This window comes from Acomys minous, assembly GCF_964271855.1.
Source record: "Acomys minous genome assembly, chromosome: 3".
NCBI classification, from domain to species: Eukaryota; Metazoa; Chordata; class Mammalia; order Rodentia; family Muridae; genus Acomys; species Acomys minous.
In genome coordinates this window covers 12501856-12646034 of record NC_140485.1, presented here as the reverse complement: position 1 = coordinate 12646034, position 144179 = coordinate 12501856, and the positions used below count along the sequence as shown (strand labels likewise).

General features: G+C 41.3%; 1 protein-coding gene and 1 long non-coding RNA gene across 4 annotated transcripts; one reads left to right on the top strand and one right to left on the bottom strand.

The window, feature by feature from the left end:
- Positions 1 to 65193: 65193 nt before the first annotated feature.
- LOC311593883 lies at positions 65194 to 68271 on the bottom strand. Its single transcript, XR_014777856.1, has 3 exons — positions 68135 to 68271; positions 66811 to 66974; positions 65194 to 65946 (listed from the first exon to the last, which is right to left on the bottom strand). It is a non-coding gene; the product is annotated as an uncharacterized lncRNA (long non-coding RNA).
- An 809-nt stretch (positions 68272 to 69080) lies between these two features.
- On the top strand, positions 69081 to 142589 carry SNAP25 (synaptosome associated protein 25). 3 transcript variants are annotated; one of them, XM_084775249.1, is made up of 8 exons: positions 69081 to 69237; positions 115092 to 115227; positions 117217 to 117258; positions 123207 to 123255; positions 130076 to 130193; positions 133773 to 133898; positions 137306 to 137450; positions 141287 to 142589. In XM_084775249.1, exons 2-8 carry the CDS (start codon positions 115156 to 115158, stop codon positions 141353 to 141355), a joined length of 621 nt encoding a protein of 206 aa, XP_084631375.1. In that variant the 5' UTR covers positions 69081 to 69237; positions 115092 to 115155; the 3' UTR covers positions 141356 to 142589. The 3 variants fall into 3 exon arrangements, with proteins under 3 accessions (XP_084631375.1, XP_084631377.1, XP_084631376.1); XM_084775251.1 differs by lacking the exon at positions 130076 to 130193 and adding an exon at positions 129757 to 129874; XM_084775250.1 differs by lacking the exon at positions 69081 to 69237 and adding an exon at positions 69306 to 69424.
- Positions 142590 to 144179: the final 1590 nt, after the last annotated feature.

Here is a 144179-nt window from a genome sequence, read left to right as displayed (position 1 = left end):
CATTCAGCCATCTACCCCACCCCAGGACCAGACATCAAAGAGACAGCTAGAGGCAGCCTTCCAAAGCCAGTTTCTGGTTGTTTTCTAACCCAGAAGGATGGTTCTAATGGTACAAAGGGAGGAATATCAAAGCTAGTGAATGGGCTTCTGAATGGTTCAGGAAGAAAAGTTGTGGAGCTGTTAAACCAATATGGGCAATGTGTCCTCTCAGTTGAGTGTACATCATCAGCTCCTTAAGTCAAAAGAGTAGACAAATGCTACTCCCCAACCCTGAGCCCCCCTAGTCCTCCCAGATGCCAGCTCTACTCCCATGTACCTCACCCTTCCACCATCAATGTCTCTCTTTCAGTGTTGGGAAATGGCCCACATCTATAAACATCTGCATCCTATGTCTTTAGTTGGGGCCAAGTTGTATGGTAAGAGCACTGACTGCAGCTTCCAAGGAGATGGAGCTATACAGAAGGGAGAGTTACATTTCTAAACCATGGTCAGAAAGTTGCTCTGTGTGTGTGTGTGTGTGTGTGTGTGTGTGTGTGTGTGTGTGTGTGTGTGTGCATCTGTAGGTGGTCAGGCACGGAGGCAGGAAGTGGAGGCTACTGGGAAGCATGTCAAAACCAAGATTTGAGTGTGACTCTCTCTGTCTGAAGCATCCCAGAACTCCCATCCCACTGCGCTCTGCAGGAGGAACCCCTGGTCTTTCCTACCCATTATAAACAAAACCCCAAGCAGAGCACTTGAGTAGGTTTACTGGAAAGTCTGTTGTAAGAATGGAAATCAATCAAACAAACAAACAAATGAAAATCTGCAGACAGAGAAAATCTCCCTCCTCCATGGAGGTTTTTTTTTATTTGTTTGTTTAAAGTAGTATGTTGGATGCTACATAGTGACCGTATAAAAGTTCTGACTCTTTTTCCTCTGGATTGACATCTGTATGTTTTCCATCTGTTTCACTGAATCAGACAAAGCCTAGATTTAGTTTTTTTAGTCTTCTCTCACTAGCCACCTACACTCTGGCAGGCCTTTCCTCCATTTAGTTGAATAACAACTATTGAGCACTTAGATTGGGCTGGAGAGGAATCAGGGCTCTGTCTACCATATAGAAGTCGGTTTATCCTACAAATATGTATCAAGCGCTGCCTGTTTGCATAGCACTATTGGGGGTGCTAGAGAATATACAGAGGAAAAGAGCAGACAAAGCCTTTGAAAAGCTTAAGAGTCATTGGGAGAAAGTGTCAAGGTCACAACTGAGCCTTTTCCTACTATGGAAAAGTGCATTCCCCAGAGCCAGCCTGTTAGAGACCCAGTCATGCACCACATTAGGGAAATCCCCAGAATATTCAATGAGCATTCAAGTTTGACAGTCACCGATCTAGACAGAGGCAATTCTACAGGTTCAGGAGAAGGAGAGATGATCATGCACTTTGATTATCATCAAAACATTATGCAAGAGTCTGCCTTTGAAGAATGTCTCTGCTTTAGCTGGGCATAGAAAGCCCAAGAAATAGTACTCTCCCACTTCCATGGAGGTAAAAAAAAAAAATCTGCAAACTGCAGGAGGCAGTAAAATTTTGTGAACACATTTTCTACAACAGCAAAAGCTTTGAGTCATGCAGAATGAGTCTGCAAGTTCTTGTGGCTGAGAGCATCAGGATCCCCAGATGGCAACCCGCCTAGTTTAGACAGCTTCAAGGTCACACACCTAGGTGTACTGGCTTGGACCAGCCCACACAACATTCCTGATCTTGTGCAGCTCATCTGTCAGTCAAGTAAATCAACTAATGATAACCTAGCTCACTACTTTGTCAAAATTATACAGCCTGTTGGCAGGTCCCAGGAAACTGAGTCTTGGAGTGGCATCATGGGAAAGATGATAAGGTGGCTACTTCCTCCCAGCACAGGCTGGCAAATCACTGTGAACTGACATTAGAGGCTATTTTTTTTCCATGCTGAGTCACACTGCCTGGGTATGTCAATTATTCTTTCACCAACTCATAGTATATCCAGTTTAATTATTAAGATTTTGTTCTAAATCTGAATACCAAAGCAAATAAATAAACAGTTCAAAACACAGACTCTCTCTACTGTTGTCTTCTCCATTTATCTATGGTTTACAATCCCTGTGAGTCTTTAATAAATGAATCAGAAGAAATTATTCTATATGGGCATATGGTCCATAATGAAGAATGTGCCCATTGCTGCAGAAGCACGAAGAAAGGAAGCAAACATCTTGGTCAAAGCTATCTACCATCACTAAAATTTTTTTCCCCTTAGCACCATTTTCTAGCAGCAATAATGGTTTTGAGCTAGCCTCTCTGTGTTCTAGAAGCTTTGTGGCCATGACTATGTTTATGAGGTGGCTGGTGGCTCTGTTCAATATGGAGGTGGGATGCAGCTGGCAGCCAAAACCTAGCTGGATGCCTCGTATAAACTGGAATGTGGACTTTCAAACTTCAGCTAATCCCATTGAGCAGTGTTCCCTTAGTATCCAGATACCTATCAACACTCTCCAGCACTGTGACGTCTTTTCTTTTCTTCATCCCAGGCTCAGGAAGCATCCCATGACCATTATTACTACAACTGCATTTTAAACTGGTGCAAAGCTGTTGGTTGTGTGAGATAGACAGGGAGGATGGACAGCCACAGGAAGAGTCCTTTACGTAAGGACTCTGCTATTTACCAAAAAGCTTTTGAGTGGGGAGTCTCAAGCCTCAAAGGATAACCTCACAGTCTTTCCTGTGTCTTTCAAAGAATGAACATACCTGTTATCTTTTAAATGATCAAATGAACATGAGGAATCTGGAAGTCACACAGATAGGGATGGGTAGGGAGAATGACAGAACAGAGATGATGCAGTATTTCAAATGTTAGAGGTGTGGTTGTGGAAAAGGTATCCACACTTGATGAAGAAGCCCCGCCCCCTCACTAAGAAAACCCACCCAGCAAGAGCAGTAGACCCTGCTCCCAGTCCTGGCAGGCTCTTAAGCTTAGGTAGACTCCGTGACTATTTTAGGACCTATCTGTGTTATATAGGAAAGAGCAGAACAGAACTGGTCACTCAATTATAGAAGCTGATGTTCATCATAGGTGTCATTCCATATCTGCTGTTCTGTTCCTTTCCTTAGTAGTCCAGTAAGGATGGTAGAGCTGTTATGTTTCATCTTTCTTTGAACTTTCCCTTTGATTGACAAGTTCTTGCCTTGGGCACATCAGTGTCTCTCTCCCCTCATACTACTCTGATCTCAGTATGATCTCTTCAAATGGCTTTCCCTGTTTGCATCTTGAAGTTCAGTTATCCCTCACCCCAGTTTTCCATCCCATACTTAGCTTTATCGTCTGTATGTATACTGCTACCTAAAATTATATGACATTTATGTATGATTATAATCTGTATCTGTTATACTTTGGAGCTTAACTATTCTCCAAAGACATTGTATTGAAAGCTTGGCCACTAGTCTCTGCTGATACTGAGAGGTGGTGGAATCTTTAGGAGATGGGGCTTAGCGGAAGGAATTTAGGACATTGTTGCTATGTCTTTCAATTGAAGTCGGGGAGGGGGACCTCTTTGCTTCTGTCTCTGTGTCTTGGCTGCTGTGGGATGTGTTCTCCCGCCTAACCTTCACGATCTCCAAACACTAGGTCTGACCATCATGGACTGGAACTTCTCAAAACTGTGAGCAAAACAGATCTTTCCCTATTTTAATTTGATTCTCTCGTGTTTTTTTTTCAAAGTGAAAGAAAGCTAACACATTCTTACTAATGACTAGGAAGACTTGCCTGGTTTTGTTCACTCCTCTAGTCTTCGTTTATAGAATTGGGAGCTGGCACGTGGTAGCTGCTCACAGCACAAACAGTAGAATGAAATGTTGAGTCCTTTGTAGAGATGAGGAAACTGAGGTCTTGAAAAGGGAAAGTGACATCTGAGGATCATGCAATGAGTGCATAAAGGAATGAGGAGCACATGAGCCCCACAATCTGTGTCCTCTCGAGTGCCCACTAGACCCTTTTAAGAAGCCATGTTTTCTCAAAGAAAAATCAAAGGGCTCTTAGAAACTTAAGAGCAGGCAATGGCCCTTGTTTTGTTATTTCAAATGACGTGTGCCTATTAGCTGGTGGCTCCCAGATGCCACCAGTATTGTTTTTAAAGGTCAGAGAGAAGTAGAAGGCAGAAAGCAGAGGACATGAAACCACCCTTTTCTTTTCTCGTCTTCTGGTTACACAATGATTTGGTTAAGTGGAGCAGGTGGGTCAGAGAGGGACAGAAAACAGCTTGACAGTCACCTGGTCCTAATTTGTCCCTTGGCAGACAGACAGACTGACATAACTCCCATGTCTAAAATTAAATTTGCAAGCTCAGAGCAGATTTCTTGGTCCTCCAGGTGATAAAGCCACATGCAATGTCATATCACCAAAGGGCCTGAATCTACATGCTTGCATCCTCTCTCTGAGCAGAACTGGGATTTTCCATGGCAAAAAGTCATCTTAATTTGCATATTCATGGGTCATTAGAAGGAGTCCACATAGACTTTTGCAGGTAATGAGAAAGAATATGGCTTTGAAAACCAGACTAATCGCATTAGAATTCAGGCTGCTGCTCTTAACTTCAGCTTCCTTATCTGAAAAATAGAAACTAAGCCTTTTTATGGTGTTTTTGCAAAGGTTAGATGAAAACATATTAAGTGAGCACCCATTGCTGATTTTCTCGTTAGCTCCCACACTGCTGTTTACCCACTAACCACTTTCTTATCTCTGCACAGCTGAATACCGGGATGGGGGCGGGGGAATGCATTATATAAAAGAGACAATAGTCTAGAATACAAAGTAGCCAGATAGAGTAAGCAAAGAGACACAGGCATTCCAACATCTTACCGGCTCAGAATAGTCTGCACTACTCAGATATCAAACCATAATCCTGCTTCCCGTACCCTGGCCCAGTGGGCAGTGCTTACCAGGCTGGAGTGGAGAGTATCAAGACAGGTCCTTTCATGACCAGAGCTTGCCTTATTGAGTCATCCTCTCTTGGAGCCAACTATGGAAGACGGGGATGATTTTAATAAGTTTGACATTTTTGAGTACCCTTGTAGATCTGCATAAAATCCATCATTTCAAGGAACAGATATTTGTTGCTGAGCAGTTTCTAGTTCAACGCAATGCATTTTATCTTGGGATGACCATGGCTCTAAGCTTAATTTCATCACCATGAACTTAGTGGCATCAAATTCTGTTGGCATAACGCATCCTGTCCACAGGACTCAGCTCATGGGCTAGAAATGTAGCCCCTTGGCAGAGTGCCTGCCTACCATACACATAGCCTTGTTTTTTATCTCGAGCACTACTAAAAAAAATAGAGGAGGGACACTAAACTTATGTAATACATTAATATTCCAGGAAAGGGCACCAGGGCGCCTCCATTGCAATTGCAGCTAGCCATCACCAGAAAGGGCCCCACTAGCTTCTAAGACAACGCCATGTACAGTTATAGGTGTCTGTCCCTGAAGAGGGTGGGAGGACACATCTCAGATGTCTCCACTGTGGACAGGATCTATTTCCTTGGAGACTCATAGCATAGGAAGTGTCATCCAAAGGTGCACGGTGCATGGGGGACAGACTGTGATCACTGTCTGGGACTTCAAAAGCAATATGAAATTCCCTGCACTCTTATCTGCTTACTTTGAAAAAAGACACAGTATTAAACCTTATGCCTTGGGAATGAGAAATCCTAATGGTGCTAGGCACATGATCAGTGCTCCATAAATATTCTGAGAGGATGAAGAAGGGTAATAATATAAATGAATGTCTACCTCATGTGGCCTCTCTTAGCTGAGCGATAGAGGGTTTTACTTAAGTGCTGCTGAGACAAGAAAAGGTTTAAAGGAAATGTCTTCGTGAAGCATGTAAACCCTATGAAAGATTTTAAATCTCAGAAAGGGAGATGTAAATACTTTCCCTTTCTGGTTTTGATGAGTTTATTAATAATGAGTGGATTCTGGCCTTGCTCAGGTCTTCATGTTTGTTCCTAACGAATGATATTTGTTTTAGTGCTGTGCTTTTCAAAGATAATATCTCACATGCCTCTAAGTCAGTCAGTCAGTCAGTCTCTCTCTCTCTCTCTCTCTCTCTCTCTCTCTCTCTCTCTCTCTCTCTCTCTCTCTCTCACACACACACACACACACACACACACAGAACACACACTGAGAGAGAGGGAGGTGGGGAAGGAGGGGAGATGTTTAAAGCTATACACATCTGGGAATATGTAATTCCTTGCTGTAAGGAAGTGTGCATGGCTGCTTTACGAGCATCCCTGGTCCCTACCTATGGCTAATCTCATGATGTGCCCTCCTGAATGCCCCTCGCCCCTCCTCATTCTTCAATTCTTATGTATCTATGGGGCTAGGATTATGCCTTTCAGATTTTTATCTCCACGCTACCTACCATTCGTGGTGAGGACAGCACCCCTTCCCTGAACCACAATAATCCAAAGTGTCTTGAGACCTTGGCAATTAGCCCTAGGATACAAAATCACCCGGGGTTGAGTATCAGTGCGTTAGGCTGAGAACACCATCACCCGCTGGATAAATCTGATTCATAGGCCTTTAAAAATTATAAACTAATTTTCATCTAAGCAATGTTCTGCCACGACACCTGCCTTGTAGTCAGTGATACCTGAAGCAAAACAGTTGCAGAAAATAGAAATTGCAAAGGGCCCTGAGTGCATAGGAAGGGTTATTATGTGAAATGACGTTGTCTCAGTTAACTGTTGGCACGTTCCTGTTACTAAACAAACCAAGATGGAATTCAAGAATTTCATCATTTATGTAACTTCTGGGTCTACAGGTAGGCTAAAGCTATGCAGGGGACCAATTTTCCTTGAATATCTTTTTGGTTCCTGGGCTGGAAAGGCAGTGCTGCTCCTAAGAGAAGTGCTTGTGATAAGGGCAGAACTTCCTTGATCTCTGCCAGAAGAACATACTGTCTTCTTAGTTCTAAATTGCTATCCAGCACTCTACCACTTCCATCCATACTCTATTGACCTACTGATGACCTATAATCAAACTGCAATGCCACCAGCTGGGCAGAAAAGACCATACCTTCCTTGTATGTGTATTTCAAAGATAATGTTCCAGGACTAATGCTGGCTGCTGGCTGGGAACTGTGGGTCTTCAGCTCTAACCTTCTCTGTCTATTCATCTAGTTGGCTGGTTTATTTGTCATACTGGAAATTGAACCAGGGTCTTACACATGCTTTCTACAGCTGGCCTGTGTTCCTGTCAATCATTTCCATTAAAAGACAAAAGATATGGAGTTTGGACCATGTTTGCAAAACTAATAATGTCTTAGTAGAAAAATACACAGCATAAATTCTTTTTTTTTAATTAGCTACATTCAACAACTCTTGTAGAATCAGTCATCTGGTGGAGTGCACTGTTTTGTTTTCAGGACCCTTAGTATATATGGTGTTGGCTAGGAACAGGTTTTTAAAAAGAGTACCTTAAGTGTTCATGCAAATGATTTGATCTATATTTAGAATTCTGCTTCTTTGCAGCAGGAATACTAAAGAAATCACTAGTACCTTGACAACAGCCAGCAGCTTACAACAGATGTATAGTCTGTTTTGTTCCGCCTTCATATGTACTCTGCATTAGTCACAGCCCCATTAGAGAGCATGTGCCCTGTTTAGGTTTCTGTGCTTTCTAAAGGATAATGTATTGAAAATGGAATGTGCCCAAAAGAAAAATGATTATTGGAATGAAGTAGACATTACCCAATTATGATATCTTTTTTTTTGAATTTTTACATCTTTATTTTCTTTCCTTTTTTTTTTTTACTTTATTAATTTATTCTTGTTACATCTCAATGGTTATCCCATCCCTTGAATCCTCCCATTCTTCCCTCCCTCCCATTTCCCCCTTATTCCCCTCCCCTATGACCGTTCCTGAGGGGGATTACCTCCCCCTGTATATGTTCATAGGGTATCAAGTCTCTTTTTGATAACCTGCTGTCCTTCCTCTGAGTGCCACCAGGTCTCCCCCTCCAGGGGACATGGTCAAAGGTGAGGCCCTAGAGTATGTGAGAAAGTAATATCCCACTCTCCACTCTACAGTGGAGAGTGTTCTGTCCATTGTCTAGATCTGGGTAGGGGTTTAAGGTTTACCGCCTGTATTGTCCTTGGCTGGTGCCTTAGTTTGAGAGGGACCCCTGGGCCCAAATCTGCCTATCATAATGTTCTACTTGTAGGCTTCTAGGACCCTCTGAATCCTTCTACTTTGCCATTCTCCCATGCTTCTCTCATCTAGAGTCCCACTAGAATGTCCTCCCCTCTGTCTCAGTTTCCTGGTAAGTGAAGGCTTTCGTGGGACATGCCCCTTGGGCTAATGTGCAGATATAAGTGAGTATATACCATTTGAGTCTTTCTGCTTCTGGGTTAACTCACTCATTATGATCATTTCTAGCTCAATCCATTTGTCCACAAATTTTGGGAATTCCTTGTTTTTAATAGCTGAGTAGTATTCCATAGTGTATATGTACCACAGTTTCTTTATCCATTCTTCTACTGATGGACACTTAGGCTGTTTCCATGTTCTGGCTATTATGAGTAAGGCTGTTATGAACATGGGTGAGCAAATTTTCTTGTTGTGTGCTGGAGCATCTTCTGGGTATATTCCAAGGAGTGGAATAGCTGGGTCTTGAGGAAGCCCTATTCCCATTTTTCTGAGATAGCACCAGATAGATTTCCAAAGTGGTTGTACTAGTTTGCATTCCCACCAGCAATGAAGGAGTGTTCCTCTCTCCCCACATCCTCGCCAGCATGTGGTGTCGCTTGAATTTTTGATCTTAGCCATTCTGATGGGTGTAAGATGGAATCTCAGAGTTGTTTTGATTTGCATTTCCCTGATGATTAAGGAGCTTGAGCATTTCTTTAAGTGTTTCTCAGCCATTTGATATTCCTCTGTTCAGAATTCTCTGTTTAGTTCCAAGCCCCATTTCTCAATTGGGTTATTTGGTTTGGTGGTGTTTAATTTCTTGAGCTCTTTATATATTTTGGATATTAGACCTTTGTCAGATGTAGGGTTGGTGAAGATCTTTTCCCAGTTTGTAGGCTGTCACTTTGTTCTCTTGACAGTGTCTCCTGCCTTACAGAAGCTTCTCAGCCTCATGAGGTCCCATTTATTAATTGTTGACATTAATGTCTGGGCTGTTGGTGTTCTGTTCAGGAAGTTGTCTCCTGTGCCAATATGTTCCAGGCTCTTCCCCACCTTTTCTTCTAAGTGACTTAGTGTCTCTGGTTTTATGTTGAGGTCTTTAATCCACTTGGATTTGAGTTTTGTACAAGGTGACAAATATGGGTCCAGTTGCATTTTTTTACACATAGACATCCAGTTAGACTAGCACCATTTGTTGAAGATGCTATCCCTTTTCCATCGAATGGAATTGGCTTCTTTAATAAATATCTAGCATCATTTCATTAATTAAAATATGTATACCTAAAATGTAAATTAGACATTCTTCCATATATTCTTCCAAGGATCTCACTGAGATCAACCTCTGGTTTCATAAATGAGTAAAATTGAAGGCAAAGAAAATCCTCAGGTTGCTTAAGGGGGATTTTCAAGCAGCAACTGGCCCTAAGCTAGGCCAGGTTTCCTTGACTCCAGTATCAGAATATTCCAGAAAACCAAGTGTGTCTCATGAGATAAAGGAATTGTGTGTATTTAGCCATAAGACAGTAGCAATGTTGGATTTTCAACATTGAGAATGTTTTCCGTTATCCATGTTGCAGAACTCAGGTCTCAAATGGAACCAACAAAAGCCTTATTTTGGCACTGTGAGATGTTGCCTAAGGGCTCCCTTCCTAAGAGCTGGGAAGAGAAAGCACTGAAGATCTTCCTTGTGTGGTGCCCACTCTGCTTCCTGGATGCCATATGCCAAATCAATGTCAACCTTTGATTCCTGCTGCTCTCTGTGTCTTTTCTGGCTTCGGGAACTCTTGCCTTCCTCTGAAACATTCCCCTGGTTTTCTTCACTTTTCTAACTGTTGCTTTGTTACTTGCAGTCACGGTTGTCCTTTTATGCATTTTCCTAAGAAATGGCGCTGCCCTGAATACCCTTCCTTCTTCCCACTCTGAATGCTGTTCATGGGGTCCATAGTAATGGTTCCCGGAGCTTTATCTCCAGTCCCAGAGCCACAGCTTCAAGCTCGTGAGAGACAATGTTGGCCCAGTAGCACCTGCTTATCACATTCCTTTCTTCCTTCTTGTCCTCCAGACTTTTCTTCTGCAGTATCCCAAACTAAGTATCTTCACAGCTACCCAAGGTATAACTAGAAGACACTTTGCCACCCCACATCTAAGCAGCCACAGGTTTGGCAGTTCTATATTTGCAATCATCGCCCCTTCTCTCTTTCGGATACTGACCTTGGTCAGGTTTGTAATTGCTCCTTGGTCTCTTACTTCCCCTGAGCCTTACTCTACTACATCCTCCATCCCCAAACCCTTCTCCATATGACTACATGCCACCTGCCCAGAATGTAAACTTTCTAGATAATTCTTACTAAAAACAATCAATTTGAGTTTTATGTTGTAGCTTACTTCCTATCAGCCTTTGTATTGTAACCATGGAGCATTGTTTAGTCCCTAAGCACTATTTATAAAGTGTCCTCCATGGGCCTGGCCTTGGCAAGTCAATAGTAAACATTTCAAGCATTCTTTTTATGGAGCTTAAAACCTAGTAAGGGGAGATACGTAATACAAGACTGGATACCTCTAACAATTAATGTAAATTGTTATATTATATATTAAGTTGAGGTGAAAACTACTTTTGAGAAAAATAAATTAGGGGAAGGCAAGGGAAGGTATAGTGGGAAGGGTTATATATGGTTGTCATGGAAACGCCACACTGAAAGGGTGACATTTAAAGAATAGAAGTGATAAATGAGTGAGCTATGTGAATTATGCACAGATACAGTATTCTGGGATGAGAGAAGAGTAAATGCAAAGGCCCTGAGACAGAAGTCTTTCTATAATGTCAAAAGACAAGAAAGCATACCTCTGTCTTGTAATGTAAGTAAAGTAATGGTCATTGGTTTGTGTGGCATTTGGCTACCAAAGTTGAACCAGTATTTAGAAGTCAACTGTTTTTCAGGAGAAGGGAAGACAAGAGAATCTGAAAGATACCAGTGCTGTGTTTGTTGTCAGAATACACATGCATAGCCTGTGCCCCAGTCAAGTTTCAGTGTGCATCAAACCATCTAAATCTTCATGTAGCTTACAATGACAGTCACTTGGTTTCTTCCTGTGTGCTATCATGGGTTGGTCGATAGTGGCTGGGCTCAGAGTCTAAGCAAGTCAGATGCTAAATTCAGTGTGCAAGGTTTGAGGAATTATATTCCTCACACCAAGGTGGAAGATAGCTTAAGGCCCACAGCAAGTTATGTGCCTAAGTATTTCTACAAAAGGACAGGAGGGAAGAATCAAAATTAGAAATCCAATCTTTTTATTTTTTCCAAGACAGGGTTTTTTTGTGTAGTCCTGGCTGTCCTGGACTCATTTTGTAGACTAGGCTGGCCTCGAATTCACAGCCATCTGTCTGCCTCTGCCTCCCAAGTGCTTGGATTAAAGGCATGCACCACCACACCTGTCCTGACATCCAGTCTTCCATACTGTAGTTCTGTGCTGCTTGGCTGCCTTTGTGCTTTTGGAGAGACTTCACTGAGGTGGGAAGACACACCTGAGTGTGGCTGGGACTATTCTACGGCGGTGTGAGGTCCCATGCTGAATAAAAAGGACAAAGTTGACTGGGAAGCAGCACTCACTTCTGCTTCCTGACTGTATATGCAGTGTGGTCAACTGCCTCACACACCGCCCCTACCCCCGTACCATCCCCATCGTGACAGATTGAACCCTCAAACTGGGAACCAAAATGAACTCTTCCTTAAGTTGCTCTTGTCAGATATGTTGTTAGAGCAACAGGAAGAGTAGCCAATACAAGGACGTTCTCTTAATAGCAGAAGATCCCAGAATTTCCATGTATAGCTTAAACATCAGGCTCCTTTCAAGTAAAATTTAGAACAAGTTCAGGTAGCATATTCCTAAATCAGTTCTTTCAACGTCCTTGTCTTCCAAAGAGATGTGTGCTTAAAAGCACACTTTCCAGACACCCTGGTGATTAGCGTTCTAGACAGGAATCATACTGTGTCAAGTAGGTACCATCACATGAGTTCAAAAGGCAGAGCAATGAGGTAATCAGGCTGCAGTCCAGAGTGCTTGTTACTAAGCCTTAGGAAAGTGAGCATGTGTGAAAGTCCGAGTCAGGAGTCTGTTGTTTACCCACAGTGTCTTGAGCCCAAGGTGGTGAAATACAGTAAGAGGGGAAAACATGATAACCACCATTTCCTGACTTTCCATAGAAACCCAGATTCTGGCTCTGCTCTGGTCTCTATCTCCCTCTAGTAAATCACCTCTGCTCTAAATCTGCACCCTGAATTTTTTTTCTTTTACTGGACTTTGCCATATGGCATGAGTGGCAAAAAATTATGAATGTGGTCTATACTGACCCATGGAAAAAGAACTAGAAACACAGAATTCATATATAAAAAGCCTTGCCTCTAGAAATAGTTATATTTAGACACCCAGCTGATAAGGCCACATTCCCTCTCTGCTGTTCTGTGGCCTTGCATAATTCAATCGTTTTTATGAAATATGTTTCTAATTCATCTGATTGTTTGCAGGGGGTCTTTCTGCTGAATGATTTCTTGGCTGGCTAGGAAGGTATTTAGGAGATATTCTGGTGCTATGTGGGGAACCAGAGTCCTGTCTGGTCGCCTTCGTCACAGAGTAAAAGCCACACACCCACAGCTATCTTCCAGATGGCTTACCATTACCTTGACATGGCATTTGATCTTCTGAGAAAACCAGATGCTGGGCTCTGGCACCCAAGATAATGAAGAATGGTGTCAGGAAAAAGTAGCAATGAGTGTTTTCAGGCCTTGCTAAGGAGGAAGAAACATGCAGAAAGAAAAGCCCTGTGGGCTTGTGTGTACCTGAGATGCCCATTAAATCCTTTGCAACATTGGATGTCTACCTGTCTCAGGAAGGAAATATTTACAAACACCTGCATTGTCATGTTAAAGCGAAGGAGCAATTCAAATGCAGAGCTAATGAGCTCTGAACTTCAATTAAGGCATCTAGATATTTTTTGTTATCTTTTATCTTTTGAAATTATAATTACACCTTTTCCTCCCTTCCCTTTCCTTCCTCCAAACACTCCTATATAACCCGCTTCAAGTTAACGTCTTCTTTGTTCATTTAAAATTATTATATACATACGTGCACAAAGCCCAGAGGCCCCTGAGTTAGAAAGTAACTGAAAGCCTCCTTCCTGAGGACTAGATTTCAAAATACCAGAGGGCACCAAGCAGGCGTCCAACGGAGAAAAGCACCCAACACTCCTACACAGCTATGATGCCTATGAACCACAACAACGGCCAGCATAGCACAACAACCCTAAGGATGGAGTGGTGGCACGCATGCCCTGGGTTACCAACTGCTCTCTAATTGAACTTAAGACACACCCAACAAGAGAGAAATCATGTCTGGTACTGGGCACCAAGCTGTATCTCAGGGTTAGTAAAGTCATAGATCTTGGAGGAGGAATTGCAACCCCACTTAACTGAACCACCATAATCCCTGACTGCTTTGTAAGTAGTTGTCCTTATGCCCACATATAAGTATAATCTTCGCCCCTCAAGAAGGAAATTTTACAGATAAGTACAATCATCACCCTTCAGCAAAGAAACTTCTCTGTACAATAGATGGAGACCATTTCTTTTTAGCTGAAATGTTGGAGGAAACAAAGTGATTGGCTTATGTACTGACTTGAATGTATATCTACTCTGAACCTTTCAATGGCAAAGTCTATACTTCCTTACTAGTATTATAAAGTATCACAATTAGTTTCTCTTAATTAACATATTAATTTACAGGGTGATGGTTTGATTCACCTAGGCAAAACTCATGTTTTTGTAGAGAGAACATTCAAAACTTTTCTTCTAGGCATTTTGAAGTATAAAAGGCCCCATTAACTGCAATCATTCTGTTGTGCTATGGAACGAAGAAATACAACATTACATCAATTAACCAGCCTTTTCCTATGTCTCCCCTGTTTTTCTCTCCTAAGCCTCTGCTCACCACCATCCTCCCATTGATTTGCATTACATTATTTACTTTCACTACATATAAGTTAAGCCACGTGTCTTTCTATGCCTGACTTAACTCATTTCACAAAGTGTCTTTCAGGTTCATCATGTGGTTACAAATGGTTTCATACATTTGTGTAGTTGAGTTCCATTTTGTATCTATGACATACTTTTTAAAAAAATTCATTGACCTGTTGAAGTCCGTGATTTATAAATTTCTCCCAAATTGTTGTGAACAATGGTTGGTATATGGTGAATTCTTTATAAAAGTTTCCTGAGTAAATATACAATGACTGGGAGTTGTAAGAGTTTTTGCCAGGTTGGAAAGGGAGGACAGACATGTATCAACTCTGCATAGCATTGTGCTAAATAGAGAAGAAGCACTGGGGGCACTTGTCATCTAAAATGATGCCTAGCAGAAACTCGGGTCAAATTGATTAATACCAAATAACATTTAGGAGAGGGGAGAGAGAGGAGGAAGGAGAGAGTCCTAATCATGTTCCTAATACCTGTAATCCACTCTACACATCCAAGCTGAGCTTTCCAAAGTGCATATCAGTCAAATCAGTTGGCACATGCTACTTAGGGCCCAACAGCATTCTCATCAACTTTGGAGTAAACTCTACTGCTGACACAACACTCAGTACCTTCCCCTGGATCCAGCAACACTTTCCTCTTGCTCCTCCTGAACCTGCCAGTCTTGATTTTGTACAGAGATCTGGTCTGGCAACACCCTCTTCCAAAACACTTTCCCTGAGATCTTGGCACAGCTTCTGCCCTCATGCTACCAACGTCATCCAATTCAAAGAAATTTCTTGATGCACAGCTTCCAAGATGAAATTACATCTCACTCTTAACCCTGACCTGATTTGTTTTTCCCTAGTTCTTATCATTCATTGAAATTATAGTATATCATGCTATGACGATATTGTTATATAATTAACATTTAATTTAATATAATGTAATGTAAATTACATTAGCATAAAGAGTAACAAATAGCAGAGGCTCAGTTGGCTCTGTGGAATAAATGAGTAATCTATTTCCCATAAGCCATCTGTTTGGCTTTGAGGTCTATATGATGATACTCTATTTGGCTATAATATTCCATTTTAAGCATAGTTTGCTCTAATATATGGACAGTTTTTCTATAAATTTAAGTTTAAGTTCTGACAGCAAGATGTCATGCCTGGGAATTCTCACAAATTCTACCTAGAAGAATTACAATAGCTTTTAGTTGCTACATGAAAATGTTACCTGTGTTCTTGGAAACTTTAACAGAGACATGAAGAAATTATTTTTGAAGACATCATGTTGTGGGTAGCATGGAAAACAGAATTCAGATATACAGGACCAGATTGTAAGCCTAAACTAGGTGCTTTATTGATTTGTTGTTGTTGTTGTTGTTCTTCTGTTGTATTGTCAAACTTATCTGACAACTAGATTCTCAAGATCTGACTCAGATGAAAGACAGTATGTAGACAAAGTGCCCCAAGTTCATTCAGAAAACACCCTATGGAAACTATCTCAGACCCAATATCTGTTGCTACCCAAATTAAGAATTCAAAGACAAAAGGCTGAGTCAAGGTCCTGGTGAACAATATAAACTAGGAGGCAAAAGGCTTAGAGTCCTGCTAACTTTGTTTATTAAAAGATAACCAGAATGCATGAGAATACCAATAACAGCACCACTTTAATAGCAAAAAAAATGTTTAAAAGCTGCCCATCCTTTTCAAGTTCTATTCACTTGCATGCAAATTGCATGATGTCTTTGTTTTTAATAGCTGAATGGTATTCCATTGTGTAAATGAACTGCGTTTTCTTTATCCATTCTTCAGTTGAGGGACATCTAGGTTGGTTCCAGTTTCTGGCAATTAGGCATAAAGCTGTTATGAACATAGTTGAGCAAATGTCCTTGAGGCATGGTGGGTATATGCCCAGGAGTAATATAGCTGGGTCTTGAGGTAGAACTATTTTCTATTTTCTGAGAAACTTCCACATTGATTTCCACAGTGGTTGTACAAGTTTGCCCTCCCACCAGCAATGGAGGAGTGTTTCCCTTGCTCCACATCCTCACCAGTATGTACAGTCACTTGAATTTTTTATTTTAGCCATTCTGACAGGTAAAAGTTGGAATCTCAGAGTCATTTTGATTTGCATTTAACTGATGACTAAGGACATTGAACATTTCTTTAAGTGCTTCTCAGCCATTTAAGATTCCTCTGTTGAAAATTCTCTGCTTAGCTCTGCACCCCATTTTTTAATTGTGTTATTTGGTTTGTTGATGTTTAGTTTCTTGCGTTCTTTATATATTTTGGATATTAGCCTCTGTCAGATGTTGGGTTAGTGAAGACCTTTTCCAATTCTTTAGGCCACTGTTTTCTCCTGTTGACAATGTCCTTTGCCTTGCAGAAGATTTTCAGTTTCATGAGGTCCCATTTACTAATTGTTGATCTTAGTGCCTGAGCTCTTGGTGTTCTGTTCAGAAAGCTATCTCCTGTAGCAATGAGTTCAAGGCTCTTCTCCACTTTGTCTTCTATTAGATTTTTAGTGTATCTGGTTTTATGTTGAGATCATTGATCCACTTGGACTTAAGTTTTGTGCTGGGTGATAAATATGGATCTATTTGATTTATGGAACTAGAAAAGATCAACCTGAGTGAAGTAACCCAGACCCAGAAAGACATACTTGGTATGTACTCTTATAAGTGGACATTAGCCATAAAACACAAGATAACCATAGCACAATCCACAGACCCAAAGAAGCCAAGGAGGGCCCAAGGGAGGATGTTTGAATCTCCTCAGAAGAATAAATAAAATAGACATCTGAAGTAGATGGAGGGAGGGAACTGAGTAGGACAGGGGGTGAGGAGGGTAAAAGCAGCTGGTGATCAGATGTGGGAAAAGTGGGGGTGGGGACAGGAAGAGAATGGAAATTAATGCGGTGGTGAGCATCTCTGGGATAGAGGAGGCCCTCAGAAGTTGATGGGGGTGACTCTAGCTGAGACTTCTAGCAATGGAGGGTTAAGAAACCTGGAGTGTCCACCTCCTGTAGACAAGTGGAACTTTCAGTGAAGTTCCATAAAACCTTAGACCCAAAATTTGTCTTGCCTACAAGAAATGTAGGGATAAAGATGGAGCAAAGATTGAGGGAATGGCAAACCAATGACTGGCCCAACTTGAGACTCACCCATGGGAGAGAGGCAGTTCTTATCGCTATTAATGATACTCTGCTAATATTGCAGACAGAGGCATAGCAGAACTGTCTTCTGAGAGGCTTCATCCAGAAGCTGATGGAAACAGATGCAGAGACCTACAACCAAACAGTAAGCTGAGCTTGGGGAGTGCTGTGAACAAGTGAGAGGAAGGATAGAGGAGCAGGAAGGGTCAAAGATGCCACAAGAAGACCTACAGAGTCAAATAATCTGGACCCATGGGAGCTCACTGAGACTGAGTCACCAACCAAAGAGAACGCATGGGCTGTACCTAGACCCCCTACACATATGTAGCATAATCAACATCTCGGTCCCCTAACAATAGAAGCAGGAGCTGTCTCTGGCTCTGTTGCCTGTCTCTGGATCACTTTCCCCTAGTTGGGCTGCCTTCTCAGGCCACAGTGGGAAAGGATGCTTTTAGTTCTGCTCTGACTTGAGGTACCAGAATGGGTTGCTAAGCCCTGGGGGCCTACCTCCCTTTCCTAAGAAGAAGAAAAGGAGGAGAGGAGGAGGGGCATGAGGATGAGACTGGGAGGAGAGGAGGGAGGAGCTGGGATCAGGCTGTAAAGAGATTAAGTAAATAAATGAGTGAAGAAAAGAATAAAACAGAAGCTGTCCTTTATTTAAAAGCTCCCTGTGTAGTTTGAGTGTAGTCCCTATGCGCTTATTTGAGACCTTAACTCCTCATTATATTTGTATGGAAATGTGGGGTCTAGTAAAAGGCATTTTGGTTGTAGGGCAGAGCCCTCATGGCTGGATTAAAGCCTTTTCCCCAGGAATAAGACATATGGCCTCCTTCCTCACTTGTGGCCTCTCTCTTTTGTCAAGTTATATCATGACATGAGGCAACATAAGAGTGTCTCTAGACTGGCAAGTGATCTTGACTTTGCGGCATACAGATTATTGTACAAAATAAATTATTCGACTCAAGTTATAGGCACAAGAAACAAATGAAGTAACTTCCAAATCTATCAACAGCAGAATGGAGAAATTATGTTACAATTTATGCAATGGATTTTGATATAAAAACTGAGAATGTGTGATTTATAAATGCCAGGTACTACTGATAAACACCGAAATAGTGTTGTGAGAAACAAGTTAGGCAACAAAATGTAAAACACCTACTGAGTAATTTCTTATGTAAAATTTAAAAACAAATAAAACTCACTGAGTGAGGATTCAGGATAGTAGTTATTCTTGGGGACACAAAAGAGTCAGCTGGTGAACTGAAGGTGAGCCACTTCTGCATGTAGGTTCCAGGTACATAGATATGTTAACTTTATCAAAATTAACTCAATTACTTATTTATAATATGGCCATATTCCTATATATGTTTTATATATCAAAAAGAAGTTTATGAAAATAATGCTTCTGTGCTTAAAGAATTTTAAGCCAAGAAAATTAAGAAAACCCTTTTTATAACTCATAGGTTTATCTGCCAGTTTTCAAACCCAGCAGAAGCATGTGTTGAAAAGAAGTTTAATTTTCAGCTGAGCTTCATAAAAAAAAACCATTTGATTCTGAATATATCACTCATCTCAGGAGCAAACAGCTTCATCTTAACAATCTTAAGTTATTTTCTAAATCTCATATCTTCGACCTCTGGTAATTCACCAAAAATCTGTATCTATATATGTCCTTATGTAAACATATAAATATGCTGTGTGTGTGTGTGTGTGTGTGTGTGTGTGTGTGTGTGTGTGCACGAGATGGGGAAGATGTGTGTGCCTATGTATGTGTATGCATGTGTGTGTATGTGTATACATATATGTGTACAAGATGGGGAACATGTGTGGAGGGGGTGTGTACATATATATGTACAAGATGGGGGAAATATTATGGATGTGTGCATGTGTGCATTCCTCTGTGTGTGTGTATGTGTGTGTGTGTATGTATGAGATGGGGAAACCTCATGATGAATAGACATTTTTTTATCTCTTGAAGCTCAATTGATTCAGATAAGAAAGGTCTGTAATGAGTTTAGCCCAGCAGTCAGAAAGCATAAAAAAGTAATAAGTCAGTGAATAATTATTAAGCCAATATGCAGAAAAAATGGAAAACTGGAGCTGAATCATTGTTTGGTGCCTCTTAGTCTGTATAAAGGATATATCAAAGAGGCTGAAGGGGAGCCCAGAGGACAGAAGTTGGAATCAGAGGCCCAGCTTTCATGCATACCCTAGATTTTAATTTTCTGAGTTTTATAGATACATAAATCCATAAATTGGATTAAAGTGACTATAAATTGCTACTGTGTGAAACACATGACAAAAAGAAATGTATTTTTCTCTGACTATTTTATCCTAGGCTAAAATCACTTTCATGAATGTTTTTGTAACATAATTCCTTTTATGAGAGGAAATACGGTCAAAATAGGAGAATGTAAAATGCTATTAAAATAATTACAAATACTTAGATAAAAAGTAGAATAACAGCTTCTTTTTATACATCCATCTAAAATATAGACTTTTACATAGAAAGAAATTAATATTAAAATGTCAAAGAACTATAAAGATGTTTTTAAAAAATAAAATGAGATTTCAGAACTGAGAGATACACTGGCAAAATAAAAATTAAGACATCATTGTAATAGTAACTAGACAGAGCTAAAGAGGTAATTTGTGAGTTGGAAGACTGATTAGAGAGGAAAAACCACTTCAGTCCAGCATGAAGTGATAAACTGTTAAGTCATACTCATTTCCCCAAGAGACAGCGCACTTCATGGAAAATTCCTCTTCATGCCCCCTTTCCGGTCACCATCCATCTTTCTAGCATCACCAGAATGCTGAACCTACATGATCTAGCTTGGCAATCTTTTCACCTCAATCTCATAGACATCTTAGCAATTTTAATTTGATTTGACAAGAATGAAAAGCTTTGGAAATGACAAATTTGAAAGCAGGTAGCTACAGGCTTCATTCCAACTACAGAATAATTTTATTTGGTTGTTGCTTTTTTTTTTTTTTTTTTTTTTTTTTTTTTTTTTTTTTAGTATATGAATGCAAATACCTATAGCCTGGGGAAATAATCTCTAGTTAATCAGTCTACGACTATTCTTTTTTTTTTTTTTTTATGGTTCCATTTAGGGAAGATCATTAATTATGAAGTTGCCAGGCTGGCAGAGGTAAGAGAGTCCTGTGTTCAATCCACACACTTGTCTGTTCTTTCTGCAATTATTCTTCATGTCTAATTTCCAAGACACTATGCCGTTATTTATATAAGCAGAACTACACTGAACCTACTTTTGAGTGAATTCCTAGGAATGAAAAAAAATCTGCTTCTCCCCATTTACCTAGGGAAGGTCATGAAAGTCTCTCCTAGAACATTTTATATGGAGGGACAGGGTTTCACATGGCTATGTCCTTGTCCTTTAGAGTTTCCTAAGTTAGAGTAGATTGATGCAGTTGTCTGTATGTGTGTCCCAGAGTGAGAAGGAGGTTGAGGACAGAAAAGAGGACAATGGCACAGTCATTCAGGTCTGGATCTTAAGAGCACTAGAAGAGGATCCAATGTGTGCTCAATGCCTCAATCCTCCAATAACCAGAAACCTTTATGTAGAATTCCAAACTGTCTTCTGAATTCTCTGCTCACAGATCTACTTCTCAAAAATATTATGATATTTAGGAACTATTATCTCTACGTATGAGCCAAGTTGGTTATTTAAAAAAGAAACTGTTAAAATACCAACATCATATGAGACTAGCACACATCTTCAGAATATAGATTTACCAGTGTTGCCTAGAAAGTCAAACAACAGCCCCTACATGAGGCAATTTACCTTCAGAAAATATTCAACTCAAGCCTAAACAGCCTGGCCTGAGAGAGTCAGGCCCTGGTTCCTGAGGGGTCAGGTAGTTTGGGGTTTATGACTTCCTGCTATCTCAACTGGTCACCATCACATGGCCTGTAAAAACAGCATTTGTTAATTCTGAGCCTTGGTGGTTTTTACCTCTGAAGGGTCACACATGGCTATTCTGTTGCTAAAGATGACTTCAGTTGTAAAATGCCACCTCCTACCTGCAACTGTCTGTTTTCTTAACTTCTATAGTAGCTATGCATATATGTGAACTATTTGCTCTATAATTACTTTCAAAGTTGAACACAGATGCTTTATGCAAGCTTCTAAATGTAAGATTTGACAGTAAATTGGAAGAAAAAGCCCTATCAAAGGAAGCCGGTCTAGTACCATTCTTGAATTCATAAAAGTAGGTGTGAAAATTGAATGTCAGAGGCAAAAAGCCAAGAGCAGATTGAAGCCTGTAAACTCCGAAAGCTATAAACCATTGCAGAGATAAGGCAGAGCCGAAGGCTGTCGAGTGCATAGGAACTCGCAGAGTAAGTAGGGCTGTCATAGACCTATAAATATCCCCACAATGGTCCTCTGAGGAAATTGAAATTCAAGGGTTGTTATTTAATAGCTAAATTTCCTCTTAGCCAAATGTGTCCATGGGCATACGTTATGTAACATACAAAACACATTTTTTTTTTTTTTTTTGGTTTACAAGGTGGAGCAACTTAATAGTCTCTAAATAACTTGGGTCTAAAACTTTTCTTTACAGTACTTTCGTCAAGCATTACTTTAGGCCACAATACAAGGACGACTCAAGTATGTCTGTTTTCAAGGAGTTTGCAGACTGAAGCCATCACTCTGTCGTTTGGCTGCAGTGCAGGCCCTTGCTTCTGCTGAACTCTCTGACTTCTTTAAAGACATTCTTCCTTCCCCATCCTCAGGAGCCCTCTGAGGTTCTCGGCAGCCCCCATCCCGTGCCCTTTGTATTTGCTAAACACTCTCTCCACCCTTCTTTGGTTGACCCATATTTTTCTGATGACTCGGGTCTCAACTCTAACATCGGAAATGCTTTTCTTAAGATAAAATTCTACAGTTTCCACACAAAAACTAACACATCTTTCAAAAGAGTGTTCCCCTGTTGTCTTTGTATTTCAAAATCTCTCTCTCAGTTTCTGCCTGTAGTCTTCCTTCCCCCAATATGAAGGAAGTTCCATGAAGACGAGAGGCTTCCGCGACTCATCGGCACTCACGTAGAGTGCACAAAGCAGTCTCTGGCATACAGCAGTTCAGTCGGTATATTTAAATTGTGTTGTTATTTATAAATGAATAAGTAATATGACACTTACTAAAATCATTTCAAAACCATTATTAGAGTTTTCTCTATGTGCTCCCAAGTATTAGCAAAGACATGAAATCTTCAGGGACGTGGAAAGTAAAGAAGGAAAGTAAAGAATCCTGATTGTATATGTGACCTTCTATGTTACTTAGAATAGGGAGGGATTCACAAGTGTCATTACTGAGGCTGAGAGAGACGCACAGGATTCTTCAAGGTAGCGAATGAGAGAAGGCACTTCAGAACTGTCTAGTGACCCATGTAAGAAGGGGCACAAGGAAATTAGATGCATAAAAAGCTACTAGAACATTGATGAATGGGAGAATACTCTATGCTGTGATGGGGGTGGGATGTAGACCTTATCCCGCAGGAGTCAGTGATTAGGAAATGAAATCTCTGAGGCCATGCTATAAAACTGCCAGTTTGACTGCAGTATAAGAAATGGGTGTTTGTAGGTGAGGGGCAGTGAACAGGTAGAAATTGTGGCCAAAAATGATATGTGTTCAATAAATGAGCATTATAGTGGAGAGAAGAAACAACTCATATCCTTTAGAAAGGAAGGCTCTAGGTAAAAGAATTTAAAATTAAGATATAAACACTGATCTACAGAACAGATGAAGTACCCACACTAAACATAAATAACTAATAGAAAGAAGGAGGCAGAAATGCTGCAATTTGGGGCAAACTTCACCTAGCAATAGAAATATTAATTTTTTAAAAGATGACATCTTAACAAGTCAAAATCAGCTGCATCTTTATGCTTTGGGAAAATTTTAGAGGCAGGAGGAGGACAACATTTCATTTATAATGTAGAAGTGTCTGGATATACAAAATAATAAGATGATGATAGAAAAGACAAAATACTAGTATAAAATAATGTGCTTGTGAGCTTAGATAAGGAAGGGTAAGAAAATTAAGAAAGTGTTCACCACCCTTAGATGTGTCCTGTGTTTCATGCCTCTGTCTCAGGAGCTGTCCTTCTGTGGGATGTGCTAAGCAGAGCAGTTCCTCCCACATTCCCATGGGTGAACAGGAAATTCTTTGGTCATCTCTCATGTCCTGATGATATAACTGCCAAAGCAACTTGAAATTTGAAATAGTTGATCCATCTGCCTTAAGTTATAATAATGCTATTATAGCGAGGGTAGAAACAGCTCCAAATTAGAGAAGTATACATTTTTGTGCCAAAACTGAAGAAAGGAGAATTAAGACGAGATACTGAGCAATAAGAAAGCCAGATGCAAGCAAGGCCACCATGGTCATCGTCCATCAAGCTCAGTCAGGGGAAAGCCTAGGTCAAGCAAGGACATTGGCGAGAGAGGACAGCAGGCAATAGAGTCAGATGGCCTGGTCCTTCTAGAAGCTATGCATATCCATTCGAGGAGGAAGTTGAGTTGCAAGCATTGGCTTCCGTTCAGCAGAAAGAAGTTGTAGGAGCCAGGAGGCAGAAAGATGTCTGCCATCTGGAGAAATTGCAGGAAGGAGAATTGGAAGTCATACAGATCAGGGGTGGGAAAGGAGAAAAAAAAAGAGAGAGGCTATCTGGCAAGGAGTCTTTGGGTGGGGCTAGATTCCCTCCCTTTGAATTCTAGGATACAACTTGCACAGTCTTCACAGCAAAGAATGTCAACAAGGGAGATACAATCATTTCAATTCCCAGTTTTAGTAAATCTATCTATGGGTTTGAAATGACATTTAGGAAAGCTGTCTTTTAATATGTAAAAGTGCCTCATATTTAGAAAAAAATGTAAAATTTCTAAGCTCTTTAACAGCAATTCTACAAAGTAGGATGGATTTATAATATTCTTTAAAGGTAAAGAAGATTATGGTTGATTTCTCAAGATTCAGAATTTTGTATTGGAAAAATCAAAATGTGTAGGAAGTCCCTGAGGCACTGGCTGAGCCAAGAAGGAAAAGCCAAAGTGAGTCCGGGCTTTGGGATAAGATCAGTAAAATTAGATCCTCCTATGACCATTAATTAAGTTTGTGATTTGTGGCCAAGTCCATATACTCTGCAAATACCAACTTCCTGTTCTAATGGCTGGGAGTTGTACCCACATGAAAGCTATTATGGTGACGGAAATTTAAAATAATTATGTTTACAAATGATCTAACTCGGTGCTTGCTATGTTTTGAAGGCTACGTAATTATTATGTATTTGTTGTATTACCATCATCCATGTTCCTCGCTTAGAGAAATCCCAGATTTACTTGTTGACAGAATTGATTATGGTTGGCTTTTCTCTTAGCACTTGGTAGTAAGGATACCATTTAATGATTCAGCTATAAACAAGGGACAAAGTCTATGTGCACATGGGATTTGGAGAGTTTAGATAATAGATATTGCTGCTATTGACACTGACCTGGCAGATAGGAGCACTGGGTTCTTGTGACAAGTCTATGATGAACTCACTGTGAAGCTGCATATGCCACATGCCTTTTCACAATGCCTCCTTCTTCAACAGTAAAGATGGTAGAATTACAAAACCTCTGTGCTTCATATGAATTTTGTCATACCACCATTCTGCACCTACTGTTTCAAATGTGGCACCTGTGAGCTATAAACGACGTGATCCCCCTTTGCCTATATTAGAATTCACTGCAAGTGTTGAATGTGCCAAGCGTGTGAGGAGATAATTTTCCACAGGCAGGAGATGGGTTGCCCTCCTCAGGCTGCTTGCTCAGAACAGCCATTTTGCTCTTCCTTTGGCTGGCTGCCTCTCCAGTAATTTTCTGCAGCAGCTCTCTCTTTACCCCAGCAAGCAAGAGGAAAATGAATTCACCCAGCAGTCCCAGCCGTCCCTTCAATGTTTCAGAGAGAGAGAGCTCGCCAGGCATTTCGCTGTTAATTATCAGCAGCCTGGCTGCGATGGCCCCCTGCTGTGCCAGCTTGAGAGAGAGCTGAAACTCTTTAGACTTCTTACTGGGCTCAGCTAAATAAATATTACCCAGCATCAGTATTGTCAGAGATACAGTCTGAGTTCCGTTCTCTGGTGGGGAGGGGGGGTGGGCGTTGAAGGCTCTAGGTATCTGAGTTTTTCAATATCAATTTTCCTGCCTCCCCCCCCCCCCACCTTCTAACACACTACAATTAAATTCTTTCTCAGCCCCTGAGCATTCAGCTGACATCAGGGCCCAGAAGCCATAGCATACACCTGACTGCACTCCTTAAGGTTCACAACATCAATGCTTCCGGATTTAAAAATTCCAGAGTTACTCATTTCCTATACCTGTGCTATGGGAATTCAGATTTTGTATTGGTGCCACCTCACCCCTCCTACCCTAAAGTGAGCTTTGAAAGACTTAAGTCGTCTAGCTGATGTAATTGGGTTAAAGGTGGAAACAGCTGTAGGGGACTTTTAATCCAGCAACACGGTTGCTCTGGCAAGGGTTCACATCCAAAGGTCCTATGTCCATGTGATTCTGATCCAGCTGGAGTACAGGCTCGCCCTTAGCCTTTAATCCCTGTGGCTGTAATGCATACTTCTAGTCCCAAACAATGATGTCACAGCCAAAGTGAAGAATCAGAGAAAGATTTGAGAGAATGAATCGGATATAGAATACACCCAATGAGAGGAGGGGGCTACATAAGAGCAGTGCAGAGAGTCAGAAAGAGAGAGAGAGAGAGAGAGAGAGAGAGAGAGAGAGAGAGAGAGAGAGAGAGAAGCAATACAGTAGGGTTTGGGAGCACAGCACAATTCGTTGCACTTTGGTACAGTTCAGTTGAGTACAGTTGAGTTTGTGTAGTTCAGTTCGTACCGTTCAGTTCCTGGAGTTCAGAGGCAGTTTTTCCTCGCAGAGCAATTCAGTGAGAAGGAGAAAGAAGCCCGTTTAAACCCATCAGCTTAAAAAAGATATTTGAGCTAGAACAGCTGTGTTGAATGAGCCAGCTCAAGTTCAGAAAGAAGTAGAAAGGATGAGCTTATTCAGCAGCAAATCTCAGAAGCCGAAAACATTCTAGGCCTAGGTTAGCAGTTGGAGGCTGGAAGCTAAAGTCTTCCATGTCTGGGCTTTCAGATTGGATTGTACAGAGGCTGGAGTTTCCCAGGCCTAGGCCTAGGGATCGTTAGATAAAAACACTCTGGGCTCATCCCAGGCCATGTATTCATAAAGCTTGAGTACAGCTCTCATCGCAGCCCCTCATCTGAGGAAATAAAAACAACATTTACATCAGCATGACCTTTCTACAAGCCAATTATGGCTCCAAATAATCAATTCTCACACTTTGTTAAGCTATCTGAAAAGCAATTCTTTTCCTTTGTCACTGAATATTGAGCCATGCAAATACAGCCTTAGAAGCAATTATTAGCTATTTTCAGCTATGAAGATAAAAAACTAAATACTAAGAATGGAGTCAAAACACAGTAAATGGGGGAAAGGATTTGAAAAAAGAAACACAGGTCTGGCCAAAGCATATGGAAGCCTGACTCAAGCTGTTTTAAGAAGCCATGCCAATATTTGGGCATCTAGGTCTTGAATCAATAGACCTCCATTATCGTTAAGTTTGAAATTCGGGTTCTCTTTTACAGACATTTAGGCAGCTGTTGCATGTGGTCCTCTTTCTGTGGCCATTTGTAGCAAGTGCAAGAGAGCCTACGTCCTTTCAGATCCTAATACTTCACTATTCTCCTACCCAAATGCCAAGGCCCGTTCTAAAAGGCTAGAGCATCTGAGTGCTATTTAGCTGTGTGAGACACCTCTCAACTACTGAATGAGTTAGTAAATGAACACCTCAGATTTCTGTTCCCTTGGGATAAGGCAAAACCTCTGTGGGGGGAATGTTAACTGTGGTTGCTTTTTTTTTTTTCAAGGCATTGAGGAACCTAAGTGCATAGAGCAGTTGCTATATGGTGGGACTTTTAAGACATCCTACAGCCCAATTGCTTAGAATAGTTCTCAAAACACAATAAAAAAAGTTAAAAGCATTTTTTTAATATTTTATTTTATTTTTATTTTATTATTTTATTCATATTACATCTCAATGGTTATCCCCTCCCTTGTATCCTCCCATTCCTCCCTCCCTCCCATTTTTCCCTTACTCCCCTCCCCTATGACTGTGACTGAGGGGGACCTCCTCATCTTCTTCTTCTTTCTAAATTTAGCTGTTGTGTAGTCCTGTTAAACTATTTTTAGAATGAGAAAATACAGATGGTAGCCTGGAATCTACACCACCATCTTCCACCATTCAGGTTTTTCAGAGACAACAAGATTACTAATTTGGTAGTCCTGCAAGATGAACAACACAGACAGGTTTACTCTATGAATTTGTTTTCTTTCCTGTGATGCCTTCCTCCTAATCAATCTCTCTCTCTCTCTCTCTCTCTCTCTCTCTCTCTCTCTCTCTCTCTCTTGCACACACACACACACACACACACACACACACACACACACACACACACACACACACTACTAGATATGAGCCTCTACTGAAAACATATACTCCAAATGCTACATATCAAGTAAAAAAATCTCTTTTCTAAGTAGTGAATTCCCTTACTGAGCTCCCTATTGGGAAGTTGTCTAAGGGTTATGTAAAATAAGCTTAAAACATAGGCTCCTTTAGTGTGTGTGTGTGTGTGTGTGTGTGTGTGTGTCTGTCTGTCTGTCTATCTGTCTGTCTGTCTGTCTGTCTGTCTCCTACAATGCTGAAGATACAGGCATAGGCAGCAATTTCCAGCCTCCAGGATCCTGGGGACTCAAATCCAGTCGTCACGCTTGCCCATCAGGTGTTCTTAATCTATCTCTTCAGTTCCTAGTTGGACATTTTAAGTAAAGTATTCACTTTAATATCAGAAGTGCCCATGTCTTTACTGCATTCCTTTCTGTTTTACAGTCCCCAGGTTCTTTCCTCAGAGCAGGCATGACCAGTTCCACTATACTCCCTCCTGGTAGATAGCGCAATTGTGGAAGAGCATCTAGAGACAATGGCTGTACCTCCTCATCTTAGCAGTAAGAGTAGAGAAGGCACAAAAGTCTTAGATGGTTAAGTTGGACTGGAATATAATAGTATCTGATATAATTCATTCTCTCGCAGAATCAATGAGTGTTTTTGCTTAAGATTTCATACCTAATTCTGGACAAATCTAGGGCTTGACATCAACATTCTTCATGGTATAGCCACTTCATACTACTCTCATTAATATTCATTTAATTTTCATACATTTTATTTTATTTCAAGCTTACATATCAACCCATACATGATGCATGTAGCTGTTTCTTCTTAGAAAACCCAAGGTTATAACACTGGCCTTGCCTGGATAGTTGAACTGGGAAGAAAGCTTTCCACATAATAAATTTCATCACTTTCATACTATCAAAACATTTATGACTTCTCTTCTACTGTCAGGCTAAAAAGTCAAATTATACTTCGGTCCATTCAGTTTGATGCTTATCTATAATCCCAGGCCACTTCTGGGTCTTAGCCTGGGTTCTGGTGTGGCCAGGAAATCACCAGAAGCCATATGGACTCTCCGGGCTACCTCCTGAATGAGGTTGGATGGTACACACTTAGGAACTGACTCTCTCCAAGAGATGGAACAGATGGCACTTCAGCTATGAATATGAATGATGTATCTCCTAAGGTTGTTAAATAACTATGTATTTTAGGTGGATTCATGACAATCAAGGCCTTCATAAGTGAACTGAAAACTAAGCCAAGGAAAACACAAGGCTCTTCAGGAGGCTGTACATTAGTTTTTATTTCTTGACATTGGCCTCTACAGTGTGTTCCAACCACCAGAGAAACCACTAGAAAATAATGGGAAGACAAAATTAAATCTGCAACAAAGGATGTGTTGGGACATTCTAGAGAGACCGTGAGGTAGACATGGCATCCAGAAGAACAAGAGTGGACATGGGATTGCCTGAGTTTGCCCTCTTGCCCACCCAGTACTTGTTCATGGTGAATAGTTCCTTGGCTTTTTAAACTTTTTTTTCGGCCCTTTACCTATAATTCCACCCTAGTGATCCTATCATGGACTCCAAATACTTCATATTTCGATCTTGGCTGCCCCCAAATGAGGCCGACAAGTCAGAAGAATAATGCAAATCCTTCAACCAGTAAACATATGGATTCCACAAATCCCCAATACAAAGAGTACCCATCACAGACTCTGAATTCTCTGCCCAGTAATAATATCTTACATGTTCAGTGATGTCCAGTTTACAGGAAACTTTTATACTCAAAATCATATTTGATTTGAATTTTATGGCAACATTTTGAATTTTTAAACCCATTTATAGATGAAAAGGAAATGAAGATTCAAAGACGTGGTGAATTGCATCATGTTGATTTCAACACTCGTTCTTCTGATTCTGTTCAGTAATGAATCTGACCTGGCTTTCACCAGTGAGCCACCAGCCAAAGAGGTCTTCACTGGGGGGAAATTTCCAACTTCTTCTAGAATAGCCTAACACACATATGGTCTGATTTCAGGAAGTCACTACACCAGCTTGTAGAACAAGGAAGTAAGCCCATAGTCTGGAAACATTTAAGGTACTGGATCCTTATTTATATCTAGTTTGTGCCAGGTATTAATCTCTCCCAGTATCCATGATCTTTTATAGTTCTTCTCCCTTGAGGTAGAATATATTACCCTTTTATTCAAGCAGCTGTGGGACTGAAATCTGCTTCATTGAATGAATTCTCAGCAAGTGTGATGTAAGCAAAGAGGAAATAAAATTGCATGACTTTGCTCTTTTGATGTTATAAGCTATTACTTTGGGCTGTTTTTGTTAAACAGAAATAGACGGCTGGTGCTGTCACTACTTTTCCTTCAATAGCTTTGGTTGTGGATTATATTTCTTCACAGGCCCTGAACTGCCTCTTGAGTTACATATGGTTGGGGTGTTCAATGAAAGACCCTTATTAGGGAGTGAGATAGGAATAAAAATCAGAGAAAAGAGTGGCAACCGAAAAATAGAACACTGTAAGATGAAGAATGAACATTAAAGGTGTGATTAAAAGTATTGAACATTAAATATATATGTTATGTTACCCAGTTACTGAAAACACATGGTTACTAGACTTTTCTCACATGCTTCTTTGCATCATTACCTGATGCTGGAGTGCTACAAATGACAAGATGTCCAGCCCCTAGACGACTGATAATGAAGATAGACCTGACAGAAGACATTAAATGGGTATTGGATATACTGGTGACAAAAGGGTTAGATTCAAAGTGGCATGATTTCCATTTAAGCTTTGCTGACTGTGCCATAATTTCCAAAGTCCCAGGAAACCCAGTTCTTTTGCCTCCCAAGAAATGTGCAGCAAACTTTAACTGATCAAGAATTATATGACCCTTTGGGTGTCTCAGTGGTTCAAACCCCTCAGATCTTGAAGCAACTCTCTGGAGAGGGATGGCCAGATTGCTACTCTCTTATGAAGGCTTGTTCTCTGCAGAGCTTCCTGGAGGAGATAGGACACTGTTATGCCTAACACATGCCTGGTAAGGACTGAGTGAAGAAAAAAGATCAAGCAAGCGAACAGTCCCTTTTCTACACGCCCTTCCATCTCTCTATTCTATTTCATCTCAGTTGGATCAAAGCCATCTGTCTGCTTCCTCTAACCTGCCCTTGCTCCAGACCTATGGTTCAGACAGCACAAGTCCCTCAATGTGTTCTCTGATCTCATTTCCTCTTTAATCTCTGGCACAGCTCATTTCAGACTTAACTCCTGATGCCTATAGATTTTCCATTTGGTTCTCAGTCCGTTTCTTAAGACCCCTTAGTGGACTGTGTTTATACACAGCCCCCCCATCCAAAGCACGACTCCAGAAAGAAAGATGAGCTTTGGTTCTCAGTGTTTTACACACACACACACATACACACACACACACACACACACACACACACACGGGTACGCACTAGCAATAACAACATCATGCTGGTTGCTGGAGTACCCACCCAGTGCTGACACTTAGGAAACGCTTTACTCCGCACTAATTCACCTAACCTTCACAGCGGTGGTCTCAGGAGGCAGAAGGGTAACAGGACTCTAACTGTTCAAAGGAGAACTCAGAGTAAAAAGAAGTGGCCTCTGCTGGTGTAGAAAGCAGCCAAGACTTAAACCCAATTTTTCTGTTATTTCTTCACATCATGCTATTTTTAAAAGCCCTAGTGTTGCTGTGATTCTTGGGCATTCTTTTTAAGCTTCAACCATAGACAAGAAATTGCTAAGAAAAGGAACTAGTTGGTATGGCTAAAAACTGACTGGAAGAGAAATGACTCCCTGTAAGGCTCTTCTTGCCCAGATGAGTAGCAGTCACACTGTAGCATGCCAGGACAGACCTTAAGATTCTGTGGTCAACTGGCAGGATCTACTCTTCCTACAAGAACTTAGCGGATTGAATAAGTTAAGTAGGAAATACATAAACCTTATAAATGTTGGCTTCCAACCAAGCCTGAAAAGTGTGTGTGTGTGTGTGTGTGTGTGTGTGTGTGTGTGTGTGTGTGTGTCTATAGATATACAGAGAGAGAGAGAGAGAGCGCCAACACTGGTTGTATTGTGAGCATAGCAACGTGTATTTGAACTAACCACTTACATGACAAATATTTACATTCCAAAGAGATGGCATTGGAGCTTACAGAGAGATTGGGGAATCCTAAAATCTATATCTTATTTAGATACCCAGCTTTGCTCAGTGGTCATAGCCTAATCTGAGGGAAAGGACCTTTAACATACGAAATTGAGCAAGCTCGTGGCCTAGCTTTGTCTTGTTCTTTCCTCACACATTTATTCAACATTTACAATATACCAGCCATGGGCACTAGAGCAATTCACAAGATGAAGCCCTTGACGGCAAGGAGCGCATGCTTTAAAGGAGATGTATTATTCACGGAACTATAATGCTTAACGAAGTGAATGCAAAGAAGGGGACTTGCAGCACAGCTGCCATGGACACGCTCTGTTTGGGACAGGACCGTCTTTGAAGGATCTGCAGGCCACCTACCTGTGGAGGGACCAGCATGCCTGAAGACCCAGAGGCAGAGGTGCTAGGTGTGTTTAAGAAACAGGAAGGCCAGCATGGGTAGAGAGAAGGTGATAAGATGAGAAATGGCAGGTGGAGACCACGGAAGGTCTTTGCAACTTAGCAACGACTTTGGATAGGAGGATATCTGAGGCAAACGAAGGGTCTATGTTAGCTTCCAATGTGACTTTGACTAATGTATGAAGAACTGACAGCTTTCTCCTTTCTGGGAAGCCAGCTGGCATGGCCTAGAAAAACAAGCAGCTTCCCACTGCTGCACAAAGCCGGTGACATGTTTAGTAAAGCCTGGTGCTCTACTAAACATGTCACTGACCATCTTGCTTGAAACGAAGGCACACCAAGGCCCCTGGAGGCTTCTTCAAACCGCTGCCATAGTGACTCAGGAGGGGGAAGGGTCCCTCTAGCTCAGTCGTAGCAGGAGTATCTATGGTTCCTGGAGGTATCATTGCAGAGACCTGCCCTTTGGTTGTTTAAGACTGATAGGACGCTAGCTGCTGCTGACTTCCAAAGATGGATTGGTAAAGCCATTGGGGTTGAAGAACCTGCAGAATGGTTATTTTGAGGAGACCCAAGGCTTCCAGACCCCATTTCCTTTTTCTGAGTAATGCAGATATTTTTAGAGCTATAAATTATGAGTGCTTTTCTACACTTCTGCAGAATTCAAGGTGGGAGTCTGGGCAGGAGACTGTGTATAAGGCCAACATCTCTCAAGGAGTCTTACTTGCTTTCCCCATCCTGCAATGAGGCCTCTCTGCTATGGCTTAGCTGCTTCAAAAACCCTGAGTCATTCCAACAGACCTGTCTCTCCCTTTTCTTCCCGCAGCTCTCTCAGTGCAGAGCAATTTGGAGCTGCCCCCCCTCCTCCGACACCCCCCCCCCCGCAACTGTCGCTGCGGACTCAAAAGTGGGGGTGGCACAGCCCGGGCAAGCTTGCGGGGAGGGCGCCAGGGACCCGGCGCGGGCCGTGGGCGGAGGAGGGACGACTGTGTCCCGGGTGCCGCAGAGAGCGGGTGGAGGCATTACGCGGGCGGGCGGCCTCCTGAGTCACTGCGGCTGCGGGGCGCTGGAGCCTCCACTCCCGCCCCAGCAAGCTGCGGGGGAGTCGAGGTGCGGCATCCCCTGGGTCAGGGGTCCCAGCGGCTTTCCAAACAGCCTGTGCTCATTTCCGCGAGAGCCCTCGGGGCGCTGGGCTGTCACTGCCTTGTCACTATTTGTTTATTTCTACATCTGCCCCCGGAGATTCCCTTAGACCAAAGACTTCTAAGCCACCCCCAGAAGGATTGGGGGCTCTCGCATTTGGCAAAGTGCCTGGAGCGTCGTCGTCATAACTTGGGAGATCAGTAAACAGCAGTGAGGGGAAGGAGGGAAACAGGAGGGAGGGGAGGGGAGTGCTTGGAGCTGGAGAAGAGCAAAAAAACAAAACCCAACAAAACAACCGGAAGAGATCTTTAACAAGCCTAATCTGCAAAAGTGCAGAAGCTCACCCTTGGACTGCTGAGAAACTAAAGCCCCGAACAGCAGTGAAGTCCTCCCAAGCCTTAGGTGACTAAAATCAGAGGCAAGGTTTTCAGGAGGGAAAGGAAAGGGCCAGAATAAAGTATTTTGCTCATAAAATATGAGAAGGCATAGCAGAATACTAAGTGTCCCCCAAATACCACTTGCTTATAAGGCACAAGGCAGAGGCTAGTGGCCCTTGCCTGCTCTTCCACATAAACTCCAAATCTGGTGCCTGCAAGATTCTCAGAAAGCATCTAGTGCCCATTTTACAGGTTAGGAAACTGAGGTTTAGGGTGGAATGCAGAGAAGATGGGGTGGTGTTTCCGACCCATTTCTTTCCCTTTGACCTTTCTTTAGGTTTTCACTTCATTTTTAACAGATTACAATTCTAAAAAGGGCCCCCAGCCCTACTACAGGCCAAGGGTTCTATTTCGGGGCGGGGGGGGGGAATAAAAGAGTTCTGACTGCAGAGCCTCAAGCAGCCGCAGCCTCTAAACATCCTCCCTCCCTGAGCACCCCGGGATTGTCACGGCTGCCAGCCCCAGCTTGACTAGTTTCTGGGGCATCTCTGCACTCTGAGAGGTGTGTCTCCTGCAGCAACAAGAACAGATTTTTGCCATCTCATCCTCACATTCTCAGTCTCCAGTTGGCTTCTTGTGATTGGCCAGAACTTTCCAATGAGGAGAAGCCAGTCTTCCAACCAGCTGAGAGAAAACAACACTCCACCACTTCGCAGCAGCAGACCCGGGACGCTCCACCCCCTCCAATGGCCAGGCTGGAGCTCCAGCCGCCACCGGGGCTGAATGCGAGGCCATTCCAGAAGCTCTGTCCTTTTAAACTGGGTGCCGTTGGGGGTGGGGGCGGGGGAGGAGGAGTGCAGCCTCTGACCACTGAAGCTAATCTGCTCTTTTCAATCTGTAATCGAAGGTGTCATTGTGTGCCCTTCAGCTTTCAGGAACAAAAGTTCCTCAAAATTGAAAGTTGCAGTGGAGGGTGGCAGTTTGTGTTCACAGAAGGTGGTTGCTAAAGCCATTTAGATTAGGGAACATTAACCTTGCTGCCTTCCTTATTGAATGCACTGCTCTGCACCACACTAACCCATGGCTTCCCCCACCCACAGGGGGAAATTACTCTTTCCTGGTGTACTAAGCACACCAGGAGTAAGGCGTGCTTATCAATAACCTCAATTTAGCATATGTCTGCCCTTGGTGCTCAGGTCGCCCCTGAAACCATGAAAATCATTGTTGGGCAAGTGTTTCCTAACAGTTCCTCCAGGTGACTATTTGACACAGTAAATCTGAAAGCATCATCTCTAGGTAGGTGCTGTTGCCTGTCTCCACCTGTCTTTCTTGTAGTTAACAGTGTCTGATGTTCTTCTGGAAGCCCCACTCAGCAAAGCAAAGAGCCATCTTGTCACCACTTGTAGAAAGTCGTTCTGTCAGTCAGGTAAACACAAAAGACATCACCAGGCTAGTGAAAGATACCCACCCTCAACAGAAATAAATGACTTTCCCCTTCACAGAAGCCACAGGACATCCAATCAGAGCTACTATATCACATAACTGCATGGGGCCTTGGATGCAGGGAAAAGAGTTCTGACATAACAGAATACCAAACAAGTAGTTTGGGTGTTCAGGGTCAAAGATGCAGAAACAAGAAATGGTGCTAATCTACTTTAGAGCTCATGGCTTTCAAAAAGAAGTGTGAGGGAGCTGAAACAGACGTGTCTTGACAGATAAGGTCTTTCTTCAGTGAGAATTAAGAGACATGATAGGTTAGCATTAGTAAAATTTGAAAAATATCAACGTTAAATGTTAATAATAACTAGTAACTCAAGACAAAAACAAACAGGCTCATGGGCTGAATTTTAAAGATGTCCTTAACAGCGGCATATGACAGTGGTTGCATAAGTGGTATGCAGAGGCACCCAGCAGGCCACTAAGAAGACACACTTTGCTTTCCCTTCTTTGTCAGAAATATGCTTGGAACATGTGTCTCCCGCTCTAAGTATGAGTGACGCGAGTCTTTGGCTTAATAAGTATTAGGTTAGGATGTTGTATCACTGAGCAAATGCTGTGTAACACAGTTCCCCTTAACTCAGTTGTTAGAAAGTAGCTTGTTTGGTTTCTCACTGCACAGTCCAGTAGTTTGGGGTGGGTCAGCTGTTGGATTCTTCTGGTCTCATCTGGAGCAATCTGGCTAGCTTCATCAGGGATCAATCATGTTGGTAAGTATACTTGATAAAATATGCTAAAGTGTCATTTTGCTTCTTGATCTTTCCCCCATAAACTCGTAACCAGTTTAACTTTGGGGGTGGGGGGAGGAAACAAACAACAACAACAATGGAAAAAAACAAAACAGAATAACCTAATTCAACTTTAAAACATTATCCAAGTACCTGGCCAACTTTCATCAAAACTGTGGAGTACACGCGCGCGCGCGCACGCATGCAAAAAAAAAAAAAAGATAATATGTAAAACTGTCACAGCCAGAGGAGCCTAGGGAGAGATGACAACCAAATGAGACATTCTATTCTCTTTCTGGACTTGTTGACTAGTGTCCTGTCTAGGCTGACAGGGGTGACTAGGACAAGTGTGTCTCTTCACTTTTAGCAGCCTGTCCTGGGCTTGTTCTCATGATAGAGCCAAATGAAAACAAAAATTGCACAAAATCTCGTGAGGTCTGGAGTCAGAGCACTCTCCGTGTCATTCCACCACATGCTGTTTGTCAAAACAAGTTAACACTCCACGTCTTGATAGACAGCGTTGCAAAGCCACATGGCCGAGAGCCAAGAGGAACTCACAGATGAATTGAATCACCCTCCCTGATTAACAGAAAAGAAACTAAAGCCAATGAGCTTATCCATCCCCCTCTGATTATGCATGGGTATCCTGACCAAACCGGTACTCTGTCAACACTGATATTCTGTCTACTGTCCTCGCCCTCTTCCCTCTTTCTCATAAGACACAGGGCATAGTGATTCTCATAAACTCTGTTCCATGATTTAAAAGGACACTGTCTAAACTCACTACTTTACAGAGGAAGGTCGGATAGCCTTATTCTCAGCTACTCACCAAATACAGAAAACAGGGCGGGTGTGGACTTTGTCTACACAGAGCAAAGGGTTTAGCATTTAGATGGTATGGCTTGGGTCAAGACCCAGTTGATTCCTCCTCTGGGTTTAGTTTCCACCTCCGTGCGCTACGGAATGGAGATGCTGGTTTATACATCAGAGAGAGGCAGTTGTCTACACATGATCCTTATCGTCTGATGGGGCCTCAAGCCTTCCCTGACCCTACTCTCACCTCCATGCTTTTGGGCATATTCCCCTTGATCGTTCAGCACTGTGTCCGTTCTCCTGTCTTTGTTGGATGGGGAACCTCTGGAACTGTCTTGGTGGAACCTAAATAACAGGCAGAGAACAAACAACAAAGACAGGGAAGCCACATATGTGCACCGTCTTCAGAAAAAGCTGGTGTGTAGGAAGAGGAAGCTTCAGAGGAGGAGAACCCGTACACACTAGGAAAACCGGGAGAGGAAAGGATTGTCATGCTGGCCACATTATGAAAGTAATTCTTAGTTTTCTTCCAGATGCACAAGTGAAATCATATCTATCATTTTGTTCCTTTCCTTCCTTACTTTGCTGGGATGTTTTGAAGTAACATTTCAGCAAGTCAATACCACATGGGAACTGAGACTTTATCTGGGGCAAGTTTGGTTAAGAATCAGGGTGTTTCCTGGGAGGACAACAGACATTTGTGTCTTACAAGATGCTTTGTCTGAGTCAATTGTAATTCTCTCATGTAGAGAGTAGTGGGGTGGGGGGGAGGGAGGGGGAGGGAAGGAGAGGCAGTACAAAAGTATCTCAAACCCCGGTCCTAACCTCCATGCTTCATGTAGGGTTTGTTGGCTTATTTATTTAATTTTTGATAGCCCTTTTCTAGTCCAAGCTATCATTTGGAGTATTGTATCACATTTGGTTATTATATCTTTATAGGCACCTCTGCGATGTGCCTAATCTTTCTCACTGTCTCTTTTGGGAGTGACCTTAACAACTTTGAGGAGAGCTGATAGTGTATTACAGTTAGGTTTTTCTGAATTTTTTTCAATGTTAGGCTAGGTTATGATTTCATAGAGAAGTAGTTAGTTCTCAAACTTCCTAAATGCTGCCACCCTTTAAGACAGTTCATGATGTTGTGGTGCCCCCCACCACCATAATTTTATTTTTATTTTTATTTTATAACTTTAATTTTGCTGCTGTTATGAATTGTAATGTAAATTTCTATATTTTCTGAAGGTCTTAGGTGACGCTGTGAATAGGTCATTCAACATCCAATTGGTTAAAACACACAGGTTGAGAACTGCTGTCATAGAGAAGACCAAGGGATAAAGTAACATTTTAGCGCATCATTTCAAGTGTACCTACCAACAAGGTGACATCCCTTCAGTGCTAAACTAACCCGATCACCTTGTCATGTAGGATTTTCTGGGCTTCTCCAATATAAAGTCAACATTTTCTCTCTTTCCTATAATGGTCTCTGGAATTAAGTTGATTAATTCAGCCCATATTTAAAGGGAGAAGACCTCTGTCTATTACACAATAAATAATTCTATTTTCTAGAATTTTACCTTAAAAGTGAAAGTAGAAATGATTCTTCAGAAGACTCCCATGCCAAATAGCATAGTGAGTTAGGGACCAGTCACATCACAAACCTCAAAAATGGACATATTGGAGGGCTGAAATGAAAACATGGCCAGCTGGGTGGTGATAAAAGTAGTAAGTAGAAATATTTTAAACATAATGTCCTGTTCTTACTAGTAAACATTAGACAGAGATGCCTCCTGAGAATGTTGCAGATGTTCTCTGGACCACACACTGAGAAACCCTTGTATTATATCTTTGAAGGAAGTTGCAGTCAAGATGCACATTCGTTTTCAGAGCATCCAAAGCTACACTCCTAACTCTTGCAAACCAAACACTGGTCCACAGAAGAATCCAAACTGTTGCTGTCAATTTAAAAACATGGCCTAATAAATGTTGATTATCAGGCTATTATGGTGGTAATTTCTAACCTGCACTCAATCAATAAAAGACACAGATACCTGCTGTATTTTAAAATAGCCTTAATTCACCTGGGGCAGGGCAGATATTAATCCCCTAAGCAACCTTCCATATTTCCCAGTGCCCATCCCATGCCATCTTTTTTTTCCCTATATTTTTGAGTTATCTCAGAGAACCTTATTATTTATTTGAACATTCAAAGGACAGTGTGGTTGACGGTGACATCTCTGCATCCTTTTAAAACTACGCCCCCTGGAAATTTGTTAGTCCATGGTTGTCACTTTATATTTGTATCAGGTCCCTTGTGAGTCTCGGTCTGTTTTATTGGATTTTAGTTATGTATAAGCCCTCATTACTCTTATGAGTGTTTCCACCAAATAAAGGAGGATTGTTCCCCACTTAGTTCCCGTTAGCTGATTGATAATTTTGGAGTTGCTATTTCTAGCAGGTACATTAGTGTCAAATGGCAAAGTGTCACTAATTTATGCTCGGCAGTTTAGCATGCTGGGAGGAAGTAAATGTAGGGTCTGTTTGTCAGAAAAGCATCTATGCTTCCACCAAAGAGATTATCTCAATATTTTGGGAAAACAAAAGCATTTTTTTGTTGTTAAGAAAAGAGTAACAAGCAAAGCAAGGCACATAGTAAATACGTCCCCTTTTGAGAATTGCCAGGGTCCGGGCAGGGACTGCTGCTCTATCCAAGACCATTTGCATTAACAGTCTGGCATGCTTCCATAGAAACCCTTGGCTGCAAGACAGAATCCGGACACAAAACAGGCGTCCTTTCCCACTATTCCTGGGCACAAACTCTAATTTGTAGCACAAGCCGTGACAGTAAGAAATGCTGAAAATTACCCAAACCTCATTTTTCCCCAGAAGTCCGCTCTGTACTGATAAGACAGGGAAACTTAATACACCAAGGGAAAAAAAAATATTTGTTAAGGAGTGTTAATGATAAACTTGAGATATGCAAATATTCTCATGGAGTCAAACCACTACTGTTAAGTAATTTCTAAATGACATCATGGTGATAAATGTTGACTTATTAAAAGGATATTATTTTCTCAGGTTTTTATCTGTATGTATCATTATTAGTGAAAGCAAAACAAAAACTATTTGGCATTTGCCATCTTCTTGAGCATCAGAGCATCTTGAGCACTCCTGTCTTCTTTCTTCTAACTACTTCCTGCGGCCATTTCTTCTTTGAAAAAAAGGGGGTTTGTCAACATTAACCCTCACTTGAGAGCTTGTCCTAAAGCTGTTGGTACTGTAGGTCCATGTCTCAAAGATGCTCCAGCTTACAAATTCCTGGTCCCTGAGTGGTCCAGGGTTTGCTTTGAAGGAGTTTTGAATGGCTGGAGAGGTGGATCAAACTTCTTACCCAGAGGGCTTGAGTTCTGTTCCCAGCACCCAGATCAGGTGTCCTACAACTGCTGATAACTCTAGCTCCAGGGTCTCTGATGCCTCTGGCCTCCAAGGGTACAAACACTCATGAGCTTAAATATGTGCTCTCTCCCTCCCTCCCTCTCTCTCTCTCTCTCTCTCTCTCTCTCGCTCTCGCTCTCGCTCTCGCTCTCGCTCTCCTTCTCTTAAATATTTTAAAAGACTTTGGGCAAGTGACAAGTGTCCCTTGAAAACTCTTCCCCCACAATTAAAAGAGAAAACAAGAGTTGTCCACAGAGAAATATTAAATTCCTTATTTCAATATCAAAAGTGTTGAGTGGAATTGGATGTGAGCCATGGGATGAAACCATTCTTGGGGGGGGGGGGTTGGTCGGGGGAGAAAGCCTTTGGTAAATCCCGAAGCAATAAGATTCTGAGCCAGGAAGTGCATCCCAGAGCCAAATGCAGCACTGCCCCAAGTGGTATGGATGGCACCGCTTAGTGAAACCAGTGACCTCCAGTCCTGGAAAGAACACAGATTGCCAACGAATAAAAATGTCTTCATTTGGTCCCTATCCAGGTGGTGGTTGGGTTCAGTGTAGACTGTGCATGGCACATTTGTTTTAGTCAGGCTTTCTAACCTATTTATGTGTCTCCCCTTTGTATTTATAGCTACTGTGTCTTTCAGTGAAAAGAACAAGCAGATGACAACTAAATAAAATTATAATCTTGGAGCTGGAAAGATGGCTCATCTGTTAAGAGCACTCACTGCCCCCATAGAAGACCAGAGATACTTCCTAGCACCATGTCAGGAGGCTCACAACTACACAAACTCCAGCTCCAGGGGATTCAGCATCCTCTTCTGGCCTAGAAAGGCATTTGCATACATGAGCACACACACACACACACACACACACACACACACACACACACACACACACACAAATAAATAAATGAAAAATCTCATAAAAAAGAAAATTATAATACGGGGCATATCTAATGTTCTGTCAAGTTATAACTTGACATGTTGTATCACAAAAACAGCCAATGGTTACATTTTATACTTTTGTTTTCTATTGATTTATATTAAAGACTTTGTTTGATTTAAAATATGAAACAGTAAAGTAATACATGCATGTTGTAGGAAAAACTCTTGTTATTTGTAATGCCAGCAGCCACAAAGCAGAACAGCCTTACACGTGCATGTGTATGTATAGCAGATGTAAATTATTCTTTTAACAAATTATGATTAATATTTTTTCCAAGCTATGACATATTTTAAGACTATAAATTTAAATGCTATGTAATATTTACCTCAAGCTGTACATCAACATTATTATGTTCAAGCACTTAGAGATATCTCTTTTTTTTCATAACTAAAAAGCTAATGTTCACCTACAGGATTTCAGAGCACTGTGGACTTCTCTTCTTTATTTTTATATATGAAAGTATAATTAAAATTTTGTCACTACAAGACAATAACCCCTCTTGGTGTTAAGGGAGTATATTTTCAAATTTCTCTCAAAATCCCGAGAATTAATACAATAATAAGGCTAAAACCTATTAATTATATCTCATTTGAAAGTTTAATTAAACCAGCTAGCATATTTTTGAACATGGCAAAATCTCTATTCCCTTTTTTTCCTATCTCGGCCAAACATCACTCAGTCCAGATGTTTGTATTTTCACCACCTATATAGGAACATAGAGTTGTTTCCTTATGTAGTTAACACAATAGCATTTTGTCATTTTTTACACTCAGCATTTCTTTTTATCTGTTTTGATTTGTGTGGCTCTACCCATTCACCGAATATTCCATCATGTAAGTGTACTTTTTAAAATAGATATTTAGGTTACTTCCAAATTTGCTGCAACACAATCATTATTACTGTATGTGTGTGTGTGTGTGTGTGTGTGTGTGTGTGTGTGTGTTCACTTGTATTTTTAATGACCCACCTGCCTCTGCCTCCAGAGTGCCTGGATTAAAGGCATGTGCCATCACTACCTGGCTCTCACCTTTCTTGATTCATTCAAATGCATCTCTAGAAGAAACAAATGGATGTGTTTGCTTCTTGGTTTGTTTCCTGTATGGGTTCGAGCCCAGGCCTTGTCATGATAGCTACATGTTCTCTGACTGAACCTTGGCCCTAGTTTCAAGACGTTTCTTTGTTTTTCTGAACATGGTTTCTCTGTACGGCCTTGTCTGTCCTGGACTCACTTTGTGTACCAGGCTGGCCTTGAACTCACAGAAATCCGCCTGCCTCTGCCTCCCAAGTGCTGGGATTAAAGGCATGCGCCACCATGCCCAGCTCTAGTTACAAGTTTTAGCTAGTCTGATTGCCACTATCATTTATTTAATATATTTGTAGTTATTGTAATTGCTTATATATTTATATTTATCTCTGCATCTTGTTATTTATACTTCTTCCAGGAGAGTTTCTTGTCTTTTTGCTTTTGTTCCTGGACTCCAGATTCATTTCCTTCCGACTTCTTCCATTAGTTTGAAAGTCACATTTGATTTCTAGCATTTCATATTTCTCCTTCTATTTATTTATTCATCTACTCATATCTATTTTTATGTATAAGGGTATTTTACCTATGTGCATGTCTAGGCACCACATGTATGTAGTACCCAGAAAGGCCAGAAGAGGGTGTCAGATCCTTAGAAACCAGTTTTACAGACGGATGTGACTCACCATATGGGTGCTGGGAATCAAACCTAGGTTCTCTGCAGGAGTGCACATGCTGTTAATCACTGAGCCATCTCTTTAGCCCAAATTTTTGTGGTTTGTCTTAAGATTTAAACACGTAATTCAGAAGGCTCATGTGTACCTGCACCTTTATTCTAAATGGTGCATGACTTTATTAGCTCGGCCCCTGTCTGTCCCTCACTAAGGTAGTGTAACCTGCCCTGTGATTTCTAATGCATCTGAGGCTGGCAGACATCAAGGGTCAATTCAGTCCCCAGTTTTAAGTCTCACAACTGAACTTCCAGGGATTGAGTGTCTGAAAAGCTTTGGGTGAATATGCACCGAAATGAAAGAAGTACTTAGCCCAGAGTAGTTTGATTAGCATTCACTTCTAAAACATCTGTTTTTTTTTTCTAAATTTTTGTCCCTGATGAAACAAAGATCCATGGGAAAATAACAAAAAAAAAATTTAAAGGAAAAACAAAAAGTAACTTTTGTTCTTATCTTTCTTTGTAGTTTTCATTTACACTGATCGGCAGGGCATCATTTTAAATTCATCAATTAAAAGTACTTCAGTTGCTAACCATGTGTCATTTATTAATTAGCATAGCAATTCTACACAACAGAGAGTCTCCAAACCCCATCAAAAATGTGTTAATTAGCTTGGGGAGTGAACGGATATATGTATTGGTTGACTTGGGTAGGTATAGTTTATGTATTTATACCAAAGACAGAAAAAAATGATCCCAAAGATACCTATGTCTTAATCCCAGGAGTCTGTGATCATATTGCCTTGCATGGTGAACTTTGCTGGCGTGATACATTTATAGATCTCTCAAATAATCTTTGATTATTGAGGTTGGACTGTGATAATCACAAGCTTCTTAAAAAGTGTTGTTGAAAGATTATATGGGAAACAAAGAGGCTATAATGTTGACTTTGAAGACAGGGGAAAAAATGAACTCAAGGACCAAAAATCTGGAAACAGTAAGGAAATAGATTCTTGTTGGAGGAGGGTCTTGTGCACTGTGTTTTCAGGTGCTGCTTTCAGTGCCCTGAGGTCTGGTTACCACTCTGCCATGGATATTGTTATGAATGTTGAACCATCTCCCATAACCATGTGATGTAAGGAATGTTCCCCAATTGTCCCTGATTGTAAAATAAAGTTACTAATGGCTGGTCTGGGCAGAAGAGATGGAGACAGAGCTAAGGTTCCCAGGCGTGGGGTCTCAGAAGGACCACGAGGGGAGGGAGACACTGTAGCAGGGGAAAGGATGGAGACAGAGAGGAGACACGAGGTCTCCATGGGGTAACCAGGAACATGTGGTCAAGAGCAGTTTGCTCTGAGGAACCGGCTTGATGGAGCAAGTGCAGGTGCTTGGGATTTTTGATTGGAAGGAGATAAGATGGCTTAGAGGGGTGATATCCGCCCAGCCCTACTGTTTAAAGACTTATTATAAATCTAACAAGTTTCTGTGTCTTCTTTTCGGAAATTAGCTGGTTTAGAAATAACTGCTGCCATAATAATTTCCTATATTTAATTATTATGTACAGAATAACTGATTTCATTTTATAGATTCTTTTGTATAGCTTCCAAAAAGAATGCAGCTCTTCAGACCCATTTTAGACATCTGATCTCTACACCTGTCTTACTTAGTGTTTCCATTACTGTGACGAGAGACCACAACCATGGCAACTCTTCTAAAGGGCTGGCTTATAGTTGCAGAGGTTTAGTCCATTATCATCATGGCAGGAAGCGTGCAGACATGCGTGGGGCTGGAGAAGCCAGAGGGCAGCAGGAGACTGTGTGCCGCACTAGGCATAACTTGATCATAGGAGACAGCTCACAGTGACACACTTCCTCCAACAAGACCATACCTATGCCAACAAGGCCGTACTTCCTAATACTGCCACTCCCTATGGGACAGCCATTCAAACACATGAGACTGTGGGGGCCATATCTATTCAAACCACCACAACATCTATAAATAATAATTTTCTGTTGTTTTAAGCTGCTGAAATTTTGACAATATGCTTCAGAGAGAAGGGAAATCAACGCACTAGAGATGTGCAGCTGTTAAATGATCTAAGATTATCTAGTGGGAATGATGGTGGTGATTCAGCTCCCTTCCACACTGTTCTTCATCGTGGGCATGTTCTTGTGATGATGGCTCACACAGAAGTGCAAGCCAATGAGACCTGCATGCATTTAGACTAAAGACACCTCCGCCCTTTTAAGCTTCATATAGTCACTGTGGCCAACTGCAGATCCAGGAAGTATGCAAGTACCTTCTGTCTTTGACTTTATCTCATCTGAAAGTAAAATTATAAGGTCTCATAACAAAGGGCACAGAAATAGGAATGGAAAAAAAATGTTTTAAAGGGTGCACTCTACTTCAATCCCCTTAATCTCTCATTAATTAACCCAGTCTCATTTTGGTGAATGATAAATTGCTTCTATTTCAAATGTTGTCTGAACATTGTATCTTTTGCCTCTCAATGGCTCTCATACATGCTCTTCCCTTCTAGTGTGGGCCATGAGCACAGAGATGAGTTTGCATTCTTCCCTGTGTGATTTTTCTGCTGGTGCCCAATAACTTTAAGTTCAGATACCCCTCTCATCATCTGGTGAAAGCCCAATCTTTCTACATCTACTGCTAAACATCTTGCGCAGTGCACAATCTGTCCTTAATGAATTAATTGTCTTGGTCTGGATCTTAGTGGCAAAATTTCTCCTCTAGGACAAAGCAATGACTCCTATTCAACTTCAGCCTGAATAGCCTACCTTGTAGTCCTCTACCACGGGATCCCTACAGACTTCAAGATGTGGGAACCTTGACGGAGTCACAAGTCAGCATTCTCAGGTTTTTTTGTACACATCCTCTTCAGGAGATCCTGAATTCTCTACAAAGCACACATACTAACAGAAAGGATTGGGATCTCTTGCTGCTCAGCTACACTGTGCCTTGTGTCTATTTACCTTCTGCTGTGGTCTGTCCTTATTGGCATAGGACCCTTCTGATGTCCCCATTCTGGCAGGAGTGATAATATTCTAAAGAGAGACATGGATGTTTTTCCTTTGGGTAACCAACCACAAAGTATTGACATTTCTCATGAAATCTCATGGCAAGAGAAGGGAAAGGCTGAAGTCTGATGCTAGCCAGAGGAAGACCTTGTCTCCTAGAAGAGATTTCACAAAGTTCCGACAGATTATCTTTCAGGAGAGATGGATCTTATACAATAATGGATAGATGGCGAGAGGGGTCACATCTTGACCAGGGTTTGTTACTCACACATACTTCTTGCCCTCAATTTAACCTAAACCCTGAGATCCTAAAACCAAACCTGGGGCTCACTGCACCTCTTAATTCATTCTTCCAACCAATATGGCAACATTGACTTGATGTACTTTCTCTGCTTTACATTACAGCATGCCTCTCTAGCTGCTAGTGGCTGAGACTCATGTGGTAGAGATACTGGAGCCCAACTTTGACTCTAAGGCTGATAACACCAATAGCATTGAAATTTTCCTAGTACCTACTGGTAAGAGTAAGGAAGTTTATGTTTTCGTTTTGTCATTCCTCCAAAATGGTGCAACTTTTCCCTCTACTGTATTATCTTGCACATTTTAGCCTGTGGGAGCATAAACCTTGGCTCAAGTGGACTAGGCAGGAAAGAATAATACTAAATCACAAAATACAGAGTCTGGCATTGGTCCTGGCTGACTCAAGGGCTTGGCAATGTCAAGTAGAGCGATTCCTTTCTGTTGCTTCACTCTGAAAACCACACTGCTGGTTTCATTCCAGAGCTGGCTTCCCTCATGGTCCATAGCAGGCTGTAAATAACTCTGAGAGCTGCTTCCTCTGTCACCAAGGAAGCAGATAAAACTCTCCCCTTGACCTTGTAGTCAAAGGCTTTCTTTCCATCCTTGTTGAGTCAACTGAGAACAAATAAGAGTGGACAGAGCAATTGTATATGTTGATTGCTACCAGTTGCCAAATAGAAGGTTGGAGTCATCTCAACTAGTTTAGAAGGAGCCCCTCTCTCTAATTAGTATTTTCAGTTTCTCGGACTGTGCTGGTAAGAATTATGCCTGGGAGATATTCATCCTACCAGTAAAAACATAGACAACTAAGGAAGCTTGCTGAACAGTGTTCCCTAAGCTGTGTTTCCCAGGGTTTGCGATATTTACCAAAGAGAATCATATCTGGCCCATTCACCTTCTGTGTCTCTCTCAGACTCTGCCTCTGTCTCTGTGTCTCTGCCTTTCTCTGTGTGTCTCTCTGTGTCTCTTTCTCTCTCTTTTTAAATAGTAAACAACTTGCTGCTCCTTTGGCTCTTGAAACTTTTCTATAAACAGATGCTAAATTATTTTTGCTCTGGTTTGTGAAATTCTGGATTTAGAATGCATACATTGCTCATACTATATAAAGGAAGGCTTAAACTTTAAAAATCTAATTTTCTTAATCAACAAAAACTAGTTTTCTAATTTTTTTTCTTCCTTTGACTTAATTCATGAGTACTCAGTGTCTGTAGATGGAGTTCCCAGCATCCCTGTGAAGGCATGCACACTGGGACCCAGTGAGTAGAACTGAGAGGTAATAAGACACACAGAGGTACAGGAAATTCAGAGTATACTGGAAGATACAGCAAAAAATAAAAAAAATAAAAAAATAAAAATAAAATGAAATTCTGCCTGCTAGATTTCGCCCAAGCATGAAGAATTAGAATCAAACTTTGATAACAACAACTCTACCCATAGGCCAATCTAGAGCCCCCCTATTTATTCTCCAACTCTTCACATTGGCTTCCTTCTTAGCAATTACCATAAATTAGAGATAAGTATTTACAATTATGTCCATGCATTTGTTTGCTACTTTCTTCACTATTTTCTGCATTCTAATGGAAACTCTACGTGGGTAGATTCTTCAAATATATTATTCATTGTTTAACCCTAACCTCTACCAAAGAATCTGGAACAAACAGACCTTAAATACCTATAGTTGGATGAATGAATTAATGAATGAATGTTCTCCTTTTAAACTGTTACCTAGGTAAACAAGTTCAGATCCCTTCTAGTAGATGATTCTCAGAACAGTGCTACTAAACTATGAGATGATAAAGACATCATACTCCAGCAGAGACATGATTTGCACAAGTACACACAGGAAGTGTTAAATATGCATTTCAAGCTCAGGTCACCTATCTCCTGTTCACTTCAAAAAGCAGAGATTTGATAAAGCCTTCTCTAGTAAAAGAAAAGAGAGTAAGCAATGTTGGGGGAGGGGGGAGGGAGCACATGAGAAACAATCCAATGCTATATTCTGGAAACATTCTTCCACAATACACTTTCAAGTACCTAGCCTTCAAAACTTCTTAGAGATGTGATATTTGCCATAGTTTCAGGCTTCCTCAGTCTTTGTCTGATTACAGAAAACACTACTACAGTCTCTAGCAACAGCCAGACATTCTCTGCATAACAAGAAAGTCTGGCTGGAGGGCACAGTGCTGGAAGCACGAGGTAAGGGTGATTGTATTCAGCCTCTGCATCCCTGGAATGTTCCCAAAGACTGAGTTACATGGGAGCGAGGCCAGCAACAGAGCTAGGACATCTCCTGCAGTAAAAGGAAAAATCCCAGGCCCTGCTGGCCTCCTCGGCTATGCGCTCAGAAATAGTGGGGCAGGTGTAGAAGCCTGGGTGTCTGACTAAACGCTGGAGGAAGGCTGACAGGAAGGAAAGTGATATTGGCATTTCCTTCCCTCTGAAAATCCAAGCCCTCTAACCCCAGAGCCCGGAGGCAGCTGTGATGCTCCCACTGCTCTATGGTTCATCCCTGCTTGAAAACATCTCCCATATATAAAGTGGGGTCAGCATGATCTCAGACCAACCATTTTTAGGGCTGAAAACCAGGAACAGTCTCAGTTCTCTCTCATTCCTAACTAAAGTTTCATCAGACAAGCTGGGTTCTGAATGTGTTTCCTAGGGCTTCAGGAACAAGACACTACAAAGTGGCTTAAAACCACATCGCTCTATTGTTTCAGTTCTGGAGGTTAGAGGTTTGAAGTAAAGAGATAGGAAGGCTATAATTCCTTCTGCCTCTGTGTAGTAATTTTCCTTGTCAGCCCCTAACTGCTGGTGGTGGCTATTGATCTTGGCATGCATGGGACTGTGCCTACTTCAGACTAACCTCTGCCTCAGGTATCACTAAGCCTTTTCCTTTTGGCCAGTATAGCATAAGAGATTTTCTCTTTTTATGAGCACAGTGACAGATTAGGTCCCCCCCCACACACACTATTGATGTCACTTTAACTTGGCTATATCGTCAAGGATCCTATTTCCAAATGAGGACATATTTATAAGTACCAGGAATTAGAGCTTCCACATATCTCCAGGGAAGCATAATCCAACACATAACAAGATCGTATGTCTATTGTTTGAAAGGAGAGTGTGGGGCTGAAAGAAACCAAAGGGGTGTTGTAACATCAGTACGATGGAGTAGTTGCTATCATACAGATCCCATTACTTAATGCCCGCCCATATCTACCTTTTCGATGTGCTTTCCACTTCCTGCCAGTCTTTTCTCTGCATGCGCATGTTTCATTTGTGTTCATTGCACATTACTAACCAGAATGTGCAATGGATAATGATGTCAGCAGTCTTAGTTAGCATTTGTTGACAGTTCATTCAGAGGGCTAGCTTGGTGGTCTTATTCAGTCAGCCCTGTGCCATCCTTTAAGCAGAAGACTACCCCGCTGCTAATGACTCCCACCTGTTTCTGGTTTCAAATTATAAAATTGGAAAGTATAATGAAGAAATGCTCAACAACAACAAAAAGATAAGCAAGATTAAAACACAAAGAAAGAGAAAAATCAAGAGACACCAGTGCTTAGGGAGTCAATAGATGGAAAGGAACTGGGAAGTGCTATGCAGACCATCTGCTCTCACATCTAATCCATGGATGATGATCCCAGATATTAAATTCGTTTAGATAAAATAGGATTCTATCTTATCCTATAATAAATACTAAGTAAAGTAGAGCAATCCTAAAATTAATTTCTTTCTTTTAACTTTTGGTACTGTGGCAGGAGAGTTTTAGGTGCATAGATGATAACTTGCCTTGCATGTCTGTTGAACAGTTTTAGAGGACAGCAAAGGATCAATAGATTGAGTTTTCTCCCCAGACTGACTGATGATTCTGACCTTATACAGGCATTTCATTAACTAGTGGCATATTCTAAGCTCAGGATAAGAAAAGAGGTGAATCAAAGATGAGTAAATAGTGCAAATAAGGCAATTACAAATAGTTCTTCTGATACAAAGAGGAAGTAACAGAATAATTGTCAAGGGACAGGGATAGTGTCCTCAGGCAGAGAAGGCCTCTAAGATGTTGACCATTGAAGTTACTTCTAGGAGAGTAAAGGTGAGTTGTAATTGCAAATGTATGGATGAGAGGAATATTGTTAGATTAAATGATTATAGTTAAAGACACAAGTCTAGGTGCTAAATCGTGCTAGGACTATGATGTACTTGGTCTGTCCCCAAAGCCTTTGTTCTGATCCTTTGTATGAAAGGCCACTTTCTCTTCATAAGAAAATTGTTGACACTTGCCACCTTCCTCCCGATGGATGTATAGGACACATCTCAGTGCATTTCTGACGCGGCATTTTCTTGTTATAAAACTAAGGGCAGGAAAACAGCAACAGATGTCACACATGGCATATTGGGCAGAGGATGGGAAGCATCTTTTTCCAGTCTTCTTACCCTCTTGACTACCTATAACTACAACAGCAACAACAAAATTATGAAGCCTTGAGACATGGCTCAATAGATACCTCATTGCTCTCACAATGAGCATAATTAAAAACAAATAAATAAATTATTAGAAATAAGAAGAACCAGCTGAAGAGATTACAGAGACAAACAAAATAAATAAAACTAGCAACAACAGAAAAACAGTGGGAATACTTCTTAGGAAAAATCTCATAATACATCTATCTAAAGTGATGGCTTGGTAGGGCCAGGCTAGCAAGTTTGAGAAACAGAAATAGCCTTGTTGGAAAAGAATGGTAATTGTGAGAGAGGAAGAGTGAAGATCTTGGGGCAAGCACATTGGGCGGGGGACAGTATCCTTGGGATAGCTATAGCCTGAAAAGGAGTTGAGATACATAGACTTGGGGGAAAGCCAACATAGCACTCTCAAGCAATCCTTTATGTTTTTCTAAAACTCAAGCTTTTATTTGACAAGAAATGGAAGTAGGCAGTTGCAACTTATTGGTATCTAGGCTGGTAGATCTATTTGTCCAGTCAACAGCCAACTTAGTAGAAATCAGCTTATTTCAAACAAACAACAACAAAACCAAAAAAGAAAGAAAAAAAGAAAATATAAAAGAAAATAGTCATAAGTGAATTAACAGTATCTAGCTACTAAAGCCACACATTTCCACATGTATTTAGTATTTGAATTAAATTAACTACCTTAGAAATGTGTTCAAAGACCCATTGCTTCTATTGACCTTTGACTTTTCACCTAGCCCACACTGCCATGAGCTTGTACCAGTGGATCCTGGCTTCTGTGCTTGGCCCCTTTGTGCCAAGGCCTTTCTCAGGCATCACTTCCTAATGCCCTGGATTCCAAAGAGGATGTAATAATCTCACACAGTCTCCATGAATGGAGTAAGGAAGTGTCAGTGGATTGGCAGCCATTCTCTTTAACCTGCCACAAACATACACAAGTTACAGCCCATTGTAAATCTCTTCCTTTAGATTCCCATTGCTTCTCAGCACTTCTCTTGATCAACGTAAAAACATGTCTACCTCAAGTTTATCCTTTATAAAGTCAGTGTTTGCGTGTGGTCATTAGTCAGATTAGTTCCATGTCTCTGGATTTACAGCTTTAGCTCGGTTTCACCTACTTTTTAGGCAGGTGATCTTTAACAAGTTATTCAGTGTCTCTGAGTCTCAGTTTTCTCATCCGAATTAACTTTTTTGTTTTTAAATATCATCACTGAGTACTTTATAATCCGGCATCTCTTTAGAAGATCAGCCACTGAGCATGCTCACAGGCCACAAATATACAATCAGTAAGTGAGCATTTGGTTGCATTTCTTATTTGGGAGCTGCTTTCATCTCAGCCTTTTATGAAGCATAGCACTGGTCCCCCGAGGATTTGAGTTGTCTTGTCATCCTTCCTCCCACACCTCCCTAGATTATCCCAACCAACTTTAGGTGCTGATCGTGCCATAGCCAATTTCTTTACTGCTTTTCTTCTCTTGACCCAGCCAATCTGTCCTCATTCCAGTTTTCTCAACAAGCCCCTGTCAGATCTGGCCTTTCTTCTATTCCTGCCTGCAACGTCTTATCTTCTTTTTAACTGTTCCAGTTTTTTTTCTTCAGTTGTCCCACTCCAGCGAGGCCTCGATAATGTTTATTAGCAAAAATGTGTAACAAAAAAAGCAGTTTATCTCGTTCAAATTTTCTTTTCTTTGGGTTGAAGTTACAATTCATGCTATGGAAGATAATGACACCCTTTTGGGACATTGATGATTCATTTAAATTGGGGCAGAGGACAAAGGTGGTGCATTCTTCAGAACCATTAAAACCTTTCAATACTCATTAAGATTGATTTGGTTTAGAGAGGAGAAATATACTTCATTCATTTCCAATTCTCTTTTTCTAAATTTTGAACGTCATAATATGCAGACGAATATAATAAAATTAACTTACTAAAATACATAGTATTTTTTAATAAATGTAAACCACCATTAGTTATCAATAGCTTAGCAACTTAAAGAATGTTTTCCTTATTTTTATTTCAACATAGCATATACATGAAAGCCAAATGAAAATAAGATTTGATGAATTTCCACAAACTAAAACTGTATATGTGACCAGCTAAAGGGTTGAGGGTTTTTTTTTTAAGATTTATTTTTATTTTATTTTATTTTTAATTTATGTTCATTCATGTTTTGCCTGCATGTATGTCTGTGTGAGGGTGTCAGAAGCCCTGGGAATGTAGTTTCAGACAGGTCTAAGATGCCATGTGGCTGCTGGGAATTGAACCCAGGACCTCTGGAAGAGCAGCCAATGTCCTGAACTGCTGAGCCATCTCTCCAACCCTTGAGATTCTATCTTATTGTTGTTCCAGGCTGGATTCTTGAGAAATACCTGCATAAATGTATTTATTATTATTAACTTTATGTTGACATGAAATTTTTCTCTGCAACTGAATTGTATATTCTACATGGCCTGACAATAGAGCCATAATTAACATATTTTCCACTACAGCCTAAGCATTCTGAAATCATACTCATATTAAATTTATTCAACATTAATATATATCAATCTCTGTTCTTTCTGATTTAAAAAAATCTTTTGACATCACTGACTTTCCCCCTAAATATTCTCTCTGGCTTCATTAGCAAAGACTCATTTCTCAAAACTCCTTTTTTCTTAACCTATCCCTCCCTTATTTCCAAGGCTTTAAACAACACCTGTAAATTTGTATCTTTAAAATTGTAATATATTCCATTATCAATATATTCCAATCAATATATCATTACTAATGACAAGGTTAACAGCCTACTTATATCAACTTTGCAGTTGATTTTTGCAAAAACTCTGATCCAGAAGTGGAGTTTCCCCCCACTCATTGAGTCTGGGCTGTTTTCATAATTGTCTATATCCAACAGAGGATGGGTGGGAAAGTCATGTTATGTCATCTATGAATGTAAGTCTCTGTATTCCTCCTTCCACTATGTGAACAGGCTGAGACAGTTCTCCAAGGAATGAAACTCTACATGGACCATTATACTAGTTGACCCTCAACAAGCCTTCTCAACTTGAGGTGAGGGAGCCCTGCAAAGGGGCATGAAAATTAAATGCTATGGATAGTACTAGGTGTCTCCCATCCCTCTTGCACTGCTGCTATTGCCCCAGAGATACATCCTCGTCCAACAGAATCCTGAGGCTGGAAAGAAGGGGCAGAAGATAAAGGCCTTTTCTCACAGTAACCACTTAGCAGAAAACAAAAACTTCCCTGGAAATTTCTGGCCCATATCTAGTTAAATTTTATTGTTCAATTTTTGTCCCAAACCTATTATTACACAAAATATTGTTTTTAAAATTATTATTTATGAGGCATGTGTGCGTGCAAGTGTGTGTGTGTGTGTGTGTGTGTGTGTGTGTGTGTGTATGTATGTGTGTGTCTGTGTGCGTGCGCGCGTGCGCGCATTGTGAGGGCATGTGCTTGCTTCAGTTTCCCATGTGGTTTTTATTCCATTTGGATGTCACAATGCTGGCTGATCCTCATTCTGAGTATTTATATTGTATCACTCCCTCTTCTGTGTTCCTAAAATATGTCACATTACTACTATGTTTTTTTTTATCATGAATCAATTATTTATATATTTGTGCACAACTGCAGCCTGGGAGCTCCTGGAAAGAAGAAACTTGCACAGCTCATCTTGGTACTTTGAGAACTCAGTACAGTAGCTTGCACAAACTAGACCCAAAGAGGACCAGAGATTCTGAAAACAGAAAGAGATGGCCTCAACTACGAGGTCATAGTGACAGTGGTGATCTTGGCCTACTCTGGGTATTTATATTGAAGAAAGTTAGTCCATAGGCAGAGCTTTGGCTTTTGGAAGTGTATGCTTAATTCTACAGAAATGCTTAGGGAAATGGTGGTTGTCACTCTGTGGATTAATACTGATGATTTGTTGGGATGGTGGTTGGTGAAAGAGGTGTAAAATGGTCGGTCTTGATCTCCATCCATGATGAGAGATGGTGGTAATGGAAGTAAAGTTATGGGTTGAGTGCACGCTTGTGACTCTGAGGTTCTACTACACGAGCCCACAGGGTCCTCTGGCTATCTCAGACCACTTCCTCGAGCCAGTGAATGGATCTTATAAGGTGAGGGTACCAGGACCATCATACCAAATGTCCTAGCAGTTTTACTCTCAGCCTAGTCAGAATTGCTACTATTCAGAAACTAAACAACAACAAATTCTGGCAAGATGGGGTGGAAAGAACTCATATTCAGGGCTGGTGAGAATGTGAACAGGTACCGTTTACATGGAATCACCTGGGACACAGGACTCTGGGAATGCCCTTGGAAGATTATCTTAATTACATTGACTCTGGTTAGGACCCTTATCTAGGTAAGGTATCCTGACTAGATAAAATAGTGAAAGCAAATTGACCAGTGGCATATATTTCTTCATTACTCTCTTCTTCTGACTGTAGATATAATGTGACCATCTGCTTCAAGTTCCTGACACCTTGATTTTCTCTTCATTATGGACTGCATTTTAAACTGTGAGATGGACACTTTCTTATTTAATTGCTTTTGTTATGGTCATTTTATCACAAAATGAAGACATGCCCCAAGAAATCTAACTCAGCACACAACAAAGATACCAACACATACCTGTTTATCAAGGTCCTATTCTCAATAGCCAAAATTATGGCAATAGACTAGGTTGTCCATCAACAAATTACTATAAAAAAAAAAAAAGATACACACACATCATGTCTCACCACATACTGGAGTGTTATTCATACATAAAGGAGAACAATGCTTTTCATTTGCAAGAAAATGGATAGATTTGGAAATTATCATACTATAGAAAATAGGCTAGACTCAGAAAGATGAATAGAACCTATATTCTTTCTTATATACAGAATCTAGATTAAAGTGGGAGAATGTATGAATTGTTTGGGGAAGGGGGGGGACAGTGGGTGGAGGATTACAGAAAGAAATTGAAGTATGACAAATTACATTATATACATGTATGGAAATGTGGTGTTTTATACAACCAACACACATTGATTTTAAAAACCTAGGAAATGGAGTGAAGGCTGACTCTGATAACAGCACATGCGATGTGAACCACTTGCCCACTCACTAGGTGACAGGATAAGAAAGAGGTCTCAAGGCATCTCACCACAGCACTGCAATCCGTTGCTTTCTGAGTTGTGTTAAGATATTGTATTTAATTTAATTCCCCAGACAAACAGCCTTCTTCAGAGGAAGGTGAACTGGCTGGGTTCCTACTCTTCACAGGACTAGGAAAGGCACATTTCTATCTGTCTCTCAGTGATGCCACCTGGACCAGTTTTTATAACTGCTTTTTTTTTTAATCACTGGCTCTCCTCCAAGGATATGGGAGGACTTTATTTCCTGGCCTCCTAAAACAGCAGGCCACATTGCTAAGTCAGAACAGGATATGAACATTTTTTTTCTTGATCCCTTCCCAAACATTGGCAATCATGGAATCTCAAACTGGAGTCTGGTAAAGCTTCAGTCACTAGAGCGTACGCTGAAGAAAGGCTGTCTTGATCTGCATTTGGCCCAGAAAAGGGTAAACTGTCATTAGGTCCGGCTGTTATGGACAGAAATGTGAGGATCTTAGGAACCCTGAGCGAATGTGTGAGGACTGGCAGAAGTTGTGAGTGAATGTATATTGTTGACATTTCTACAGCCATGTCAGAGGTACCGCTGCCTCAAACACACAGGACCTGGCAAACCCTTCTGGGTGAGGCTCAGAGGCAGTGGTAGAGTCTTCCTCTGGTCTATGAATGCTTCTAAATAATCAGTATATGCAAAAACTAGCAACTGTGTCTGCCGTCTCTGGGTGACTGCAACTTGGAACTTCTCCCCTCCAGAAACATCCTATTGAGATCAGCTAACTCCTCGTTCTCCTGCTGTACAAACTACACGTTGAGTTTTCCAGTTGTTGCATAGTAGGGGCTGCTCCAACAAACTGACCACTTCCCACCCAACCCCAGCTTTTCTGTATGCGTGTCTGTGTGTCTGTCCTTCCCTCGTTCCCTTTTCACCCCAGTGAGAGTTCTAGGCTGAAGCCATGAAAGGTACAGTTCATGAAGAAACTGTTGCCACAGAAAACTCTAACCCAGCCAGTTCTGATTCACACATCATCCCAATCTGTGTCATCTAATGTCACGTGGAAACACTGGGTTCTGCAACTGTCACTTCCACAAATACATACAGAAACAAGCAGTAAAAGTGAAGAATCAGGCTGACCAAAGGCAAGCCTAGGCACGATTTCCTACAGATAAGACAAAGCAAAACAAAACAAAACACGGAAAAAAATGAGTCACATTCTAGCACAAAGAGCATGCAGACCACATCTGAAACTTCAGGCATTCTTCACCTTCATTGAACAATAAATAAATAAAAATGCAAGTATGTTGTCTATGTATAACTAAGATGTTTTTCCTGCAAGAATCTTAAAATTGTCATCCCTCTTTCTAGCTAAACTACTAAAAGAACTGGTTTTTTTCAACAACAAATAAGCTTCTGAGATTAACCTCAGTTTGCTGAGCCACTTGTGCCCCACTTGAATTTTAACCACAGAGAGCTCAAGGCAGCGTGTTCTGTGAAGAGACAGAGAGAAGAAAGAAAAGAAACAAAATGGTGAGGGAGGGAGGGAGAGAGGGAGGGAGGTGAGAGAGAGGAGGAAAGATGAGAGAGAGAGAGAGAGAGAGAGAGAGAGAGAGAGAGAGAGAGAGAGAGAGAGACTCTAAGACCAAGACAGGAAGATGGATTGGTTCTAGAAAGAAAAGAAACACACAAATTTAGCCAAAAAGGAAAAGCAACAATGTCTGTTGAAAAGTTGGATACAAATACTGAAAATTTTTAAGCAAAGTATTTCTCACAAAACTGTAATATGGTTAAAATTTAGCTTGGGAGTTACTAATAGGACGGGGAAGAATATCAGAGTGAAAGGCATACATTTATGTTTTTATGTTTTCTTTTAATCCCAGTTTGAGATGACTTGACAAAGTCACATCCCTTGTCTTAGTCATAATTTCCTCATCTACAATGTGAGGATGGTAAAGTTGACTGCATAAGTTGGTAGAGAAGATGGGGTGGGCAGGATGCTATAAAACAATGAACGTACCTAGGAAAGGGATTGACAAAAGCAGAGATCCCCAAATGTTTCTTCCCTTTCCATCTTTCTCATCCCGTCTCTTCTCCGTGGTACCCGTGTTTTCCTCCCTAAGGCATCTTAAAATGAGTTGCATGCTGGCAAGTCTGAAGTCTGATTCTGCCAGTTCTTGAAGCTCTGAGCCAAGCTTTCCCCTCCCTTACCTTAGCTAACATCCATAGGGCCTCCCTGTGACATTAGCCCCATTTTACAGAAGAAACTGAGGCTTAGCATGGTTTTTAAATCACACACACACACACACACACACACACACACACACACACACTTCCCAAATCTTATACTTATATAGTACCTCTGTAATTCAGGACTGCCAATCAACTTGGAACTCGACGGATCACAAGTTACATGTGGCCTGACTCAGCAACCTATGTGTAGGATAAACAGACTGTTCTGGTGCAACATGGCTTCAGCCCACTCAAACAAGGGAAGTTATCTGTGCTTTCACAAAGCTCTTTAATCTATGACCAAAGAGCAATGAGCGAACAGTAGGAAGTGGAGTCATCTCTGCCTGCTTTATTTAGTGGAATGCTGCTTGCGAGCCAAATACCTGACCTCCCAGGTCCTGATGCCAGGAGACATCTTCTGTCCAACGCCTTAAACACCTGCAGTGCTAAAGTAGCAAGATTTTTGTAGGAATGCTGCCTCCCACTGCCATAGTGCCTGAGAAAGATGACTGATACCCAGCCAGGGCATATCAAAGGCATATCGATGCTTCAAACCCTGTACTAGTTAAAAGCGAGGGCAATAAAGATGCAGAATTAACCAGAGCAGAGGATAATTTCTCCAGATGCTTCAGCCCAGCCCCCAGATGGATGGAACCCCGCCCTTGGAAGCACCGCCAACATCTCCTGGAGTTCATTTCAGAGGTGTGGACTATTGGGTTCCACCGCAAATCCACTAAGTAAGAATCTGCAAAGCATTCCTTCAGCAGAAACTGCAAGCAAACCAGACCACTGGGAAAGCATCTGTAGCCAGATTTACTACACTGAATGAGTCAACACGACAGGAGGTAATTCGTCTGAGCAAAGCAATCCAGTTCTGTGTGAAGTTGAGGCCAGGAGCCAAGCTTTCTAATTATATAAGCTGATGTCTCCATTTTATGCCTAAGATATTATGGTTTTAATTTCTATAACTTACCAGCAAAATAGCCTCTGCACCCACAGCATGTCACAAGCCTGCGACATCCCGTACACCTTGGCTCAGCTGCCAGGCCCTCTTCTTCTCCTTGTCACCTAAGATATAGTCATTTTCCAACTTCTAAATTATATGTAACAGCATGGTGACAAATCTCATAGTCACTGAATATATGAGAGAATACCTTATCGGCTGCTGCCCAGTGGGTGGGAAAACATAATTTGTTATTAACATACTGTGGCTCTAGAGGTCTGGATTCTCTCTCAAAGCTTACTCTTCAGTTTGGACTTGAATATGAGCCTGTCCCAAATCCAGACTCTCCTGCCCCACCATAGACAGCCCTGCTGAAGAAGAATCCGCAACCTATAAGGATCCCCAGATAACTTCTGCACACCCATTTGAAATGCTTCTGAAATGTGTACCATGAGTAGGAAAAGCTATTTCCTGGAGTTAGACGGCTAAACAGTAGGGTTCCTCTGCCTTGGTTCCCTTGTTTTCACAATGAGCAGACCAGACTATTCTGGAGTTTTACTTGAACAAAGGTTTTCTAGGACACCCATGTTTTTAGGTCCCTAGCCCAAACAGACTATGACCCAAGCATATATAGATTAAGGAGAAGAAAATAGAAGGGTAATTCTACAAGAAATAAATTGCCTGAACACTGTGGATAGGAAGGTAGTCTAAGACTTTGTCTCACAAACAAAAAATAAGGAGCTGGGTGTCTGTGGCAAAGAGCTAGGACTGCAGAGACAGCAAGTGAGCTCTACGTACAGAGAAAAACTCTGTCTTAGAAATATTAGGTAGAGGAGTGACTAGGAAGACGTCTAGCATTGATCTCCAGTCTCCCCAAATGTGAGAAATGTCTCCTGTCTTGAGCTTTAAGGATTTGGCAAGTGTGAGAAGTCCAGCCTTCGTCTGATCTGTTTAGAAGTACCCTCATAGCACAGTATGAAGCCACCAGATCTTGAATATAACTAATTTGATGATCTATTCTTAGTAAAAGAACAACTGCAGGCCAGATCACCAGCACTTTCAAAGGAAGCACAGACTGTGTGGATGGGAAGTCTCAGAAGGAAGGAAGCAAGGCGACTTTTGCCCATTCACTTATCTACAGTTCACTAAGCGTATCAAAGCCATAGCTATACCTGGAAATGAGGCTTTAATGATGAATATTCAAGGCCCACGTCACTGCAGTAAAATTGTGATTTCTAAAAATAGTCCATAAATCACGATGTGTCATTTAATTGTGCTGACATAATTTCTAAAGCCATTTGTGTACAAGTCAGTGGCGTTAAATCCACCCGCATTCTCATGTGCCAATCAGCAGTGTTCTTTATCTTACAGAGCAATAAATCCATGCTCACTAAAACATAACTCTCTATTTCTCCTTCTCTATCCAGGCAGCATCATCCTACTTACTTTCCTCCAGATCCCTCCACTAGGTAGATCACACAGTATTTGCACTCGTGTCACTGGCGTGATTCACCTGCTAAGATGTCCTCAAGCTTCCTCCTTGTTGTCTGCATGTAATAACATTTTTTCCTTTTTAGGACTGAAAAACACCCACTGTATTTATAGACTACATTTTCCTATTGGTGGACCGTGGGTTGCTTCTTTCTACACACAAAGACATACAATAATTTCATTATGAATTCAATTTTGGAGTTGTGTATGTACTCAAAAGTAGAATCATCATATCTGACATTTAATTTTTTTATAAATCCATTTTAAAAAAATCACTATTGCTTTCCATGATGACTATGCCATTTTCCACTCTCTTCAGCAGTATACAGGGGTTCTGGTATCAGCCAATCCTTACCAACATGTGGTATTTTCATTTTTGCCTTGCTTTGTTTTTATTAACCATTCAAATAGAAGTCCGTTGATAACCCATAGTTTAGTATGAGGTGTCCTTTAAAGCTTCTAGACAAAAGTGCCCAGTAAGAAGTTAGAAAAATGACCCTGAAACTCATAAGGATAAATGAGTCTGAGAATATAAAAATAAATGTGTATATATAAAATGATGGTTAAACTCAAGGACATGAGTAGAATTTGAAAAAGAACCTTCAATATGAAAATGGGATATTGAATTTCTTTATGCAGCGTGGTCAGTCCAGAACTTTGGAAGACTCATCAATATTCGGTATTATCTAATACAGAATTTACAACAGAAAGTCTTCTGTACTAGCTCCTGCTCTGCTGCCCACCAGCAGTGGAGTGTAAGATCTCTATGTAGTAACATATTTATTACTGCTATATATACCTCCGGGAATTTTCATTTGAATAAAATGAAGATTATGTGCATGGCAGTGTTTTACAGCTTAAACAGAACTGTCCAAATGAAAGCTTTGAGGGTCTTTGTTTGGTTGGTTGGTTTGATTTGGGCGGGTTTTTTTTTTGTTGTTGTTGTTGTTGTTTACTTATACATTTTACTCTTTGGCTTGGTCTACAAAGCTTTTATGGGGGAAACTTAAAACAGGTTCCATGGACATATGGAGCTCCCAGGGGTCATGTGTGGAACTCGGGGAAATGTCCAGATTAAACTGCAGGGAACCACTATTGTGCCATTTCAATCCATCTGCTATGAAAAAGGAGAGGCCAACAAAGGAGGAAGAAAAAAAAAGAGGCCCTCAATAAAGAGACCTCTGAAAATTGGTGGGAGGAGTCCAGTGTTGGATGAACCCAAAGTCAGTAAGACGGAAAGCACCCTGGGGATGGCCATGAGGTTGTTGATGCAAGCTACTGTAACTGAGAGTGACCATTGCTTAGCCAGGGCCTGTTGGAAGACAAAGCTCAGCTGCAGTACCAGTGGAATGGTACTGGTTATGCTCATACCCTGTCCACCTGTATCCTGAATCATTCGCTTCCACCTGTACCAATCTGATCTCCACCCCGATTCCTAGCACTCAACATCACTACTGATTTAGAACATATCTGTCTCTCTCCAAACTACTGCTTCTTATTGTTCTGCTAGGCTTCTGTGTGACTTTACTAAGTACACATCAAAGATTTTTTTTTTTGCTTTCATTCTTATTCAGGTAACTTACTATGAATCAATCTTAGGATCCTCTCCTTGATTATATTTTTTGTGTCAGCAGTCGCAGGGATGATGACATGGCCCCACCTGTTGGACTCAGCAGCACTGCAATTTCCTTTAGTCTTTTAGAGACCCCCTACTCGAGGACAGCCAGATCCTTGGCTTCCATACAGAGAACTTCAGGATGAACCAATATGAAGCCCAGTTAAGCTTTATTAAAATAAAAAGATATTTGAGTGTGTGTGTGGGGGGGGGGGCAGGGACAAAATACACCAAAAAACATGTGCATGAGGCTCTCAGGGAAAAGTCCCAATTTATTAAAAGATATTTTTAATGTAGACTTTAAACATGGTGGTTAAGAAAGAGATTTTTAGGGAAAGAATAATACATATAAAGGTGTAGGTGTGAGCTTCTCAGGAGAGATTCGAAATTGTCTTAGCAGTAGACATATATACCACTTTGCTGGCTCTCAAGTTATAGCTCAAAGGCTGGCTAAGAAATGTTTCTGTTCCTTTTATCTCTCTTTTTAATGAGTGATATTTTAAGATAAATCACATGAACTCCGGAGCCCTATATTTGACCATGTCCCCTGGATGGGGAGACCTGGTGGCACTTAGAGGAAGGATAGCAGGCTACCAAGAAGAGACTTCATACCCTATGAGCATATACAGGGGGAGGAAGTCCCCCTCAATCACAGTCATAAGGGACGGGAGTAGGGGGAAATGGGAGGGAGGGAGGAATGGGAGGATACAAAGGATGGGATAACAATTGAGATATAATGTGAATAAATTAATAAAACAAAAAAACAAGTTAAAAAAGATATATCTAGAGGTGCCTTTGATAAAATTATAATCTAATGAAATAAAACTAGAGTCCACTAGAATTGGACAAGAGGTTTAGGACATGTCTTTTATTATACATTGGGCTTTTGCTGAGCCTAGAAAACTGTAAATCTTTAGCTAGGAAAGGAGACTGCCTTAAGCAAATGCTGTTAATTGTGTTAGAGTTCTTGGTCCTAGGCTGAAAAAAGGTTTCAAGCAGATCCTGAGCAAGGGGCCCTTTGCCTGATATTCCTATGATTTCCTCCTTTCCATTCCTCCTTGTTTTGGACCTTTGAATATGTTTCTTCTATTTACTTGACATAAACAGCCCTTCCCTTGTAAGTGCCGCAACCACACTTCTTATTCACACAACCAAACCAGTGCCTCATAGACTTGTGCCTCTTACACCACTAATGAGAAAATGCATGCACAAATATACTGATGTGGAGAGATCCACTGCAGGGGCAGGGAATGCGTTTGGTGGAACAGAGAGAGTGCACACCAGGACATGGTGATTGTGAACTTGGACGCTTGAGCTCAAGTCCCAGCTGCATACTTACTAGATTATATTCAATCTGTCCAACTCTCAACTGTCTCCTTTATTCTAACCCAGCCTCAGTGTATCCCAATACCAAGAACAGTGACTAGAATTAGATTTTGACTAATTGAATGGACTAATATAGATGGATAAACCTAGGCCTAAAGCAAATAAGTGATACATATCTAGCAGTTACCTAATGGAGAGTCAACCTCTGTGTTAAAGCAGAACTTCATGCCGTTGCCTAGAGATATGATGTCCCATCAAAATAATAGATTTCTGGCACTTAACCAATAATTCACAAAACCAGACAGGATTCTGCATGCCTAATCATTACTTAGAGACTACTGCATATGAGATAACTGAGGTGTAGAGAGGGCACAGACATAGTATGATTTTTGAAAGACTTCATGAAGGTTAACTATGTCTATTTTTTTTTCTTTTAGTCTGCTTAACTTGGGTACCATTTCTCCTTCCCTCTGCCCATCCTCCATTGTCAAAAAAGCGTTTCTTCGCTTACTGGTCACAAGCATGGTCAGCATTGGAAATGCTTTAGAATATATTCATGTATAGAAAGAGTCTGAAAATTATGGAAAAAATTAACACTATGTTTATGTTTTTCTCATTTATGGAACATTTAGTGTGTGTGGGAGAGGGGAAAAGAGAATGTGTGTGTCTGTGTGTGTGTGTGTGTATGTGTGTGTGTGTGAGAGAGAGGGGGGGGGAGAGGGAGAGGGAGAGGGAGAGGGAGAGAGAGAGAGAGAGAGAGAATATCTAGAAAGGGAGTCATGAGCGAAGAGGAAGAAGTCGTAAGGAAGATGGGCAGGTAATAGAGAGAATAATGGTACACAGGAAACAGGAAACAGAGAAACTGACTAGGGGAAGAAAATAAAGCAGCTATGGTGGCACAAGAAGATTATGGGGGGACATAGTGGGAAAGGGGGATGGTTGAAATATAATTACACTTATAAATGAATGTGATATGGTGAAACTCATATTTTATATGGTAATATTTTGTAAAAGTTTATATTTTTGATGCATTAAAAAAGAGGAGTGTGGAAACATTCAGGCCCCAGTTGTGGGCAATCTTCTTCCATTATACAATACTTAGTAGAAAACAAAGTATTACTGAAAATTATAGGTGTATAACATTTTTTTCTTGACACAGTAAATCAGAAACAACTAATGTTCCTGGATCTCTCATAAGACATGCCTTGTTTCATAGGCTTTGTGGAACAAAAGTAGCTTTGGAAATTAGACCTAGAGAATTTGCTCTTGGAAATACTGTGTGTAGGGACTAGGATAAGGGCTGGGGAAGAGCTATGAGAACACACAAAGAGAACAGGGTAAACAAGTCATGTGGAAAGCAAACCAAAGAAGCAAAACAGCTCATCTATTAAATGTGTGCTCTTTTGTCCAAGACTTGGGTCCTTCAAGGATCTTCATGAATTATTAGAAGGTTCCAGGTGTATCCAAAGGAGGGCATTGACAAGAGCATTTTATTTTTTTTTAAAGATTTATTTATTTTATATATATGAGTGCTCTGTTTTTTGTGTAGACAAGAAGAGGGAATCAGATTCCATTACAGATGGATGTGAGCCACCATGTGGTTGCTAGGAATTGAACTCAGGACCTCTGGAAGAGCAGTCAGTGCTCTTAAACACTGGGCCATCTCTTCAGTCCAACAAGAGCATTTTCTAGTTGGGTACTTCAAAACAATTTCAGAGCTGGTTTTGGAAAAGTCATACAATATTTCGCAAAACTGATATAGTATTATGCTACCTTCTAAATATGTTAAGACAAACACCATTGGCAGACTAAATCAGGAAAGTGTCTTCTAGTAAATGATGGAGAATGCAGAAACTCATTACTACTATGAGAGTAAGTGGCAGATGAGTGTTCAGCCCTAAACAAGACATTTACACCAGTCCTTCCTCAGGGAACACTGGGGAAGTAGGGATGGAAGGACTAGAAAATCCAATGATGGGGAGAAAGAAGTGTTGTAAAATATCATCTACTAGGTAAGAAATGGCCATTAGAATCATGAACTCAGATATTGATGCATGCACTAGGTCTGCAAAAGAACCAGCCTGTCAACTGTCAGGTATGGGTGGGAGGACTCCAGAGCCCTCTCACTCTGAACGGTTGGCTACTGCCAATAGGAGGGAATGGAGATTATTGCCTTCAGCTGTGCACTCACTGATGACCTCATCAAGCTCCATTGATCCTTTCCAATCCAGTTGCACATATAGCCTCCAGTGAAACCACTTGGGCCACAAAACAAAAGCCATTGTTGTGAACCTAGTGGTAGGGAAATGGGAGAAGAAGGAATTATAAAGATGATGGGAAAAAATATAAGAGAGAATATGGAAGAGAGAATAATCAGAATATAATATATACATGCATGAAGTTGCCAAACAAAAATAATTCATAAAAATGTTTTTATTAAATAGTAATTATCAAGCCAACTATGGGTCTTGGGAGTTTTTTGTTCTCTGTATTTTTATTTATTCATTTACATTTTGGAATTTTGGAGCAATGTCTTACTATAAAGCCTGGCCTAGCTTCAAAGTGATTGTATAGCCCAGGCTGACCTTGAACTCACAATGGAGCCCCTGATTGAGCCTCTCACTTGGCTATAAATCTTGAACTTTACTTAGTATTCCAAGCTTAACCATTGCAAATTGGAATGCGCTGGGGCACGGTGTACCAGAGAGCTTTCAGAGATTGCATTAGCATAGCATAAATATCCATCTAGCACAGTGGCAGGATCCTTAGCACTAGTTACTTTACATACTGGCTCTTTGTAGAGAGGACTCGGAAGCAGCTAGATAATTTCAGAGCAAAATTTTCTTCACCCTGCTTCTCTGGGAGGGTCAGATCATTGTAAACTCAGAGTAACATAAATCCGATGGCCCTCAACTGTCAAGAGTCACCATAGGAGTTTTTGTTAGTTTTGCTTTACTTTAATGGAACACTGGAAACACCCTTGGGGGGAAATCTCGTTATGATATTCAAAGTACATTAAGGATTACTTGTCATGCACAGATAGCTTTTATGTTTCCAGGGTCTCTCAGTTTAGACCTTTGTGCTTCCCAAGTGTGATGAAACTCTCATACAACATCATTTGCTGAAGAAACATTCAGATATGAACCATGCTTGTACCTCCTGCTGCAGGGCCAGTGATATTTTCTGTGAGGCTATGACTCAGGCTTACTCTTTCTTCCTTTCTGTATTTTTTTTTTTTGAAGTTGTCAGTGTGAAGAATCTTCAGTTAAAAATTCAGAACACCCAGGAGTTCTCTCGGGTATCTGCCACATCACTTTTGCCTGTAAAATGAGGCTCCATCAGTGACATACTTTTTTTTTTTATTTGGAAAATCCCCCGCCTCCGTTCTTTCACAAACTTTCTGCCTGAATGATTTCTAGTCGGAGGGCCATATACATATTTTCTTTCTCCTTTTTGCAGGTTAGTCTCTGCCAACCCTGCACGCTGCCTTTTTTCAAGTCATACCTAACTGAAAAGGATTACATTCTGAAACCTATTCCTGTTAGCTTTATAATAAAAATAAGAGCTGGAATAGCAACTGAGTGAGAACTGCACATATTTTTTTCTTTATCATATAGAAGTATCAAATGTTGAATGAATAAGTAAGCAAGTTTCCTCAGCAATATTTCAGGAATCTGAAATAAAAATAAAAATCCAACACTCCTTTAATCAAAATCCAAACGTCATCATCATAGCAAATATTAAGATTTCAAAATATCTTTTGGATCTGGGTATCTTTAAGAAAAAATGAATTGTGTTCCTCTTCTCAGAGCAATCCATTTACAAGTCTTTTTCCTCATCCCTTGGCTCCCAGTCTTCTTAACCCGCAATTGCCTACAATTAAAAGCTTTATTACCTCAGCTTGTCTTTAAGGCAAGGCAGTACGCCCTTCCCTCCCCCCTGCCCTGCCCCTTGTGTGTGTGTGTGTGTGTGTGTGAGAGAGAGAGAGAGAGAGAGAGAGAGAGAGAGAGAGAGAGAGAGAGAGAGAGAGAGAGAGAGAGAGAGAGAGAGAGAGAGAGAGAGAGAGATGTGTTGTTGAGACGGGGTTGTTTTTCAGATCCACCTTTTAACGTTTTCCCCCTAAGAGAAAAGGATTTTCCATCGCCTAAGAGGCCATCAAGTTTTAAGATTGCAAGGCACGACTTCTGATCGCATCCTCCGCGGAAAAGTACAAACAGTTCCTCAGACGAGGTCCCCCACCTCCCACGCGCTCCCCAGCTCTCCCTCCCTGCTTAGAACCCCGACAGCCTCCCCAACACCTGTGAATCATCCTGAGGCTGCACCACCGAATTATTTGCATACCGCCCGCCGCCCGCCCTCCCCGGCTCCTGACGGCCCCTGGCGGCTCCTGACGCACAGCAAGTGAAGACAGGATTATGTTGTGTGGTTATTACTTCTAATCTTTCATCTGACCAGCAGAAGGAGATATTCTTGCTCATACCAAGACCTGAGCTTCGCCCTGAGGGTCGGCCTCTTCAAGTACCGGCGCTTGCGCAAGCAAGGAATGACCTTCCAGAATTCTGTCCGGTCCTAGCCACATTCCCTCCGGATGTCTAGACAAGCATGTACCGTTCTAAGAAACCCGAACACCACCCCAGGCTCCGACTGCAAATTCAACCGGAAACAGCGTCATCTATTAGCCCTGGGCAAACAACTCCCAACTCAAAGCCCTGCAACCAAGGTGGAAGAGCTAACTAGCTTCCTTCTCCCCTTTCCCGACTCAGGTGCTATCTCGGTGATAATTGTTCTGACGTACTTTAAAAGAAAGTGTGAGCCTTTCCCCAAGTGGCCATGATTAAATGAGAACTTCAAACCTGCAATGCTGCTTTGATACAGTAATCACTCATAAAAATAGCAACTCTAGTAACCTGGTCATGTAAGGAGCTGGTGACAGGGGAGCGAATGCCTCTTCCAACCGATCCTCCTCGCTGGAGAAAAATAGATCGCAGCAGAAATTTATCCTAACCTCTTATCACCCCTCTACTCTTTTGCCTTCCTTTCGTGTCTCAAACACAGAAAAGGCAGCACGGGAACGTTTAACATATAAACATTTATGTATTTGTATTATAATTGTATATATACATCACATACGTATATTCACATTTACATGTACACATAAGCAAAGGCATAGGCCATCAGAAAAACAAGAGATGCGTGTTTTCCCAAGAAGGTGCTAAAATGGAGTCAAAAGAATCGTTCCATTTGGATGTTTATAAAAGATTGAAATAAAAAGGACTGCTGCAAAGTGCTCGGGGAGCTGAGTCAAGCGCTCCGCACCTCCCGGCTCCTCCCCTACCGCCCCCAGCCACCTTCCTCCCTCCGCCCTCCCCCAGCACACTTCCTCCCCGCCCCTTGAGGAGCGGGCTATTAAAAGCTGCTGACGTCAAAGGAACGGCCATCTTTGATGAGGGCAGAGCTCACGTTGCATTGAAGACGAAACCTCGGGGAGGTCAGGAGCTGTCTTTCCTTCCCTCCCTGCCTGACGGCTCCTCCACTCTTGCGACCTGCAGGGATCAGCGGACAGCATCCTCTGGAGAAGCCAAGGTAAAAAGCCCCCACCCCAGACCGTGGTCCGGGCCCGGGAAGGCTGCATACACAGAAGGGACTGCAGCTGGCAGCCCGAGCAAGTGAGCCTGGGCAAACACAAGTGTTGGTGCACTTAGGGTGCGGTATTCCCTGTGTGCACGTCTGCCTAGACTCTCGCCTGGGGCCACATAAAAGTATTTTCGAGGTGAGCTGTTTTGAGAAGGAGTGAATGGGGACACTGCAGATGGAGCGGTGGGAAGAAACAGCTAGGCTGTGTGCAGAATACTAACTTACTCTTTTGAAGCAGCCATGGGACCCTCTTCCATTTTGCGATGCAGCTTTGGGATATGTTTAGATTATTAGGGTTTTGTTGTTGTTCTTGTTGTTTTTCCTGTAGACTAAAATTCAAAAGCAAAGCACGATCTTGTCATTCGTTCCAACCTTATGATTATGACTGTTGTCTTTAGGGCACTGCTACTCAAGGGAGATAAGAAGGCAGGGTGTGGGCGCTGAGGAGGCGAAAGTAGAAGGAGGGAGTTCCCGCCCTGGGCAAGCTGAGCTGCAGCAGCGACAGCAGCCTCCATGCCCCGCAGACTTGATTTATGCCGACTGCCCCACGTCAGCTGCAGGCGGGCGGGTGCTGCTGAGTAGGAGAGCTCTGCAGAGGGTTGGCGCGGTGGGCTAGGCTGGGGGTGGGAGGTGGGGACTGTGGCAGCCGGAGCTCAGCACCCTGGACAGGAGCGCCCAAAGCCCGCGTCAGCGCCCTGACCTTTCAGCACCGCGGACAGCGATCCGACTGCAGAGTCGCGTTACCTGCTGCAGAGATGCCTAGCCAGGGCTGGAGGCCAAATTTTCTCTCTTAGATTCCAGTCTTGCAGAAACTCTTAATAAAGCTGGTATAGAAGATTAAAATAAAGATAGAAGAATAAATCCTGTCAACAGGGATTTATTTACAGACAATTGCCTGCTCTCCTCCTCACCTCCCACGTAGCCTCAAGAAATAATAGATTTACTTGTAGAAGCCTTTGTATTTCTCCCTGGTCCTTGGTTTAGACAGAAAATAAACACACTTTTAAAAAATGGTCACTTATCCTCCATTACAGCATGAAAACTGCAATTTTTGCTTTTAGCAAAGTGTAGATATGTCTGTTGATATTAGGTGGGCTTGAATGGGCATGTATGGAGATGCTAGCACCATCTATTTATACGACAGTTCCCTCCCTAATGTGTTTTTTTTAATTAAAAAATATGGGTTATTTGAACTAAGTAGCATTGATTTAGAAATGAACCTCTCTTCTTTCTCCATCTATCTTTAAAATCAAGTAGAAACATGCATACACAGCCAAATAGAAATGCCAATCTCTTTGGCCATGGCTTTGGAGTTAGTGTGTTTCCTATAAACACTGGCTATGGCAGAACGATTTCTTTAGATTTTGACATTAAGAATGGTCATCCCTGGGAGAACCTAAACATGTCCTTCAGGGTTATGCAAGTGGAAGAACCTTGGCGCTAGGCTGAAGCAGGAATCTGACCCCAAGATTCACTGCAATTTCTATTATGGCCCTGCAGGATTTTGCTGAGGTCATGATAATTATTTTCCTCTCTGAGGCTAGGAGACTCTGCATGAACAAAAATCGTCACAAGGATAAATATCTGTTCCATTTAGATCTTCGTAATTTTCATAAAAGTATTAAGACTGAAAATGCTATGCTTCTGGCAGTTAGTAAGCAAGAGTAACAGGGTCATATGTAAAGATGTATGTAATGCATTAAAGAAATGGTAGCATGAGCCCTTTTAAAGACCCCTGCAAAGGTCTTGAATTGTGTTTATTTAGTCATAACTCCAATCATCTGTCTTCTAAAGATACTAAAATCCCCTGTCTTTGAAAAGGGGTTATTTTATCCCCAGCTATTTATTTGTGGCTTGTTTATCCTTTTTATGAAAAAAAATGTGTTTCCATGTATGTATATGCTGGTATATCATTGTGTGAAAATGTAAATCGCCTCCGTGGAAATGTATTCAAAATTACGTAGCAGCATGTGAGTTTATAACTCTGAAATCTTAAGATATAATAAACAACTATGTTTCATTGATGGTAAGTGGGGGAGAAAATATGAGCAGGATTCTATTTAAATCCTTTAACATCATAGTGCACATCCAGACAGCTCTGCATAGTTGCGTCAACTGAAAAGCCTAATGCTGCCTGAGTTATGTGCTTGAGTGTTAGTAATTACTGCTGGGTGTATTCAGTAGTAGAAGATGAAGGAAAGGGGTATAGGACTGCAGTAACTCTGGCAAAGGGTGAAGAGCTGGGAGAAAGAGGCAGAATGACCAGCTAGATAACTAAATATAGATTAGTTAGCTGAGAAAATGGAAGCGCGACATGGATTTAACATTTATGTCATTGAAAAGCTTCAGTAGGAAAAATAATAAGGTTTGTTTTCTTAATTTTAAGTTCGAATTTTGAAAATCGAGGACAATGTAGTAAAAGAGGTGGGAGCAGTGAGGTGTAAGGACCATCTAGGGAACAGTCATGCAGACCCCGTGATGGGACCCGCTTGTTTGTTTATTGTTGTTTTCCACACTTTGCCATTCCCAGCACAAGATAATTTGCAATTTCTATAATCGCTTCATGGTAAAATCTCCCAATAGTTGACGACTTTACTTTTATTTTATAAAAGCATTCACAGCTCCAAGGCAAACTGCCTTTTAATTTGTCAGATGATATTCCTAAACTCTGAAGTTAACCCCATAGTAAAGGTTATCAGCTGAACAATTTGATTTCTCCTCCAGGGACGCCTAGCAACTGCATAGCAGCTGGCCCTTAGGAGAATGTGTTGGCTTTGACCATTGTAGAAATAAAAACAATTTAATCAAGAGATTGAAGGAAGACAGAAAAGAAAAAAATGTGGTTTTAAAATGATACACTATTGATAAACAGTGCTTTTTATATCATGAGGTTGCTTTACAGTGCTAGAAAAGTGGAAAATGTATGCTTTGGGCCTCAGCACTGGATACATTCTGCAATGTCATCCCCTGCCAGCAGGCACCAACCTAATAGGAAGATATTGATCCATCAGAAAGCACCAGATACATAAATGGACCCCAGGGGGAATCTAAAATTTCATGGTTATCTGTTTCTGACCTCACAGTAAGTTTAGCATCCAGAAATCTTAATAGAAATCGTAAGTAATAAAGCTCATGACATAAATCCAGAATGAAAAGAACAGTAAAATGGTACGAAAAAATTACGAGAGTGTAAGACACTCTTTTCTAAGTAAATGTGACTGATAGTAAGGAATAGAGTTTCAAAGAAAGGCAAAAGAAAAGCAAATATAGGACTTGAGCTGGCTTGGGGAGGCTGAAAAGAAATTAGAACGGCCTGCTAAGTAAACAGCTTCAAGTTATGTAAGCCAAGCTATCTTTGTTCGGGGAACCCTGCAAATGTCTGTCCATTTAGAGGTAGTTGAAAGCCTGTGTAGAAGAATTTTCTGAAATATAATTAGACCCTCCTACGGAAGGCTTTGAGTGACAAGCTCAGGACTAGATGTTATACTCTAAAGTTGATTTCTGAGCAAAAGCTGATACACCTAACAAAGCAATCAGGTTCTGGCTAGCATCCAGAAATTGACAGAGTGGCTTAATATCCAGCAGTAGAGGGAAACACATTAGTACCATCACGGATGATTCATTAAAAAAATCATTTTAAAAATCCTACATTTAAATCTCATTCCTCATCATTCTTCAGGATATGTATGCCCATGGACATGCAGTCCCTGCCCATAAGCGAGATGTAGTTTGGATTTTTCCATGTTTAAATAGAACAAATTATTTGAGATGAGCACATGCCAGGGACATTAAGGGACAGGTCAGGATATGGGTGATCAGAGGTCCTAAAATGAACATTTGAGTAATAAACATGATGTCGAACTCTCTCTCTCTCTCTCTCTCTCTCTCTCTCTCTCTCTCTCTCTCTCTCTCCTTCTCTCTCTCTCCCACCCTCTGAATACACTGCATTGGCAAACAGGGGCAGGATGGGGTGAATTCTTCACAATGTGTTTTGTGCTACGTACCAAATGGAGCCGGACCTAAAGATGGGGAGCCAGGAGAGATGGTAACATTTGATAAAGCTGGGATGAGCTGAGGTGGATAACAGGACACATTTCTTTTCCAACTAAACTGGCTGATTCTTGCTTGTTCCCTATATCTCAGAGCTAGGTTGAACTCTGAACTACACACATTTCCGTTTTAACCCTGTAGTTACTATTCTCATGATAGAACATCCAAATTTCAAATACTGACAGAAATACTAAACCAAAACAGCCAACAGCGTCATCACTGCAGAGGAAGGAATGGTAGTTACAAGCGTAGATTTTGTTACTTCCCTTCTGACTATGAAACACAACGTGATTTCCCTCTTTTGCTATTTACCAAGACATTGGCAGGAGAAATGCTATGTAGTAGTGACCTCCCAGCTCACTGCCCAGGGAAATTGGAGTGGTGGGGATGGGGGTGGGAAGGGGGGGACTTGGGGGGAGGTTTTCAAGCTGGGTCCAGAGGACCTTTCTCGGGTAAAAGGAAAGGAAGAAATGAATCACAGTGTCAAGGAAGCAGGACACGGTGAGTGGAGAAAATGTTTCAAAGAAACTAGGCTTATCATAGGAAAGAGATTTCAGAATTGCTCTGACAACAGCATCTGTGTTTCCTACATACCATCCTCGCCAAGATCGCTGTACTTCTTCCGGTGAAAAAGTTCAGGTGGATTCTGATTTTAAATGAAGTGTGCAAGCTAAGGTCGGATTCGTCAGATATAATACTAAGCATTTAGTAAGTCGTGAATTTGATTTAAAAGGATACCTTAATCTAGTGACTAATCTGACGTACTTCAGCAAGGGTGTGGCCTGAGCCACCTCTGCTGCTAGTTCCCTGAGTGTTGGTAACTACTTTGTAGCTAAGTTACTCTTGTTGTCTCAGCTTTACCGGTGCGGCAGAGGTAGAGCCGAGACAAGGTAAATGATGTTTCAGAAAGCAGAACAGGAATATGTGTAGTCGGGTTGACTACAGAGACCAGGCTGTTAGCTAAATGTACAGCATCAGTTTTCCTACTGGTCAAATGAATCACAGTGAATGTACATTGATAGATAGACAGACAGGCAGACAGACAGACAGCTATGGATTGAACCCAGAAAATTGAGCATTATAAGCAAGCACCCAATCTCTAAGCTGCACTGCAGGCCTCAGCACATGATTTTTTCTCAATCCTTTCCTCCTCATTTGGACAGCAAGGCATGGTGGTGAGGATGCTGGTTGGCAGCCAGGAGCCCCACTGCTCTCCTGAAGCAACTGCTTATAATTTCCTGTTTCAGGATCGTTTTTTTTTAAACAGCACACCCCAGAGCACTGTAAAACTCAGTCTCCTCATCCGCAGACTGCATTGGTCACTACTGCTGCCTTTCTGACGCAGTTGAAATCCCCAGTAAAGCGTGTGGGTCTCAGAAGAAAGGCTTCCAGCTCCCATTGTCTCAACAATGCTTTGGCTACCAGCCTGCCACCAGAGACCATAGGATTTATGTGTCCCCAGTATCATATCCCTTTCTTACTCCGCCCACCCCCCAGCAAAAATAAAAATTAGTTGTCATTGTCTTTCTAGTCAGACAATAAATCCTGCCTTTTGCCTCAGAGCTCTGTTCTCCATCATTACTGCTTTGAGTGTCTGCCCTCGTTCTTAATCAGGTTTACAGTCATCTGGTACAAACTATATCCCACGGCCTTCTCAAACATTTTAAACTCCTTTTAAAAATACATTAGTTTTAAATTTTCACTTCAAGATTCTGCGTTTCTCACCTCCCATGTCTTACTTAAAGCAGCTTCTTGGCTGTTGTTTTCTAACTTCTGCCTTTCATTTGGCACGTAGAAGGGAGAAGGGACTCCTCTGCAGCGTCTCTGAACTGCTAAGTATTTAAATATTTCTGTATGATCAGAATCACATGATACTGACAATCAGCGCAAACCTTGAACACACAGGCCTGAGAGTATAGCTCAGTGGTTGAGCACTTGCTTACCATTTGCGAAGGCTGGATTTTGTCCCCATCACACACAGAGAAATTCACACACTTCAGAAAGGACTGCTTTTGCCTTCATAGTCGACTGCAGATTTCCAGCCTCGTTTCATCCAGGTAAAGTGTTGCATGGCAAGAAGGCATCTTAACTCTATGTTTGCTTATCTGTTTATTGTTGATTCACAAACATTAATCTTAACAACAGTTAACCTGTTGTCATAAACAAATCTGTGTCCCCCAAAAGAGATGGGGCAAGTCCTGCTTAAAGATTGGTGTCTCCTCTTCAGTGAATTTCTCTGTCTGCTTGGGGCTGATGCTAAGTGAGCTCTCTGCTAAGTTTACAGCTTGTTGTTTGATCAAAGAAAGATATATCTGATCCTTTTGCTGTTGTCGTTTTGGCTGAATAATCCCAAAATGGACGGACTGTACTACCGCTGACTCACCTCATGTCTTCCAAGGTGGTGGGTCCATTTTGGGTGATCTTCTTCCAAATTGACAAGTTCTACAACTAGACCGGCTGGTCTCGGCTTCCCCTTTACCTCTTTTATTCCTGTGATACTTAGTTCCAGATTTCTGCCCTTGAAAGATGCCTTCCCATAGCCACAAGCTTGAATCCATGGTATCTCCCCTATACCGGGCTGCACGAGAAGAAATGAGAGCCTCTCGGGTGCCCCCCTGAGGCCAGAGTTCGTCTCTGCACTCCTGCCTCACTTGAGTTTTAGAGAATGCTCTCAGATGAACAGGCAAGCTGGACTGGATTCTTTTTCCACGGATGGCTCCTTTATTTACATTTCTCTGTTTTACAGATTCAGAGAATACTGAGTGGAAAATGCAAATCAGTTAATTCTTAAATTTCCTTGCAGTTAGTAGCCATTGATCTGATGGCTAGCCATAGAGAAATCACACTGTGACTTCTTTATTGATAAGTGGAGAGTAAAGGCATGTAACTGCCAGAAAGCCTACTGGGATGAACACCAGCCAACTGTTATCATTTGAAGTACACCTATTGAATGATATTTTTATTATAATGAGAAAGTTCATTATTATTTCTTTATGAGAAGATTTTTACTAGAAATAATATTCCTGATTTATGTTTGAGAAATGGCTGAACATAATAGGCTTTTCTAACTTAGCTGTCCATTAATTCCTCAAACATCATAAGCAATTACTATGACTCATTCATTCATTCACTCATTCATTCAGCAAATATTTTCTGAACAAGGTGCAATTTACCCAGAAAATACTGTACTGGTTCTGAAGACACAGCAGTAAACAAAATAAGTGTGTTTCTGTTCTCAGTATGATGTGCAGAGAAAACACCATCCACAGAGTAGTACTTTAGGAAACATGTTTCTGATAGGATCTCTCTTAACTCAACGTAGAAAAGAATATAGAAACTATAAAGATGGTCCAGTTAATAAGTCTGCCTTGTAAGCACAAAGACCGAAACTCAACCCCCTGAACCCACATGGTGGCACATGCTTGCAGTCTCAGTGCTTGGAAGATAGAGCCAGAAAGCCTGAAGTCCACTGAGCAGCTGCTCCAGGCCAATGAGAGACCCACTCTCGAAGGAAGCAGATGATATACTTGAATCCCTGACAATTCCTGAGGTTGTCCTCTGGCCTCCACACATATAAGCACCCAGAAGCATTAGCACCCATGCATGCCCAGGCATATGCACACACACTTAAATTTTTTTTACATATGCAATTGATTGAAGGTTTCTTGTATTCATCAGTACCTCCCTACACCAAGATTGTTATATTGTGAATATATATATGTATATATATATATATATATATATATATATATATATTTACCTTAATTCACATGACAACCATTAGATGGTATTTTGTATTCCAGCATCTATCTTCATAGGGATATCTCCCTGTCTAAACCACTTCTTACCAAGGAGAAAGAGTGAAGCATCAAGAACCATGGCACCTCCTAGGTCAGAAAAACCTACTCTCCAATCTGAAAAATCATGGAGCACTGAAAAACCAAAGTGACCAGGAGAGAAAACACAGCATTTTTTTTGTAATTTGCTTCCCTGAAAGCTCCCAATATATGACGCCATCAGTCATATATTTAGAATAAAGTAGAATATAAGTTAGAATTTTACTTCGGATTATCACTAAATGATAAATGATAAACCCACCTCCCTTGAAGTTCATGGCATGGGTTCCTAATTGCCCTAGCTATGCATTTCTCTTCCTTGGTAGAATATGGAAGCCCCAGAGATCAGAGACAAATGCTCTTAGTACCCTGCAGGCACCAGGTACATAGGGATGAATGAGTGACTGGGGACATCAGCACCTCTTACCAGAGAAATGAACTCGACCCATGTAAGTTGTTACTGACCAAATATTTCAACCAGGAAAATGCAGTCACTGTTCTATAGCCCTGCAAGTAGATTTGCACTAAATGTTGGAATAAAATTGTGTCTGAAAGAGGTGCCTTGGCTCACTCCAACTAGCCACCACACTATAGAAAATAATTTATTATTTTACTATGCTGTTTTATCAGCTATGCACCAGAGGTTGCAACGCTATGAAGAATAGAGATTCTTAAGAAAAAGTAATGCTAAAAGCAAAACTATATGCAGAGATTAACAGCCATTACCTAAGAGTGATTTAAGTCATTTTCATATATCAAACCAAGGTGTTTAGCATGCAGAATGCATATAAAATTCTCTATCACTCATTATGGTCAAATGTATTTTTATTCATTGCCCATACATACACTGAGGCATTGATTTGTGCCTTTGGCCAGCCCTTGTCTTCAGAACCACACACTACTTTCCTAGAATGTGCATAGTGTATGTGTGCTGTCCATGTTGATTTGGCTTTCTGTAAAATGTCCTTTAACTTCCAGCAGCCAGCATCCTCTTTCTTAGAAGAGAAAAAAAATAGACTTTAGTGTGTTATAGCATATCAGCCTCATTTGTCTTAGGAAAACCAACACATATCACCACCTGAACAATGAACTTTGATGCCTTTCCCTCCATAGTTTCTCACGACATAAGTTTTTAAAAGCCAGTAGACAGTAACTGTGTACTCTCCTTTCTCCACTCTCACTGAATGTCCTCAAAGAGAATAACAAAGAATTGGCGAAATCCCTGCTAGATACTAAATTCAACCACTGGCTTAGGTTATTTCACATAATCTCCTTAAAAACATTTAAACTATTTGGAGCTCTTGTCTCTCTGATTGTAAAGTTCACAATTTTCCTTTCTACCCATCAGTTTTCCACATTTACGTATAATCCACTGGAACCCTCTAACACAGTAATTCTCTACCTTCTTAATGCTATGACCATTTAATACAGATCTTCATGTGATGGTGACCTCCCCCCACCCCCAGCCATAACATTATTTCATTGCTACTTCATAACTGTAATTTTGCTACTATCATCATTTTTTATGTAAATATCAGATAATGTAACCCCTGTGAAAGGCTTGTTTGACCCCCCAAAAGGGTTGCAACCCACAGGTTGAGAACCACTGTTCTAACATCCTGAGTGCTGCCTGTGAGTCAGCAAAATTCAAAGAGCACAGTCTTCCAGACTAAGTCAGGTGCACATGATGATGTGTGTGACCAGATGAGTTCATTGAGCACTGGTCTCTGCCTTTCTGGACAGAGGCTGCAGACCAGCCCAACCACTTCCGCTGTACAACCTTGAACAAGTCTCGTGAACTGAACTGAGCTTTGGTGTGCACAGCTGTGAAAAGAAAGTGATGGCTACTGTGAATGCCAAGTGGCTGTCAATACTTGAGTTCCTTGAGGCCTTAAGGAACTAATGCTGCCGGTACAGTTACCTCCAGCCCTCTGAAAGGGGGAGGGAGATGCCTGTATTCCATTAGCCAATGTTCGCCATAACGCATTTCTAGTGTTCTTGATTTTAGGTTATTTTAAGAGGACATGCTTCTTCTTTTCTTTATTGTGTTTTCTTTTCAGAGAACCAGCAGGTCATGGTATCACATTACTTTTTAGCTTTAACGGCATACGTGATAAATTGGGAAGATGTGTCAGGAGTATTTGATTTTTCTATTTAGGGGAGAATTTTAAAGTGCCTTTGATAGCATCTCTGCTTTAGGAATGGCCTCGTGATTCTTAGAATAATGTTTAGATACCCAAAGAGGCTCAATTTTCACTTAACTAAACACTAATCCCCTCTCTTGCCTTATGCATTGGATTTTAAGGACCCTTGAGGGAAAAAAAAGGAAATATGAAATTTTTGATTTACTGTGGAAAAGAAGTATGCTGCAAGCTCTTCAATGAACCATTACCAAAACCACATCTGTTGGTGTTTATTTGTCTTCAGCTCGGTGCTGAGGGGTTTTGTTGTTGCTGCTGCAGCAATAACATGGTTGTGTGTCGAGTGTGGTTGTGTTCCTTATTAGCTATCAAATGCATGTGTGCTTTTTTTGTATGTGCACACAATATGCAAAGATGTAGCCTTGGTTGCCCTGTACTCACTTTGTAGACCATGCTGGCCTTGAACTCACAGAGATCCACCTGCTTCTGCCTCCCTGGGTGCTGGGATTAAAGGAATGTACCACCTCACCTAGCCTTTCTTTCTTTTTTCTTTCTTCCTTCCTTCCTTACTTTTTCTTTATTTCTTTTCAACTTAATTTTAGTCTCAACTTTAGTTTCCTGAATGAAGTCTTTTATATATCATTAAATTGAAAGTTAGCTTTTCACCTCAAGATTTGAGAGTCACATGAGTAGACATTTCATGTTCTAACAATCTACTAAAAACTTGGGCACAGTTAATTAGATCTGGTGAAATGGATAAGGTCCCCTTTTATCACTGCTCATATACTTCATTTGTATTTGATAGGCTGTGATGCAAATGAACCACATCCTCTATAAGATACATAAATTTATCAGTCCACTTACCAAACAATTGTACTAGTTCAGCCTGCATTTCTTTAATGACAATTGCTTCTTTTTGCTAGCCTGTTTTTCCCACTGTAGTCTAATTTTTTTTAACTTCATGTAATCTCTGATTTAAAAAAGAAAAAAGATAAGACATCATAGCTACCTTGCAAGTATGAAAACTGGGGCATAAGAAACTTGACTGCCCTGAAAAGGATTACCTATGTATTCAATACCAAAAGCTTTTTGAGGATGTAGGTCGACCAGATGTCCAATTCCTCTATATTATTCTATACCATAAGTAGAAAGAATTGATTTATCAGCTTGATTAATATACATCTTATTTTATTTGGCCAATGATAGATTTGCAGACTCTTTAATCTGAGTATCCGGAAGTAGTATATTTCCTTTCTAATTAACAGTATATGTCTTCTATACTTATCTAGTTTACACAGCCTTAGTATCTTCTCAGTCCTGTAGATTGCTTACCAAAATTATGAAACTCTTTGTGTTTCTATAACTTTCCCAAATCAGAAATTACTAGGATTTTGGATCTTCTTTTATACACATGTCACGTGTGTGTGTGTGTGTGTGTGTGTGTGTGTGTGTGTGTGTGTGTAACTTTTATTTATGGATATTTTCATATGTTATATCACTTTTGAGAAACAAGGTTGAGCAAGTAACTTGTACCAAACAGAACACCATGTTTTTATATGAAACAAATTGCAAAGGTCTTAGCTTTTTGGTTTTTTTCTACTGGCAGTGTGGTGTGGTCTCTGGGTCCCATTCCAGATTTATGTGTTTTATTGTAACACATAAGGCTACATATGAAATCAATTATATTGGAGTATAATTATCAAGATACTCTTTAAGACAAATTTGTGACCTAGTGATATGTTATCTCTTTAAAATTATAGCATGAAATAGTTAATGGTATGTCTAATAACTAGCATAAGTTTAAAGTACTAATGAGAGTATAAGACGATTAAAGATTCTACACCAATGTAAAATAATATGAAGCCATCTGAGCTTACTGGTGACAAATCATATCAAACCCTCCATGGGACAAGGTGGCAGGAAGCTCACACTTGGAGACCCTGACTAAGAATTTTATTGTGGAACAAACCATCCCAATACATAATGACTTGAATCTTCAACCATGTCTAATTGAGCATGTTCATTAAGTCCTTGTTTTTTTGGGCAGCTACTTGAGTAACTGGAACATGTGTCCACTTCCATGTGGGTGGTTGTTGCTGGCTCTTAGCTAGGGAATCATTGGTGCCAGAACCATTTGTCTCCCATGCAAAAAGCTAGCCCTACTGTTGCATGTGGACATAGTGGGTGTTGCAGAGTTCTTCAAAAGAGTGAGAGAGGGTGGGTGGATGGGGTAGGAAGGTACCATCAATGTATAATTTTCTTTTTTTACTGTCTGTTTAGGCCACATGGGTAAAGAAGTCACATAACTGAGCAGAGTCCCTCTGGAAGGAGGAATTGTAGATACTGCAAGGAGAGTGATCAAAGCCAGTTTTTACACAACACACATATGTGTACATAATGGTAGGCAGCAATCTTGAAAGCTAAGTCAGAGAACGTTTTGGATTAGCCACAGCCTAGGCATGGAGATTTTCTTGTCTATCCTGAAGCTATACTTCTTCCATTCAGCTACATAAACCAGGAAATTTAGGTAAGGATCATTCCTATGCTACCATCAAAGGCTTTCCGATGTCTTTCCCAGTCAAAATTGGAGCACTAAGAGAAAGAATTGGATGCCTTTGAGGCAAAAAGACATCTGGAACATGAACCCTATCTTTCCAAGGAAGCTGGGCCATCACAGTCCCAAATACCATGTAAATTCAGGAGACAAAAAAAAGGAAGATGTTTTTTCTCAGAACATTAAGAATGAGTATGTCTCTCTAGTTTTGAACTAGGAAAATAAATGCAAACAAACATCTTACCATTTTCTCTTGTCTCTCTTTCTGATGAAATTTGACTTAGACCTGTCTTGGTAAAGTCAATTGTGTTTGAAGCTTTGTCTCTATCTCTCCAGACATGTCTCATATTCAAGCAAGAAAATCCTACTTTCTCTACTAATTATAAAAACCAGAAATGATTCATCCCTCTTCCCAGCAAGCCCCAGCAAAGGGAACCCGAGGGAGGAGGCGCCGGAAAAAAACCTGAAGGCTTTTCAATTGTGCTACTGCGTCATGGAAAACAAACCAGGCATTTGCCTGGAAGCCCTCAGAGGCCTCACCTTAATCAGTCCACAGAATAGCAAGGAGCAGCTGACTCACAGGGCTGCCCAGCCAGGCATATTCCAAGAGTGCTCTGATTTAGGACTGCATGCTTTTTAAACTCAGTTCTGACATCAGATGGTAGACTGCTGAAGATCAACCCCTGGGTAGATGGCCTGACTACTTTTTTCAGGTCCTGTATCAGGCCAAAGTCCAAACATAAAGTCTTCTCAATTATTTAGTTCGAATGTTGTGTTACCCTGGGTCCATCCAGAAACAAAGCCTTCCTGAAGATTGAATATCTGCAATGTATCTGGGCAGTGGTCTTAAGAAGTTCAGGCACGTGATCAAAGGATTAGATGAGAATTTGAAGGAAGCCATGAAGGGGTCATTAATGAGCAGCTGACACGTGCCAAAGCCCGCTCTAGCTGTAGCCCTTCTGGGAGAGAATATACAATATGTGCAAAGCGAAGGGCAAGAAAGTGACAGTACCATGTCACAGCCATGGTTAAGGGCTGCTCCCTGGGGTGTGCCCTGACCCCAGTTTTGTGAGAAAGGCAGGCTTCTCCTGAAGCTGAGAAAATGCCAAGGCTATAAGCATGCACCATTTTCAAGAAGCAAAAAAGCAGCACAGGTGCTCAGAATGTACAAGGACAGTGAGTGATGAGGGACACGCATGACTCTCAACAAGCTGCTACAGTTTTTGCAGAGGTAACGACCAGGTACCCCAAGTATCCCAGAAGCTATCTCCAGCTTTGAGATGGTGGCATCTCAGCCATTCATTTATTTACCACACAATCATGTAGGCTTCTTGTGCGCTTCGCTTATCCAGCATCTGTCTAGGCACTGAAATACAGGGAGGCTAAGTAAGTTACCTTATGTCCCTCAGCTTAACCAGTAGAGCTGAGATTCCTTTTAGGAGCTGCCTTCAACCCCAGCACCATCCATCGTAAGCCCCGCCCCAAGTTTGATTAGGGATTCCCATCTACAGATTTAAGGCAAAACGCAATCTCTCCTGTCCCTGTCCCCATCACCATTTCTCCGGGATCTTTCCCCCCTTTCCCTTCTTTATCACCCCCAGTTCCTTTCTCTCTTGTTGAGTTGGCTCTAAGAAGTTAACTCTTGTCCTTTGGATATGCCAAGCTTTCTCCAGCTCTGGCTGGTCTGGTTCTCCGGATTCTCTTAACCATGGGCACCATATCCATTATCTCCCACCTGAGAACATCCTTGAATTTCTAAGCTCTAACAACCTCTAGCATCCCTCTTCTCCCCCTCCCCCACGTCTGTATTCCCGCCACTGGCAGGTTTTTGACTCTGAGGCAAGAACCGCATAAAGAGGAGTAGGAAACGCATTTCTTTGTGGCAACTTTCAGCTACAAGTCTGCCCGTTTCTTTTTTTTTACGTATGGCTCCAAAACAAAGCAAGCCAAATAGTTTGTTTTTTTAAGGGTATGTAAGTGCCAGATCAGTGTTGTTTATACCCTAAGATAGCATGGAGCACAGAGAAGGAATAATTAATTCTAGGCTGCACTGAAAGAAAGAGACAGAGACAGAGACAGAGATAGAGATTGCCTTGAGGTCCAGAAGAGGACATTGCAGCCACCAGCCAAGACTGTACTGTCTAGGTGTCAGGACCCATAAGGGGAGGGGCAGGTGTGAGGTCCCTGCTATACATCCCACGTAGCCAATCTCATGAAGAAGCTTAGAGCCAGCATCAGGGAGTGGTGGCTACTGTTCTCCATCCTTTACAGGGCCCAAACTGAAAAATCAAGTTAGTGCTTAAAGAAATGGAACGTGGCTCAATGGTAGTGCACTTTCGGAGCATGCACAAAGTCCTGCTTTGATCCCTGGCACAACAAAATAAAGAAAAGGAGAAAGAAATCATAAACAAGTAGGACAGATGTCTTTGATGGAAAGTACCCTGGTATAGGCTAAGGAGTGGCAAATCTATACCATAAATCCTAGTAAACCATTTAAATGAAAAAAATAAATGAATGAATGAATGAATGAATGAATGAATCCAGAGTTTTTAACAGAAAGTGGATATCCGGGATCCCTTCAGACCTGCTTTTAACATCCCACCTTGCATCCCTCTCCAGGAGACTTTTGAACTTGTCATGATGCCATGCCTCTTCAGAGGCCTTGAGAAACAACTGAGTGTAATTGGCTTAATGATGGGAGCAGGTGACTTCTCCACTCTGTGAATATCATAGGCCATGCTTGCTTATTTGGATGGAGGTCATTTTCTATCTAATGGAATATAGCCAAGAGATTTCACACACATGAGGTGGATTAGACATTGTCCAGGGTAGCGGGGATTATCACTGTGACCTGTTGGTTGTTTTTGTATAGTGTTAGGGATCAACCCATAAGGCCTCAAGAATGGTAGGTAAGCATTCTACCACTGGGTCATCCCATGCCCCAGAATGTTGTTTTAGTAAATATTTTTCATAAATGGTAACATACTCTAAAATAACGATATAAAGTGAATAATATGGACAAACAGCATGTTCATTTATTACCACTATCAATTAGTATGTACTACACAGAAATATGTGCACTGGCTTTTTCTATGCTTTGCTTACATCAATGTTGTCCCCTATACCACCAGGTGAGTGTAATATTACAGTACTCAATTTATTACAGATCCATCCTCTGGTGTTAACTGTTCTTCAGCTCATTATAAGAGAAATGAAACCAGTGATACATGTAGTCTGCCATCAGCCTAAACACCATGTGTGAAATTCACAAACATATATACATGACATTTCAAGCAATGGAAGTGTTCCGAAGAAAATCCAAACAAGAATAGACTGAACAAGGAAGATCCTGTTCCTAGATAAAAACACAATTTCACATAAGTGTTTTGGCCTTGGAGTATAACTGAATTTTTCCTGGGACCAGACACACACCTTTTAATTAATTTATTTATTTTATCATGTATTTATTTATTTATAGATGGAGTCTTGCTATATTGCCCAAGCAGTTCTCCAATCTGCAGGCTCAGGCAACCCACCTCAGCCTCCTTGCTATATAAGTAAATGCTCCCATGCTTGACGTTGTCCACTTTGCAAGCACTCACTGGACTTAACTTGGTGGCTGCAGATACTGGTCCAAGCATTGGAGAATCACTTTAAAAGGAAATGGCAAATTTCAAATGTTGCAAAAAAAAAAAAAAAAGTAAGCCAGGTATACTAAGTATACAGCCACTCCCACACTCATCGTGACCACGTGCAGTGCAAACTCCAATTTTCACTTACAGGCAGGAAAGCTGTGGTTCCAAGGAGCCGGGAGGAATTCATCAGAAATCCGATCTCCCTCACTCAGTGGTCCTCTAGATCTGGCTCCTGGACTATGCGTGCAGCCTCGGTGCACATACAGAGTGAAAGACCTCCCAAAGCCTTTTTAGCTGCCAGCCTCCTCAACTGTGGGATTTTGATGTTTGCCGGCCAGCTCCACCTGACCGCCAGAGTTGGGGCCTGCGGCTGTTTTTCTGACTTTGATTGCTCAATCTGCAATCATAATCCCAGGGCCTGAGGAGCAGGCAGGGGGCCCCTCTGGAGCAGTCTTCTTTCTGTGTTTGCTATCAGCAACCCTGGGACTGATATGAGTGGTTCCAGTGCTCAGTGGAGCCATCAGTCCCAGCGGGGGCTGGAGGGTCCCTGGCAGTGAGCTAGAGAAACACCTCCGTGAAGCACTTGCTGGAAAATAGGAATGCCCAGCCACCTTACTGAGCCTTCCCGAGGGCCAAGCCGGAGGCCTTGCCCCTGTGCTCTTGCCCTGCTCGAGAGAGAACAAGTGTGGACTGCCAAGTGTGGATCTTCTACCCAATGCTGCTGTTTCTCTTACTTCAAGGCAGCACAACTGTGCCCTCTGATATGGACAGATATCACTGGGATAGGCTAGCAAAGCAGGTACAGTTGGAACCAAGGTCATATTATTTATGGGCAACCTGGCAGTGTCCCCCGAGCCTTGTCAGGTTTAACACTATAGATCCCCCATCTTCACAGTGAGCCTTGGGACCCACAGCACTGCCATCTCCCACCTCCTCTCACTGTGCAGCAGCTATAGCGTGCCAAGTGCTTCACCAGGCAATGGGCAAACAGGTGAACATAACAGGCAGCATCTCCTCTTACAGTAACATTTACAGAGAGAGAGACCTCAAACAGATGTGGGTGGGGGCATGGGAACAAGAAAACTACCAGATAGAGACAGTGATTGTGCTGGAAATTAAAATAAGATGAAGAGATAGCTTCGGTGTTGGGGAAGATGTTTCTGTAAAGAAGTTTAAGCTGATGCTAGATGCTGAAAAGGCACCAGGCACGAGATGAGTGGGAGAACATTTCACACAGTTGATCTGCAGCCACAAGCAGGGCGAAACCTGCTGTATTGGAAGAATGTCAGTCCACCGAAGCTGTTGGAGGGGTGTGGGATGAATTGTTTGGAAAGAAACAGACAAGCCAGGGTGTGTGAGCCTGGGGAGCAGTTTCGCTTTGGATAAAAGACACCAGAAGGTCTAAGAATTTTAAGAAGGGCATTAACTGTGTCTGATGTATCTTTTTACGAGATTACTCTGGAGTGTAGTGGAGCAAGAACGAAAGCCAATCTACTAGGAGTCAACTGCAGTCCCAGAGCTGTGCCTTATGGGTGAGGAGACAGACAGACAGACGGGAGTGCAGCAGGACTTGCCGTGAGCTTCCTACTAGATAGGACTAGCCAGTTGGGAAAGCACCATTAGGCCATGCCACTAAAGAAAATGCTGTCTGTCCTTTCTCCGTCACACCCAGTGAGGAATGGAAGCTGAGTTCATCTCCTAAAATGGGCAGAGTTTATGGGCAAGTGAGTCAAGTGAAACTCACAAGAATGTGAGGGACATGGGACAGAACTGGGAAAAGTCAGGCATGGATACAGTGTCAGGTGAAGAAAACTGTACACCTGATCTCCAGGGAGTGCTGGAGCGAAGACTGCATTTAAACCAGGCGTGGTGGTACACACTTTTAATCCCAGCACTCAGGGAGGCAGAGGCAGAGGCAGGAGGATCTTTGTGAGTTCGAGGCCAGCCTAGTTTACAAACTAAGTCCAGGACAGCCACGGCTACATAGAGAAACCTTGTCTCAAAAAACAACAACATCAAAAACAAACAAAAAGACTGCATCTAGTCCTGCTTGAGACGAGGGAAGTGACTTTTGTGGGTTTATATTACTTTGTCTTTGAAGGACTGTACAAACTCCCAGGCATCAGTCACAGGCAAGGCTTAGTAGAGGCACAGGTATAAACTCTGAGCATCAGCAATGCACCTGCAAGTAAAGATTAACAGGAACATGGTTAAGTTGCCTACATCATTTCTTATAATGGTTATGACTTTACTGAGAGGGGACAGAGGGCATGTGTGGCCTAAAAAAAATACAAGGAAACATAAGGCCCAATTTTCTAAATTATTAAGTTAGCACAGGAGGCCTATGATAGAAGAGACCTCTTATTTTCCATAGATTCTCTTCCAACAACCCATATAGTCAGCTGCCACTATGCACTCAATTTAAAGGTATTCCATTCACCCATGTCACCCAAACGTCATATCTGAATAGCCATTTATGAAGTATAAAATCAATGAAGATTCAGCATCTGTTTCTGCAAACAAATAAATACAAGAACAACTGTAGCCCATTAGCGAAGAACGATAGGATGGGGCATGGCTCGGGGTTAGAAAGTACCTGGCTGGCACTCACAGGGACTGACGATGGTGGTTATGTCCCACAACTGAGTGGCCCCTTCCGATGAAGAGCCATAAATGTCAGAATATGCAGTAATCTTTTAAGATTATTTTTAAGTGTGTATGCATGGGGTGAATATCAGTGCAGTGCCAATGGAGCCCAGAAGGAATGTCTTGTCGCTGGAGTTGCAGGCAGTTGTGAGCCACCAACATGGATGCTGAAAGCTGAACTTGAGAGCAGTTTGTACTCTTAACCACTGAGCTATCTCTCCAGCCCCATATCCATTTTTTAAAAACTTGCAGAGCCTAGGCCTGGTTTCAGGTATCTAAACCAATCAAAGTATAATTTATAGAGTGGTTTTTAAACTGTAGATTTTCTTTTAGCATAATGTTAGATTTACCCAATAGTTGTAAAGATAGTCTGACCCTAACCTAATTTCCCATGTTAGCACCTACAACACCATGATTCATTTGTTACAATCGGGAAATTGATGTTGGTTCATTTTGTTGGTAAGCAAAATTTCTAAAGGCAGATGCACTAGCATATAGGTCGGCTATGGGTGGAACACATCATATATTTATTTGGATTACTTCAGGCTTTCTAGTTATTGTCTCTTCCTATTCCAAGACTTCCAGGCTTCTGCTGTGGATTTAGCTGTTGAGTGCCCCATCTTACCTTCAAGTGTCTCAATGTTTTTTGCTATTTATGTCTGAATTAGTAACTAAGGAGACTTATGAATGGGACTTATGGCTGATTATTTACCACCACATCTATATTTGGAGACCCAAGAGGGCATATAAATCACAAGTTTCATTTTTTAACCATTCTTTCACCTTGTTCCCACATGAACTCATCTTTCTGTAAGGTGTGTGGCACATGCCTATAACCTCAGCCTCAAGAAGTCAAGTGTGAAGATTATGCATTTGAGACCAACTTAGGCTACATAATAATACTAGTTTCAAAGGGAAAAATCATGGAATGGAATAAAAATATGTTAATTTGACTTCTGAATAAAATTATAAGCATGCCTTTAGCAGAGCCTGACACTTCAAAGCTCTGTGGCCTTCAGCTCAGGTAACCAAGTGTCTGATGGCTCAAGCAATATCTAGAGCAACTCATTGGAATTTGTTCTACACCCTGGTAAGATAAATCCACTCACTCTGGAGGTATGTTGGTAAATTTGGATTTCTAATGATTCCACTATGCACAGCTACCTACCTCTAAGCTATTTTGGAGCTGCCACATTTCAGAGGCAGAATCTCACATTGGATTTTCCTGGCTTGTGGCAATGCAAAATAGTAAGTATGGATGTTCTGTGCATATCTGTAGTGGTTTGAACAAGAATGGCTGGCTCCTCAGGCTCATAAGTTTGAGTAGTTAGTTGCCAGTCAATGGAACTATTTGGGAAGGATTAAGAGGCGTGGCCTTGCTGGAGGTGTGTCACTGGAGGCAGGCCTTGGGGTTTCAGAAGACTCATGCCATGCTTAGTGTGGTTTTCTCTGCCTCCTGCATGTGGATTAAGATGTGAGTTCTCAGGTATTCATGCCTCTTTGCCTTTGCTCCACCATCATGGACTCTATCTAACCTTTGGAGCCTTATGCCTAATTTGATTCTTTCTTTTCTGAGTTTCCTTTGTCATGATGTTTTGTCACAGCTACAGAAAGGTAACTGAGACAACATCTGTCCATGTAAGTGGGGGAGCAGAGTATAAGACTAGAAGCAAGAGAAAAAAAAAAAAAAGAAATAGAGAGAAAGCTGCACTTTTAAGTTTTTCCTTGCCCTTGGATATAGGTTGAGTATCTGAGCCCAGGAAATTTTGACAGAGAAGAAGAGTGAGTGGCAGATGATAGGTGTCTCTGATAGCCTCAGGTGATGGAGGTCTTTGCTACACACCATGCACGGGATCTTCATCAGTGTCCTTGACTTCATGTATGATGCACCCACCATCTGACTGACTCAGTATGCTTGCTGAAGAATCTCACCTTCCAGACCAAATACTTTCTACCAAATTGTCACTACTTCATTTTGTAACCCTTGAAATACAAAAAGACTGGATGAGCCAATCGGGGGCTTCTAAATGGTGAGAGATGAATAGAGGGGAGAGCAAATCAAGGCCTTATCACTAATATCGATTCTACAGGCATAATTACCAGCCCCTGGGGACTATACTCTGACTATGGCTCGTGATAGTCAGTGGGTCCTAATATTTATCAGACGTCTACTATGTCCCAATCCCTATGCTGGCATCTGATCCCAGGTTAACATAAGGGTTGCCAGCACATGTTTTGGGCCATGGCCTAGAGGGAAGCTACTCAACCAGCTTTTCCTCATCTTCTTTGCCTGTGTAAATGAAGGTGACAACAAGGACCTTCCCAGTTGCTTGACATGAAACAAATGCTGTCCTGTTCACTCTGCTGTTTCCGCACTTACAAGATAGCCTCGGCCTCTAATTAAGGCCCAGATGAGCCCAACATTAGAAAGAGATAGGCAATTTCTCATGAAGAGGTAAGAATCCTACTTTACTCTCAGGTGTTGGGGAAACTGCAGGGATGCCCTTTCTGCCCAGCACCCCAGACGATGATGGCCATCATCAGAGTGGTAGAGAAGCCAGCAACAATCCCTAGTTCCCATTGCTATTGATATCTGGTCCAGCTCAACAGCATCAGGGGGCAGGGGGTTCTGAAACTTAACACGGTGAAAAAATTTAGTTTACCAACTCCCTTCTTCCTGTCCTATCCCCCAGCCCCCAATTGTGAGGCCCCTTCCCTCACACTCCATGACAGGTTCTTAACTGGAAATAAATGTTACCTTCAGTAGAGGTACAGGCTAAGAATAGACTCACTGGTTGTTTCTCAGATGCCGTATGAAAGTTTTAGATTAGCCAAGCTTCCTTTGTTCCCCTTGGCCTATTTTCTTCTATTAACGATCCAAAGGCAGCACCATCCATTTCTGGCATGCCTTCTGAGCCTGCTTTGTTTCTGCTCCACTTACTGCCTGCTGCTTACTCATAGTGATAGTCGTGCTATCTGTAAAACTCCTAATGTCAGAGAGTGAAAAGAAATTAGAGTGCTGAGTATGAAGAGCAGAATAAGGAGAGAAGACAATGGCACAAGAGCACGCTGAGTTATTCTGAATATGTCAGTTAGCTTTTGCTGTGTAACAAATGACCCCCCCCCAAAAGAAACCTTAGTGAGATCAAAAGAGACCCATTTTTTAGCTCATAGTTGTGCAAGTCAGCTAATTGAGCTCATCTCAACTCATGATAAAGTTAGTTAGCAAGATCATTTAGTGGCTGGTCCATCTTGAATGTCCTTTATAGTGATTTTTTTTTCTGTTCCCTAGAGTTTACCTCATGATCCACTAACCTAACTGAGGTTGTCCCCCTTTTTTCCTGCATGGATACAAAGACAGATCGAGAAGCCTTCATTCCAGTCAAGAGTCATTTCCACAGGACGTTCTTCCTAATTGTCCTTGTCTACTTTCTATTGCTGTGATAAACATTGTGACCCAGTGCAACTTGAGGAGGAAAGAGTTTATTTTATATTGCAGTTTACAGTCCATCATGAAGGACAGCCAGGGCAAAGCTCAAGGTAGGAGCCTGGAGAGACAGGAGCTGAGGCAGAGGCCAGGGAGCAGCCTGCTTCGGGCTTGCTCCTCATGCCTTGCTCAGCCTGCTTCCTTATATAGCCCAGAGCCACCTGCACTGGGATGTCACTGCTTCCAATATCAATCCTTTGTCAAGAAAACACCTCACAGGCTTACCTACAGGCCCTTATGATGGAAGCATTTCCTCAAACGGATTTCCCTCTTTCCAGATGTCTCTAGCTGCTATGAATTGGGGGTGGGGTGGGGGGCTTGGCTAACAAGGTTAGGGCATCATTCCCTGGATGGCTCTTCAATGCATTGATGGCTAAAGTCCGTGCAGGGATGGCTGCTAGGGTTGAGTTCTAAGAATTTGGATTTCTAAACTACTCCCAGGAAATGCCAATACTGCAGGCCCACACATCTCACAGTGAGGTGCTCTGTTCACAGCAGCATGAAGGGGTACATTAGTAATTCCACTTCATAGAGGAGAAAATGAAAGCTCCAGTTCAATAAAGAGGTCGTGGGCACACAGCTGGCCCACTCTGTTATGTCCTCTTTCTACTGCAATTTAACGGAAAACTATTAGCACAGGCAATTTTCCCCTCACACCAGAATCCATGTCTTGCTTAGGGTGAGGCTGCAGTGCCCAAAGAGGTGGTTGAGTCCTTTGTACAGACTCTCTCTAAGAGCTAGGCATATCCACACTGCAATGTGGCGAGGGCAGTCACCCTTCATTTCCTTGATGATGGGCCCTGCCCATGAAGCCCTACGGAAGAAGATGGCATGAGCTCTGTCAGTAGCCTGCACAGACTGGTACTCAAACTAGAGGAGTAGCAGTTCTCACCAAGTGAGGTCTGAACAGAAAGAAAAGCACAAACTTATCACTTTTAAGGCCCCAGAAAAGAACCCTCTCCACGGGCTTCGGTGTTCTTTTTAAACAACAAAGAGCCTGATATTGCTTGTGCCGAGTTTCTTAGGGGGGATAAAAGAAGCATTAATGCCTTCCTGGCTCTCATGAAGTGGATATAGCTTTCCTGGTCATGCTCCCTCGCCTGGAGCTTTCCAGGTGTGTGTACTTCTGTTCAGAGTGTGGTCTGTGGACCAACACCATCAGGAACAACTAATGAGAATGTTAATCGCGGGCCCCACTACAGGACCGCTGGCCTGGGCCACCATTGTTAGAACCCAGGAAAATGTATGTTACCAAGCTCCCAAGTCAGAGTTTTGCAGCTAAACTTTTATAAGTATTGTTCATTGAAGCTGAACAGTTCTAGTCATAACCAGTCTTCATGTGCATGGTTTCATGATGAATAAATTCAACCAGCCATAGAGAAAAATCTGCTCAATTTTTTCATTTGTACTGAGCTTGTGCAAGTATTCTTTTCTTGTCAGAATCCCATAAACAATACAGTATAATCAATATTTACATCTGATTGCATTGTACTTCATACAAGTAAGCTATTAGGAGAGAGCTCGGTGTCTTTTTTCTTTTTTTAAGTGTCACAAAGAAGTGTAAATACAAAAATGCAACCAGCTTATTCTAAAGACCTTCAGGGGCTTTTGTTTGAGATTCTACAACTGGGTAAAACCTTGTTCTCTAACATAGAATAAGTGTGGGGCTGAACGTGGTGGAAGAAGTCGGCTGCTCAGGCAGTAAAGGGCTCACAAAATATGGCGTAGAGAGTAGAAAGCAGGTTTCAGTAGCCCTCTCCTTACAGGATAAAACAAAAACAACTTCATTGTGCCAGGTAAAGCTAGCTTGTCTGGGGACATTAGTATCTCTCATCCCCACCCCCACCCCCATTGCACACTTTTTTCCCCAAAGTCAGATAAACAACTGAGTTTGGTTGGGGATATGGAATTTTACCCAGAACAACGATTTGGCCCATGGGACTAATGCGAGGATCAGCTCCAAGCAATGGCCTTTCATACATTTTGCGGCAGAAATGTGAGGTCTAGTCCCTTCCTCACCACTATGCTCCATGCTTTTCATGTGCCAGGCACCCGGACTAGCACGCTTCCCTCTGAGGACCAGTCATGGTGTGCAGGGGAACACAGAGAACCCAAAGGCAAATGTAGCGAAAGCAGCAGCAATTGGATGCCTGGGAGCCACCGAAGGCCTCAGAGGAGAGCTGGGCCCAGGCCAGCAGCTTCTCCAGGAGATGGTGTTTGCGCTGACTGGAAAGCAGGGCACAGAGAGGGTAATACAATGGCGCGTGGACAGACATTTGGAGGATATTTTAGAAAAGATGAGCAGACAGCCATTCTCACCGGGCTTGTTTCTAAAGGAACGGGGATTAATAAGCATGGATTCTGATTCCTTATAAATGTCAAACAAACCTGATGCTGCTTCCAAAAAGGGACACAAATCTACCTGAAGGAAGATGTGTTGCCCTTGTGATTAGGGCAGCTAATCTTTCCTGCATGAGTTTTGTCTTTCCGTTGTGTTATTCATGAACACTTCATTTTTGCTCTATCTCCGGGGGTAGGAAAATGATCTGCAGGACCAGAAAAGCCTGTTTGCTCAAAATATGTTCCTCATCAAAAGTGAACTCATGGAAATTTTAGGTATTTGTGCAGCTACAAAAAAGGGACTCGTAAATCTAGAAGCTAAAAAGGCAAAGAGCCTCGGGAGGCTTGATGACCACATTTTGAGTACACTGGTGCTCACTAGGTGCTCACTGGGTGCTCACTGGGTGCTCACTCTGTGCTCACTGGATACTCACTCTGTACTCATTGGGTGCTCCCTGGTGCTCACTGGGTGATGACTGCTGCTCACGGGGTACTCAGTCTGTACTCACTGGATGCTCTCTGGTGCTCATGGTGTTCACTATGTGATCCATGATGCTCACTGGTGCTCCCTGGGTGCTCCCTGGGTGCTCACTGGTGCTCACTGGGTGCTCACTGGTGCTCATTAGGGCTGATGAGACTCAGAAGCTTGCTTTCTTAGGGGTCTACTATAACCTTTTACAGCCATCTAGAACTCCACTATCTTTAAAGGAAGATTTGCAACCCTATTGTTAGGGGCATGATGGCACATACCTTTCATCCCAGCACTCAGGGAGGCAGAGGCAGGTGGATCACTGTGTGTTCAAAGCCAACCTGGTCTACAAAGTGAGTCTAGGACAGCCAAGACTACCCAGAGTAACTCTGTCTCAAAACAAAACAAAACAAAACAAAACAAAACAAAACAAAAGAAAGAAAAAGAAAGAAAGAAAGAAAGAAAGAAAGAATAAAAGAAAAGAAAGAGGCAAAACAAAACAAAAAACCTGTTGTTTGTTCTGCACAAGCTTTTTAGGCTATTTTCTATACACTGAATACACACACACAAACATACACAATTTGGTAGTGACAAAGAATGATTTTCCTTTTTTATAATTGAAAAAATTATACAACGTATTTTAATCATGTTTGTTCCTCCTCAGATTCTCACCACCTCCCTACCTGCCCAGTTCTATGTTCTTTTTCTCTCTCTTTCAAAAAACAAAGCAAACCAAACAAGAAACAACCCCCACCTGCAAATAAAACTCACAAAATTAAATATCAAAAAAAGCAAAATACTAATGAGGAAAAAAAATGCCAGAAGGAAGCAAAATGATATAAGGAGTTCACAAAAAAATACCACTGAGTTCCTTTTATGTTCTCAAATTCCTGGCCAGCCATGGGGTCTGTCCTGAAGTGTGGTTGATTTACTCAGTAAGACTCCACTGGAGAAACTAACTTTCCCTTTGCCTGTGTGTGTATCAGTTAGAAATAGTTTCCTCATTATGGGTGGGACACCATCTGTTTTAAACGTGTGCATGTTTTGTGTGTGCTGCCATAGTCTCCGCCACAGTGAATTCATATGTGCATCACTCTTGTTGTGTCTACAAGTCACTGTCCTCTCTGGCTCTTAGGATCTGCCTGCCTCCTCTTCCACACAAATCCCTGAAGCTTGGTGTGAGGAATTTGATGAAAACACTCCTCTTAGAACTGAAAATGCCCAACTCTCTCACTTTCTGTGCATTGACCACTGATGGGGTTTTGTGTATATTCCCATCTATGGCAAGAAGAAGCTTCGCCGATTTGGTTAAGTGAGATACTGATCAATGGCAGAACAGTATGCAATTAGGAATCATTTATTGCTACATTCTTTTGCCAATATGATGGTATTAGATTTTCTCCTAGGCTCATGACTTACTTAGTCTCAGATTTTTAGGAACTTTAGTAGTATCAGGTATTCCATCTCATGAAGTAGACCTTAAATCCAAGCCCAACGTGGTTGGTTATGCACATAGCATTTGTGCCATTATTGCATGAGTACATCTTGAGGCAAGTCGTTGTTGTGTTGTTTGCAGCGTTTCTGGCTGGGTAATATTGATGACTACATTTCTCCTCTGGTTGAGTGCAGAGTATTTTCCAGAACACAAATAATAGAGTGAATCTTCGAGTTTAGCACCAGATTGATTACTCTGTGTTTGATGAAATAAGTATTGTCTTCAGCCATAGGGTCTTACCATCAGGTTGTGGAATGCGACAGATAGACTTGGCAAGAGCCTGTGATGTTTGGGGGTTTCTATGGGGCCCCTTTGTCCAATTACTCGATAAGCTGTAACCCACTCTCGTAACTGGAGGTTTTATTTGGTGGCATGAGATGTCTAATTGAGACATTGTGACTTCATTTAAATTACCTTCACACACACACACACACACACACACACACACACACACACACACACACATATATATATATATAATAAAGTAGTAGGTTCCCATGTGGTTTTTCAAAAAGCCTTCAGTGTCCCTCCTCATATTCCCTCCTTTACCCTGCCCTCTCATCGTCTCCCTATTTAATCCTCCTTTTCTAGATTCCTGTTTGTCTCTACATAACTCTATCCTATTTCCCTTTCCTTGAGAGATGCTCTATCCTCCCCTAATCCCTAACTTAATGCTTAACCTCTGTGGTTATTCAGATTGTAGCAAACATGTTGAAAGCTTAAAAACTAACATTCACAGGTAAGAGAAAAAATGTAATATTTGTCTTTTGGGGTCTGGGTTACCTCACTCTGGATAACTTTTTTTTTGTGGCTTCATATATTTACCTTCATGATTTTATTCACTGTTTTATTTTTATTAACAGCTGAATAATATTCCATTGTGTAAATGAAGCAAATTTTCATTATCCAGTCATCTGTTGATAAGACATCTAGCCTGTTTCCAATCTCTCTGTAATAGGATGTAGAGTTCTTGGAGTATATGCCCAAAAGTTATATAGCTGTATCTTGAGGTAGATCAATTCTCAGCTTCCTGAGAAAACACCACACTGATTTCCACAGTTGTTGTACCACTTTGCAACTCCCATCAGCAATGAATAAGCATTCCCCTTTCCCTGCATACTCACTAGTATGCACTATCATTTGTTTTTATTGACCTCTGCCATTCTTACCGGTATAAGCTGAAATGGCAAAGCAGTTTTGCTTTATATTTCTCTAATGGTTAAAACTGTTGAGCATTTCTTTAAGTGTTATTTGGCCTGTTGTGTCTCATCTTTTGAGAAATCTTTGCTTAGCTCTGTACCCCGTTTTTCACTGGGTTGTTTGCAAAAAACATGACTTTTAAAGAATTGGATCATTACTCTTGTCTAAATATGTAGTGAATGTATATTAAGTTTTGTTGTTGTTGTTTTATTTTTTGTTTGTTTGTTTTACATTCCAAGGGTATGTGAAGAACAAAGAATTATAGGCAATCAGGAGAGGAAAATTGAAATAAGTTTGTTAAAGGACTTTCCAACAGATTAACGCACTATGATCTTTGTTGAGAATATATTTTCTACCAGAAAGAAATCATCTGCATCTATAATGGATCAAGGTCATTTTTCAGGTTTTTTTTTCCTCTATGTCAGAGTTAGCAAGAGTAAAAACTTTTGGAGAGTCATAGATTTTCTTGTGGCAAGGGTTTCATGGAACTTTATAAGATTTTTACATTAAATATGCCCATTTATTGTATATGAGTTATACTACAGTGAGTTATACTACTGGCTGTTAGAAAGAAAATAGCAAATCTAGGGATGACGGCACATCCTGTAATCCAAGCACTTGGAAAGCTGAGATGAAGTCCCTGAGTTCCGGGGGAGCCTGAGCTATGTGATGAGCTGTGACTCACAATTAGATAGAAAAGCAAAGCTTAGGCCCTTCAAAAATCAGGTAATCTTGCATAAGTCTAAAGGGGTTAAATGCTCTAATACAAAAAAAGAAAATTCTGTTTTGTATAACTAATTTTTAGACAGTGTTAATTAGTTACTTAACATTAATCTAAGTAAGCAATTCAAGCTCTTTGGAGTCAGATCCCACCTCTGCCACTTACTACCTCTGTGATCCAGAGCTATGTATGCATTTAAACAAACCCTCTTAGTGTCGTTTCCTTACCTGTAAGATGAGGATAATAAAGGCATTACACTGATTCTCATTTAAACCAAAAAGGCTAATGAGAAATAATGGCCTGCCACTCTCCAGCATTTCCTACATAAAGTCTTTAAGTGACAGGAAAGCTTAAGTACAAGCCAGTTAGGAAAAGAAAAAGATCTAGATGTTTGCTTGTTGGCATCTGCTAAGTCGGGAGACCAGGCTGGCCTTCTGATGAGTGTGATGACCCTGACCACTAACCATCTAGCTTTTCAAAAGCCTGGTTGTTTTTCACAGACACACAAGAGAAAAGTTCTTTCAAAGTTAGGTTGCTAAGAGGTCTGCAACCTGCTCTCCTTGCCACACCCCCTGAGTTCATACCACTTATCAAACACCTAGTCCTCACAAGAGCAAAGCCCAACGATCAAAACAAAGATTGAGTAAGAAAGGATGGCTGTGTTAGAGTAAGCCCTTCCTGGCTTTTGGGATCACAGGGTAGGGATGCTCTCACGCCTTCTCCTAAGCCCTCCACCGCCTCGAATCTGTAGTATATGACTTCTCGGAAGCCACACAGAGTTGATGGAAGCATCACAATGTGTTTTCACCTACACAGAGCCAAATAGTCCTCAGTATTCATTCCTGTTCTCAACAGGGCTTTTCAAAGCTACCAATGTGATTTTTTTTATGCCAGCAGCCATTCCAAAGGTGGGACTGAAAACACTAATGCAAGGTTTCTGACAGCTGCATATGCAGTATAATAACATAAAAAAAAAAACCAGCCTGTATATGCTCATATACAGGTATCAAGTATATAGGGTATCAAGTCTCTTCTTGGTAGCCTGCTATCCATGCAGGGGGAAGAAGTCTCCCTCAGGCACAGTCATAGGGGAGGGGAGTAAGGGGGAAATGGGAGGGAGGGAGGAATGGGAGGATACAAGGGATGGGATAACTATTGAGATGTAATATGAATAAATTAATAAAATACAATTTTAAAAAAAGGTTAAAAAAAAACCAGCCTGCTCTACATATTGTGTGTTCTCTGGGCCTTGAGAGAAGGTCTTGGTACCTGCAGAAAGGTTAGTCAGGCAATTTTTAGGGTGACCTGGCCAGGTCTTCCATCTTGCTGCCTGGCAAGGATCTCTATACAGGATGTATCATCGTGTTCCTGCAGAGCCCACAGATGGCTTGAGCCTGTTGTGAAGATGGCTCCTCCCTGCAGCCTGAGCCATAACAGTCCCACAAGAGTTTCTATTCCAAGGACTACAGGTCCCGCGTGAAACACCCTTGGATCACCTGTCAGCCTCCTTCATAGCTTCTGTATGTTTTGCTGCTGGAGAAAACCTAAGATTTATTTTTCTACACAGAGGGCCGCTTCATCCAGAGGTTGGAAATGCCTGGGTGTTTGTGTGCCCCCAAAATGACTTTAGCTAATGATTGACACGCAAGTATAGAAGCTCAGCTCGCTGACCTACTGAAGGGCATGCTCTACACTCTTAGATGGAGCTTAGAGCTCAGAGATCTGTCTGCAAGGCAAGCCAGATGCAGGGTAATTACCTTGCTTGACCTCTTCCTTTCTCTTAACTTATTTCTTCACTTGCTTTCTTGGTCTGCCCCAGGAGAACACCTTCAAACTTGTTTGTACACAGATTCTTAGCTCAAGGCTGGTTTCTGGGAGAGGCTTACCATCTCTCTCTTGAACTCCCAGAAAAGAAGTGCCTCTCTGCAAAGAGCTTGCTAAGTCCTGAGGAGAGGATCACAATTTTATGTTCCAGACAGGACCTTGGCTTAACCAGTTTACCCATCCCATAGTGAGGCGTTTGTTCATGAAAACTTTGGGAACTAAGAGGTCAAACAGCTTTGGGGCATGGAGTACATTAAAAAGGTAATTATCTGGAATTCTCCCACGAAAATATCCGCTACCCCAAGGCAAAAGGCTAGAGAGCCAGACCTGTCTCCCCAGGTCTCAAGGTAGCTTTTTAATGCCCTGGGAACTGCCATAGCTTCAGAAACTTCTTCAACATGGGGGCAGCATTGTCTGTGCATCAGAGACCACAGAAGAAGCTTACTAGCTTCCATCTGTAGCTCAGCCAGCACAAGAGGCTTACAGCTTTGGATAGCTCCTTTATTTGAAGTATAAGGACCAATCAGACTTAATGGACTGCTAAACATAAGCATCTGCTACTCAGTGCCCTAGAAACATAGAGAGATCCCTCCTGAAGGTACCAAGGCAGCTCAGAGATTAGCTTTAGGGAAATGGGGCTACCTAAAAGATTGCCTGTTGGTATTCACTAAATCATAAGGCCAAGGGGGCCCTTGGTGAGTTAATGATGACAACCTACAAATGAGTATGGTTTCCAAAAACCTAGTTGGTTTCCCCAACACAGGAAGAAGAAAGCAGATTAAAGTTAGAGTGCCCAAAGGCCCAGCAAGTGCTGCTTGTTTGGCCACACTCTCAACTCCTTCATTCTTCATTGTGCCTAAGTCCTTCAAAAGAACAGAGCTGTGGGGTGGGACTTCCCTGAAGCCAACCATTTCTAAGGCTTGTTTTCTGGTGCCTGGCCATAGGAAAAGCACAGTAAAGGGGTCTCAGACTCAAGAAATCAAAACTAAGAGTGATAATGCTATAGAAGTAGAACTGTTGTTGTTGTTGTTGTTGTTGTTGTTGTTGTTGTTGTTGTTGTTGTTACTTAAGACAGGGCTTCTCTATGTAGCCCTGGCTGTCCTGGAACTTACTCTGTAGACCAGGCTGGCTTTGAGCTCAGGGACCTGTCTATTTCTGCCTCCTGAGTCGTAGAATTTAAGGCATGTGCCACCACACCCGGCTCACCTTATTTTAAACACTGATGTAGTGAATCTACTTTTTTTGGACTGTAACACAGGAGTCCTATAGAAGGGGACGCTTCAGTTCTGCACTCATTCAATTTTTTTTCTGTTCTTGTGTGTGTGTGTGTGTGTGTGTGTGTGTGTGTGTGAGAGAGAGAGAGAGAGAGAGAGAGAGAGAGAGAGAGAGAGAGAGAGAGAGAGAGAACCTCACAATAGGATGGGTGAGAGGAAAAAAAGTTTCTCATTTATTCTTATGAGTAAAGGTTGACCTGAGTTTGGCTCTGGAATGCACATAGTAAAAGAAGTGAACTGACTCCTGCACGTTATCCTTTGACACACATGCTCTCTCACACAGATGCAGACACACCAAATAAATGTTTTCAATCACAGTATAATGAATTTTTTTTTAATTTTAGAAAATTTAAATAGCTATGTGACCACAATATATAAAAAATAGCCCCAACCAAACCCAGAGCTAGTAATAATTGCTTTGGGGTTTCCTTTCTACATAGTGAATGCTGAGATGTAAACAATGCTGTGGAGGCAATACTTAAAGTGGAGCAAATGGATTGAGGCAGGCTGTTATGGACAAAGCCGCAAGCTGCTTGTGGGCAGATTAAAGGCATCTCAGGGAGGATGAAGTCTGGGTTGTTTTTCAACACACAAGCGCTCTATAAATGAGTCTGAGTTAGGACTAGAAGAAGGTGTTTCTAAGAAACAATAGTCATTAACATCTAGATAAGAATATATCTTGATAGTTTTTGTTAAAGCTTTGCTGTGCAAATCTCAGTCTATTCAAAGCACGGAAGTCCAGATTTTAAACTAATGTGCTCTATTTTAAACCTGGAGCTCCAGGCACTCTTGAAAAGAAAAAGTCTTATTGACAAGGAGCTGTTGAGAAAAATAGCAAGTCAAACTTTGGCCTTTTTCCATTTATACAAAAGATACATTTACCAGGATTAGAAAAGTTGGGCTAAATAGTACCACTGGGGTGGGGGAATAACAGAAAAATAGGTTTTTAATTATTCTTGTGATATGAAATATTTTAAAAATAAAATGTTTAAAGTCAAAAGTTTAAAAGGGTGAGTTGACAAGGCTCCATAGAAAGAGTGATGTTGGCAATAGTTTTGGATGTTTTTAATCACTTGTTTTCCTTAGCCTGGGAGTCTACCCTCATGGATAAATGGAGAGCACACCATGTGCTGCAGTTTCTGTGTAAATATTCTTGTGGCAGTCTAGTTTATCATTACAACATGAAAGAAAATGGGGAAAGGAGACGGACGGACAGGTGGACAAAACACCAAAACCCAATAATAAAAGATAAACTAAATAAATAGAAAATTTTTATGATGGGACAGAGTTCAGTCTTTAAAGTGACATTTGATCAATGTTTAATGAAAAATTTCTTAATAAGATTGATAAGTAAAGGAAAACTGTGTAATACTAAATAAAATAAGCTTATGTCCCTCCCCTACACACACACACACACACACAGAGAGAGAGAGAGAGAGAGAGAGAGAGAGAGAGAGAGAGAGCACTGCATGTTGAAGCTTCCTGGTGAAATTTCAAATAAGCTGCTTGCTGGGATCCATTCTCACTCAGAAGGTCTTATTAAATTAGCCTGGAGTGTGACCTAACAGTGGTTGTTCATTAAAGCGCCTCAGGAGATTTTCATTTATCTTCCATAGGTATAGTATGAAATAAAAAACAAACAAATAAATAAAACCTCGCCTCACTTAGTACATTCTGAGACACCATGAGTAACCATTAGGTTTTTCAAGACAAATAAGTTACTTGGTAGCCAGTGTCAGGTTCAACTACATAGTGCTCAAGGTGAGCCTGGCTTCCTTGTATCTTTAAGAAAGAATATGTACAACCTCAGAACTAAAACCAAGCAAAGGAAGCATGGACGCATGTCTGTCCACGTGTCATACTGGTGTACCATCAAATGGGCTCACTTACTGATTACCTTGTTCCCCTTCTTTAACTTACTGTAAAGTTAAAGAATAAATTTCAATCATTTCTATACTATGAAATTCATGTTTGTTAATGTGGAATTCGTGTGCGATGAAAGTGTTTGTGGGTTTTGTCTAGCAAACCAAAGAAATACAGAGCTGTATACTCACTGCTCTACAAGATATTGGCCAAGTCTCTATCTAGGTTAGGAATCTTATCCCAGAATTATATACAGGTCATCTTTAAACCAGCTTTGCCATCTTGTTGGTTTTCCTCACTAGAGAGTTACATTAATCTTTGACACGAGCATTCTATATGCTTTTGAGAGTTACGTGTTAAACTTCTGAACATAATACCTTTAAAACTACCCAAGGTCAACCGTGGATTTGGAGATAGAAGATAAACAGCTCTTCTTGACTGGAGAGTCCATCAAAATCATATCACACAGAAAGCTTCCTGTCTTTAAAGGACATACTCTCTGTATGACTTACAGAAACCCTCCAGCTTTTGCCCACAAGGTCTAATCTAAAGTGCCTTTTAAACCCTCTCCATGTTAAGGACGGCAAGCGACAAACTGCATAGCCGGAGAAGCCAAATTTGCACACTGAAGCAGCTGCAATCACACCAGTGGCTTATCTTAAGTGAATGGAGATTGGGGTAAATCTAATTTGATAAATTGGTCTTCTGACCCCCGTTGACTCACACAATCACTTCAGGGGCACTTTATCATCATTTGGAGCCCTTCTGCCATTAGCAGAGACTCCAGACTCTTTGGCTGGGACTCCTTTTATGTTCCCAGTCTTTGTGTCAAATGCTTAATGGTCTGAAAAATGCTAGAATGTAAGCGAGGCATGTTGCTTTTTTAAAGCAGCTCTGTGGTAAATTCTCTTCCAGAGTCAATAACTTTCCAGTGAAATGGAAATTCCCAGGTTAGAGGGGGATGCAGCTACAGCATCTTATCCCAGGCCATAATCAAATCATGTCCACTGAAATTGGTCAGTCTTTTCTTGAATACTCTCAGGAATAAGAGACTTCTTTCAAATTCTCCAACCCACAGTTCAGACATGTCTCTTAGGAAGTTCTTCATCTGGCCAAACTCCATCCCCTCTTCCTAGTACTGGCCATTTTTCTTCTTGTACTCTATATTCTGCAATTATTCTAGTAGACATAGATAAAGTAGGCAAAGTTTATGGTCTTCTCTTTCATGACTTTGAAATTACATATGATTGTATAAAGACAAGAAATCTCTGCAGGGACTCTCCTTTTTATTCAAATATTTATTAGATAGCAGATACAATCCTAGTATAACACTCAATAAAATTCTACCACATTAGTTAGATTTCTGTTACTATAACACTAGTGACAACCAACTTACAAAAAGAGAAGGTTTACTTTGGCCTATGGTTTTAAGAGTTCTGTTCCATGATGTCTCAGCCCCATCACTTCTGGGCCAGTAGCAGACAGCACATCATGGCAAAATCAGTGTAGCAGCAGGGAAGGCTCTGAGCATAATAGCTTCAGTGATACTTTTCTGTCACATTCTGAAGATATCATCAGTGAACGCAGACAGGTCCGTTCTTTATGAGTTTCCTTGCATTTCTGTCAACCATGCCGTGACGTTGGGACCTATACTGAGCATTGAAAGATTCATGCTCTGGCTGGCCCTGTAACTTCCACCAAATTATTTTACCCTTCTGAGCTTCCTTACTTCCTATGGAGAATGACCGGCCTCTAACCATCATGTGCTGGCCATTCTGTGATAGTCTGGACATGGAATCTTCAATCCAAAGAAGTAACCCAGCCCAGATTTACCACAATTCTTGCCATAGCTAGAGTAAAATTTTTTCTTTCATATTTTTCCTGATGCAATGATTTATTGATATCTTTACATGCCTGGAATATGTGAAATACAGCTCATAAATAAATGGAAGTTGTCCTAGATTGGGCTCAACAAAAGTGCTCTCCTAGACAAAGATTAATGTGCATATTATATATTAAGGACGTGTTCTGGGAATATAATTGGAGAAAGACACAGGTGATGGACAGCAGCTAAGCAAAGGGGTGATTGTTCCAGCTGGGAGTTCCAGTCTTGGTGCAGTGCTCGGAATCTTTGAAATGCATGGTGCACCTTGCAGGTTTAGAGCTGGCCTTTTGTGTTGTATATGCTTCCACAGTTGGAAGCCTGTCCTGAAAGATTGACTTGTAGGCTTTAGTGGATGAAATGAAACAACCAGCCCTGGGTAGGTTTTATTTTTTTAAAGGGGGGTGAGGGGTCACAAGGTGGGGGTGCTAACAGGGTCAGCAGCCACAAAACCCAGTAGGGGAGCTGAACACTGCACCAGCAACTTCCATAGCTGAAGTCAAAAGCTGTCAGTGAACCTGAAAACACAGAGTTTCTTGCTAACTGTTGACTCTGTCATATGACATCAGAAATGATTTTGTTTGAAAGACAAAGGGGTTCTTTTTTCTGTTCAGCCTTGGATACAGTTTATGACTCTTGAATGGAATCAATTTCTTTAACATGTAGCAAGACTTCTATTTTTTATTTTTAATTTTTGTTTATTTGTTTGTTTTTGTTTTTTGAGACAGGGTTTCTCTGTGTTAGCCTTGGCTGTCCTGGACTTGCTTTTGTAGACCAGGCTGGCCTTGAACTCACAATGAATCCCCTGCCTCTGCCTCCCGAGTGCTGAGATTAAAGGCATGCTAGGGTTTTTAGTTATTTTTTTGTAGCAATGCTCTAGCCCTTATCCCAAGAACCCACCTAATATTTTAAAAAGGAGCATTTTCACTGGGCCTTTACAGGCAAGGTGGTAGACAGAGACCTGAACAAAAATGCTTCTTGCTACAGCCTTCAGAGCCATCCCTAAGAGGCAGTGATTTGCCTATAGCTAGCTGCATGCTGTATGTGACTGCACTCATGTAATGCTCAGTGAGCAAATAGTGGCTCAGAGAATGAACTGAGCCTTGCTTAAACTATGCACAGGATAAATGAGACAGGGTTCAATTCTGTCTGCTGCACTCTCTTAGTCAATTAGTCTGCCATGCTTTGACTCCCAAGTAAACAACCAGGAGTCATTGCAGAATACAAACTATAGCACTAAATGCTCACTTAGCAACATTTGCAAAATAGACAAAAGAAACATTGGCACTTTTGAATAGGAGACATTTAGTCATAATCAGAACCAGTTGTGGCTGAATGCCCCATTGCAATTAAGGACTGCCAATGCTGGTTCTATTTAGATGCAAGGCCACCCATCCCAACACCCTTACAGAATATACCCAAGCCCAATCTACCCATCACTTACGCCCAAGAGAGAGCTCATGAGAAAGGCAGACTTCCCTTCTTAGAACTAAGGAGATCACCACTGTGTTTAGATCAGGTGTACAGGGAGAATTCAACCAGAAATGGTGTGTGGTAGGATGGTCTGGGAAATAAATGAGCCAGCCTTGAAAAGAAAGTAGGTTTCTGAAGATACCCAGTGCCTAAGAGATTCTGAGAGAGGGAGAACATTTTGTGAGTGGGTTGAAGTATTTGTTAAATGAAATGGTTCTCCAGCCAGGTTTTTCTGTACTTGACTGCTCATGATACTGCTGTGTGAACACCCAGCATCATATTGAAAAAACTGTTGAAAAATAAGAATTCCACCACCTCAAATCACTGTGTAGCAACATCCTGGAGAAATGCTGTTAATCTAAAATACAAGAGGAGAAAGACCACCAATACAAATCATCATGGCCAAATTAGTTAAAACAAGCAATCAATTAAAGCAAGCTTTAAAAAAAATTGTACATGCTATGTCTCCCCTAAGGTAGGATTTGAGAGGTCAACCTTGGACATGAGGAAGACAAGATTTTTATAGATCAGGAGTAAGGGCTGTCCAATGAGTAATTTAGCAAGAAATGGGGTGGGGGGTATTTACAGGAGCAGCACATAAGTATAACATGTTAGTCATAACAACCTCTTGAAACAGACATGATTGAAAGGTGGTCATAACAACTGATAATCATAACATGGTTTCAATAACAACTCTTTTGAAACAAAGGTAGGGTTGCAAGATTTGCTTAGTACATTTTTGAAGCAAATACATGATTACCATTTCTGGAACTGGCAGTACAGAATCACTTGTAGTTAAGGTTGCAGGTGGGGCATAGCCCAATCCTTGAGAAACAAAGGTTTAACCATAAACAGAAATAAACCTAGTTTGTCTTTGCTATAAGATGGCTTTTAAGCCTAAGATGGAGGCTGGGTGCTTCTTTACTATATACTTCCTAGATAATTTTATCTCATTGCTACCAGAGTGTCTCCGTGGATGACTGAAATGATGCTCAGCTACACACAGATGCTGACATTGGCAGGTGTGGGGCGGGAGGCGGGATAAAAAGAACATATTACTATTGCTTCTGAAAATGAAGATTCTAGCCCCACCTCCACAGATCTCTTTCCCTAATTGGTATACATCGATGTTTGCAATTAACAGGCTACAGAAAAGGTTTCGAGGTCAGGCACCCTCAGACCATGCTACTAAATGTCCTGTCGTGAGCAGTTGTGACCTATCCATTAACAAGATTATTCACATGAAATGATGCACAGTGGTTAATAATTCACTAGTGAGCCATGTGTTCATCATGTCTAAAACACAGTCTTTTGATTTAAACTAAGAAATGGATTGACACCAGCAGGACCCACCAGGAAAAAGAAAGTTGAATTTCATCCACAAGAATGTCCAAAATCTATTCAAGAGACACAAATCAAACCACACACTAAAAATTACAATCTTGGGTGCAACAGATTTAAGAAATATCCATTTTATTTTACATTTACTTATTTATGAGACAAGATCTCACTACATGTTCTTAAATGGCTTGTAACTCACTATGTAGACCAAGCTGGCCTGGAACTCATGAAGATCCAACTGCCTTTGCCTCCTGAGTTTTGAGGTTAAAGATATGCACCACTTATACCCAACCAAAATGGACATTAAACATTCAATTGTCTTGACTTTTTCTGAAAGGGTGCTGGGTAAAGGTGACCTTATACTTAAATGTCACCCACACTGACATGTAAACAGACTTACCATATGCTATTTGTCAAAAGTACCCTTTTCTCTAATTTTTGCTTTGAATTAAAGCATAAATATTATTTAACCATCTTCATATGAACAAAAAGACAGTCATCAGGCCACTGTAGTCTTCAACATTAGAACCCACAGTGCGTCTGTCTTCTATCTTTGACAATAGATCTGTGCTGGCATAGGATGCTGTTTGGGGAGATGGACAATACTAGGTGTGTTTCTAATAACCATCTTGCTTTAGCTTTCTGAAATAACATTTTTCTTATTAAAATTAGGTAGTTTTCCTCTCTGAGAGAGTAGGACACAATGGGGACACTAGGAATCCTTTCACACAGACTTTTCAGTCCACTTGAATCAAATGGTGCTGAAAGGCTGGAGGCTGTGAAAATGGGGCAGCACAAAAGAAAGATGACCTGGTTGAGTCATTACTCATTCCCCAATATGTCAGTAAAACTAAAAGCAAAATATGTTGTGGGTTTTAATTAAAAGGAAAACATCTATACAACTTTCTCTGAGATTAAACATGCTTTTAAGGTATTCTTATTGAAAATGACCCATACTTTTGACCTACATCTCAGCTGAGGAACAGTCTTTCCCTCTAAGCCACAGTGTACTGGTCATACATGCATCATCATAACGCTTGGGTGGTATTTAAATAGAGCATAAGTGAAAGCGTAAGCCTCTATGAGTGTTAGTCAACATGGCTTAATTAAAGCTCCTATTCTTTCTTCTGCCTTCTATCCATAATTTACTGATTTTTATAAACATACTTTCCTGAAAAACAAAAGATGCTTCTTTCAAATGGCTAGCAACGGAGACATCAAATGTATGCTTTAGCTTTCTTCTCGATTCAGATAGTAAGCATTGATTGATATAAATCTGTTGTTTTGTCTTAACTTAAAAGAAGAAACATAGAACGAAACCAATTGTTAGCTCCTTACTCCATCTGCACGATGCTCTTGCCCCATGGCATGATGCTCATAGTGTGACCGTGCAAATGAAGGCACAGGCTCCGGCATCCACACTCATTTTCTTCCTCCCCAGCCCAGGGTCTCTGAGAATAGACTCAGAAGTGAAAAGCAATTTTGTGCTCCCACACTTAAATAAGTCCTTTGACAGATGAGAAATCTCTCCACCACGGTTCGTTCACCTCTTGTGTTAGGGTACTACCACTATGATAAAATTCCTGAAGCAATCAGCTTAGAGAAAAGAAAGATTTACTTTGGTCTTCAGTTTTGTAGATTTCAGCCCACAGTTGATTGGCCCCATTGTTTGGGGAAATGGTGAAGCAACACCTTACAGTGAAAGCGTGCAGCAGAGGAAGCTGCTTACCTCATGGGAGCTAGGAATCAAGAGGAGGAAAATATGAGAGAGAGAGAGAGAGAGAGAGAGAGAGAGAGAGAGAGAGAGAGAGAGAGAGAGAGAGAGAGAAAGGTCTAGAGCGAGGTTGAGGGTCAGGGTGGGGATGAGGTCGAGATCAACGAACCAATCAGTATTTGGTTCAGGTGCACAATCCCAGTGACTTAATTTCCTTCCTTTTGGCCCTACCTATTAAAAGTCCCACCACATTTACAATTATGCCAAGCTGAAGGCCAAAGCTCTTACACACAGGCCCTTGAGGGTCATTCCAGATGCAAACTGTAGCACTCTACCACTTTCTAATGTGTTCTAGATATGCTTGTGTATGGTAGCAAGTAGAACATTTGCCAAGAATAACTACAGCAGCTTACTCTTTGCTCCATGTACCAAAATAGTAGTAGGCCCTCAGGTATCTGTTACTGATAGAAAGATCTGAGGGGCCTTCTTCTGCAACTGACTGTGGAAATTAAAATCTTTCTGAGACTATGTTGCCTCACAATTAATTGCAATGCTTAAATCTGATTTGCAATCCTAAAGCTCTGAGGGCATAGCCAATCAGAGGCAAATTCACTCTCATATTTTGTAGTTTCTTGTTTTAGAGTATGTTCCAAGAAACACAAAGGGAAGCTCCACAGAATGGATTTTGCAGAAAAAAAAGTACCCTACGCAGTATTCATCTGCAGTAAACATGCAATGCTCTGGAGATGTTAGAGGCCAATAATGAATTGTAAATATTTGTTTGCTTGTTTGTTTGTTTGTTTGTACCCATAGATTTATTTCTTGAAGAGCCAGCTAGCAAATATTTGGCTTTGTGGTTCCTTATGGCATGGAAGAAGCCACTGGCCATGGAATCATGAATAGAGAAGTGTATGCTCAAATAAAAGTTTATTATAGACCCTAGAGTTTGAGTATTATGATTTTCATTTCACAGTCTCTTCAACTCAAAACATTTCAGGCATTTAAAGAGGAGCTTAGCCTAAATTCCATGCAAAAAAAAAAAAAAACAAACAAAAAAAAACCCAAAAAAACCCAAACAGTAAGCAGGGTTTGGTCCATAGGGCAGTGAAAGAATGAGAATTCTTGAAAGGAAGCTATCTACACAGCCTGAGAAACTGATTAAACTTCAAGGACTATGAAGAGGTTAGAATGTTCCAGGTCCAGGGCCTAATGAAATTGCTCTCAGCTATCTTTATCCCTCTCTAGAGCCGTTTCTTGTTCACCTCTCCTTTAGACCTAAGTAGATAAAACCTTCAGGATATACTAACTTCAGGAAACCCTATTCACTACCAATCAGAGTTAAGGATATTATCAGATGACATCTAAGGCCTTTGGTTGAGATTTCCCCAACTGAATGTAACCTCCAGCAAAGTTATCTCTGATGTTTCCTTCAGTGGATCTTAGAAATGCCTTGATTTATAATGTTCTGTGTTCCATTACCATGAAAATCTTCATGAAACTACCTCCACATTGGAACTATGGATCTTGCAGTAACTTACGCCCATGTTTCCAGGCCATAGTCTCTTATTCTCTTTGAGGTGAGAGCTGTGCTACTGCAGAACCCTTGGTTGGCTTATTCAGATTCATTTGACTCATTTGTCCCATTTGTGTAACTACAAAGCCATTTCTTGACCCGACCTAGTGACACTTACTGACACTCTAGCCATAAGTAGGCCAAATGTGGTCTGCAGAGCAACAGTGTCCACACCTCCTGGGTGTATATAGAGACATATTGTCTGGGACAGGGTCTCAAACCCAGCAAGTAGGAATCTCTACAGTTGTAATGACTCAACTATCAATGAAAAGCTTTCTGGTGATGCAGGAGTTGCAGAATCATTGTCTTAAACTTTAAGCTGAAAAGTTCTGATTTGGGCACATTAAAGGGGCGACCAGAAGAACACATTCATTCATCCCAAAGTTCATCAATTAACAGGAAGTAAACACCTAGTAAGGTCCAGATCCTGCCTTAGTGATATGAGATGCTAAGCAAAGGTCTTTAACTACTAAGAGAGCCTCTTCTATCAGAGCCCCGGGGAATCTCTTTTTGAGAGGATGTTTCCTTGTATCCTCCCTGACTATGTGAGCTTTGCTCCTCTGGGGCAAACCACCTGCTGAGGCAATGGAAGTTTAGGAGTAACACTTGTTCCATGTCACCTGAGTTCATTATTAACATCTTCTCAGCTATTGAAATGACTGCTCATTACCATTTTGCCTGTCTCCTAGGATGCAATCATTCATAGGTTTGGGGCTTTTAGGGGCAATTTATCAAATAGTAGCAGCAAACATCCCAGCAAGGGGCTGCTGTCTGGCTGTTCTCATGGTTCTCATCAGGAGGGCTGTCATTGCTCTCTATGCTTTGAATTGCTGTGTGTGTGAGATCTGTCACTCACCATCCATCCATCCAAGACAAAGATAACTATATGTTTGAGAGTGAGACAAAGGTATGGGAACTCCTAGGGTGGGGTAGGGTGGGGGAGCATGGAAATCAGGAATACAAGAGCATCTACCACATGGCTTCCCTGCCAGCCTGCCACCTGCCCATCAAGCAGCCCCTGGCAGGTTGCTGGCAGCCTGGAGCCAGGAGCATACAGCTGTTCTTCTCCTGCCAAGAATAGCAACTTTGAGAGATCACCAAGGAAACACTGTAGACAGGAGAGAGAGAGAGATAGAGGGGGGGAGGGAGAGAGAGAAGGTGGGGAGCGAACTCATCTACTAGTAAGCCCAGAGAGTGGAAAATGGCAGTTCACTATAGGTATGAAAGGACATAGACCTTGCTTTCTAATAAACTGCCCTCTAAAAGCAAAGACCAGTAGCTGGCCAAAGGAGGAGATGACCCAAGAAAACACAAGCAGCACTTCACAAAGACATGCCGCGGTCGGGCACACCCTTAATTGTTCCCTAGTGGCAATCCTCCTGAGAGAGTTGCTGCTTGGAGACTAGCAAGCTGGTTTCCTTGGTTTCTGCCTCCAATCGGTACTCAGCTCCCCAGCAGCATGCCTGATGTCAGCCATTACTAAAGGAAGAACGGGTAACAGAGCCTAGATTTGTTCCACTCATAACAAAGGGCATGAATGAGGATGTTTTACAGAAGCAGGCTCCCTGAAATATTAAGGCCCAGCCCCCTTTGCAAACAAAGCTGACTGGAATTTTCTGTACTTGACAGGGAGGGTGATGATCTTGTCCACAGGCACCCAGGCTCCAGTTCCAGTTAATACTCTTACTGCTTAAGGTCCCTCAATTAGAAGACTTTCTTCACAGGGCTCATCAATGCATGAAGTTAATAATATGTGCCACTTCCACACCCCAGAAGACCTCCATTTTAGCAGCCGAGGAAATGGTATGACAGTGTCATATACATCCACTCACGTAGCTCATGAGGTGTGTGTGTGTGTGTGTGTGTTTTTTTTTTTAAGTGTCAGTAAATTCTTTTTATTTTATTTTATTTTATTAATTTATTCATATTACATTTCAACTGTTAGCCCATCCCTTGTATCTTCCCTTTCCTCCCTCCCTCCCGCTTCCCCCCTATTCCTCTCCCCTATGTCTGTGACTGAGGGGGACCTCCTCCCCCTATATATGCTCTTAGGGTATCGAGTCTCTTCTTGGTAGCCCGCTATCCTTCCTCTGAGTGCCACCAGGCCTCCCTATCCAGGGGACGTGGTCAGAAATGGGGCACCAGAGTTCGTGTGAAAGTCAGATCTTACTTAACTGTGGAATCGTGGGTGTGTCTAGTCAGCAGCCAGCTTTCCTCTCTTTGAGGATTCAGAGGACCCAAGTTACTGTTATCCTGTGGCTCAGCCATCTTCCACTGTCCAGCTTTTGTTGCCAGGAGAAAGATGGGAGTTACTATCAGCTTCTGAGTGCCCTTGGTCTGATAGCGACATACATTGTGTCCATTTAAAGACCGTCTCTAGCCACACAGCCATGCCATGCAAAGACTAGAAATGCAATTCCTAGATAAGAACCCATTCTCCAAAGTCTAGGTCCTAATCTGCAAGAGATTAAACAAATTCACTGTATATTTGACTGTCTCAAGCATGGGACACAGCTTGAGCCTTCATTGGGTGTACTGCCCAAAGATGTTGCTGGAACATCAAATACTTATACCAGGCTCTTCTTCGGGTCCCTTCAGGGGACATGACTCCCTTAGAGAGGCTGACATTGTCTCTGCAGGCATTCTGCCTGACTCCTAGTGTTCAGAATTCCTATTCTATCTTCTTCCCAATTAGACTGTATTTCTATGGAGGTAGTTAGTTCACCTTTCTCATTCATCACTGTAGCCCTGGCATGAATTCTAAGTATTTGAGGATGGTGAAGGATGGGAAGACGGAAAGAAGGATGTTCTGGAAGAATCAGGTTCCTCTTACCAGTATTTGTTACATGTGAAATTTCAAGAGTAGCCATAAAGTAGGCTGATCACATTTCAAGGCCTTGGACCCATTCATTCCTCTTTGGAATAAGAGTTGTTTAGCTGTACCCAATCTTGACAACCTCTAGTAACAATTCTAGATGCTTCTAAAGACAATGTGCTGCTGAGCACAAACAAATAATGAACCAGCAAGTGTGCTACCATTGTCCTACTCTTAACAAAGGGCATAAGGATGTTCAACATAACTGTTGGCTGTCTGAAAAGACTCAGCATCCTTAGCAAACAAAGCTGGTTGGAATTTTCTATACTTAACACGCCTGAGACACAAAATCTCTGAAATGATCTTCATGAAATAAAGCTACCATGTGAGTGAGTCTCGAGACAATTTTACCAAGTGGAAAAGCCAGGCAAACCAAAGTGCATGCTAAATCATTTCATTTATTCATAATCCTAATAAATGCCAACTATGTTGACAAAAAGGTTATCAACAGTTTCCCAGACATGGGAAGGTATGGAGAATACCAAGTAGAATAAGAAAGGGCATACAGAAAGTTGGGGCATCAGTGGACTAGTTCTTTTTCTTTCGCAGAGTAGTGGGTTCCTGAGTATATTATGTGTGCCCAAATTTCTCAAACTACACAATTTAAACATGTGGAGTTGATAGTATATCAACCATATCTCAATAAAACCACTGTTAAAATTCAAATAAATAAATAAATAAATATGGCATTAAAAAATATGCCAGCAATGGCCTGTATCCTCCACCTCACCATTTCCAAACCATGAGTGCCTTGTGTCTTTAAAAATACTTCAGACAGATCTGGCTTTCTTGTAAGCCTGTAATCCCGGAACACTTAGGAGGCTGGAACAGAAAGATGATGAGACCAAGACTAACCTGGATTACAATGCAAGACTATCAGAAAAAAACATACATAAGTATGGGTCTGTTTCAATGATGGGGTTGAAAAATATCCATTCCCTGAACTTTTTAGACAAATGACACGATTCTGTTGATTCTTGTCTGAATTTGGCTTCCAGTGTAAAAGTTAGCTGAACCATCGGTGCTGGGATGCAAAGGATCCAGAAAGTCTCGCTTTGCAGCAGGTCACATGAGAAGATTTTATTAAGGGTGATTACAGAGACTGGCTCTGGGTGAAGTAAGCAGAGAGAGAGAGAGCAGGGGGAGAAGGGATGGACACGTTCTCTTAGAAGATGACCCAGCACATGTGCAGGGTGAGCACATGTGGTTTACAGGGACAGTGTCTCATCTTGGAGGCTGGTGATGACGTGCCGCAGAAATCTGCGGCTGGCTATGAGAATCTCTGTCCTCAAATCCCCTGTGGCAGGTTATAGAGGTGCGCGATTGCTAACAATGGGGACAAGTGTAGCATTTATACCTTCCAGCACACACTCACGTAAGCTCTTATATTTTCCAATCTGCTCCTTCCAGGTTTCTTAGCCAAACCCATCACTGACTTGCTGGCCCAGGTGCCCAGCAACCTCCAACCGCTACGATGGCCGAAGACACAGATATGCGCAATGAGCTGGAGGAGATGCAGAGGAGGGCTGACCAGCTGGCTGATGAGGTAAGGGATAGAGACCCAGGAGGTGAGCCAAAAACTGCAAGGTTGGTGGTTTGAATTCAGATTCCGAAAAAAGACTTCTAATGTCTCAAAAAAAAAAAAGTGAAAAAATTTTACTATTCCTCTGTCTAGGGTGTTTACAGACTAGAAAGGGTTAATTATCAAACACGGCTATAAAATAATGTCTTGGTCCTGACACTTGACTCCTAGACATTTAAGACTGCAGGGTCCTTTAGGAAAAGCTTTATCTTTGTGTGTCTTGCAGTGTGCTGTAGTTAACTCAAGTCTTAAGGTTAACACTTTCAGGAGCATTCCCAGTTGGTTGCTAAGTGTGGCTATTATTGAAGTACATAATTGAAGTATATAATCTGAAAATTTGATAGAAAAAATATATATTTAAAGCGATGGTACTATGTGCTGAAAGTCATTGCCTCCATGTTAGCTTGGCATATTTTTTTCTGCTATCTGTGCCCTTGAGTCATTCACACTCACTGCATGTATGGAATGAAAACCCCAGAGAGCAGTGTTGCTGCAGGTCCAAAACGAAGAGTCACTGCACTGCACTCAGAAGGCAAATAAAATAGAAAGCAATTATTTTAATCCAGAATTATTTAGAACCCAGAATTGGCAAATGCTCCCAGTCATCGCTTGCTTTATTGTTTTGTTAATTACCTAGAGTTAACACAAAAGGGAAAATATTAATAATCTAGATAAGACATTCAAAGTATGCATGTCTGTAGCTATTATATCAAGAAGTAATACACAAAGTTGGGGTTAGGAGGTGGGGTTGGCTCTCAGAGGAGTTAGGGGGAAGAGTGGAGTAGGTACATATAATCAAAATGCATTTTATGAAACTCTTAAATCATAAAAGTACTTTTTTTAGGTATAAAAAATTTGAGGAAGTCCTCCATTATTTGGAAATTGGTGAGGTTTTTTTTCTCTCAACAAAAACATCTCCTTCTTTACTAATGAGTCCAATCCCAAGTTTAAGTCTTCACTGCTTCATTTTCTTCTTATTTATGAACATGAGTGAAGTTATCCAGTTCCAGTGACCATGTCGACATCGCACTACTTCATCATATGATGAGCCACAGGCAGATGACACCAAAAAGCTACACCTCTGAGAATCTGTGAGAATCGACCTACTACACAGGACCCATAGCTAAGCTCTTTCTATTTTTACCCAGAGAGTCAGCTGGGAAACATGCCAGTATATCACTGCTAAGAGCCATTTCATTCCCACCCACCCCCAAAAGAGACCACGTAAGCAAAAATCGCATCCTTCCAGTTCCTTCAGGGTCATGTCCGACATAAGTTTACTACATAAAAGCATGGTTTTGGGAAACCACACTGCCTGTCGGATCGTAGCTACGTTAAAGGAACTGAGAACAAAGTAGTGATACTGCGCCTGAGGGACCAGTTGCCAAGCTTGGAATTTTCTTCACGCGTTTTCTTATCTAAGAATGGAGATAATTATAGCTAGTTATATCAAACGTTCTTGATTTTTTTTTTTTCACCCTGAGGTAACAGGCTAACTTGTATCGATAACAACTTCCAGTTGTATTTCTAGAAGCTTTAAAGGAAACTTGTTACAATCTCAGGAAAAATGTTTGTGTTTAAAATTCAGTATCTCTAGTCTGGTGGGGTGGGGTGGCAGGCAATGTGGTCCTCAGAGTATATGAGATAGTTTTCTATGCGTCTAGAGCATCCAAAATGATTTTTACAGATGACTTTGTCTTTGATATCAGGATAAGCCTCATATGAGTCTGGTTTTATGACAATAAGCTTGTACGTGATTGCTTTGGGAAATCTGATCACGTAGAAAGCCTGAGAAGAAAGAGATTGAAACTGGAAAGACATTTTGTGTTTCAGTTGCAAGGCTGAAGTCATATGTGATAGGGACCTTTGCATTTCTCACGTGAAGAAAGTATTTCTGATGTTTCCTAGCATTCTATTCCTGCCCTTATCAGTGTTTGTGTTTTTCCGTCTTAGTCCCTGGAAAGCACCCGCCGCATGCTGCAGCTGGTTGAAGAGGTAAGATGTGGTTTCTATGAACATAAACTAGTTCCCTATGTTGACATGTTCATTCCTAGTTCCTATTGCCGAAGCGATGCGCCTAGTGCTCCCAATGCCAACCTAGCCTATCAGAAAGCCAGAAAATACTGGAAGCAGTGTCATAAATTGCCAGTAAGTTATCAAGGTGAATTTGCTGCTCTCCATCCCAGGCTACCTCTAAGATCTGGAGTGTAGAAGAACCTACCATTTCCAAGCTGCTGTTCCCAATAGTCACACAAGGGGATCCCAGAAAGCAGACAGAACTGTGCTTAACCTGGGAAGGAATTGCCTACATAAAATCTTCATTTGTAATGACTTCCTTGCAACAGCTAATGGAAATTCTGTTCTGACTCCAACCACATTTATAACTTTAAAAAAATATGTATCATCTTTTGAATTGTATTTAATGTCAGACACTAAAATTTATGAAAAAAAGCAAAAAATCTTTAACAAAGAGAAAAATCAAGTCCAATTAAGTACATATAAAAGCTCTTTTATATTACTGACTCTGGATTATACATCCATTTGCAAAGCATTTGTAATTCATGGTTTAATGAATCTCAAACTATTTTTAAATGGGTAAAATAGAGCAGATAGCAATAATGGAATCAAAAGAGCATTTGAAATAAAACCTACTCATTCCAGTTTGATAGAACAGCAGTCAACCAGGAAGAATAAATGGATTAATTGAACTTGCCCATTGGGAGAGATGGAGTGGAAAAAGAACGGGTTGGACTATATTTATCTTAACCTAATAAAACAAGCCTAATGGTTTTTATTCAGCAAGATGCTGCTTTAGCCACGGTTTGAATGTGACTGCTTATCAATGTATAAATTCATGTGTGATTATCTTTTCTCGAGATCTTGGGCTTTCTCTGGCAGAATGATTAAATGAGCCCACTCACCCACCCGGTGCTCCTGTAAATTGCTTATGCAATGACATGAAAGGGGAGGGGGAAAAAAGACAAATTTTACAAAGGCTTAGAAGAAAGGCAGCTGCCTCTTACACCACGAGAGCAAATATTGTCTTCCTTTCTCTCTGAAGCTGCAGCTCCTCACCTAAGGGTGAAGGATGTTACAGAGAGACTGGAGAGAAGTAATGGTGTGTTCTCGTGGGTGGGGGGCATGGGGGGTGGAGAGTCTTATCTCAAACGATGGCAAACTGGCCTTGCAATGCAGCACAAGTTGGCCCCCACAGCGAGGCGCCTCTACAGGGCCTCAGCAGCATAGAAGAACAGCCTTCTAGTCTAAATGAAGAGAAACAACTCTTTTGCTGTGGTTGAGGAACATTGCTCATGCAGAAATGCCCAAATGCCAAGAAAGAGAGAAATAGCCTCAATCCAGGAGTGTTAGCCATTTGGCGTTAATGTGCCATTTCCTGATTTGTTGCCAAGAAAACAACAAGAGGGAAAAAAGCTTGGAAAATTCTTCCAAGGGCTCTGAGATTAACCTTAAGGCAGCTCATTATTTAACTGCTATAAATATTTTATTGTATGCTACAGTAGTATTATCATAGTATACTTCATGAGCTACAAGCAGTATCCACACACACTTTTCACTTGTTTGTGTACATGCATGCATGTATGAAGGGCATTTCTCATGCTGCCTCCACTTTGCTCAGCTGTGCAATGTTGAAACATTGCCCAGACTGTGGAAAGTAGTGAATACATGCATCGGAATGCACACCGTTAAACTGGCCCTTTGTCCTTCAGAATCTTGGGAAAATTAACCTTGTATGTCTTCTCAAAATGAAAGTCATGTCAGCCTGTCTTGCAGAAAAATCCGTCTACTCTAATTTATTCTAAGAATAAAAGCTCCATTGATTGAAGTAGTATTCTCAAATTATATGTTTTTGTTTCTTCTAAATTGTTTCTCGATCAAGCATGAAGCTGCATCTCAGAGCAAGGAATGAAAGAGATAGGTTCAATCTCTCACATCTAATAAATAAGAGAAGGCCTGTAGATATTTTATCCTTAGGAAATTGTGAGCACAGCATTATTAGAGCAAACTGGTTTGTTCTTTCTTCCTCCTGGGTCATTGTATATTTATAGTGAAATATTTCTCATGTCTAGGGCATTGGCTACTCAGATGATGTTCTGATTTTCAATCAAAAAGGAAATTCTCTTTAAAGAGAATCAGTATTAAATATTCATCAAGGGAAGAAATCATTTGGCAAATATGAGCTTTGAAATGCCAGGATCTTATTCACAACCCCAAAATCCATTGGTGCTACATAATTTGAATTGGACTGAATTTTTATTGAATTCAGTTTCAAAGACAGGAAAGGTTACTGGAATTGGGAAGTCTCCCTAAGGCATATCGTCCACTTTTCCTGGAAGTACAGCTTTGCTATCCCTAATAAACTCTAGAGTGTAAGAGCAGGGAAGGCTGGGACCCTGCGTTTTAATAGAAGTCACCATCAGCATTTCAAGGACAATCTAAAGTTACTCAGAGGTCAGTGGAGAAGTTTCAGAGAAGCTGAATGCCATGGATGTGTATAAAGGTTAGAGACTTGGTGGTTTTTGGTTTACAGCTTAGAGTTGGGATATAGTTCAACAAATATCTGAACAATACCAAATGCTGAAGACAGGAGATAAGATACAAATTGATTTATTACCAGTAAAACATGTGAATAGGTGTTCAAATTCAAGGTCACAGCTACCTTGGGAGCATAAAAATGAGAAGACTTAAATCTAGAAGGCGAATCATTAAGGTGTCCTCTAGGAGGAAATATTTGAGAACAGAAAGGCTAATTCTGCTGATGCCAAATGCAGAAATGAAGTCTGCATATCAATGCCTTGGCCTGTGAAAGCTTAAGCCAGAAAAGGCCATGCTGCTTTAGGCAGGCAGATTTGAAAACACTGCACAGCCTTCCTGAAGTAGTTACTGAAACACTTATATTTCATGAGCATCTTAGCATCATTTCTTTCTCAGTGCCAGCTCATGCTTCAAAACGTTTTGGCAATAAAAAGAAAACAATCTACAATTGTAGAAAGTGAAATTTTCAGCTCAAATTTTTTTTAAAAAAAAATCAAGTTAATAGTTCTTTTTATTTAAACAAATGTGAGGTCCTTCAGAGTTCAAGAGAGTGCGGGAGTGTCCAGGCTTTAGGCAAGACTTTTTGGGGAAAGCAGCCCAAAAAGACAGCAATAAGATACAATACAAACACTGGCTTGGTTTGTTGGTAAAACATAAATAAATTCATCAATACATCTTAAAAATAATAATAGAAAAATAAATTTTAAAAAAGAAAGAAAAAACATTTCCAACACCTTTCCCAGCAAGCTCAAACACAAAGGAAGAATTGAGCTCAGGTAAAGCTAAAGCTGCTTCCTCTCACGGTCACTCTAGTTATGAAAGCACACAGCTCTTGGAGGAACTAGAGAGAGTCATAGTCTGCTCTCTCTGCAGTATTTTTCTCATCCCTGTCCATCTATCTTCTAGATCTCATAAGAACCCAGTTATTTTGATGAAGAAGACATCAGCAAAATAAGGAACCAAATTTAAGTTCAATATTTTTTATTGAGAACCAACTACGTGCCAGCTATTGAACTTAGAGCCATCGTTATCACCATCATAACCAAATATATGTTAGCTTATTTAAGACCTAGAGCCACATTTTACTGGTGCTTTGAGTCCCTCCTTTAATCCAGGTGACTTTGGGACCAGCTGTCTCTTCAGACACATAGCAGCAGATGGTAGACATGGCACTCATGAACACGAAATGCTATTACATGGGCTGGAGGTCCCACATATGGCCCTTTGATTTCATTCTGGCATAATTGTATAATTGTATTTTCCTTTGAGAGTTCCATGTCAAGCAAAATTATCTGAGGGAGCAGAGTAGCTCATTCTAAACCGGCTGAGATTCCCTTCAAATCAAATCCAGCATCTGAATGTGTTGTCAAATCCAACAATTCGTTCTTGTACCCCACACAGCCACCCATGAGTTGAACTTTGCGATGGCTGTACTGTCGTCATTATTATGACAGTGGGAAGTGAGAGAGCTCTTACTGCCGTCATCTGACCACAGGGTAAGCTGAGACACAGAACAACTGAGATTAGAGCAGTAAGGCTTCAAAGAGAGATCTAGAATTTAGAGTCATTCACTGAATCCAACATCTTATTTCCACCTGCTGACCAAGTTCTTTCTCACATCGAAAATTACCACTGAGAGACATCCCATCCATGTATCTGTCACTAACTCTTAAGGTCAGGGACAGAATAGATATCCAGTACACATTTATTGAATAAGTGAATGAAAAACCACATAAAAATAAAAAAAAAAGAAAAACCACATAAATGAAACAATAATAAACAGAATCTGCCAACACCCTTACTTCCTGTCTCTACCTTCACTATGGGAAATGGTGAGCCTATGGAATAGTCTCCTGACCTTCCAGGCCAACTCAACCTTTCTGATGCCTAGGCCAACACTCTCTGCTTATGTTCTCCCAACTGGGACAGGGTCAAACACACCTGCTCCTTCCAGGTAGTTCAGTGAGGCATTCTCGTGTTAAAGCATGCAGCACCTTATTGGGGGAAAATGTAAAATTATACTCGAAGGACATCATACAAATAAGGGATACACATTATACATCATAGACTGCCACGATGTATAAAGAAGTGAGAACTGGGCTGACAAAAGCCACCAGCTTTTCTCCATCTTCTGTCCCCAGCAGAACTGTACAGGATTTTGAGGAGAAAATGTTCTCTAACAAGTTTATGCACTGTCACATCCATGTACCTGAATGAACCACCTGCCTTTCTTTATACTATCTCTTAATCAATGGCTAGCAAGTGCAGAAAAGGGCAAAGGAGTCATTAAAATGCACACTAGGATAGATGGAAGTCCACTCATAATACACTTACAGAGAGACTTCACGATGCCTTTTGGGGTCTATAAATCTCTCTGGCCTGGTCAGTGTGTGTCCCTCGGTGGCATGCAAAAGAGCAGGTTAGATTCTTAGACATGGAAGGTTTTCAAACCAAACTGGATAGTGTCTTCACTTCCTCTCCCGCCAATCTCTCTCATTCCCCTCCTCCTAATAGCCCAGGCTGCCTTGGATTATGTGAATAAAATGCAGTGCGATGAAGAGCATGTCTAAAGCTTGCTGTACAAAAGCTCTACAGTGACCCAGTAGAGGAGTGGTGTCCTCACCGTGAACCATTGTACATAAATGTGTAGCTCAGAGACAAATATTTTCTGATCTCACTCTGTCCTCCAAATCTTGGAGAGCTTCTCTCCACAGAGGAAAAAAAATCAGAAAATCAGTTTCCTTTTGAGCTGTACTTCTCAGAATCTACTCTTTTGTGATTACCCTAAGAATCAGGTCTCTATCATACTTATGTATCTCCTGTGAGGCATCCTTCCCCTGGCCATTAATTGGAACTTTTTGTTGTTGTTGTTGTTGAACTTAGCAGGTAAAAAAAACAAAACAAAACAAAACAAAACAAACAAACAAAACCTCAATCTAGAAGAATGTGAAAATGTTGCTCTCTGTGTTGTGAAAACTATAGGAATTTTAAAAATATATTTTATTAATTTATTTATTCACATTACATCTCAATTGTTATCCCATCCCTTACCAAGAAGAAACTATAGGAATTTTTCCATCTCCATAAAATGATTGTATGGTATTAAGTGCATGCATCTTAATGCACACTCACGGTATTGAGGGACCCAGGCTCACCCTATGGAATTGTGTGCTTCATGTCTCCACATGGCCCTGAGAGTCACTGATAAAGTCATCTTTACTCACTTCTCCTCCTGGTCTCTACCCAGTCCCTTAATGCTCTTGTCACGTGTCTTCCCTTTGGCCCATCTTCATTCTTCATTTATAGGGATAATTGTCTACTTACTGATTTCTCTTTCTCTTTTCTCTCTCTAACTCCTTTTCACCTTTGCTACCATTATTGGGATGTAGAGTAAAGATGCTGGTATCAGGACTTTGGTTATGTTGGATGAACAAGGAGGTAAGTTCAGATTTCTTCAATAAGAACAATTCTTCATCTGAATAAAGTTGTGGTTTTTAATTTCTTGGGCACCCTCAGGTGGCCACTGTGCATGTGTTACATGTGTATGTAAGTGTAAGAGTTCTAGAAAGCTCATCTTGCTAATTTTCTCTCTCTGTTGAAAATATTGAATGTGGAAATGCAAAGGCCTGCTTCATGAATGAATTAATGATACTGCTGTCTCTGCGATGTACACTGAGATAACAAGAGTTTTAAAAAGAAAACTCTTGGTGTATTCCTTTAGAAGGCAACATTTTAGACAATATTGATAATTTTTCTATTCTTCTCACCACCTAAGTTTCCCACTAAGTTTGGCTTCCTTCCAATAATATTGAGGTTATAGGATATAGTGAATGAAGTTATGCATTTCACCTCACCGTCCAGATTTAGCATCTGGAAGTTTTGGTTTTTAAATCACCACAAAGAATCCCCAAACAACTAAACCGTTGTTTTTTCATGGGATGTATGGAAGGTAGACATTTTAATCAATCGTAGTATTTGCATTATTTTAAAAGCGTTTTCTGAAGGACTAGGAACAAAAACACTCAGATAGTCATAATATTAATATATCATCTCTACACACTCAGGTGGAAGCTATAAGGGCAACCTCATATTTTTCTTTGACACAAAATATCTAACAATATAGTGATAATGTGCATAATTCTAGCCAAAAAATCTTTACCTATTTTTACTTTGAATTTTTATAATAAGTAGATACTTGAACATTTTCATACTGTATAAGAACATTAGAAAAAATAGGATTGTGATTTTTTTTCTCCAGTAGCAAATATAAGTATAAAACTCATTCCAGTAAGGACATGATAAACTCCAAGCACAAATTTCAAACTGAGAGGAAAATATTGCCATGCTGATAACCTGGTATAAAACACTGTTGCTAAATATAGAGAGCCTGTGCATATTATCAAAGGGAAACAACTAAGAGAAAAATGAGCATAAGATATAAAGCTTCAGCTTGCACGCAGACATGTAAAATATTGTCTTAACCATCAGTTATAATGGCATGCCAGTTTTAAACAAGTTAATACAAAAATTTTAAATTGATAAAAATCAATGCTTTAGTGTATTGAGAAAAGAGAAACTCTTAATTTTCACATGTGTGCTGTGGGCTCCACAGAGAGGTTATAAGGAACAATTTGATAAATATTTCCAATTTTGAAGTGTTCCCATCTTTATGCAAAAAAATCAATTCCTAGAATTTTGTATTGCAGTTGAGCATTTACAATTATGTGAAAAAAATGAATATGCCTTATGTGTAGCTGTATAAGAGTAATAATGGGCTAAATATTTGTTAGTGGAGAGATCAACCAAGTCAGCTATGAAATAGCCATAAAGAGATGTTCTGCCATCAACACAGTGCCTAAGCTAACTGTTTAATGACTTCTGGTGAGTTAGGGTCGGAATAAGGAGAGAAGAGAGAAAGCCATAGCATTTGAGGAGTCCTGAGAAGCAATTAGAGCATTAGAGATTTATTAGGAAATGCCTGTGTTGCATTTATGTAACAGTAAAAGCCTGTGATTGCAGGGTTTGAGAGGAAGAGCCTTCAGACTGGGATATGGGTTTAATGCCTGGAAAAGGAGCTGGAAAGGAAAGGAACATAGACTGTGAGGAGCCCAGACTTCAGAACTGTTCTGAGAAGGTCTCAGCTAGGTTAATGGAGGAGAACCCAGGAGCTAAGACTATCAACCCAGGAAGAGAAGAGAAGCTCGTGTTGGGCAGAAATGCCACTGGCCTGGCAACCCCACTATGCCCAGCATCTTTTGACTCACAGAATCTTTTTTTTTAATTTTTATTAAATATTTTTACATATACATTTATATTATTACACATATATACAATAAACTACCTACAGAAGAAAGCACGGCCTCAGTGTAAATGTCATGCAACTCAATCCACTTCTCTGGCGGGCCCTTCTCAATGCTATCATAAAGAGACATTTGTTTCTATAGTATTTATTTGGGATAAACTATTTTCGAGGTATACACCAAATAGTTGTAAAAATAAAGAAACAAAAACAATTGTACATCAACCCCCATCACTTTTCTTCCAATGTTCAAATTAGTTTGTTGAAATCTCTCACATTAAGCGTAGAGTTGAGTTATAGTCTAAAGGCCTCACAACAGGGTCAGTCTTGAGAACCTTACCCCATAGATCTATCATAATTGCATGCTGGCTTGATCTGTGTAGTAAAAAAATCTCACCTCTGAAATGGGGGTTCAGAGAGTCATTTCTTTAACGTTGTGCAACAGAGGGTACCCACCTAGAAGAGCAATGGTTTCCAAAGCAAAATTAAAACAAAGGCTCTCAAGGGATTGGCAGTTCTGTCTTCCCAACACTTTCAGTTCGTAGCTTTACCACAGAAGAGGGATCATTTTCTTCCCTCCTCTACAAAGTACTGACACAAAGACATGGCGTGGGAAACAGTAGAGACATAGAGAGAACAGCTGGGGATGGAGCTTCTTTGTAGAGTCCCTATTTAACAAGATGGAGGCCCTTGGTTCAGTCCCCAGCATTACAGATGAAAAGAGAGAAAGAGAGATAGAAAATAAACAGCCTGCTTGCCAGAGCTGCAAAGATCCTTGTACTTTGATGAAGAAAATATGTGGTGGCTCAGCAGTAGTACCACGCGCTTTTAATCCCAGCACCAGGGGGACAGAGGTAGGCAAATCTCTGTGAGTTCGAGGATAGTCAGACTACACACAGAGAAACCCTGTCTCAAAAAACTTTAAAAGAAAGAAAAAAAAAGGAAGGAAGGAAAAAAGGAAGGAAGGAAGGAAGGAAGGAAGGAAGGAAGGAAGGAAATATACAGGAACAATGTGATGAAATCCCCATACATACACAAACATTCATAAACACCATGATTCCCATGAGCACCTAGATATTATTATCTAAGAAACAAAGAAGAGAAACACACACACACACACACACACACACACACACAGAGAGAGAGAGAGAGAGAGAGAGAGAGAGAGAGAGAGAGAGAGAGAGAGAGAGAGAGAGAGAGAGAGAATGTTTTCAGCTGAAACATTCTGGATCTTTCTCATAAGCATATTTCCCATGAGTTTGTGTTATAGATGATGTGTAATGAATAGCTCATACAAACAAAAAAAAAATCTGCAATTGTAAATCTCCAAAAATGAGTGATCTGAGGTTTGTCTTAAGGGATACACTTTCTATTTTTACTAAGCTGAGAGCTTACGGTCTTTGCAAGTGACCACCACTATCTTCCCTGTTTGTGCAATGTTTACTTGTTTACATTAGTAACTGCTTTTTTGTTTCTCTTAAGCTTATGAGGTATTAATTATGTCTCTGCCTGACATCCAAAGTATTGACTATTTCTACCTCACAGCTGCTCAAGGAACCACAGGCAACAACCGACCTCCTAGAGAGTCATTGCATCTACTGTGGAGGCAAGCCAGACCTCCGCAGGTTGTCCAATGACCACTTACACTGGGAAGTTCCTTATAGGATTCTTGTTTTATACCCAGGTACCAGGAAGGCACCAAGGAGCGCCAGGCATGGCAGAGAGCTCTGGAGACATTCAGAGCCGATGTCTCCCAGAAAATCCCCTAAAGGGTTCTGTACTAAGACTGATAATCTAACCTTCCAATTCTGTTTCTCTTGCTTCTTTTGTTAGTCTTTTCTGGGTTGTTTTGATGACTCAGCCCAGACCCTCTGAAAACATACTTGACATGAGCTCTAAATTAAACAGGAAAATCTCTGGCCTGAGCTGGCAAAACAAAAACAAAAACAGTCCACCCTATGCAACATGCCATGAGACCCTCACAGAGGCAGCTGTACAAGGAAGGAAAGGAAGGGATCAGAGGCTCTCATGAACTTCCTGGGAAGTGCTTCACAGCAATAGTCCAAGGCTACCAAGTCTCCCTGTGTCTAATATGCCCATGTGCACAACTAGCACAGTAAAATTAATATCATTGCTAGAATCTAAAATACCTGGGCAAAATAGTTCTATGCTGGTTTTATTATTTTTTTAATCAAGTTCAGCATCAGATTATTTTTCTCTTTCGGTAAAATATTTGCCTACAAAGCTGGAAATCCATGGCAGAATGCAGCTTTGAGAACTGTGACTATGGATAGGTTTGTTTTTCTCTGTCAAGTACCTAACTCATAGGGTCAACACACTTAGGAAGTCAGTTCACATAGATACATCACCTTCTATTCTCTGGAGGCACCAGGGATATGACTTCTGAAGTCTTGTCGGAGAGCCAGTTTTTTTTTTTCAAAAACAAGAGAGCATTGTTTTCTAACTTAAGAGAAATGTATCAGGAGGTACAAACATCTGAAGATGCATCCCTTACCAATACTGTGTGAGCCTTGCAGCCATTGCTTGTGCCCTGAAGTAAATTTGAGCCTAGGTACTTCTTTAAATCCATTCTCATGTAGCACTGTTAGAGCTATCAGCAATTATTTAATTTGAACAGGAATCCTCATTTCAATCTTTATGCATGATGGCTCTGAATTTGATGGCATATTAATGAAGGTCTGAACTGTGTCAACCAAGACATGTAAGAGGCCAAGAAAAGTTTAAAAGGTTCAGAGAAGCGCTATGCTCTTTCCCTTACACCCTAGTCCTCTCACTGGAGTGTTAAATTTGATTCACCAACTAATTTTACCATGTTCCTAAAGGGAAGCCAGACCTAAGTCTTTAGTTAAAAACAAGCAGACAACAAATAAACAAAAACAGTTTATCTTGCCGTGGCTGTGCTTACAACACAGTGCTTAGGATGCTGGGCTACAGAGGAAGAGCTTATGTCCGAAAAGCAAGCAAACAAACCAGGAAGGGAAGAGGCAAGTAGACAGGAAGTTCCCTCAAATGTGAGGAAGCAGGAAGGGAGAGAGCGCCGCTCCTTGCGTATAAAGATTTCAGAACATCCTGTCTCTGTGCACTTAACAGAAGCGCAACACTGCTATGCCCTCCAAGCTGAAGAAACACCAGGATATTTTCATCAGCTTCTGAAAAACATAGCAGAGGCAGCAGAGACAGTTTCTTCTTTAGACTGTAAAGAGAGAAAAATAATCTCTTATCATCCAAATGGAGGCTGCCCCTACTTTTTGTCACTAGTGAGCCTTATTTTTACAGTTTTACAGTAACAATTTCCAGTGGACATTTGTGAGCCATGGTATTCAGGTGACTGTTTATGCCCATAGGCTAAAAATGTGCTTATCGGTTTTATTCTGGCCATGCCTTTACTCTAGAGGCACAATTGTCAAAGCATACATAAAAATATAGACCAAAAGCAGAGGAAAGTTGTAACTGGGCGTTATCATCTGACAGCGAAGACACCACGTTGCAATTCTCCTTTAATGGTCTGAAAAGCTACTTGACAAATCTCTTTCATTAAACTTGCAGTTACCTCAATTCAGTGACACTTTTGAGAAATTAATCAATTTGATTTATGTAACCCTGGCAACCTAGAACTGATTTCCTTTTTACGAGTATCGAGCTGTGTTTCAGAATCACTGAGGTCAGCTTGCCTTGTAGCAATGGCACAGTGCCATTCTACGTGCCAAACAATTGCTCCTCTTCCAAGTAGACACACATTCTCCCTGTTCTCTGACCAGGCTGGTAGTTAGAAGGTCCCCATCATAGACACTGGGGAAGCAGGGACGAAGAATATTCTGTTCCCCAGCTTTTGTAGCAAGACACTCATAGGGTAAGAAATGGATAGAAATGTTTTGGTACTTACGGTACTGCTGCGCTGATGTTACTTTCTTTTCCAGCTTCTATGAATTATATACAGAAAACCAAGAACAGACCATGGGCTACCTTTGCTTGTACAGCCACTGCTGAGGGAAGAACAGAAACTCACAGCTGTGTCTGTCCCTGCTTACTGTTCTGCTGTTGGCCTCGGAGAAGACACTGCATTCTATTGTCTCCTTTTATCTGGCTGGGGATACTTAAAAACCAAAAGCTACAGATCTTCTTAAATTGAACAGATCTTTCTAGAAGCATTGAATGTGAACCCTTTAAACATAAATTAACACACATTCTTTTTCTTTCTTTCTTTCTTTCTTTCTTTCTTTCTTTCTTTCTTTCTTTCTTTCTCTTGGGTTTCACTGGTGTCTGAGTCAATACACTGTGATGTTTCCCTGGATATGCAAAATCAAACCGGCCTTCTGATCCCATCCCATCATGTCTGAACTGCAAACTACTTAGAGCATCATTCTTGATCATTTCCTTCCACCCATGTCTGCATAGGACAGCGGCAGCAGTCTACAGCAATGCATCCTCTTGGACAATGCATTGTAATCTCAATCTCTCTCTCTCTCTCTCTCTCTCTCTCTCTCTCTCTCTCTCTTTCTCTCCTCCTTTCTTCTCCCTCTTTCTTTCTCTCTAATTCTGTTTCACATAGTCATTTCTCATGTTCTGTTGGAAACCCAAAAAAAATTCATTCCACACTATCATCCCTTTGTCCTAACCAGAACAACTGGATCGTGTCGAAGAAGGCATGAACCATATCAACCAAGACATGAAGGAGGCCGAGAAAAATTTAAAAGATTTAGGGAAATGCTGTGGCCTTTTCATATGTCCTTGTAACAAGTAGGTACTGGGTACCAGCTCTAATCTGTGGCGTCCAGTTTTCTTTCTTTCTTTTCTTTTCTTTCTTTCTTTCTTTTTCTTTTCTGTTTTTGTTTTTCTTTTTTAATGTCAAAGTGAATGTCTGAAGTTTTGTCTTTTTTTTTTCTTTGTCCTTTTCCATCTGCTTCATTCTGTGGGGATAAAATACTTGCGTTTAATCAGAGCAACTGGAACGCATTGAGGAAGGGATGGACCAAATCAATAAGGACATGAAAGAAGCAGAAAAGAATTTGACGGACCTAGGAAAGTTCTGCGGGCTTTGTGTGTGTCCCTGTAACAAGTAGGTGCTGCCTGCCTGCCTGAAGCTTTGGTTTTTCCCAAGGCTCATCTCCAAGCCTTGACTAGCTCATTCCTGCAGGCTCATAGGCAGGATGAGCATGTGGCATGCAGAACAGATCAATACCGTCTCCAATGCATTCATCTCATAGCATAGATAATATTAGTGAGAGTTACTGTTGATGCATTAAAAATCAGGCATACTACAGTGAAAGCCTCACTGTCGGCAATATTTATTGATGAACGTTTCAACATTTTCCAGAAAGTGTACTTCGAGACAGAGGCACTCAGGGCACGTTATTTTCCTTAATCCCAAGAACTTAAAATTGTAGATTTAGAAAAGACTTTGCATAAGTGTGGCATATTAGCAGCTCATTTGTCAAGGTTTAATCTTTTTTTCCAGAAGTAAAAGAGACAGGCTAATTTGGTCCAAGTAAGCCTCTGCAAGTCAGAGAGTGTGACAGATTCTCACTTAACTGCCCACCAGCTCCTGCACTTGATCAGGAGATGCTATAGCCTCGCCCAGTGCAAGGCATCTTCTTCAGTAGGAGGCACCAGTGCCTGCCCCCAATTGGCCCCAACTCCTGTAACTCTCTTTTTTTTTTTAAGATCTGCCCGTACACTGGCTGAAATGTTGAAATGTGTAGATTTTGCATGCACGACATCACCAAACATTTAACTGTTCTCAAGGTTCCGCAATGCTTTTTTTTGGAATGTAGCAGAAATGTGACATGTGGTTATAAAGGTTTGCAATTGAAAGAAACCAAAACTCAAGGGTTCTAGAAAATAGTCTCATTTGGCTAGCTGTTGGGGGAAATGCATGAGTGGATTGCCCAACATGCATTTGAAAAAATAAACTCGTTACCTGATCTCCCTTCCCCTTCCCTCTTTCCCTCTTAAAAAGAAACCTTTTACCCAAAAGCTCTCCTGATCCTAGCTTTTAGAATAGAAACTGATGTCATTTTGAGCAGATTATATGACCATTCGCACCCTTTAAACTTTGAGGCTGATTTGAAATATCCCACTTCCTGTTTAGGAGGGGGAGGGGCTCATTTTACCAATAAATAAAAGGCATGTTTTAAAAAAGATACTCTGCAGTAAAGCCTGGCTAACTGGAATTCAGCTAACTGGGATGATCATTGCCTTCTTTCTGTTTTTAGCCAAAGGGGAGGCAGGGGTAGTAGGGGGCAGTCAGCTCAGATTTGAAATACTTTGTTTTTCAGGACATTTGTAGTGTCTCATGTAGTCTCAATTCTGAAATCTCTACATATGAAGAAATAAATAAGTGATATTACAGTTGATTTTAAAAGGTCATCAGACACACCATTATTATCAGCCATAACTATGGAAAGATTTGCTTGTACATACACACAAAGACTCCTTGGCTGAAAGCTCAAGATTTTGAGAAGGATATTTACCAATTACCCTTAAAACAAAAATTTCCTGCAGAGCCTATTATTCACCAGAAAAACCATAGAATCCTCCAAAATAACTTATTTTCAAGCATTCCAGTTAGTCAAGGTTTGACTGTATACCATTTAGAGCCAACTTACCCCACATTGGAAGTGAATTCTAACAAATACACCCACTCAAACCTTCGTCAATTGTGTGTAAAGAAAAGGTGGAGGTAGGGCTCTTTAAGACAGATCCTCAGATTCTGAGGAAACATGACCCCTACTAAATCCATATGTCAGTGGTCCCTAATTCCTTAATTCAAAAGAGACCCTAATTGAGCTTCAAAGCTTGAGTGAAGTGTCTCCTACGTGTGTAAATAATGCTTTAAAAACCATGTGTCACAACGCAGTGGCTGGTGGTGCCCTGGACCCTTTGGGGGCTTTGCCCTGCCTCGGCATGTTTCAAAGGACTATGGTAGATGTACGGCCGTGATGTGAGTCTGTGCAGCGTTGTGGGTGCAGTGGTTTGCCTTCTCTTTGGAAACGCATATTTCCTTTTCTTTGACTTTGCCAAAGATGGTATACCAGACATTTTACATAGCAGAAAACATCACAAAGTCCAAACAGCTTCTTGTAACAAAAAAGAGAGAGAATCAGGGAGGTGGGGTGGAGAGACAAACTATCTTAACTATGAAAACTTGTTTGGTGACTTTGTACAATTCATTGAGTGGGCCCATGGCTCTTTGGTGAAGTAAGTTGTGGCTTCTCAAAGGGCTGATGGTAAATTGTGGGAGCTACTGAAATCCCATTGCTGTGTTTCCTAGTTTGTCACCATAGTTTTTTGGTCCTCAATCTGCAAGGGTTAAAGCCAGTTTAAGAGATGGCTTTGACCCTATAGTGAGAGAAAGAAGTGGGATGGGGAATTCAACCATGGTATCCTAGAATAAAAGCTGTGAAGTGGGACCAAAGGATGCACGTTGTTCTTGGACTCAATAGTATGTGGTTTCTACTATGCAAAGAACCTAGAAACATCTTTGATTGCCTTAAATTACAACACACCCACCAAAATATGCTCTATATGTTTCTATTGGGCACAACAGGTATGCCTGGATTTTAAGTTTTGTTCCAAGGCAGGTCAGTGAACTGTAGCCCATGGAGACCACACTAGTTCCAAACCACCCTCCCTTGTCATAACCCAGAATAGTTTAAAGTAGGAATCTGTATGCACACTACCCTGCCCTTTGGCCCAACCAAGAAGCTACTGAACTGCGTTTCAAATCCTCACGAAGGCTATTACTGTCCTGCTAGTGCCTATTTCGAGAATGGTCAACTTCTGGAGTAGTTTGGCTTAAATGAGAATGCTTCACTTTCTACTCATGCCTGTAGCTGGTGCATGAAGAAGACACAGGGTGCGGTGGGGCGGGCTTCCTCTTGGGTGCTAGATGGCTGGTTCTCTCTTCTATTTTCCTGCATTCATCTCACTATGCTTCTTTTACTTTTTGTCTCTGTGGACAAAGGTTTGTACATCAACCCTGGATGTATGGTGACTGGAAGTACCGATATATTATCAATTTCAAACTACTGGAGAGGCAGCCCGAAGACCATCACCCTTGGCCATCCACCAACCCTGTCTGTCTCTCATGAAACACTGCAAATAGAGTTCACATGCATTGGGGGAAATAGATTAAGCAGAGAGATCATTGCATGATTGTGTGTCTAAAAGCTTGGTCAAGTATGTTTTTCTTCACGCCTCTGTGTTACTGTGGTGTGATGTACACCCTCTACTTGGCAGTCTTGTTTTGTGTCTGTCTGCCAGTATGTTTTGCTGTGTTTTGTGTCTCAAAATATAACCATGTCAGTGAAATAGAACTAAATATTCTCCAGCTACCCTAAGCTTTATCTTAAACCCAATTAAACCACAATACGAATCAAAGAGTAGTCTTGACCACTGCAATTGGCTCAATTGAAAATAAAATGCTGAGGCGAGGTGGTGGCCAACTGTCTGGGTCCGGATTATGGGCGAGGTGGTGGCCAACTGTCTGGGTCCAGATTATGATATATCGGTATTCTCCAATGCCTCAACTTTAAAACTCATTCGCTTGGTTTGGTTCTTTGCTTAAAGACGTGATAATTTCTGTGAGCTTGCCGCTCCGCCCTGTGCTTTGTCACTCACCCAATTTTTTGCATAGGCTTAAATCCAGTGATGCTTACAAAAAAGCCTGGGGCAATAATCAGGATGGAGTAGTGGCCAGCCAGCCTGCCCGTGTGGTGGATGAACGAGAGCAGATGGCCATCAGTGGTGGCTTCATCCGCAGGTGAGTTTCTTGCAGTTCCCTGTGGACGGATAACCAGTGCTGAGCTATTTTATTTTCTTCCATGAGGAATTTTTGGGATCCCTCATTGGGGTAGGACTGGATTCACAACTTACTTCTCTGGACTTTGGCTGGGCTACTAATAGAGGCCCTTCCGTCCACTGTCATGAGGTCTTGCAGCAAAGAGCTCAGGTTTCTTCATGGTGATAGAGTACGTCAAAGGGGCAAGATCCAATGTCCTCCCAAACTATAGCCTGTGTACTGTTTGCCAGAGTGTCTCTAGACAGAGCAATTTCCATGACCATATCCAGAATTAGAGAGGCTGTGGAAAAGCACTGCATGATGTGGGTTTTTTAGTCAAGTTTACTAAAGTGACAGAGGCATGTTAGACAGTGTACGTGATGTACCATTTATACTCAGGTAGTAGCAGGGAGCTGTTATCACTTAGCTCTCTGAAGATAGGAGTAAGAACTATTACCAAAACCCAACAGTTATGACCACAGAAGGGTATTGTGGTAGGGAAAGGCAGCCATAGCCAGAGTTGTATAGAGTGAGAAAGGCAAGCAAATGCCTTAAGCCCTGGCTTCTCCTGTTATCCAGTCTCCCTTGGGCCACTCTCCAAGGCCCATTGGAAGTTAGAGCCAACAAGTAGCCAGTGGTATAATAATAAAGGTCAGCGTCTCGGGGCACTGACATGGAAGGCCAAAGAACTGACTTGAGTGGAAAAAAAGAGAGAAAAATGGAATGTACATTTACCCTGTCTTTTGAGATCTAGAAACAAAAGCCAATTTGCATATCTCTTTAAAAGTTCAAGTTATATAAGTCAGATATTATATCAGCTCTCAGGAAACCACAGAGCACAAAAACAGCCAAATATTTTCATGAAAAAAGAAGAAGCTGGGCACAGTGGTGTAAACCTTTAAGCTCAGCACTCAGGGAGGTAGAGGCAGGAGGATCTCTGTGAGTTCAAGGCCAGCCTGGTCTACAAAGTGAGTCCAGGACAGCCAAGGCTACAAAATAACCATCTCTCAGAAAAACAAAAAAAGGGGTGGGAAGAGGGGAGATTATATTCCTTATATTTTTGGACACCCCTCTCCAAATTCATTCCACACTATCACCTCTTTGTTTTAACCAGAACAGCTTAATTTTGTCAAAGCATCTCAATTAAGATTATTTAAACTGCTGTATGTAAACCAGCGGTTCTCAACCTGTGGGTCGCAACCCCCTTGGCAAACTTCTGTCTCCAAAAGTATTTCCATTGCAATTCATAACAGTGGCAAAATTACAGTTGTGAAGTAGCAATGAAAGTAATTTTATATTTTGGGGTCACCACAACATGAGAAACTGTATTAAAGGGTTGCAGCATGAGGAAGGTTGAGAACCACTGATATGGACTGTTATCCCGGGCTCAGTACATGTGAAACTATCCGTCTTCATGACTGTGTCTACCCCTAAGTCATTGTGGTTGTTGAACAGCCAGTACTGCAGGGATTCAAATGTGATTCATCAGTCATAGGGTCTAGACCTGCGCCTGCAGCCTTACAAATGACAGTTCTAATTCTGCCTCCATCTGCTTCCCAAGGAAACTAGTTAGTGATTTTTTTTATACCAGGATTTGTATTAGCATCAACCAAGGGGTACAAAAGAAGAAAGTGGGGAAAGCGGGGACAAAGGGGAGGAGGAGAGACGGAGGGACCAGTGCCTACACTCAGTCCATAGCAACTGAATGCGAATCTCTTGGCACTAGACACAGCATCTTTGATTTTAAAGCACAGGAGATCCCACTGTGCATTAGGGAGGGAAATGGTTCTGCTGTTGATGATCATTCAAATGAAATATAAATACTAGGAGGTTCTTATTTTTAAAATTTGTTCTGGCTAGGGCTTATATATAAGTAGAGCCAGGCATAGTGGCATAGGACTCTAATCCCAGCATTCAGGAGGCCCAAGGGCTCAAAGCCAGCTTGGCATATATATGGAGACAAGGCTTCAAATAAAAACAAACAAACAAACAAACAAACAAAAAAAGAAAGTTATGATAGGCCAGTATACTTTGGGAGTTGCCATGGGAAAAGAAGTTTAACCCTTCAGTTTTCAGCTCATTACTGTAACTAGTAGAAAAATTTCTGTAATCAGTGCTTTCTTTTTGCAGTAAGATGCCTGCTGTTTGCAATAGAGTGCCTTCTATTAACCTTCAAGTTGGCCTTTGGAAACGTGGTAAAGTGCTTTGTGAGCCAGCACCTGCCCATCCTACCCATTGAACTTAATCCACCACATACACATTTTTTCTGCTCTGAAAGCACCCATGGCATCAACATGTACATGTATAAGAATAACCCTGAAAAAAACAGTTCCTTTAAATCCCCTAGGAGGTCTCAGACTCAAGGACAGACAGTTCATCACTGCTGCCCACACTGATGCAGATCTCAAGGTGGGAAAGTTATGAGCGCTCAGATTCTCTATCTGATTTTCCTTTTTCACCCACAAGTTGAGTCTTGGAAATTTATGTTTCAGGAAGAAAAAAATATACAAATTCTCTATATAACTGTGCCTCCATCCTCTGACCTAGAGTCCCTTGGAGTGCATGATTTTTACTTTCATAAAAATAAAATTAGGGTATTGGTGGCCCAGAAATGTCTCAGTGGATGAATGCTTGCCACTCAGGTGAGTTCAGATGCCTGGAAGCCATGTGAATGCCAGAGGTGGCAGTGCACACCTGTCATTCTAATGTGTCTGTGGTGACATGGAAGAGGGCAGGGGAAACCCTGAAAGTTCATACATGACAGGCATGCTGATGGGTAAGACACCCTGATAGACATGTTAGACTTACACTGGAGGCTTTCCTCTGACTTTCACGTGGGTACCATGGCACTTTAGGACTCACACATGAACACACACACACACACACACACACACACACACACACACCACAGACACACATTAAACAAATAAAATAATAAATAAAATGACACGTAAGGAGGGAATGATGTAGTTTTGGAAATCATAAAAGTGAATTCATTGATGCACTTAATATGACTTTTCTTGGAACTATACAGTCATAGCAGGTGTAGAGGTGCACACCTGCGATACAAATACTAGTAGGACGAGGAGGGTGATTCCAGACCTCAGCCAGCCTTGGCTTCATAGTTGAACCTTTTCAGAGGCAAAGAAGGAAAGAGAATTCAAAGGTCTCCAATACAGTTTTTGTATCAGTACACAATACTCTACTATTACGCTACACCCTGAGCTCAAAACACCAATTTCAAAACTGCGTTTAGAACAGATGTTAAGATGTGCTGGTATATTGTATAAGAATAAGGCATATATGCCTAGGTGTCTGAAGACTTTCCTCACTCTCTACAACTTCCTTCTCACTCTCTCTCTCATCCGAAATTGCTCTCTGGCTCCCAGGGTAACCAACGATGCCCGGGAAAATGAAATGGATGAGAACCTGGAGCAGGTGAGCGGCATCATTGGGAACCTCCGCCACATGGCCCTGGACATGGGTAACGAGATCGACACCCAGAATCGCCAGATTGACAGGATCATGGAGAAGGTGAGCCACAGCTCTCGGGAGAGGGGGAGGATGGGGGCCGGGGGCGGGGACTGATTGCCACTCGGAAAGGGACACTGTACCCAGGAACACTTAGTTGCTGGAGATTTTGCCCTTAATATTTCAAGACAAAAACATGGGATTCAGCAACAGAACTGGACCAACGATTAGAACGTGTTCGAGTTTTGATTTATTTGGAGGGTTAGGAATTGAACACTGGGCCTTGGGAATGCTAGAAAAGCATTTCACCAAGGAGCTACACCCTTAGCCACAGACCATACGATGGAGTACAGTCGATATTTCTCTATATCTCCCCCATGCTAACCATATGCTATGCACTTAGAAACCATGAAACTGAGACAAATCATATTCCCACTGCCAAGAAATTCACATCAGGACCCTAAAACCGTGAAATCACTCACTATACAATTCAGATGCTAATTCTTTCCTTATATTGGCCCCATCCCCAGTAATGTTGAATATTAATTATAATCTTTTTAACTGTCCAAATACCAAGATGGAGAGAAGGGTGCATTAAGGGTTTAACAATGATTTTATGTGTGTAATTTCTGTCTAGCTACTTTTCTCCTGTGTGTTTATTCTCTGTGAGACATCAATGTTCTTAATCTGAGCTCTTGAATCTCTTAAGAAATATCTTTTCCATTGCCAAGAACAGAGTGGGATAATTTTTAGATCCTTTAAATCACAAACTAAGTAGTGGCCTCTTGGTCCCCAAGCATCCCAATGTGCCATGAAGGGATGAATAGGAGAAACATGTCATATGTACTCCAGATAAATAATATATGACCACATTTTGCCCAATCAGTGGTGAACTGCACAAGTGTCAGAGCTGGCTGACAAAATGCTCCTGTTTTGCTTACGTTTGCAAGTTACAACATGCTTATCATGGCTAAGCAGCTTTTGCTCCGATAAAGCTTTTAATACAGTGAGGGCCAATGGATTTTAGAATCGTATTGAAAGGTTCAAAAAGTTTTGGATCCAACTCAGCCTGGCCTAAGCCGTTATTGCCCCAAAGGAAAAAGGAACAAAGAAATCATTGCTGAGCTGTCTTCCAGAAGGAAAAACAACCTGAGAAAACAGGAAGTGTTTGTTTTCTGTCCATGGACCAAATTGACTCAGAAGCAAGCATATCATTCAACTAAGCCAAGAGGGGTTCCAGAGAACAGAGTTTTACAAACATAAGGTGGTGAAAACTTTGAGTTGCCGGAACTTGGAAAGAGAAATATTTACTGCTTCTGAAAAGGCAGCAGAGTCCACATTCAGAGCCGCTGTGGGTATAGTTCTCCAGTATGGCGAGAACCTTCTGGATACAGCACTACCAATAAAGGTGTACACAGGGAAAAGCCAAGCGAGGTGATGGGTAACAGCTGTTCCGGCTTGCATCAACCGCAGACTGCTGAGTCACTGTGGTGGAGGGAAGGCGTATAATTGCCTTTCAATAATTAGTATAGCCTGGTCAACATTTGAAACAGAAAGTCTTCCTCCCACCAAAATCACAATCTGGACGCGGTATAAACACAGCCCGTTTGAGTCCAGCCGACCATGTATTTGATCTACACTGTTGTTAGCAGGCTCCCTTCTTCTCAGGGAAGCTGGGGTCTCAGATAAGAGTATTCAGAAGTCTCTGCATGTGTAAAATTGAGTCCAAGCCACACAGTAGCCAAGGCAGGAAGAATGTGCTTCTCTCTCAGCTTCATCAATGATCTTCACCCCACTTCCCCCATCAGGCTCTATTATCATCTCCATTTGGGTTGATAGTAAATTCTGGGGAGCTCAAAACAAGAAGACCTTTGATGTATTCATGTGGATTTTAAAGAAATTGCTTTGTGTTGTTGTTTATGGTTATTTATATGTACAGTCTTTGAAAGTTACAAGCACATAGTTCCTCCAGAAAACTGGAAATTAGAACTTTTCATCCCAAGCATCATGCAAACTGGTGCTAACAAAACAATGGAACTCGTCAAACTTAATGGTAAAGCTGGTGGAAGTAGATGTGTTGAGATCCAGTCAGGTGGTCCTCGAGGTCGTCCATCAGTAGGGGACACAGAGCCTAAGAACTAAGGCCATGGCTTCTAAATGGGGATACTGTTCACCAGCTCTGTGATGTAGAAACTGGGAGAAGAGTTCCAGCCTGGAATCTGAATATACCGGTATACGGGCATAGTATGCACACAATTCTAGACTTCTGATCTGGGCCAGTACACAACCTGCCATGAAGTTGGGGGCTCAAAAAAGATGGACTTAGAACCTCCTTCCAACAATGCCTAGGCTCCCTGGTGGACACTGTGGGTTTTCACAAAGGGAGTTCATGTAATACATATTGGAAATGTCAGTGATCTTAGGTTTCTATAAAATCAAACAGGAGTACTGGGATGAGGTAATCTCCATTTAAAAAAAAATCATCAAGGATGAACAAGGAAAACAAGATGAACAGAGATGGGCATTTTCCAAGGGACATACCTAAAGGAAGAATCTGTCATGTTTTCTTTTGTTTTCTAAAAGGTGCTATTTCTTTTTTTGTTTTGTTTTTTTGTTTGTTTGTTTGTTTGTTTTTTCTGGGTTTTTTGTTGTTGTTTCTTTTTGTTGTTGTTGTTGTTATTTGCTATTTCTTTTATGTAACACAAAAAGTATGTGGTACCTTTGTGCCATGTCTGGAATTTGAATGTGCTTCAGCAAAGTCAAGAGGAAGTCACGGGCACCCATTGAACAAAGGTGTTCCAACTCCACTGTGTCCTTTGAGACTATTCTAAGAATAGCCTCTGCTCTACTTAAATACCCCCACACTGCTAGGAAGGCCAGGCAGTGCATTCATAAGCCAGGCCATCTACATTTGCATTCAGAAATGACATTTATTTTAAAATAGATTATTTTCTCATTTCATCTTCTTGGAGCTCAGTCTAGAAATGGCACAATTCAGTCTAGAGGACTATTTCAAATTGGTCTGAGCTAGTAATTTTCCTTTGCACCAAAGAACTATCATTCCTGATACCACTTGTAGGTACAGAAGAAAGACTTGGGAACCAAATAAAACTGGGAGGCGTTATCCATTTTCCAAATGAGGGGACTGGGGGTCAAAAATATGTGTCTACAGTTCAGAATAATGGGGGCAGATCAGTGTTCTCTCTTGTGATGTAAACATTCATTTTAAAGCCAGTTCTTGATTAATCAAACAGATGGTGCAGACCTATGGCCAGATAATTCAGTTGTGCATAATCTAGAAATATGGCCAACTTTCCAAATATCTATTTGACTATGGATGACTCCAGCATGCTAGGAATTCACAAACTCAAACTGAATGTAGAAGCCTGGGAATTGGGAAGTAGGTGCAAAGCCTGGGATCAGTGAGTAATAGATCACTCAAAACCTAACTCTGCGTCCTTTGACCACCTGGTAGCTTTCTCCTTTGCCCAGGCTATAGAGTTAGAAACATTGTCTCTCATGACAGGAAAGAGCAATAGTTTCTACTGCTGACTTACTTTTCCCTGTGGTCATGGTCATGGGAGAAGTTAATTTCCTGGGCCTTAAAGGTCTAGCCTTTAAGCAGCTTTCCAACATAGAAAAAATATATAATATAACTCTGTCCTCAAAAATAGATGCTAACCAGTGAGGCAAACAGTTGAAAACCCAGGTCAAGTTTCTGTGACCTTGTCCACTTAAAGCCATAACAATGATCCTGGGGAGAAAAAAAAAAGTAGGAGTGACAATTCTGAATGGAGAAGTTTTCAAGGTAGTTTCACAAAAGAAGAACCTGAGTGGGCTCAGAGGTGAATGACACTTTAAGGAGCAATCTAAGACCTCTCTTTTCTCTTCTTTTTCAGGCTGATTCCAACAAAACCAGAATCGATGAAGCCAACCAACGTGCAACAAAGATGCTGGGAAGTGGTTAAATTTGCCCTCTTACTGCGCTCTCCTCCAAAAGTTGTTGGACAAGAGAGCTCCTTCATGCTTTTCTCATGGTATTACCTAGTAGGTCTTGCACACACACACACACACACACACACACACACACACACACACACTCACACACACACATGCACGCACGCACACGCAGTCAGTCACCCCCACTGTAAATGTCCTGTGTGGTCTGTCTGCTTCTCAATGATACCATGTGTCTCTTGTTTTCTCTGGCTCTCTTTCTTTCCAAAGGTTGTACATAGTGGTCATCTGGTGGCTCTAATTCCCAACCTAAGATGGCTTAGGTCTCATTTTTTTCTTTTCTCAGTGGCGTTTGCTGAATGACAACAATTTAGGAATGCTTAATGTGCTGTTGATTCTCTCAATACACAGTACTGTTCTTGTAAAACTGTGACATTCCGCAGAGCTACTGCCACGGTCCTTCCTTCGGGTGTCAGGCTCTGAATCTCTCCAAATGTGTTGTCTTTGGTTCTTCACGGCTCTTATCTGTCTCTATGATTTCATGATTAGACAATGTGAAATTACATAACAGGCATTGCACTAAAAGTGATGTGATTTATGCATTTATGCATGAGAACTAAATAGATTTTTAGATTCCTACTTAAACAAAAACTTTCCATGACAGTAGCATACTGACAAGGAAACAACACACACAACAGCAACAATAACAAAGCCACAACTACGCATGCTCAGTATTGGGACACTGTCAAGATTAAGTCATACCAGCAAAACCTGCAGCTGTGTCACCTTATTTCTGTCAACGTTCAGACCTACTGATCATAATCATCCCTTTTTTCTTTCACACACACACACACACACACACACACACACACACACACACACGGATTTGAAACATCATTAATCATTTCTAGCAAAATATATGTTTGGCTGAAACTATGTGAAATGGATGTAATATAGGGTTTGTGGGCTGCTTTTGGAAGCTATGTGTTCGAGACAACGCTCTTGCTGTGGAAGGTATGAAGATATTGCTCTTCCAAGTCTGACTCTCGTTGATCGCCATTTCCCTGTGGTTTGTCATCAGTACAGTTCTCCGTTGCTTAATCTAGAGCTATGCACACCAAATTGCTGAGATGTCTAGTCGCTGATAAAGAAACCCTTAAAAAAAATTATATAAATGAATGAAATATAGATAAACTGTGAGATAAATATCATTACAGCATGTATATTAAATCCCTCTGTCTCCTCTGTTGGTTTGTGAAGTGATTGACATTTTGTAGCTAGTTTAAAAATTAAAAACTATAGATCCCACCTACCGGCTGCCGTCTGATGTTGCATTCACACCAGAAAGCAAAGTCTGCACAGTCTGTTCAGTAGCTTCTACCAAGCTGGTTGTAGACACTCAGTGGAAAACCAACAATGTTCTATCTCAGCACAGTCCGAATGACACCAGACACCTTGATTTGGTTCTTCTAACCTGTTCTAGAAGTGCTTGTGTGTGACTTCAGTATTAGCTGTGAGGACCACAGTTTCCCAGCAGGCATAGAAAGAAAGCCACTGGGGCAGGGCAGGGGGGAGGAGGGAAGCCTAAGGCCCTCTAGTCTTGGCTCTGTGTAAACTTAGGTATCCCAAGTGTTGGTAACTCTTATCTCCTTCCCCTTTGCAAGCATTGCTGTCATCCAACGCTCAGCCCTCATCACCAGAACACCACTACCCACGCTTTTCTTAACTCACCCATTTACCTGAAAGTGTATTGTAATGGTAGAACACACTCACATAGCATAGCATGCACAAAGCTACGGGTTTTGTTATGGCTTCCGGGGAAGGCACTTAATTACGCAACGTAATCAATTTTGTACATTCACGATGATGTATAATCCAGTCTTACAACATCTGTGTCACTCCCTTGTAGCCCACGTTTATCAGCAGTGACTTCTTCCAACTTGACATAACTACTAGCTCAGTCATTTGCCAGCTGTTTCTATGGATACGTCTGCTCTGAACATTTCATATAAGGAGTGGTACAGTGGGTCCTTGTGATTGGCTTCTTTCACTTGGCGTGAAGGCTTCATGGTTCGTCAGTATTGTAGCATGTCTCAGTAGTCTAGTCCTTTGTATGGTCAGATAATATTTTATTATGTGGATATACTGCATTTGTTTAGCAGTTCCTCAGTTAGTGAGCACGTAGGTATATCTATACCTCCTTTGGCCTGTTATGCCTAATCCTGCTTTGAACGTCTGTAGACACATTCTCATGAGAGAACCAGTCCTTAATTCTCTCATAGCCACACATTTGTCACTCCTGTGGCTTTGTACATCACCACCACCGCTGCAGCACCACCTCCCCTAACACCACTTTTTCACAATCTTAACTGGCATATCTGTTCTCTCCACCTTCATCATTGTCTTTATACATTGTGTGTGTTTGTGTGTGTGTGTGTGTGTGTGTGTGTGTGTGTGTGTGTGTGTTATATGCATCATAGTCACCTCCATTACCACTGACCCTGTCACCACAATGGCCACCACCACCTGCCCACTGTACCATATCCTCCACCATCACTACTTCCCTTCACAAACTATAGTAGTAATGCGAGTACGTTTCTCCTGGTCAGTGGTGGTGGTTGGATACTGTTACTCATGAGTCTCTTGGAAGATTTGATGATGGCAGTGAAGGAGCAAGAAGAGAAATGATAAACTCGTCCTTATCAGAAAGCACTCGCAGCATTTTACCTTCTTCCAAAGGAGCAATAGCAAGAGCTCATCTATTTCTTAAAATCATGGTAGTAGAGGGGGTGCTAAAAGACAGAAAGGGTGATTATGTACTGCATATGTCAGGAC

What these genes read in the sequence shown, in the direction of transcription:
- SNAP25 (XM_084775249.1), top strand. Translation starts at nt 115,156, where the DNA reads ATGGCCGAAGACACAGATATGCGCAATGAGCTGGAGGAGATGCAGAGG. An exon ending in TGCTGCAGCTGGTTGAAGAG is followed by an intron (nt 117,259 to 123,206) that starts GTAAGATGTGGT and finishes ATTGGGATGTAG; the next exon opens with AGTAAAGATGCTGGTATCAG. An exon ending in TTGACAGGATCATGGAGAAG is followed by an intron (nt 137,451 to 141,286) that starts GTGAGCCACAGC and finishes CTTCTTTTTCAG; the next exon opens with GCTGATTCCAACAAAACCAG.